The 110,619-nt window shown below is 36.6% G+C and overlaps 6 protein-coding genes across 7 annotated transcripts in view; 2 read left to right on the top strand and 4 right to left on the bottom strand.

Moving 5' to 3' along the window:
- The window catches only part of LOC128869561 (probable cytochrome P450 313b1), a 23,110-nt gene extending 191 nt beyond the window's left edge, over positions 1-22,919 (top strand). The window contains exons 1-7 of the mRNA XM_054112139.1: positions 1-266; positions 14,132-14,329; positions 14,619-14,807; positions 14,902-14,971; positions 17,501-17,627; positions 17,787-18,107; positions 21,308-22,919. The exon at positions 1-266 is cut by the window's left edge and continues 191 nt beyond it. Coding sequence (XP_053968114.1) covers positions 101-266; positions 14,132-14,329; positions 14,619-14,807; positions 14,902-14,971; positions 17,501-17,627; positions 17,787-18,107; positions 21,308-21,898 — 1,662 coding nt within the window. The 5' untranslated portion in view covers positions 1-100 and the 3' untranslated portion in view covers positions 21,899-22,919. The remainder of the gene's footprint in view (positions 267-14,131; positions 14,330-14,618; positions 14,808-14,901; positions 14,972-17,500; positions 17,628-17,786; positions 18,108-21,307) is intronic.
- A 14,942-nt stretch (positions 22,920-37,861) lies between these two features.
- On the bottom strand, positions 37,862-41,024 carry LOC128869557 (dual specificity mitogen-activated protein kinase kinase 4). The gene is made up of 6 exons (XM_054112134.1): positions 40,493-41,024; positions 40,201-40,431; positions 39,434-40,023; positions 39,185-39,325; positions 38,865-38,950; positions 37,862-38,696 (listed from the first exon to the last, which is right to left on the bottom strand). Exons 1-6 carry the CDS (start codon positions 40,521-40,523, stop codon positions 38,522-38,524), a joined length of 1,254 nt encoding a protein of 417 aa, XP_053968109.1. The 5' UTR covers positions 40,524-41,024; the 3' UTR covers positions 37,862-38,521.
- A 3,130-nt stretch (positions 41,025-44,154) lies between these two features.
- LOC128857344 (putative nuclease HARBI1) lies at positions 44,155-44,902 on the bottom strand. Its single transcript, XM_054093061.1, has 2 exons — positions 44,589-44,902; positions 44,155-44,533 (listed from the first exon to the last, which is right to left on the bottom strand). The coding sequence occupies exons 1-2, from the start codon at positions 44,716-44,718 to the stop codon at positions 44,271-44,273; spliced, it is 393 nt and encodes a 130-aa protein (XP_053949036.1). The 5' UTR covers positions 44,719-44,902; the 3' UTR covers positions 44,155-44,270.
- A 2,456-nt stretch (positions 44,903-47,358) lies between these two features.
- Positions 47,359-87,812, top strand: LOC128869533 (protein NASP homolog). Of its 2 annotated transcripts, XR_008455333.1 has the most exons (7): positions 47,359-47,533; positions 81,045-81,377; positions 81,455-81,989; positions 86,188-86,347; positions 86,435-86,715; positions 86,811-87,288; positions 87,391-87,812. XR_008455333.1 is itself a non-coding variant. In XM_054112101.1 (6 exons), exons 2-6 carry the CDS (start codon positions 81,103-81,105, stop codon positions 87,030-87,032), a joined length of 1,473 nt encoding a protein of 490 aa, XP_053968076.1. In that variant the 5' UTR covers positions 47,359-47,533; positions 81,045-81,102; the 3' UTR covers positions 87,033-87,812. The 2 variants fall into 2 exon arrangements, 1 of the variants encoding a protein (XP_053968076.1); XM_054112101.1 differs by having other exon boundaries at positions 86,811-87,812.
- LOC128869549 (uncharacterized) lies at positions 66,253-88,980 on the bottom strand. Its single transcript, XM_054112120.1, has 3 exons — positions 88,700-88,980; positions 69,874-70,011; positions 66,253-69,662 (listed from the first exon to the last, which is right to left on the bottom strand). Exons 1-3 carry the CDS (start codon positions 88,896-88,898, stop codon positions 69,382-69,384), a joined length of 618 nt encoding a protein of 205 aa, XP_053968095.1. The 5' UTR covers positions 88,899-88,980; the 3' UTR covers positions 66,253-69,381.
- A 2,375-nt stretch (positions 88,981-91,355) lies between these two features.
- LOC128859282 (mucin-2) lies at positions 91,356-104,115 on the bottom strand. Its single transcript, XM_054096186.1, has 2 exons — positions 104,110-104,115; positions 91,356-93,479 (listed from the first exon to the last, which is right to left on the bottom strand). The coding sequence occupies exons 1-2, from the start codon at positions 104,113-104,115 to the stop codon at positions 91,356-91,358; spliced, it is 2,130 nt and encodes a 709-aa protein (XP_053952161.1).
- Between the last annotated feature and the right edge of the window lie 6,504 nt (positions 104,116-110,619).

Here is a 110,619-nt window from a genome sequence, read left to right as displayed (position 1 = left end):
GGCCATCCTCTTCGCCCAAACGCTATAAAATCGCACACAAATAACAAAATTACTTGGCAGCATACTTACATCGCAACCTGTTGCCTTCATTCGCTTGCCCATGGCAATGGAAAATGCTGTCTTCTATGCCTTGGCCACTTGGCTACTGTTGTTATGGATTTACTTTTTGTGGTCACGTAGGCATTTTTATCGTGTTGCTTGGCAATTGCCCGGCCCCATGGGCTTGCCATTCATTGGACTGGGGCTGCAAATGATGCATCCGGAGAGTAAGTGTACTGCTGTTAAGCCAGTGAAATGAGTTGTGCAGGATTTGGGTAGGATTTAGGAATTTCTGCAATTTGACTTTTACTGAAAGTCCCAGTTGAGATTTCAACTTAAATTCAAATTAAATTCTATTTATGTACATAAATGTAAATTTTTAAAATTCCTGAAATTATTCGTAATTAAATGTTTGAGTTTCATGCAGACATATGCTGGGATTTGCGGTCACAGAAGTGTTTAATAAGTGTGCAAGCGGACTTGAAATAGATTGTGGCAGGTTGAAAAAAAACCATTCGAAGTAAGGAATATAAATGTGGCGCAAAATTGATCATCCATTTTTGTTTGTTAATACCTTTTTTACTAAATAAAAAACTGATTTTGAGTGATGAAAAAGTTTATTTTGACCTTTACGCGCTCCACTGCTTATCTGTCTAGTTAACAAGTGTCAAATATGATTGACGTACGACGCCGTTTACAAAAGTTATAAATCTTTCGGCAGGATGATTAATTTTGTGCCATCCGATATAATTGGTGCTTACACCCTTTTTGGATGTAGGCCTGCAATTTGGGCCACCTCCGAACGGCAGATGGTTCTTGTATATGTGTACATTAGGGCGGGTCAATTTTGTATGGAACTATATTTTCCGACTTTGCTCCTTGCAGATTCGAATTCTACATAAAATTCTCCTAATTTTCCGTTGAAAAATATAGCATCACAAAAATTCAAGAAATTGCATAAAATTATCATCAAATTCAACCAAAACAAAAACCTTGTAATTCAAAGTGCCAAGCTTTGTAAGAATTCACAAAAATTTTTAAAATTTCACAAAATCATTATCAAAATTTTAAATTAGAATTTCTAAAAAATTTCAATTTTAATACAACAAAGTGACAGTTTAAAGTCCCATAAAAATCGGGTTGATTTTTCCAATTTTTTTTGTATTGAACGTTGAGGATTTTCTCCCCATATGAAACACATATTTGGAAGTCTTTCATAGGTGTAAGTATATTGAAAAAAAACTCTCAACGTCGCATGAAAAAAAGGTATTTTTTGATATACATGTATACTTTTTTCATCCGTCATTATTTTATGATTCTCTGACATAAGGCTCATATATCAATCAATGTCTGGTCATAGCGACTTTGCGTTCTTTGCGTTCTTTGAATCTCACTGATCCTATATCATCCTATAAAAGTCGGTGATTACTCATTAATCCAAAAACACTAGACATTAGATTATTCTTTTCGTCACTTTCGTTTTCAATTTGATAATTAGAGCGTCTGGTCATAGCGACATTGCGGGAAACGGCGCGGGGATGAGCTGGTGATACACGGGTACTGTGAGGTAGTTTCCCCTTGAAAGGAGAGAGCAGAAATCTACTCTCTACTACGGTTTACTACTGGAAAGATGGGCATCGCGTCAACTAAGGGCAAGTACATAAACTTGTAAGGTCGCGAAATCCTTCTGACCACGTGTAGATCAAAGACGTTCGAGGGATCTTCTGAGGTTGACAACATTTCAGTTTCGTGGGTGTCCTCGCAAGATCCTTGCCGCGAGGTATTTATGCTGTAAGACTTGGAATTGCTTCGAGTACTTTTTGTATCACCTGGTGTAGGCGTCTTGGATCTATCTTCTTTGCTACGCCTGCATATATTGTATCAGGCCTTGATATTAAAAATCTGATCAACTTCATCAGCAACATAAAGCGGTTAACACATCTGCAGCTCAGTCATCGTTCGTAATCCTCAAATACTCAACCCACTCTTCTCCCTCCCCACCTCCTCCTCTCTTCCCTTTCGTCCTATCGGTTTCGTCCACCTTACCTCCTTTGCAATGGTAACACATAAGATGAATTTGATTTCTTCACCCAAGTGTGCCCACTTTTTGGGCAGCAATTTTAACGTAGTCTAACCTATTTTTTATTTAAAGGATCGTAAGATGGTGCTAGCATACATAGCAAATTATATCAAATTCTTTAATATTCTAATAGGAAAAGTAACCGCACGTAAATTTTTTTTATATTTAAATCGAAATAAGACTATTAAAAAATAAAACAAAAGATTCCTTTTTAACATTTAACGCCATGGTTCTTTAAATAATAAACAAAAAGATATGAAAACAAAGTTTGTATAAAAAAACGATGCATAATGCTTCATATAAAGCTTCAAATTAACTTCGTATTATTTAAACACAGCTATAGGCCGTTGCTACTACTTATTTTTTGTTTTTGTTATGTTGTTATACTCTTCATATCTGTGTATCTCGCTGAACCACGTTCTTGCTAGCTGGAAGAAAACCAAAGTGGTCTTCATTCCTAAGGCAGGAAGGAGAGGCCACGTCCTGGCCAAAGACTTCAGACCTATAAGTCTGACCTCCTTTATTGTAAAGGTGCTTGAAAGATTGATCGACTGTCACTGTGAAACCAGACTTTCTCCAGCCCAACACGCTTACCTGAAAGGAAAATCTACCGAGTCAGCCTTACATGAGGTAGTAGGGACTGTAGAGGAATCTCTGGAGGGAAAACAATTCACTTTGGCGGCATTTATAGACATAGAGGGCGCCTTTAATAATATTACGGCGGAGTCAATTATCACGGTTCTAAATAGGCTAGGGGTGGAAAGACCTATCTACCTCTGGATCTCGTCCCTGCTTGGTGGTAGGGAAATAAATGTGGTGGCAGGAGGGGCTAGAATCACCAGATTCCTACATAGGGGCACATCGCAGGACGGCGTCCTCTCGCCTAGCATATGCCGATGACTTGGTCCTAATGGTCTCAGGTCCCTTCCCATCAGCAATGGCTGAAATTTTGGAAGGTGCACTGGCTACACTCAGCAGATGGGCCGCCAGTAGCGGTCTCAGAGTCAGCTCTGACAAAACGGAATTGATGCTATTCACCAGAAAATACAAGCCTCCACCTTTTAAGCTTCCTAGACTTAGCAACCAGTGTCTTACACTTTCATCGGAAGTCAAGTATCTTGGTGCATTACTTGACCCCAAGCTGCACTGGAAGCTGCACATAGAAAATCGAGTTAAGAAGGTCAATATAGCCTTCTACGCCTGTAAATCTATGTTCGGCAAAAAATGGGGTCTCAAGCCACGTGTCGTACTTTGGATGTACAACTTAGTGGTTCTGCCAATTTTGACATACGGTTGCATAGTTTGGTGCTCTTCATAAGGGCTACAACTCCACTAAATTAGAGAGAGTGCAGAGAGCTGCATGTGTGGGCATCACTGGTGCCTGTAGAACATATCCCACCGCTGCGCTCAACGTTATTCTCCACTTAATTCCTATGGATCTGCAGGTTAAATACATTGCTGCTCTGAGTGCTATTAGGCTGAAGGAGTTTGGCCTTTGGAAACAACTTCCTGTAGGACGTAGCAGCATCTTGAAGCAGGTCTCCCCTTCCTCCTCTGATATTCGCACCGACCTCTCCATCCCGCTTTGAGGGTTGTGATAGGGCTATCTTTCCGAGCAGGCAAGACTGGAAAGAGGGGAGAGTTGGTGCGGATATAGATGCCTCAGTTTTTACTGACGGATCCAAAATGGAGTCTGGAGTGGGAGCGGGGGTCTACTCTAAATCAGCCAGCATCTCGGTCTCCTTTAAACTGCCGGAGACAAGCAGCGTCTTTCAAGCAGAGGTTTTCACGATCCTGCAGGCATGCAAAATGCTTCGGGATCGCTGTTAGGAGGGAGACATTAATATTTTTTCCGATAGCCAAGCTGCTATCTAGGCACTGTCGTCACCGTATTGCAGCTCTCTTCTCGTGAACTCCTGTAAGGAAGAACTTAAACGTCTCGAACGTGCAGGAAACATTTCCCTCATCTGGGTTCCTGGGCACAGAAATATAGAGGGAAATGAAATTGCCGATGAGATTGCCAGGAAGGGGGCGGCAGAACCGGATCCAGCTGCCTCCTTCTCAGACATCGGTATCCCCTTGGCCGTCGTTAAAGGGAAACTACACAACTTCTTTCTAAGAAAAGCGCAAGACAGATGGAGGTCTGTCTCATCGTGTGCCATTTCAAAAGCAATGTGGCCTCAATACGATATAAACAGAACGCTTAAGGTGATGGGAACCCCCCGCCATTCAATTTCCAAACTCATTGCGGTAATCACTGGTCATTGGGTGATCGGCACTAATGCGGGGAAGCTTGGAATTCCGTACAACCCCCATTGCAGAAGCTGTGGGGATCCTGCAGAGAAAGAGACTGTGGAACACTTTCTCTGCAAATGTCCGGCTCTGGCGGCTAGGCGCTTGAGATTCCTCAGCGTCCCCTTTGGGGATGACTTGATGAAATTCTCCAGCCTAGATCCCTTTTCTCTCCTCCGCTACATCAACAGCACTGGATGGCTGTAGACGGTTTTATCTCCTCCCTTAATCCTTTCACAGGTAGTGGTCCACATTATGGTATCAAAACGGCACGTAAGTGCTACTTGTAGTGTACCTGAGGTACTCTTGCCATCTTACCTACCTACCTTCATATGAACATATGTGAATTTTCAAAGGAAAAAAGCAAGTATCGTGCAGTGATTGAATTTTTATTTTTGTAAGGTTTAAAGTCAAAGAAAATTTATAAATGAATGGTGAGAGTATATAAGGACTTTTCGCCGTCATTTAGTACAGTAGAAACACGGTTTACTGAAACTAAATGAGGTCGTACAAGCCTTGAAAACGATTCACGTCAAGAGCGCCCAAAAACAGCAACAACACCAGAAATCGTAGGAAAAATACAGCATATCGTATTGAAAATCTTCGAGTGACTGAAAGAGATTTAGTAGAAGCCATAGGTATCTTATGGGTAATTTTTTTTTTGTGAAGGATTTTTAAATCAAAATGTCAGAAACTTCTCAAAGGTGCCCTCACACCAATGGTATGTGGGGCACGCTCCCACTAATACTATAACAATCCTCCCACCTCGGCTTATTCTACACAGTTTTATAAATTGTAAGTGCGTCAGTGTAAGTGCGTAGGAATATTTTTCACAAAATAACCTTTAAAGCTTAGTAAAGCAAATCAAAAACTCCATAATTACTCTGGTTTAAAAATATATAATGATAAAATATCAAATATCATACAAAAACTGACGCTTTTTACTGCCACGTAGTTTTCGAAATATCCCCAAATAAAAGTTTTAAATTACAAAGGTAGATAACAACAATATTTAATATCTTTATCAATTTAATATTTAATAAAGGTAATTAAATTTTCTATTATTGTCATTCAAACTTAGCGTTTACATAAAATGTGTCGGGTTTTTTAAGCGCTTGAGAGTTTAAAATGATAATACAAATCAGAAATACTGTTGAAATGAATTTGTTTATTATAATCTAGTAGATAATTTCACGGTGTTTACTTTTTGAACATGACATATGTTCCCTATGAGTTGTATGCGTTGTATGCTGCATTCGATCAGTCCAACTTTTTCCAATAAATTTGGCCATATGGTGGCACTGGTGGCTTGAATATTGCAATAAATCGATTGTAAAGCGCGCTGTAAGGCAAGTTGCGGCGTCTTGTTGGAACCAAACGTCATCCATGTTCGCTGATTAATTTTTGGAAACAAAATTCAGTCAGCATTGCTCGATAGCGCTCGCCATTCACCGAAAGCAATAGGGATGTCACCAGTGCTTATACTTCCACAGCTTGGAAGCCTTCGTTGCAGGAATTTTTTTTTTTTTTTTGTGGGTGAGGTAGGGTTCAAAATGCCTTCGCACTTACAGCGACTGCGTCGTGTGGTGTGGCCACTAAAACGATCCCTCCTCTCCTTCTGGGGAGACACCCTTCCTGGAACTGCTTTCTATATTACTTCGGGAGGGCCCAGAACGGCATCCATAAAGGTCCAATTCTATTCACCCACGTCTGGGTCCACCATATTTGTAGCCAGTTTTCATGCTATAGGCACGTTCGACCATTTGGCTGATTATGTTGCTCGGTGCGATGTCGTCAATCTGCTCCATCAGAGCATTTCTTTCCGCGAGCCATCTGTCACAACCTAAACACGTGTGTTCAGCGTCATCGCAGTATATGCACTTGGAATCGGTTACCTTGCCCATGCGGTATAGGTAACTCCGGAAGTATCCGTGGCCCGAGAAGAACTGAGTTAAGAAGTCGTTCACTTCTCCGAAGTTCCTTTGGACCCATTTGTCAATTGATGGAATAAGTTTCGCCGTCCAGCTTCCACTCGGTTCAGTGTCCCATCGGCTTTGCTACCGTAGCATGGTTTGGCGTCTCCGTTCTGGGAAGCTAGTGATCTCGGACAATGAGGTCGATGGGTATCTGACCGCTGATTACGAAAATTGCAGCGCCTGAGACAGTGCGGTTGAGGAAAACTCTGAGTGCCGCTGTCCGTTGTACAGCCTCCAGTGCTTTGCGCTTGGCTTTGCAGTTTAGCACAATTCCCCATACTTCGCTGCCGTACAGGATAATTGAGCTTGTGGCGAGTTCCAGGCCGTGGTCCTCAAGCCATATTTGCGTCCTTATCATGACTTGGTTCAGCTTCCTTCTATCGTCCTCAGTGTCCCGGAGCTGGTATGACCGCCACTATGTATATCGTCCGCGTATCCCACTAAATATGTATCTTCTGCCATTTCTATGCTCAATATCTCATTGTAGCTTAGATTCCAGAGATCGGGGCCGAGAATAGATACTTGAGCAGCGCCAGACGTTATCGCTTTTTTTCTGACCATCTGGTGTGTCGTACAGCAATTCGCGCTCGGTCAGGTAGCTCTGAAGAATCCTTAGTAGGTATGCAGGTATTCGAAACCTTTCTCGTAGTGCCTTTATAATATCTGTCCATCGTAGACTGTTAAAGGTGATGCGGTTCGGATAGTGGCGTCTGCGTTGAGCGCTGCTTACTTGATTTTCCGCGTTGGAAACCGTATTGCCTTGCTGACAATCCTCCTGCTCTCTCAACAGACTCTCCAAGTCTACGCTGTGTGAGTTTCTCAAACAATTTCCCGGCTCTGTCCAGCATGCAAAGCGTACGCCAAGCTGGCGGTTGCGCTGGGTCACCCCTACCCTTACTGATCAGCATCAGTTTCTGTATTTTCCACAGCTTAGGGAAGATACTTTGAGTAATGCATGCATTGTAAACGTCGAGCATCACATCTGGTCGGCTTTCAGCCACAAGTTTGAGTGCTTCAGCTGGAATGCCATCTGGACCTGGAGCTTTGTTTCTTTTAAAGCTTCTTACCGCGGTTTTGAGCCATTTGTGAGCGCCCTTTGTTTTAGGTGTTGGGGTAGGATCAGTTCTCGCACTGAACTTCCCACCCGTTTATTGCCTCAGCCAGGCTAACAGTCACTGGGGTGATATCCGGCGTGGTGTGTTCACATCCTGGTATCCTAAAAGTAGTAGTTTCCTGTGTTTGACCATACAAGCCCCAGTTTGGCAGCCATGTCTAATACATGTTTTCCCCGTGTGTTCGTAGTAGGGGCGCCCCACTCGACGGCCTTGGCATTGAAGTCTCCGGCTGCGATGAAGGGGCCACCTATTTCGCGAACTATATCCTCAATCAGGTCCAGTTTCGTTCTAAACTATTCAATACTGTCGCTGGGGGTAAGGTAGTAGCTTAGCATTGTGAAGCGTTTATTTTGAACGTATGTGTAGCAAAGACCGGCTCCGTGCTTTGTGACGGCGACTGCACTACCGGTTGATAGCGAGAGTACGGCCGTTCTTGTTTCGTCTTCGAACCAGGTTCCCTTGGCGAAATGTCCGTACTGCTCGCTGATGATGACCGCATCTAGCTCCCTCACGATAGCTATTTGTTCGAGCAGAACGTCTGCTGTACGACTTCTATGCATATTTGCCTGGAGTACTCGCATCACTTTTTAGTGCGGTCGAGTTTCGCGTCTACGCAGTGAATGCAATTTTGGGCTGCTTTGCAATGTTTTATTTTGTGCCCTGGTACCCCGCATCTGATGCACGTATCCCTGGTCGCATCTTTGCTCGGATCCAGCCGATTTTTATATCGCCGATCTCGATTAGCTTCGTGGCCCCTTCTGCAGATAGCGTGAGGAGGCGTTACAGAATTCGTGATGATTTACCAGGCTTTACTGAAATGAGAAATTTCAACACAGTTTCTCAGCTGTCAAGCCATAGTTATCCATATCGATAGAGTTCATGCAACTAAAAAAACACCCAATAACTAAAAAAAAAATGGATTTTTGTTCAAAGGGGGAAAATTTGTTTGCTTATTTTTGAAAAACTCAAATTTTTCTAATTTTTTTTTATTTTATTTTTTTGTAATAATAGCTTAGACTATGCCCAGCGATTTCTGCACGCTTCACAAGTCATTCTTGTTATTTTTCGAGTTATATACAAATACGTTAAACGAATCAGTGAATGAGTGAAATTTACGCTAAAATAGTTGCCGGAACTACCTATAATTGTATGCTCGCGCTTTTTGTTATTACTCAAGAAAGTTACGGAGAAAATTGTTTTTCCAAGAACAAAAAAAATCATTTTTGGTTAAATTTAAATATAAACAAATGCTTTATGTCTGTTATTCTAAATCTTGTTTTCCTATACCTATTTCTTCCACATAGTTTGTTCTTGTTTACCCAATCCAAGTGATATTATTGATTTTGTCGTGGTGGATGTTGGACGTTTACTTCTGACTTTGTAGATCCATATACTGATCCTAAGGCTGTTATATACCTCTCTGGCGCGTTCGAACCTGGAACACGCCGTCTTTATTTGGAGGTCATATTGTGCTTTGAAAGGATGCATCACCTGGCAACATTCACTTGGAACAATGAAACACTGCCAGTCGACTGGAACACAGCAGTAATATTCCCCAATCAGGCCTATTACAAGAAAGACAATAAAATAAACTGGAAAAACTATCATGGGATTGCTGCGAGATTTCTCAAACAAACTAAACAGAATAGTGATGATGACTTAAAACGAAACTGTATTAAAATTGATGATACAAGGCAATGAATCTAAATCCCTCGGAATGAAAACTGGAGTAAGACAAGGGCGAGTAAGACACTCTCAACATTATGCTATGCCATCAATGTAGCAAGTAACGCAAAAATGACTGGACACATTTTAAACACAACTACCCAATTATTCGCATAAATGGTATGTCATCCGTTTGTCATGAACATGCACGCCCTATCCAAAACCTATGCGGAATCGCAGCTGGTAGAATTGGTCTTAAAATCAACGAAGACAAGACGAAATATATGACTATGCCCAAACAAAATAAGCCAAGATCAGATAAACTGAAAATTTGCGATTTTTCTTTTGAAATCGTGGAATCTCTTACTTAATTAGGCTTCAAACTGAGAATTCAAGCAGCTAACAAATCGTATGCGTCACTCTTCAAATCGAAATTAAAAAGCCGTTATTAGACCAATCTTATGCTTTGGAGCTGAATCGTGGACGCGAATTGAAGCAAATAAAGTAAAACTGCAAGCCTTGGAACGAAACTACTCTGAAAAATGTTTGGAGCAATGAAAGATCACGGCAAGTGGTGTATAAGGTGGAACGACCAGCTAGGCTAAATGACGAAAATTTTATACGTTTCATCAAAGCGCAACGGTTAAGACGGCTGGTTCATATAACAAGACGAGCGCGTAGAGGAAGGCCGAGATCAAGATGGGCCGACGAACTAGAGAAGGACATCAATAAACTTAGGATAAGGAATTGGAAAAATGCAGCAGGCCAAAGCTCACAAGAGTTGTAGTGCCAATATAAGATGAAGATGATTAGGTTTCTCATGTTAGTAGGCTTGAACGTCTCCGAAAGCCTGTGCGCATTATGATTTACGTTCTTTGAATCTCACTGATCCTATATCATCCTATAAAAGTCGGTGATTACTCATTAATCCAAATAAAGTAGACATTGGATTATTCTTTTCGTCACTTTCGTTTTCGATTTGATAATTAGAGCGATTGACTCCCCATCGCTACTCGAGAAAATTAATTTCAATATTCCTCAGCAAAGCATACGAAATCAAGATATTTTCTGTTTAGAGATGGTTAGAACTAATTATGCTTCTTTCGCTTTCAAATCATATTGACCTAAATTTTTCTATCACATTGCAAATATTACTAAATGAATAGATTAACTAGATTCTAAGTACTCTCTAATATTTTTCCTCAGTAAACTATAAGAAATATTACATTTTCTTTCATTTGAAACATGTAAATTGTAAGTATAATTTATTTTTGATTGAATTATTTAGCATTAATCTGTTTTTCATAGTCTATAAGAAATACAGCACTAGATAATAAAATGAATAAAAAAATAAATAAATACATAAACGCTTTTTATTGTTACTAAACAAAATAAGAAAAAAGTTTGAGTGGATGTGGTTTTCAGAAATAATCAAAACAAGTTGATTTTTGATAAAAAAAAAATTAAAAATTGTTTCTTTGCAATAATTTTTTTAACACGCTCTAGTCCTTTAAAGATTTTTTTTTTTTTTTTTTGTAGAAATACTCCGGCTTCTAATTTACTTTTCTGTTTTTATTGCTTACATTTGAACTCGTTAAATGTTAAATTTAATTTACCCCAAAAAGTTGTATGGAAATGCTAAAAAGAACCGACGTTATTTCAGCTCCAAAAAGTTTATTCCGTAATTTTCAACATTGGTAGGTAGATAGGTTAGATGGCAAGAATACCACGAGTATACTACAAGCAAGTAGCACTAGAATGCCGTTTGTAGACCACTACCAAACTTAAAGGAAGAAAAAACATCTGCAGGCATCCATTGTTGTTAATTTAGTGAAGGAGGAAAAGGCACACTAAGCAACCTCAGGTTCTGCAAGGGGGATTGTACAGAAGTCTAAGCTTCTTCGCATGAGTTCGGATCACGGTATGTGTTTGGAAATTAAATGACGGAGGATCCCCAGCACTTTAAGTGTCCTGCTTCTGTCGTACTGAGGTCAAAATGTTTTTGAGAGAGCGCACGATAAGATAGACTTCCATCTGCCTTGCGCTTTTTTAAAAAAGAAATTGTGCAGTTTCCCTTTAACAACGGTCAAGAGGCCATCGTTGTTTGAGATGAGGCCAACTAAAATCGATTCTGTCGGCGCCTTCCTGGTAAGCTCATCGTCAATTTCATTTCCTTCTATGTTCTTATGCCCTGGAATCCAGATAAGAGAAATGTTTTCTACACGTTCGAGACGTTTGATCTCCTCTTTACAGGAGTTGACCAACACGGTGACGATAGCGCGTTGACTATCCGCTTGACTATCGGAAAAGATATCATTGTGTCCCTCCTAACAGCGATCCCTAAACATTTTGTATGCCTACAGGATCACGAAGACCTCTGATTGAAAAACCCTAGCAGTATTCGGCAATTTTAAGGAAATATTAGGTTGAGGAATAAGTTCGTAGCGTTTTTCCGGAGAATTTTATTTAAACAAAAAACAATATTTATATCAATAAGTTAATCAATTATATATTCTCCGTTGCTGTTTACAATCTCTTCCCACCTCTCGACCAGTTTTTAAGGCACAGTTTGTTATCGAAGGTAACGTCCTTATATGGTTTGCAGGGAACGGAAAAGATGGTAATCGATCGGTAAGAGGTGCGAAGAATACGGCAGATGCTGAAGTACCTCCCATTCGAGCTCTTGGAGTGCGGCTTTTACTACCTTTGCAACATGTGGCCTGGATTTTTCGTGTATTAGTATGGCCTGACCATGTCGATCAGGTCTTTTCCGTTGAATAGATTCATTCAGTGTGTGTAGCTGGGCAATGTAAAGTTCCTCGTTTACCGTGGCATTCTTTCGAGCACCATGCCCTCCCGATCCCACCCACTCATTTCTTTGCCTCTTATTGATGTATGGGCACCATTTCTCAATTAGCGTGACGATTCGGCACAAAAAGCGCTGTTTATGACCGCGTGTTGTTCAATGGCGGGCGAGATGCTGAAAAGCAATTTGAAGGCGACTTTCTTTGTTTCTTTCGTTGTGCTCGTGAGGCACTCAGACCCCCAAATTTTTGGTAAATCCCATTGAATGAAGGTGATTGAGAAACGTTTTATGATCGCAGTGAATTTTTTCTGCCAATTCATTACTGGCTTGGCTACCATTCTCCTTCAAAAGTGATTTGAGACGTTCTTCATTAAATTCCGAAAGCCTTCGGCTGCGGGACGTGTTATTGACGTCAAAGTCGCCATTTTTAAACTTTTCAAGCCATTTCCTTGATATAGACTCGCCTATGACACCTTCTCCATACTCGTCGCAATTGTTCCAGGTTACTTGGGCAGCTTTTTGACCTCGATGAAAAGCAAAGAAGAGCGGGTGTCGAAAATGCAAACAAATTATGGTAAATTTTTTCATTTTACTTCTTATTCCTCTCAAACCTTTAGATAAACCAACTTTTAGAAGAATTGATGAAAATATACTTGGATTACTTTATACGGACTCGCTCAAGATAAAAAATAAATAGAAAACAACAATTGTTTCGAAAACTGAAAAACCATTGTCATAAATATATCTAATTGTCGTAAATGAAAAACCATTATCATAAGGAGGGAAGGTCTATTTTGAATGCGATACAATAGATTTAGAATCAATAAATCAAGATTTTAAAAGTTATAAACAAATTCACCTTTCTTTTTGATCACAGCTTAAATACTAAACAGCATTACTAAGAAAACTTATCAAAGCATGTATGCCCATTATTATGCATACGAGGTGTATTCAAAAAGTATCGCGAATTTGGTTTTTTTTTCAAAAATTATTTATTTATTCATTAATATCTATTCTGTCCCCTTCAAAGTAATCCCCGTAAGATATTATGCACTTGTGTCAACGTTTTTTTCCAATCTTCGAAGCACTTCAAAAAATCATTTTTTTATCTTGTTCAGCTCCTCCTTCGACGCCGTCTTTATCTCGTCAATCGAAGCGTAGCGTCGTCCTTTCTAGGCCTCTTCAGTCTCGGTAACAAGAAAAAATTACAGGGGGCCGGATCTGGGGAATACGGTGGCAGTGGCATCATTGCGCATAACTTGCAGGTAATATTCCTTATTGACCGTTTTACCCTGTGGCAAGAACTCATGATGCACAACGCCCCTGCATTCAAAGAAAACGGTAAGCAAAACTTTTACATTCGACCGAACTTGGCGAGCTTTATTCGGTCTTGTTTCGTGCGACAGCTTCCATTGAGATGATTGAGCTTTGATTTCCACGTCATAACCATAAACCCATGATTTGTCACCAGTTATGACCCTCTGGAGCAAATTTGGATCGCCGCGGACAGAGTCCAACATCTCATTAGCAATGTTCATGCGATGCTGCTTTTGGTTGAAATTGAGCAGTTTTGGTACGAATTTTGCGGCGACCCGTCTCATGCCCAAATCATTGAAAAAAATCGAAAATCACGAGAAAATCGATATATCCAAGTCCTCAGCAATTTCTCTAACGGTGATTCGAAGATTGGCCAATACCATTTTCTTCACTTCGTTCACATCGGTCTTCAGAGAACATTTTGTACCACCGATAGACGTTGCTTTGGTCCAAAGTACCTTCTCCGTATGACACAGTCAACACTCGGAAGGCATCCGCGCACTTAATTTCGTTTTTCACACAAAATTTGATATAGGTTCTTTGATCCATCTTGAATAGGTAAAAATCGAAGACGAGCCGAAACACGTGCAAGCAAAGCAGCTTTCAACAATTAACTGAACTCGTCGGCATGAGTGAGAGACATGAGTACCAACATATCGCCACAAAAAAATCGAAATTTGATTATGCGTAACCTGCGAAATTTCGAAATTCGCGATACTTTTTGAACACACCTCGTATTTACTTCCACTATCTTTTTAAAAACAATAGGAATTCTTTATTATTTTATTGTATTACTTACTTTACCAAGTTTCCTCACCGTTTATGCTCTTTTTACATCCAGCTTTTCTACAATACATGGAACGCATATCGAAATGCTATGCAACACCATTTATCTCGTGGATGGGTACAAGTTGCTTCCTGTACGTTAATGACCCGGAAACAGTCGAAACGATTTTCAACTCATCCCACTGCACCAACAAAGGCGAATTTTATCGCTTCATGGCAGCGGCAATTGGCGATGGACTCTTCACATCCAGCTGTGAGTATAAAAAAACGACATGAACTCATACATAGACAGGCATATTAACTCAAAGTAAATGTTGCGCTGAAGGCAACACTTGGCCTTTGCTGATTGGTATTACGTGCCATTTTGAGCATTATTTGTGAATTTGATTTGGGTCTGGCATAGAATGTGTCAAAGTCATGTTCTAGTAAGACTCAATTCAAACATCCACATACACAAATATTCGTATCTTTAAGTATTCACATAAGTATTCATTAGTCGTTTTCATGCTGTCCACTTGCATTCATTATGCTCGCCCTTTTAGCTCCCCGCTGGAATAAGCATCGGCGCCTCATCAATCCGGCTTTTAGTCGCCAAATCATCAACAACTTTTTACCCATTTTCAATGCCGAAGCTGATCTGATGCTGAGCAAATTTGCGGATTTGGCCTCTACCGATACGCCGTTGGAGATCTACGAAATATTAAAACGCAATGTATTGGAGGCAGCATGTCGTGAGTGTTGTAATTAGCAATTTCTAATGCTTAGTGAAGCATTAAACTCATTTTATTCTCTGTCTTTGTTGTTTAACTATTTGTGCACGAATAGAAACCACAATGGGTAAACGCATGAATTTTGAAAACGAAGGCTCTGCGCATATCTTCGAAGCATACAAAGGGTAAGCGATAATAGCGTAAGTCTATATGTAATACAGTGTGGAACAAAATTTATTCTCGAAATAGTGTGCAAAAAATCGGTATTAGTATATTTTTTGGCAAGAAAGATTTGATCCCCATAAGCACGGTGGCGTATGAGTAATTTTACTGTCATAGGTACATTTTAGTTCCAATTACTTCTTTTTGTTTTTGGAGAAGGAAAAGGATTAAAATGCCGAATGCATCGTGAAAGCTACCGTCGCAGCAACGGAGGCTAAAAACTTCCCCTCGTTTGGATCCGTCGCCCTCCTTGGAACCGCTTTCGAATTACTTCTAAGTGGCGTTCTATCTTCCTCATTACAAAATCTATGCGTACCTGTATACAGGTCGCTCTTTGTCATCCGTAAAATTTTTTCGGCGAAACCACTGATGATTTTCCTCATTTTCTTGCTGCTTAGCATCTTGTCGCTTACATTTTCAGGGGTTATGTCACCGATTACATTCTCCAAAGCTCAACGTTCTTGTTCCCAACGCAAGCATCGGAAAAAGGTGAGTTCAGCGTCATCTTCGACTGCGTCACGGTATATGCATGTGAATTGTTCGCATTCTCCTATTTTGAACAGGTATTTTTAGAAATACCCATTCCCCGAAAGCGTTTGGGTTGTATAGAAATTGATTTCGCCGAAATTGCTGCTGTGCCATGTAGTGACGTCTTTTTTAGCCAGCGGTCTTGCCGTAGCTTTATAGTTTCATCCTTTATTTTGCACACACCTTCTCCTAATTAATTTAATTCCAAATTGCCGCTACTGGCATGGAAACTCATAGTGAAACAAAAAAATTTATAAACAAAAAGCTTTCCTCTACCAGCTCAAAACGGTTGTTGTTTTTTTTGAATGAATAAATGAATAACTAAATAAATGAGACTTACGCTTATGGAAGATACATTTTATTCTCCTCGATTAGAAGTAGAAGAGACATCGGACGGTAATTTTTGGAAGCACCTTGATTTAACTAGACTTTTTGAGTCCTGAAAAAGTTGAATTGTATATGTGATGACACATGGCTGGTCAGCCCTGCCAAGGTTCTCAAAGTATCTGAAGCTGAACCTGGTGTTTACATTATCCGACCAAGGGCTGGTCATTCGAACTTATTATGGAATAATCTTTCGTTATCTCTTACGTACATTTTACATAAAGACCCCGCTACTCCAATTCTGTTGTGATACTCGCTGAAGCGAATAAGTCTTTTATTTAGGCCAACAATAGTCCGCAAATCACTTTTGCCAGCGGCAATAAAACTTAAGAACTACCGCTTTCGTAAGTAGTCCATATATTTCTATGGCGAAATTCGACTTATTGTTATGTTCTGTTAAGTTTTATTATGTTATGCAACATAATAGTTGTTTTTAGTTATTTTCTGCCAAATTTTGTTGTGCTATGTTAAGTTCTGTTATGTTATTTTATTAAGATCAGTCACATTATGTTTTGTTATGCTACGTTATTGTTTGTTATGTTTTGTTATACATGTGTATGTGTGGATGTGCTTTTACGCGAAGAGATTTATATAGCTTTCGGATAACCAATTTAACGTAGAGATTTATCAATAGGAGTTGCGTTTGTTTCATTATCGATCCAACGACAGTAGGGTCTGAGCTCCGAATGAACCCAAAAACATTCTAACCAAGTGCTACCGTTTTCGCTGAAAACCTAGACTTTGCGTGACTTTTTATTGGGCCGGGGTCTTGTATTACACGACTAACTTTGCTAGCAGTGCTAATGTTAGTTCCTAAATGAAAATACAGTGGCGACGTTCCAAGCAGCATTTGGAACTTTGCTGACCAGGAAACTCTATTCGAGTATAAATCACCACATGCTACTACCAAAATCCCTACAATGTATTCACATTTATCAATCCAAAGCAGCACCTACCTGCCATTGTGGCAGAATCAAATGAGCTGACTATTTACATAAGACAGTAAGCACTCATTTCAAGTAACTCACACTGATCACCAAACTCATACACTTTGATCAGTTTTTCCTGTATATATAGTGAAAGCACCTCCTCGGTTTTAACCAGTGATTGTGTGTTGAGTTCATTAGTTTCAATAAAAACAGCATTAACTTATAGGGCCTTTTAAAGAGTTACAGCGAGTGCTCACTGAGTAATTTTGCTCCATATTTTAAATCAAATAAAGTAAATAAAACGAAAAGAAATCGCCAAATCTGTAAGTTCCTTTAGTATCGAACAAAGTTCTTGCCAATTTTGTCATTAAACAGTTTTCCCATAAATATATTTTTAACACGAAAATCTCTGCATGCGACCCACAGTATTTTTATTGAAATGTCTGTATTGCCAACTCAATTGTTTCGTACAATTCCAACTCATTTGCCAGCTCTGCTTGAAGTGTCTTCTCAAAACTTTGCCTTTTATCTGCATTAAACGCCCGCATACATACACACACACACACACATATGTATATACACTTTAAACACTCATACGTAATTTCTTATTTTATTTTCTTTTTCAACACTTCTTTTGTTAAACACATACAGCGTCACTGAGGTGTGTGTGCGTCGCATGCTGACGCCATGGCTTTATCCGGATATGCTCTATCGCCGCTCGGCGCTGTTTGTGCGCCAGCAGCAGGTCGTTCATGTGCTTTTCAGCTTCATTGAAAGTGTAAGTACACACAAACAAATACATTCTCATATTTGTGTACATAGTCGTGTTTGGTGTCTGCTCATCACCCATTAAAGTGATTTTCTTTTGATGCTTGCGGCTAATTTCTTTTAATACTTTTTTCTTTACTTGCTTCCCTACTTTCATGCGCCTTCACAGCTGCTGCAGCTCAAAAATAATAAATCTGTTGCAAACGGCATGGAACAGCAACAACAAGAGCAAAAACACTCAACTATTAATGAAAATGAAAGTGAAAATTGTGCCAGGACTGCGAATGTAAATGTGAATGAGAATGGGAAAATGAATGGGAAAGTGAATATGAAAGTGAATGTGGCTGCATTAACGGATGCGGATGCAGATGGTTCAGCGATCATACGGAAGTCCAAAGCTATCTTTGTGGAGCAAGTACGTTCACATGTCGAACAAGGTCAACTGTCGTGGGATGATGTGCGGGCGGAGGCGAATGTCATCATAGCGGCGGTGAGTAGAGCGGAAAAATGCACTTAGTCAAATTTTTTTAAAACATATCATATACTTAGTTCTGCTATAAGTTCTGTTACAAGTCATGTCCGTTATAGATATGAAATTATAATACTTTTTAATGACGTTAGTTTTATTTAATCATGTAAATACTAAAACAAAATTTAATTTTCATTGGAAATGATCCCAATTTGCTTTCACACAAACCTTCAAATGATTAGGGTATTCAGCTATTGCAGCACGCACGGTTTCCACGGATATTGACGTCGCAGCTCGAACTGCTGATTGTTTGAGACTCTCCAAGTTTCTACATAAAGTCTTCAACAGGCCATGTTCTCCAATTCTGAAGGTCAATGGAATCAGATCGGAACTTCCAGACGCCCAATATTCTGCGGCTATGAGCCCAGGAATATTGGTTTTTAGCCACTGCTGAGTGGTTTTTGTCTTATGGGCTGGAGCAGAATCTTGCTGGACGTTCTCCATTGGAGATAGTACTGTTCAACTGCTTCACCACGCCTTCGAAGACATCCTCCTTTTACACTTTTGCCCCGGTCTTAATCCCTTTTTCGCAGAAATAAAGAGATGTAACCCCATTACAAGACACTCACCACCAAACCATTACGCAGACTGGATAGCGGCTATGCTGAACCCTTGGAACAACATGTTTTACGTCTTTAGAAGTTTTAGGATAGATTTCGTTGCATCGCTTATAAAAACTTCTACAGCGGAAGTTTTCCCATCTGGGAAAAAAGTACCGTTGACCGCGTGCCACCGAAAGGAGAACCAAAGTTGCATCCAAACTAACAGGTCCAAAGTGAAAGAACAAATGCTTGATAGCGAAGTCCTTTAATACATGATTGAGCAATTTCAACCTACAACAGATCCAGCCGAGAATAGAACTAAATTCCTAATAGATGGACTACAAGGAGCTTGCGGCGCTTCCATGCCCAAGCGAGCTGTACGTAAATACATATATCCGTGCTACTGGTGGAACGAGAACATCAAGCTACTAATCAAATTGCCTCCGCGATAACTCTGAAGCTGGAGAGAGTGCAGTATACTGTCCGCATTAAGGATCATCCCTATTCAAAGCTATGTTTGATATTGCAGCAGTAGATATTACAGACTATCGCTGCCGGTGCCACCATCAAGGGAAGATGCCTATTCAACAAACTTAGACTGAACTATGTAAACGAGCTTTTACGAATATGTATGTACAATTTTTTGATATTTGACCAAACTACTCCTCCATTTTGCGGTGTATGTCTGGGTGCTGCAATTGGAGGACCGCCCCGAACGGCAAATGGCTTTTTACGAGGAGCTTTCTTATGTTACAAATACACTCGAAGGTTTGCCAGGTTTAGTCTCAAATCCTTAGACACTTCAAGTTTTTTTTCCACATGGACGGACCAGTGTACACTACCCAAATTGGGTTCTTCTCAACTTTATAAGTTGAGATTCTCCACTTTATAAGTTGAGAATCGGGCAGGTTACCACATTTGGCGAGAAATTCCAGTGAGCCTGTTCCCGGATAGTTGGAAGTTATTGCAGAAGTTTTCTAAGATGAGCTCTTCGAGAAACGTAAAATTTGGTTTCCGTATCACTACTGTATTTTGCAAACGAAAGTAGCCACTGCCAAGGAAGTAGTCGATTGGATTTGGATTGGCACTTAATATCCTGTAAACACTCATTCTAAAAGCCAAGCGGCCATCGCGGTGCCGAACTCTCCTATAGTGAGTTGAAAATTGCTCGAATAACACCGACCTTTCTTCTCAGTCGCAACTGATAGGGGTACCAGCTCACACATAGGGCCTTTCATCGTACATGGTTCTGAGATGTTGTTTTTACGCCATCTCATATAATGTCGGCATCTGCTAGCTCGTGCAACATCGACCTTCTTCTATTTAGTATTAGAAGAACCGCGACCTCTGCTCCCTTACGGGTTCCAGTCCAGTGCCATTCTCGTTATGTTATATGGTAGTTTGCTAAGCATGTGACCAATCCATCGCAACTTTCTGCGTTTGATTAAGCAGCCCACCCCATGAAAATTCAAACGCAGAAAATGGCGATAGATTGGCTTAGCAGATTTTTTTATCTACATATAATCCACTCTTGGAAAGATAGGCCTCGAATCAGCATTGCGAGTGCTGAGCAAGTACAATGAAATACCGGATTGCAAAGTTATTTCGATCATCCGTGAACCAAAAGTATGCGTAGAAACTTCTAAAACCAATAGTGGAAATTGGAAATTCATACGATCCATTGGAAATTCATACAACAAAACCCAACACAACCTGGCATCTCTTTTGCAGCAGCTGCTTGTATGGGTTGTTCAATAGGTGCGCTTCAACTTTTTTCCGATAGGAGGGCGAACGACGCAATATTTTTTATTTTTCGCTTGTCATTTGTAAACTTCATTAGTATACATTTCATCATGGAACGCTACACACTTGAGCAACGATTGCAAATCGTGCAAATTTTTTATGAAAATAATCGTTCTGTTGCTGCTACTTTAAGAGCATTACGGCCATTTTACGGTCCATTTAACTAGCCGTCCCGTTTTGGAGATATGTGAAGTCATTGGTCTACAGTAACAAGCCGGCGACGATTTGTGAGCTCAGAGCCAATATTGAACGCGAAATTGCTGGAATTTCGGTCGATTTATGCAAAAGAGTGGTCGAAAATTGGGTTGAACGATTGGACTTCGTAAAACGTGCACGCGGTGGTCATGCAAAAGAAATCGAATTTCATACTTAAATGTATATATTTAAACTCGATAATAAAAAAAAAATTAGTTAAAAAAGTCAAACCGTTTGTGTTTTATTCAAAAAAGTTCAAAAGTTGAAGAGCTCTTACTGAAAACCCCATAGAAGGACGTGGTGGAATCATTTAAGCAACTAGACCTCTACAGTCTGCTTTTGTGACACTGAGACTCGTACATTTTGGTTCTTATTTTATATACACTCCTTGGCGCAATCAGGCTTGGATATTTGTTGTCTATGAAATTAAAAGCACCAATTTATCAAACCTTTTGGCATTGTTTCCAATTCCCGTTTGAAGTCACCAGCTCGACATCGAATTTTGAGATAGCTATCAGTATAGAAATAAACTTCTTGTATAGTTATTTTAAATAATAAATTTTATTAAATTCTTTTTAAACTATTCACTACTTAACCCCTTCCTCCTTCTCTCACCCACAGACCTTTGAAACTACCTCTACTGCTTTATATATCGTATGCCTGTGTCTGGCGATGCACCCCGACTACCAAGAAAAAGTTTATGAAGAACTAAGCGCCCTTTTTCCGGAAGACAAATCACCCGAAATCGATAATACGCATCTTGAAAAAATGCCTTACACCGAAATGGTCATCAATGAGGCACTACGTCTCTACTCTCCCGTACCGATGGTGTTGCGTAGTGCTGCCGATGACTTTCGGCTACGCAACGATGTTATAATACCACGTGGCACACAAATTGGCATCGACATTTACAATATGCAACGCGATGAACGCATTTGGGGAAGCGCAGCGAAGCAATTCAAACCAGAGGCGCATTTCGGGCCATATGCGACCAATCAGCATGCCTTCGCTTTCATACCATTCACAAAGGGGCTGCGCATGTGCATTGGCTATCGGTATGCCTTGATGTTGATGAAGGTATTCGTGGCAAAGATATTCAGGCAATATCGTATAAAAACCGCTGCAACGCTGGATCAGTTGATCGTTAAGGGCACCATATCGCTGAAGTTAGCAGAGTATCCGTTATGTCAATTAGAGGCGCGTAGTAGTTAAGCGGGTGGTGGGGTGGGTAATTGCAATTAGTTAAAGTAATAAAGGAGCAAAAAGGGCCCGGGAAATTAAATTGGAAAATTAAAAATATCTCTTTTAATGGTTTGTTTTTTTTTTTTTGTATTTTTAATTTATTTTCCTTTAGTTTTAATCAAAATTGGTAAAATGTTTGTTATTTTTAATAGTCACAAGCTGCTTTTTCTTACTTCTATGTTCTCACATATTTGCGCTTAGCGTTTAGTTTTTCACATAATTTACTTAATTACTTTTCAAATGTAATTTTTTTTATGTTGTATTTTTGTATTTCTTTTTTATTTTTTTGTTGTCGGAATTTGTTTGAGGATGTATGTTACAATGATCGGGGTCAAGTGTATGCGTGTGAGTGTGTATGTGTGGATTAGTGAGTGCACAGTTTTTCAATCTGTAATTTTTTTGTTTTTGCTTTTGCTTTGCTTTTTGATTAACTATAACTTGTTAATGCTTTTACTTTGAATTTCAAAATATTCAAGTAAGTATATCGATTATTTTTTTTACTTTAGCTAGTGTTGGTAAATCTTTCAATTTCACTACTCTGATTGACTTGGTTTTTAGTAATATTTTATATAATTATGAGTCAATATGTACGTATATCCTATTGCTTAGCCGCATTTTTAAGCAAATATTTTTATTTGAATTTTTTCTTTTTTGGTTTTATAATAATTATTGTATATTTCTGGTGTATCTAAAAATAAATTGTTTTTATCATTTTGAAAGGAAAAAAGTTGGGGATTAAGTTTTGTTTCTTTACTTCATTGGGTTTAAATTGTATAGTCGAAAAAAATGGAAGCCAATTTTCATACAATTAGTGATAAATGATTATTTGTGCTGAATTCGAGAATATTTTATTTTAAATATTTAATTTAAAGAAAAGACATTTTCAAGCTCTTTATTATGCTTCACATACATTTATGTATATACATATATGTATGTAAGCCTGAATAGGCTTTATTTATTATTAAATAGTAATTAAATACGTTAAGAAAATTGATTACAAAATTAAAATGAAATGAAGTTAGCAAAATTACTGCAAAATTACGACTGTTGCTGCTGAGGGGTTACGCTGACGACTGACTCTTTTTATCCTTGTTCTTGTGCCTCTTCTCTACTTCGTACAGGAGTGTTACTAGTATGATTCAGGGCTGCCATCTCACATGTATGAATTTTTTACGTATAAAACATTTTTCTTGAAATATTTTATTTTGTAATACTTCGACTATGCAATAATAAAATACGGGATTTTAGAAGCAAGTCTAGTACGAAGTGTCTGCTACCCGAACAATCATAAAAGAAGTTCGTACACTTAAGTTTGGTTAGACGAGTTAAAGAGTTCAGGCGATGGCCACAGAGTCCTTAAACTATACCAAGCACTGGCAAATCCAGCCAGCACTTCTAACAAGCCTGTAGCTGAATTGTCTAAGTCCTAGGAAAATTAGAGCGCTTTCTTGAAAATGCAGAGGATTTGCACGAAGAGGGTGGAATAAATTCTGTCTCTTTCTCATCCAGAAAGCTCTTTCAGAAATCGCCTCTTAACGTCCATAAGGACAAAGGTCAATTGTCGCTTTAGTGTTGGGTGTTTTTTAGCTGCATGAGAACTATGGATATCGATAACTCTGGTTTGACAGGTGAGAATGGCAAACTGTGTTGAGATTTCTTTATAAGGCCGCGCTACACCAAAACTCATGCAGAAGGCAGCCTTCAGACTAATTTCGCGGCAAGCAAGCCCTCTATAGTTGCACTGCTGTTTCGTGATCGATCTGCGATTTGACTACTTGAATGCAATTCCATTCAATCAATCATAAAATAATAGCATTTAAGTATACATGTAGCATATATATATATTAGCATTAAGTATATATAAAAACTCGCCCAAAGCCCTGTCGGAACCTTACATGGCTTAGTGGAGAAATGATTAATTTCTATGTACTCTTACCTCGCTTGACGTCCAAGCTCTTGATGGAGTGTTTTCTTTGACATATAACTATTTCAGAACAATATTCGAAGTTTATTCCTGTTGAATGACAAGGTATTCGAGCATTCAAATTACCACATCGAGTTCGGGCTAAAGTATTATGCGTTAGTTCTCTACGATCCTTTTTTTTCTAGGTGCAATCTCCATAGTTCGCTTTAGAGCTACATATATAAGAAATATATTTCATAAAAATGACTGGCCCGAGAAGGCGGAAATTTCGAGTCATATTGGTATGATTTATCATTCAGCCTTAGTTATCCATTCGTACCTTTAACACCTCGTACATGTGTGTTCAGAAAGTATCGGGAATTTTGAATTTTTGCAGGTTACGTATATTCGAGTTTCAATTTTTTTGTGGCGATATGTTGGTACTCATGTCTCTCACTCATGCCGACGAGTTCAGTTAATTGTTGACAGCTGCTTTGCTTGCACGTGTTTCGGCTCGTCTTCGATTTTTACCTATTCAAGATGGAAGGTGTGAAAAACGAAATTAAGTGCGCGGATTAAGATGCCTTCCGAATGTTGACTGTGTCATACGGAGAAGCTACTTTGGACCAAAGCAACGTTTATCGGTGGTACAAAATGTTCTCAGAAGACCGATGTGAACGAAGTGAAGAAAATGGTATTGGCCAATCTTCGAATCACCGTTAGAGAAGTTTCTGAGGACCTGGACATATCGATTTTCTCGTGATATTCGATTTTTTTCAATCATTTGGGCATGAGATGGGTCTCCGTGAAATCGTACCAAAACTGCTTAATTTCGACCAAAAGCAGCATCGCATGAACATTGCTAATGAGATGTTGGACTCTGTCCGCGGCGACCCAAATTTGCTCCAGAGGGTCATAACTGGTGACGAATTTTGGGTTTATGGTTATGACGTGGAAACTAAAGCTCAATCATCTCAATGGAAGCTGCCGCACGAACCAAGAACCGAATAAAGCGCGCCAAGTTCGGTCGATTGTAAAAGTTTTGCTTACCGTTTTCTTTGAATGCAGGGGCGTTGTGCATCATGAGTTTTGCCACAGGGTAAAACGGTCAATAAGGAATATTACCTGTAAGTTATGCGCAATTTGCGCGAAGCAATCCGCCAGATACACCCGGATTTGTGGAAGAACAATAATTGGCTCTTGCATCACGATAACGCCCCTGCTCACACATCGTTGCTTGTGCCCGACTTTTTGACCAAAAACAACACACTAATGATGCCACAGCCACTGTATTCCTCAGATCTGGCCCCCTGTGACTTTTTCTTGTTCCTGAAACTGAAGAGACCCATGAAAGGACGAAGCTACGCTACGATTGACCAGATAAAGACGGCATCGAAGGAGGAGCTGAACAAAATAAAAAAAATGATTTTTTGTGCTTCGAAGATTGGAAAAAACGTGCACAAGTGCATAATATCTCATGGGATTACTTTGAAGGGGACAAAATAGATATTAATGAATAAATAAATAATTTTTGAGAAAACACAAAACTCGTGATACTTTTTGAACACATCTCATACATTTAACCATTTTACAATAACATAAAAATAGCATAGCAATTCATAGCACAAACTTGTAGTTGGAAAAGTCGAAGATTGAAGTCTGCGCGATAGGCGACGGCGGCATAGGATGCAACTTAGGATGAAACTTAAAAGAGGTAATGCTAAGCACCAAACTCATCTCAACGACCCTTGATTTCTAAAAGGCTAAAGAAAATCAAACTGAAATCAGAATATATTTCGTAAAAACCAGAATAGGACTACATACATTTTGTAGGTAGCCGGGAACAGAAGTTAAATCTTATGCGATAAAAAATGAAAAAACAAATAAATACCATCTAAACGAAAAAATAAGCTCGTAGAAAACTTAACCAAGTCATGATTCGGACACGAACGTGGCTAGACTCAGGTGACCTCAAATAAGCCACTAAAAGTTAGCATACAAACTTACCCCAATACGCTAACCACAAAAGGTTTTAAAGTACCTAACTTTCTGGGCACAAATAAAATACGCAGCAGAGAAAGCCGATAGGATGGTATTCCTACTCAGTAGACTGATGTGATACTACCACGTACAATGATGGGTACCACGCTCTCCGTTCTTTTATACGTAACTGAACTGCGGTCAAATGTGCTAAAGGCAAATCATCGGTGTAAGCTCCTAGCATCGGTTCAACGAACGGCAGCTCGGAGAGGTGTGTTTGCCTACCACACAGTATCAGGACCAACTGTTCAACTGATAAGCCGGTTGACTTACTAGCCTTGGAAAGGAAAAAGTTGTGGGCATTAAAGGACGAGGGGGTGGAAGAAAGCGATAGCAAACCTGCAGAACGCGAAATAAAAAAAACGCTAAGGCTATGACAAGACCGCTAGAGAAACGAAACACGTGGTAGATGGACTGCTAAGCTAATAAAATATGACCCTATTCAATACTTGTAAAGTAAATTTGTATGTAACCTCGAGTATTTCCAGAAATACCCATTCAAAATAGGGGCGAAGCGAGCATGCATATACGGTGATGCAGTCGAAGATGGCCCTGAATACATTTTTTTCCAATGCATGCGTTGGGAACAAGGACGTCGAACGTTAAAGAATGCAGTCGGTCGTATAACCTCCAAAAATGTAATCGACAAGATGCTAAGCAGGGAAATTGTCGGGGGATTCGGGCGAAATATACTCCGGCCGCCGTAGCCAAATGGGTTGGTGCGTGATTACCATTCGGAATTCACAGAGAGGTCGTTGGTTCGAATCTGGGTGAAAGCAAAATTAATAAAAAAAAAAAACATTTTTCTAATAGCGGTCGCCCCTCGGCAGGCAATGGCAAACCTCCGAGTGTATTTCTGCCATGAAAAAGCTCCTCATAAAAATATCTGCCGTTCGGAGTCGGCTTAAAACTGTAGGTCCCTCCATTTGTGGAACAACATCAAGACGCACACCACAAAGAGGAGAAGGAGCTCGGCCAAATACCCACAAAGGGTGTACGCGCCAATTATTTATTTATTCTTTTTTTATACTCCGGATGAAAAAACGGGACTTGTAAGCAGGCACACAAGCATAGATCTCTGCAATGAAAAGGATGGAACAGCGATTCCACTGACATACCATTGCTGCGATGGCAGCTTTGATGATGCATCCTTATCCGCGAAAAAAAGAGAACGACAAGACCATAATTTCCCGTTTAACGACCACAATGCTGGATTGGCTGCCATAATACTATTGAAATGGATAGGTGTGGGCATCGGGGAATCAGACTACTTCTTTTTATTAAAAACTGTCGCTAATTTGATTAGGTTGATGACATTTTCCACAAAAGATGTCAGCAAGAGTACCACCACTGGGACTGTCTGTGAGTAAGTTTAACAGCTTCAGAAAGAAGAAATGAAGTCTGAAGATTATGAGAGTAGTTGCGGCGCATATCGGCATTAGAAACATTGCCACTTAAAAACAAAACTAGTAAAATAGTTTGCACAAATTTTTGAATTTTTTCGACACTCTCCATAATGAGAACTCTTGAATTCATTTTGGTTGCGTGCGCGTAAATATGTGATTCTTAAGAAGCACCTACTCACTTGCCAAGGTGTTATGTATTACAAGATAGGGCATCGGCTGAATTTTGGAATACTGGCATCATGGGCATTTTTCTTCGAAAATTCTTTTCGAACCGACTGAATGGAGCCATAATTATTGATTTTTTTCGGGCTGAAATATAAGAAATGATTTGGGAAGATGTTTTGTTTGAGCAAAATTACTCAAAATGCTTGACACAACCCATGCAACAATTGTTTTTTATGCACCTCGATAGATTTTAAGTTGTCGCTAAGAATAAGTGGAATACAGATATCCAAAAACGAAGCAAACCTTTAAAAAGAATATCGATTTGGCTCAATCGTGTGATAGTTAAAGTTAGAAAGTGTCAACATATTAGAAAATTGTGTTGACAGTATGAGCTGCTTTAGGGCAGTTAAGCAAAAAAATGTATTTTATTCGAATAACGCAAGAATCACTGAAAAATATTCATTTTACAGCAAACCCTATCAGCTAATGGACCATCCTTTATCACAATTTCTAAAATATCAAGATCGAAATCAACGAAACAAAGAATTACAAATTCCTTTACCTGCAATGCTCGACATGTTTATGTAATTCAATCTATTCCAATGCATCGAAACATGAATCTGTAGGATAATTTATATAATTTAAATCATCCTTCCCAAACTTGTGTATAGTAAGTCAAAATTCGAAATATTTATGTGCGTTCATGCATACATGCATTATGGCTTACATACATAAAATGTATGGCTACCGTTACACGGGGTTTGTATGGGTACATGTGCAACTGTATTCAAAATAATAGAAGCGCGACGAATTATCAAGTTTTAACTATAACTCAAAGTTCCGAACTTCGTACAAAATGTACAAAAATTTAAAGAATTTCAAAGAAAGTAGAGCGTATTTCAACTTGACGCGCAGATATCAGTAGTAGTATAATTCCTAGCTGGTACCTTCTTTTAGGTCATTATTGACATTTGTCAAGTAGACAGATGTACAACTTTAATAGATATAATTTACTTACTGAGCTGGCACCTATTGGGAGGTTGAATTAGTTTTAAAGGTTTTTTTCGAAGATTTGGGGCTTTATTGTGAAAAAACGGTACAAAATATTTTATTTGAAGTATTGGCCATCGCTAGCTACAACTTTCGCCCATCTTTCGGGCAATTTCCGGATGCCGTTTCTCCAAAATTCTGCCCGCTGCTTGGCTATCCATGACTCAACCCATATTTTGGTAGCCTCGTACGAGGAGAACCGCTGGTCCGCCAAATCGGGACTCATATGCCGGAACAAATGATAATCGGAGGGAGCTATGTCTGGACTATATGGCGGGTGGGGTAACACTTCCCAGCCAAGCGTTCCAAGGTATTTTTTGACAGGTTGAGCAACATGCGGCCGAGCGTTGTCATGTTGCAAAATAACCTTGTCGTGCCTTTTTACCGTTTCCGGCCGTTTTTCTTTCAATACCCGGCTTAAACGCATCAATTGCAGTCGGTAACGATCCCCCGTGATTGTTTCGCCCGGTTGGAGCAGCTCAAAATATACGACGCCGACCTGATCCCACCAAATGCAGAGCATGATTTTCTTGCCGTGAATATTCTGCTTGGCCGTCGACGTTGATGCGTGGACGGGCAAACCCCATGATTTTTTGCGTTTTGGGTTATCGTAGTGGATCCATTTTTCGTCGCCAGTCACCACCCGATGCAAAAAACCCTTCCGATTTTGTCGCTCGATCAGCGATTCGCACGTAAAAAGTCGCCGTTCGACGTCGCGCAGCTTCAACTCGTACGGGACCCAATGTCCTTGCTTTTGGATCATTCCCATCGCTTTTAGACGCTTGCAAACGGTTGATTTATCAACGCCCAATGATTCAGCAAGCTCTTTGTGGGTTTGGCACGAGTCCTCGTTTACCAATTCCCCCAATTCCGCGTCCTCGAACTTTTTGGGCTGGCCAAGACGCTCCTTGTCTTCGGTGTGAAAATCACCACTTTTAAATCGTCGAAACCAGTACTCACATGTTGAAATCGACGGAGTATGGTCTGGGTAGGCCTCCTGCAGCAATTCACGGGCTTGGGCTGTATTTTTTAACACACTTTTATTAGGTCGGGTTGTATGTATGTATGTATGTATGTATGTATGTATGTATGCATGTATGTATGTATGTAACGGAATCTTTGAGCTTAATTTTCACTGGCTTCTAAACATCTGATCGACTTGAAATTTTGCACACCTATCAAGGACCGATGACAATGCAATAATTTGATAAAAGTTTTCCATTATCCTTATTGGGATTGCCAGGATTAATATTTTCTGTTTTTACCTGTGGGCAAAAAGTAAGGTGAATTTGAATCTTTGAATCTTTTTTAACACACTTTTATTAGGTCCGGTTGTATGTATGTATGTATGTATGCATGTATGTATGTATGTATGTATGTATGTATGTATGTATGTATGCATGTAACGGAATCTTTGAGCTTAATTTTCACTGGCTTCTAAAAATCTGATCGTCTTGAAATTTTGCACACCTATCAAGGACCGACGACAATGCAATAATTTGATAAAAGTTTTCCATTATCCTTATTAGGATTGCCAGGATTAATATTTTCTTTTTTTACCTGTGGGCAAAAAGTAAGGTGAATTTGGTTGTAAAATGAAAAAAATCTTTTTTTATTCTTGTAAATCAGTTTCTCAGGCTCCCTCCACGAAATAAGTTCTTCATCCCGATTACTTCTTTATCACGGCCGATAACTGCATAGCTTTAGACTCACAGTCGATAAGAAAGGAATTAAATATAACACGAATATATCGAATCATTTATTCACTGACTGCAATGATAACAATAATTTTCATTCATAATAAACAAAAAATAGTTTAAAGAAACTAAAAAACACGCTTTTTTGCTAATCGAACTAAAAAGTAGAAAATAAATTTTAATGACAAAGAGACCTATAATGAAGTAATAGCAAATCGAACGATCAGTCATAGTCAACTACCTCAGAATAGAATTATAACAAAAATTAAGATACAAATAGAGTAATTCAAATTAGAGTTAAAAGCGTGGGATGCATTTTGCTTCACTTTCATAACCCTCTGTACATAGGTAGTTGCCAATAGAATGATTGTAATATTTACTATATCAACGCATCAACGTCAGTTAGAAACACCAAGGCGGTCAGGTCGTCGTCGACTTGGTCTTTCCAACGTAGATGAGGACGAACTTTTTTGCGAGTTCCACCAGTGCATCTCGAAAAAGTACCTTCTTTACTGGGGCGTCATTGTACATTCGCTCAACGTGACCTAGCCAGCGCAACCGTTGAATTTTAATGCGTTTAACTACGTCAATGTCGGCGTACAGCTCGTGTTTCCATCTTATTCGATATGAATCATTCACACAAATTGGGCCATAGATTTTGCGAAGAGTTTTTTCTCGAAAGCTCCAAAACACAGCGCCATGCTGTAAGAGCGGGAGGATGATTGATAGAGCTTTTTTCGTGGACCGAGAAAGGGCTTTGCTTTTCAATTGCCTACCCAGCCCAAAGAAGCACCTGTTGGCAAGAGTTGTTCTTCGCTGGATCTCTCGACTGATGTTTTTGTTGGTGACAAGACAAAGTCCTTTACTACGCCGAACTAGTGCTTGTCAATTGCAACCTGCTGTCCAGTACGCGTAGACTTTTTGGTTGTTGACACAAGGTACTTTGTCTTGCCCTCGTTTACCGCAAGACCCACTCGACGGGATTTTTTTTTTCAAGGCTGAAGAAAGTTACACTGCCCGCTAATGCCAACAATGTCGATATCATCAGCGTAAGCGAGCAGCATGACTCTTTTATGTTGTAAAAAATAGTGCCGGTCGATGTTAGCTCAGAAAAATCTTTTCCAACTCTCACTGTGCTGGTGGTGTTTGTTAAGCCGGATGAGCTTTGCAGAAATGCTAAATTCACACATGGCGACATAGAGGTGATATTGTTGTTGTTGTTGTAGCAGCATAAGCATTACCAATATTTACATAAGGGAAATGCTGCTGGAGTGAGAGTCCTTGGCCGGATATAAATTCGGGTTGTTTCGGTAACGTAGAATCGACTGTCGTGGAAACGGCATACAGGTGATGTTGTTGTAGCAGTAACTTTGCCCTGTCAGGGTAGTGTAACCACCGGCCGTCTTCGTTTAGCTCATCTAACGGTAGGCCCAGGAAACTAGCTGTTTCGACGGGTTGGGTCCAGAGGGAGAGGGGTGTTAAATGAGTGGATTTGTTGGGGCATGTGAAAAGGTGGTTAGTGTCGTACGGGGTGTCTTCACATGCTGGACATATGTTAAGTATGTCGGGGTCGATTCTGGATAAGTAGGAGTTTAACCTTCTACAGTATCCAGAACGTAATTGGACCAAGGTTACGCGGGACTCTCGGGGAAGTTGGAGCTCTTCGTCTGCGATTTGTGGTGGTTGGACTCCGATAACGGCACAAGTGATCCCTTATCGTGCTGTCGAATGCAAATTTGTAATCGACGATACAGGTGATCCCTTATCGTGCTGTCGAATGCAAATTTGTAATCGACGAAAAGGTGGTGGGTATCAATCTGCTTCTCTTAGGTCTTCTCCAGGACTTGGCGTAAGGTGGAAATCTGAAAGGTCGATGGTACATTTACCGGGCCTGAAACCACACTGATAAGGGCCAATCAGTTTGTCGACGACGGGTTTCAGCCTTTCACAAAGGACGCTTGATAGGGCCTTGTATGCGATACTGCGAAATCTTATTCCACGTTAGTTGTAGCAGTTCGAGGGATAACCTTTCTTGTGGATTGTACAGATTGTACAGGCTGAGATGCCAGTCCCTCCGAATGCTTTCATCCGACCATGTTTTGCCTATGGCTATTTGCATGCTTTTCGTTAGTTCATCCCCTCCAGCTTTAAAGAGCTCTGCCAGCAGCCCATCCACACCCGCAGCTATGTAGTTCTTAAGCCGGGCAATAGCTCTTAAGACCTCGTCATAGTCGGGCGTTGAAACGTCGATAGAACAATGCGTTAAAATCATTGAAAGTTATTATGAAAATTATCGATCTTTAAAAGCAGGATATCGCAAAATTCGTGATTATTTTGGTGGAAATAATCGTCCGAATGAGTCCGTGATTCAAAGGTTGGTGAACAAATTTAAAGAAACTCGATCTGCCGAGGATAGAAAAAGGACTGGCAGACCAAAAACTGGACTGCCCTTGAGAATATTGCTGCTGTAACGCCAAGTGTTGTTGAACAACTTTCAACATCGATATCTCGACGCTCTCAGCAATTAGAATTCATGAATATAAATGTTAAGATTCGTATTTTGAATAAAAATGGTGAAACCTGAAAGAACCTGAATTTTTATATACCCCTATGCAGCAAAATTTCCAACTTTTTATTCAGAATTTTTCGAAAAATCCTGGATATAGCCATTAAATTTTAGTTGTTCTTTGACAAATTTTTCGAGGGGGTGTTGAACATTTTCTTCATATAAAAGTCTTTTGAACCTCTGCTTTATATGGAAGAGCATTTTCAGCATCGTATACAAAAACAAAAAATTGCCAAAAACCAACAGCGACTTCAAACGTACACTTTATTATACTAACATTGAATGGGCTGTAAAACTGCATACCTTGAAGTTTTCTAAAGGTTCTGATTAAAAATTTGAAAATTTTGATGAGAATTTTTTTTTAATTTTGGACAAAGTTAGGCGCTTTGAGTTACGTAAAGTTTGGTGTAGAAAGCAATATACTTTTATAAAAACATAAAAAAATAGTTAAAACTTGGTTGTTGTTGTTGTAGCAGCATAAGCATTCCCCATTTACCATATATGTATGGGGAATGCTGCTGAAGTGACAGTCCTTGGCCGAATATAAATCCGGGTGGTTCAGGTAACGTAGAGCCGACTGTCCTGGGAACGGTTAAAACTTGGTTATTCGTTGCGCTCCTATTGTTTTGAACACAGGTGAATTACTTTTTTATTCTATTTATGTTTTTCCTGTATGTAAGTGTACAAGTATTGCGGATTATGCCGTTTTGCAATTTTTTTCATAATTTAATAATTTTTAAAATAAAGTGAAACATTATTTTGGGGTGATACACAGTGTTACTTTTAAAAAGCTTTTTTTATTTATATTTTGTATATATGTATTTTTTTGTTGTTTTTGTTTTTTGTTATAAAGCTTTGTATGCATTTACTTTCGACTGTTCAGTGCCTTAGTATATTTCTTGATCGTGTAAAAATATGCAAATATTTGGTTTAGCAAAGTAAAATTAGATATTTATTCATTACTTGTATTTTTCTTTTTTTTTTTTTGTTTTTCTTTGATTTACTTCTTTTAGGCATTTCGAAAAGTGTGGACGCTGATTGCATTTGTAGCATTTGGCTAGGCTTGAATTAGTAGCTCGGTATCAAGTATATTATATGTATGTATACAGACATATTTATTCATTTATACACGTACGACGGTGAGTTGGTGTGACGGTAACGGTGCAAGTGACGGTGCTGTTTAATCATTGTAATTATCTCTAGTAGTCTGTTTTAATATATTTTGAAATATTTAAGCCATTGTGACCAGTGCAAGTTAATGGCAAAACTGATAGCAAAAACCAAAAATGAATCGCAGCACTTAAAAGTCGAAATTTGTTGTGTTAATTTGCATTTCTCAGTATTTTATTGTTTTTTTTTTTACTTTTGCTTTGCATTTGTTTTTTAAGAAAAAGTTAAATGTTATAAAGTTCTTCTTGTTTTAAATGACTGTTGTTGTTGGTTTAATTTTTTTTTCTTGTTTATTTGCTGTTTGAGGACAAGTAATTGTAGGCACAATAAACGGTCATTATTTAACTCTAACGATTTCACATTCACAAATGTTTTTGTTTATATATATACCATATATGTATATATATATTTTAATCACTACATACTTAAATATATTGCATGTATCAGTGGTGTTATGCGTTTTTGCTGTCCTGTTTGTTTGTTGTTATTATTGTTTTTATACGTATATTTTACTTAAAAAAGTACACTTAATTATACATACATGCATATGCATACACATAAAATACACAGACATTGGGGAAATAAAAATTACTATACTATACGTCTGCGAAATTGCCAAAGCCGAAAAATTTATACATATTTGTATAAAAAATTAATAGAAAAATATACAATAATTAAGAACAAAAAAAATTTATATAAAAAAATAAAGCCGAAATATGTATATGTACATTACATATTTTTTTAAAAAATTAATAGAAAAATATAATTAAGAACAAAACAAAAAATTATATAAAAAAAAATAAAAATGTTGAGTAAAGAAATAAATAAAAAGCTGTCTCAAAAAATAATTGTATTACATTTAGTCGAGAATAAAACAAAATATAACTACGATATAATACTTTGTCTTATATTATTTCTTTTTTCAATTTCACCTTATATTATTTGCTATTGTTTTATATCATTTTATTTTCCTTAATTTAGTTATATTCTATTTTAATTTAATTTCAAGTTTTTTTATTTTAATTTATTTCATTTTATTTTATTTTAATTTCTTTTATCTTTTTTAATTTATTTTTATTTTTTCCTTTTTTTAATTTAAATTTATTTCTTTTGCATTTCTACATTTTACTCTTCTTAATTTTATATTATTTCATTTTAATTAAATTTGATTTAACTTTAACTTTATTTTATTTTATCTTGTTTTGTGTTTTTTCTTTATTTTATTTTTGTTTATTCTACTATTATGCTATTCAAATATGTATTAATAATACTAATATTTATTTCACATTTTATTTTATAAAGATTTGTTTGAATTTTCTTCCGACAAAGAAATATGAAAAAAATATAAAAAAGTTAATAATAAAGTATTATTATTACTTTTTCTTTTTATTCTTTTTATTTTATAAAGATTTGTTTGAATTTTCTTCCGACAAAGAAATATGAAAAAAATATAAAAAAGTTAATAATAAAGTAAATTAAACATAGCAAAATATAATTTTAGTTTATTTTATTTTATATCATTTCATTATATTTAATTTTATTTTAATTGTATTTCATTTTAACTTTATTTTATATTTTCTTTTTTATTTTATTATATTTTCATTTTATTTTGATGTTGTTTTAATTTAATTTTATTTCATTTTAATTTAATTTTATTTTGTTTTATTGATATTTATTTTTATTTCATTGTAATTTTATTTGTTCTTATTTTATTTTAATTTGATTTTATTTTATTTTATTTTATTGTTATTTTATTATATTCTTATTTATTTTTATTTAATTTGATTTCATTTAACTTAATTTGATTTAATTTTATTTCATTTTAGTTTTACTTTTTTTATTTAATTTATTTTTTTTTAACTTTATTTTATTCTTAATTATTTTTTTATTTTTATTTTATTTTAACTTTATTTTCTTTCAATTTAATTTTATTTGATTTCATTTTATTTTAATTTTATTTAATTTTAGTTTTTTCATTTCATTTAATTTTTTTAATTTTATTTTATTTTAGTTTTACTTTTTCTATTTAATTTATTTTTTTTTACTTTATTTTATTCTGAAATATTTTTTTGATTTTGATTTTATTTTATTTTAACTTTATTTTCTTTCAATTTAATTTTATTTCATTTTATTTTAATTTTATTTAATTTTATTTGATTTTATTTTATTTTAATTTTATTTAATTTTAGTTTTTTCATTTCATTTAATTTTTTTAATTTTATTTTATTGTAGTTTTACTTTTTCTATTTAATTTATTTTTTTTTTCTTTATTTTATTCTGAAATATTTTTTTGATTTTGATTTTATTTTATTTTAACTTTATTTTCTTTCAATTTAATTTTATTTCATTTTATTTTAATTTTATTTAATTTTATTTTATTTTATTTTATTTTATTTTATTTTATTTTATTTTTATTTTATTTTATTTTATTTTATTTTATTTTATTTTATTTTATTTTATTTTATTTTATTTTATTTTATTTTATTTTATTTTATTTTATTTTATTTTATTTTAATATTAATTTTATTTTATTTTATTTTATTTTATTTTATTTTATTTTATTTTATTTTAATTATTTTATTTTAATTTTATTTTATTTTATTTTATTTTTAATTACTTTTGTTTAATTTTATTTTGTTTTATTTTATTTTATTTTTAATTATTTTTGTTTAATTTTATTTTGTTTTAACATTATTTTATTTAATTTTAATTTGATTTTATATTATTTATATCGTTTTATTATATTCTAATATGATTTATTGCACTTTTTGTCATATAATAGATTTGCATGAATTCCCTTCCGACAAAGAAAAACGAAAAACAAACTATATAAAAAATTCAACAATAAAGTAAATAAAACATAGCACAAATAGTAAAAAAATGATAGATGAAAGAAAGAACTTACATACCCAAACAGGAACAGTTTGGAAAAAATAAAGAAAATAAAACTAGACACTATCACTGTAAAGCTAAGCTGCTACTCACTACAAAGGACTATTATACCCATACGTGAACTAATTTATCGTGATCATTCATGCCATCACATTGTTTTTGTTGCAGCACTGTAGGGGGGCACTGCCCATGAATGATGCTCCTCTCTTCCAATTTGTAATCCTGCAAGTTTATTTCTTATGCATTAGTAGCTATTTTCTTTTTTTCGCCATTCATTTGATAATATAGTGCACCCCGTTCTACACATTCGACGAAACCACCGACTCTACGTCAAACACAAAAAATTGTACATCTGATTTTCTACACTTTTTTTTAATTTTGTTTATTTTTTTCTCGTATGGATATTGGATATGCTAATCTAATTACATTATGTATCTCTACTATGTGCTAATAATATTTTCTAAAATGGTTAAAGTTTTTATTTTATTATTACTTTTTCTTGGAATTTAACATTTACAGTTAACGTTTGTGAAAAATATGAGATGTGCTAAGCTGATATATAAATTGTCTTGTGTATATGTATGTATAGGTATTTACATGCATACATATGTGCATAACACAATCATATGGCTTACTGGCTGATTGCTGCTACTCTGTTCGTCTTGCCGGCTGCTTATAAAACAGTATCTTAAACTGATATACTGGTATGCACTTAGAAAAATAACGCGCGGTTATTGCTTATGGTTGGACATTTTACATTGGCTTACTTTGAATTGTGTGCAATTTTCAACGTACATATGTATATAATGTAGATATTATTAATTTTTACTTTATTTCATGTGAGTGCAATCCAAATCGCAAATGATTTTTGTCAGTACAATTCACATTTCTCACTATCAATAATATACTTAAATGAAAGTTATTTTTATATTTATGCTTTTACTTTTATGTGTGTATTATAATATTTAATGCTTTTCTTAGTTTTATCATGAGTTCTACCCAAATTGCTAATCAATTATTACATCATTTTTTAAATACTCATGCTTGTATGCGTGTGGGTATGCAAATGCTTTTTTTTTTTTTTTTGCTTAAAATGCAATATTATTATTTTTGGAATTTTCTTACAATTTTTGTTTTGCGCTGTTTTGAGAAAATTTACTCTGGTGTTTTCATTTATGTTGGTTTTTATGTGTATTTGTCAAATCGAAGGCGCAAATTAGGTTGACTATAGATAAGTCGAAGCGTTATTGCACTACATTTACAACATAGTGCCTATGCACAGCGAACGCATGAATAACAATAATGGAAAAAAATTTAAATTCAACTTAATTGTATACAAAAATAAACTTTTGACTTTACAAAAAAAATAAACGCTTTCTTATGTTTCTAAGCAACAAAATATTTATGACTAACTTTATGCAAAGCGTTATGTTATTTCCTCATATTTCTTCACGTTCAACTAAATAATATTTTTCTTATTGTATTTTAATTTAATTTTTTTTTTTCGTTTGCATTTTCTTGTTTGATATTCTTATTTTGTAGTAACTCAGCAGCGCAACTGACCTGAGCTGCTGTAACAATAATCACTCACACATTTTCCATACCATTCTGCTACTATGCTACTTCCTACCCACATTTCGTACCGCGACGACTTTTCACTACTACAATCACTAAATGGCATTTATTATATTCAAAGGAAGCCGATTAACTTTCAGCCGGCTGATTTGTTGTAAATTCAGTTATTCCATCTTTAACCATGTTTTCCAAAATATCGGTGACATAAGCAGCTACATCAGTGTGACTGCGTTGGCCACGTAATATGAAAGGCATTTCCAGCAATGGACCGTACTTGGGTCGTTCACTCTCATTTTTGTTTAAACTGTTAAAGAAAGCAGTTACAGAATAAAGTACAAATAAATATCTGCAATTTAATACAATAGATTTATGTTGACACTCGTGAAATTTGAACATCCAATAAAAAAATAAAATTAAATATTTATGATTCATATATAATTGCGAAGTATGCTTCACTTCTTTCATAGCTTACCAAGTATTCACAAAATCTACAAATTCCTGTGAGAACTCCATGCCCTTGTAAGATGTTTGTAAGCGTGGAGGATCACCCTTCACCACCTGCAAAGGAGGAACAAGATTAAATGTATCACCTATAAAACAGGAATATGACTATACGTTAGCCAAACGACTTGTGTTTATACCGGGTCAAAGACTGTCATTCTCCTGAACAATTTATGGGAAATTATGTTACAATACCAACAACTAGTACATAGAACCGAACTACGTTTGTTCGCTTAACCTGGCTTCGTAGTTGTTCATCTTTAAACTGCGCAATCTCAAATTCACACATACCTGATATAACTGCTCGAACACTGAGTCCCATTTAGGATATGGAAATACGCCAGTGGCTACCTCCATCAATGTTATACCCAGCGACCACACATCACTACGCACGTCGTATCCCTTAGCTCGCTCTGGGTCTATACGCTCCGGCTGGAATGTAAATTGAAAAACAAAAACAATATGTCACATAAAGCTGCTTTTCTTGTATACGATTAAAACTAATATATTTTTGAAATTATACTGTTACTTAAAACTCACCGCCATGTACGGCCGACATCCCGCGTCTTTGGTCTCCGCAATTGAGTCCACTAGTTTACCACAAATACCGAAATCGCATAACTTAATATCACCACGACGATGCAGTAAAATGTTGCTCGGCTTTACATCGCGATGTATGATCGATAACTCCTCTTTCAGATAATTCAATGCTTGTACTGTGGCCACAGTAATTTTGGCAAGTATTGACTCGGGTATACGTTGCTGTTTACGCTCGTAAATGTATTTGTAAAATTTATCCAGTGAGGTGTCCATTAATTCCATACATATCCAACAATCACCTTCCTTGAAGAGCGCGCCATAGAACTGTACTATATACGGGCATGCATTTGAATTCATCACTACTTCCAGATCCATGAGTAATTGTTTTTGTTCCTTCTCATCAACAGTGGAGCGTATACGTTTCACTGCCATTACCTTGCCTACTTTAAATATCATCTTATTAACAGTGCCAAAAGCACCGCGGCCAATTTCACCTATATCGGTTAAATCATCTGAAGTGAAATGATAGCACTCTTCATCAATCAGCAACTTTCCACATGCCTGTTGTTTTATACGCTCACGGGTACGTTCTGTGTGACAAAAAATTAGGAATTAAATTAACAATAATTAATATAAATTTAATAATTTATCCCTGCTGATTTAATGTTACGAAACTGAATTAGTTAATTTATTAACAATTAACTTTATTTTAACCGATAAAATTTAGACGAACTATACCGGCAAAATTATACTTTTTTATTATTCACCTTGATTTATTGCTGTTGTAGCTGGCACGGTTACGGGAGCAGCTACTGGTGCTGGGGGTGGCGGGCAGAAACGCTGTGCCAAATTGTGTGACGAGGAACTGGAGGCAGACGATGTTGATAAATTGGACGAAGCTGAACCAGATGAAGTCGATGAAAATGATGGCGGTTGACGCCCATTAAAACTACCCAAATTCAATTCACTTGGCGGGTTCCGTGGACGACTACTCCCAGCTATTGAATATAATTGAAAAAGGCTTAACAAAGTGAAAACAAATAGTATAATTTAACTTACCAGAAAATAGATTACTTGGTCGTTCAGCCATTTGACTTCTTTGAAGTACTGAGAAATGTATATGCTAAAGAAAAATTGCCTCCTAAATGATGGTACTACTTTCTACTATACTACTGTTGGCAATGAATTTATGGCAAAGTTTATGTGGATATTTTAAGTATATATTATATAGCAAAAATTTAGCACCTTAATAATGCAGCACCTCTTTGCAGGTGCAGGTACAGGTGTGATCCTTGTCGATTTTTCCACAAACGGCGAAATTGTAAAGGAACAACAAAGTACAACTACAACGACCGCTGGGAGAATGACTGGCTGTCATACGAGTGTCAATCTTGGCCACGGCACAATTTATGCCTCTGCTGCTGAGCTTGCCGTTTCCCTTTGTTTTTTTAATGTAATTTACATAATAGGCAAAACCTTTCCAATAATTAAAAGTATAAAGTATTAAATTTCCACTTTTATTCTTCTTCACAATTTAGTGCCTATAAAATTAACGTATGAATTCACTAAAATTTACTGGAAAGAAAATGTCAGAAAGTGCAGAGTTGTATTTCTATCTTATTATTCGAATATATGGCAGGTAGGGTGTGCCATTTAAAATGAAATAATTAATTTGTATGATATGTAGAGTGTTGGTGACTGTTCAACGGTTCTCTCAACCACAAATATTTCATTACAATTCAAAAAGAGAAACATATATATAGGAAGAGAGTCATTTTTTAACCATAGACATATTTTATGATAAAATATACATTATCGAATAATAAATACATACATATGTACATATAGGAGGAAATTTACTATTAACGCCGATTGCTCGTGCCCGTAGGGTTACAAAAGCCTTAGCGTAAATCCCATAGGTTTTTATCAAATATGTTAAAAATATTATTCAGTGAAGTATTATTGTGAATGATATTACTGTGACTGATTAGACAAACTGACATCTATTCACCAGTTACTTCGTCCTGTCATCTTTTATTAAATCATTGAACGAATCATGGCAAATTCGACCGAATATTCTCTCTTCGAAGAAGGTTCGGATTTGGTTTCCTTTTTTATTTTATTTATGAACAAAATAGGTTTCAATTTCAGAAACAACCGGCAGAGAACCTTAATGCATTCATCTTCTTATACATATTATTAACGTTCTATGCAAACAGTGTTTTTGGAATCAGCATGGGAGAGGCTATAAGAAAACCGTCATTAACCCTATGCGATCGGCAACTTTCTCTGATGGGAGTACCAGTTAAAAAATCATAAATAATTGACACGTACACTTCTGTTAGCGGTTTAGCCGAGTTCCTCCTCTATTTGTGGCGAACTTAGAAAAACTACTTAGTTCTTTGAACCAGTTCATTGAAAAGACCTGGTTCGAAATTCTAAGCATTGTGCAGATCCATAAAAAACACTCTCGTCAAAAAATTCCCACAGCTGAGATCACTTGATTCCATAAAGTTGCTTAAAAAATATTAAAGTTAACAAAATCAGTCCCACAAATTAAAACTTTTCTCAATAAAAAAAAACATTGTTATAGCTAAGAAATACAATAAAAATGTTTGCTATTGCAAATTTTCCTAGTCGAAGGGTGGTTCCATATGGAGAAGTCTACACATTTGGGAAAAGTTATTTATAGCCATTCTTCTACATATGGTCCAAGCAGCTCACAACTTCCGGGCTTAGCCCAAGTATCTTTTGAGTAGCTTTCGAACACCCGTTTGAGAGCGAGCTAATGTGAGAAGGCGAAGCAATCCAGGATAGCTGGTTGTGCGCTGGGATTTGCCACGTAAAATCCCACCCAATGAAAACGAAGAAAAACTAGGATGAGAAGAAGGATGAAAACTACCTATATTGATGCCGACCACTGCGAATGAACTAAGAATTATGATTTGAAGCCATGCACCTGGAATTTCCGGTCCGCTAATGGCGAAAGTGCTTCTGCCCGGCTGGTTGATGTCCTCGTGAGAGTAAAGTCTGACATCGCTGCCATTCAAGAGATGCGATGGACGGGGCAAGGCAAGAAAAGCATAGGACCTTGCGACGTCTACTACAGCTGCCATGTAAAGAATTGCAAATTCGGTGTCGGATTTGTTGTGGGAGAGAGACTTCGTCACCAAGTACTGTCGCTCACTCCGGAGGACGAGCATCAAAGCAAGTTTCTTCAACATCTCGCTCATTTGCGCCCACGCCCCGACGGAAGAGAAAGACGATGCGACCAAAGATTCCTTCTATGAGCGCTGCCCCCGCCATTACATAAAAATCGTGTTTGGCGACTTCAACGCCAGGGTGGGCAAGGAAGGAATTTTTAGTCCCACAGTCGGAAAATTCGGCCTGCACAACGAAATATCCGGAAACGGACAGAGGCTGATCGACTTCGCCGGGGCCCTAAACATGGTAGTCTGCAGCACCAGATTCCAGCATAAGAAGATACACCAAGCTACGTGACTGTCTCCTGAAGACACGCTTCTAATGTTCCCAATACCAACTCGGATCATTCCCTTGTTGCAGCCAAACTACGCACACGTCTCTGTGCAGCAAAAAACAAACATCTACCTACGCAAAGAATGTTCGAGATCGAAAAGCTGCAATCACAGCAGGCAGCCAGAAAATTCGCCACTCGACTCTCACTTCTACTTTCAGAAAGTAATACCCAACAATCCGCCATACACTAGCAATGGAGCAACATTTATTGTTCTTTATGTACCGCCCCAGAAGAAGAAACCGGATTTCGGCAAACCCGAAAAAGCAATTGCAGACACTAATCCAAGTTTCAGACAGGATGACTCGCTGGCGTGTGACTTCTTTAACCAAATGTTAGAAAAGATCGTGCGAGCCGCAGAACTCAATCCCTCAGGTACAATTGAGCGTAATAATCGAGGAAGGCCTCAGTATCGCAATGAATAAGGAAGTAAGATAACAGAACAAAATATCTAACAAAGGTATCTCAAAAGCGTCAAGTAGCATTGAATAACTTTTAAATTTTTATACTCAGTATAATTTTGACAAATGATACTCCAGCGCCTTAATGACTTCAAAGCTGAGTTATCCCCATCAACAGACAGAAAAGTTGTGAAAACCAATTCCATTCAAAGCTAGACACCGGAAGTACGATCGAAACTAAAAAAGAAAAATTTAGTATTATGAGCGGTGCATGCCTGTCGAAATTTTCGTTGTATACCGAATTTAGAGTCGAATGCAATTTTGCTTTCGATTGTGTAGCGTATTGTCGGAAAAATTGTTCAAATGTAAGTAAAGTAAAGTTGTTTGCGATTATTCATTGTTTTATAGTAACCAAATAATAAACATATACTAATTTTGTTAATTTTATGTAGGTCGAAAGTCGTGAGTACCAAATAGCAATTAAAAAGGCTGGTTGCATTAATGGAAGAGAATCCACAATTCGCAAAAGGGATTTGCACAAAAGTTCAGGCAGCAAAAAAATAGGAGGAGTTTACAACGGAGCTGAATTGATTGGGGTCACCAGTTAGAACGGCAGCAAAATGGAGTAAGGTTAATAATGTTTTTTTTTTGTGATGTTTGTAGAAATACATTTTTATTTTCCCTTGGCAGGTATGGGCTGACGAATGACGAATATTTGAATAAAGAAAATTTATAACAAAAATAAAAAAAGAAACTATGACGTAAAGGTTTTTATTTAATACTTTTTAGTTTTTTCCATAATATTCTAAGAATTACATTTCTTATGTTTTCTGCTTCTCCGTTATTTGACTCCACTTCAAAATCTCCAGCATCATCGTTGAGGGTCTCAACGGACAACTCTTCACGGAAGTTTAACATTGTAAAGCAGACAACTGTTGTACAAAGCTGGACACACATTAATAATTTGTGTTGCTTTTTTTGGAGAATAGTGGAGACCTCTTGCCTGCAACAAACATCTAAATCGGTTTCTCAAGACTCCAATTGTTTTCTCAATGATACTTCTCGCTTTAGCATGTTGTTTGTTGGATGTCCTTTTTGGAGACCCTTCCTCAGAGTTTCTGAACGCCGTCATTAAATATGGTTTTAGAGCGTATCCAGCATCACCTGAGACAAACAAAAATTATTAAAAACGGAATTTCAATTGGATTTTATTACATACCGAGGAGCCAAGTATTGCGACGGTCATTGAGATGTTGCTCCGCTAAATGCGCTTTCAATGGCGACATGTTGAAAGTCATAGAATCATGGGTAGCTCCTGGATTTTTCGTATTTATATAAGTTATTTTCATTGTATGATCATAAACCTAAAATTTACATTATTCGCATTGAGATGAATCGTCGAACCACAAGTCCGTTGTACTCATTTTCACAAAAAATACTTTTTTTAACTTTTAAAAATGTAGTTAACAAAGAATTTCAATACAACCGCTTTTTCTTTTATTTTGATTTGTTGTATCAGCTGATAAAAAATTAACTATTGTAAATGTGTCGAGCGATCGAAATTCACAATAGTCCTATTCTACAGCAAATGAGCACCATAATACCAAATGAAAATTCTTTCGATCAGGGGTGACTTTCTATAATTCGATAGTCGACACTCGTTTGCTCGACACTTTAATTCGATATCGATTGCGCGACAATCCTATTTTGGTTCCCGTATTTCGATATTTGTGCTATCGTTTTCATATTTCCGGAAGTGTTTGAAAAGTGGTTTATAGTTGTCAGAAAGTGCATGAAAGCAATAAAAATTAAAAGTAAATATGTACAATTGGCGTTATTTTTTAATTTTGGAAGATTTAAATGAAGAAAACTCTTCAATAAATAGAAGGAGAATACGTGATGCGTCGAACCCAATGGAATGGCCCGATTTATGGTAAGATAAATACAAATTTCATTAAGTAAATATCAAAGTATTTCTTTTTCACAGCTTCCAAACAAAATACCGCCTGACCAAGGAAGTTTTTATGTACGTTCTTTGTAAAATAAACCTTAGAGGAGGAATAAGGAGTACCTATATACCTCCAATTTTGAGGCTAGCTGCAACGCTGGAGATATACCTGCTCATATTACCAGTGGCAAACTGGTGGCGCACACACAGCAGCAATGGGGCACAGTACTCTGTCGAAGATATTTCGCAGCACATTATCGTCGATGGAAGAAACTCTATGCAACCAATGCATATCTTTCGAAAAAAACTTCCAGCCGTGCAAAGAGTGGTTCCATGAAAAATATAACTTTCCGGGAAGTAAGTAGTGCAATATTAACGAAATTTAAATTTTTTACTATTTTCATTCATTGCAGTTGTTGGTGCCGTAGATGGTACTCATTTAATACTGTTGAGGCCTATTGAGAATGAACATATATACTTCAACAGGAAAGGAAAGCAGGAGGAAGGTAATGGAGCGACGCTATAATAATGGAGATACAAGTTCCTGGCTATTAGGTGAGTAATTAAATAGGAAAAAATTAAGTGACGGGAATAAATATGTATATTTTTAGGGGAGTCGTTTCTTCCTCGTGCTAACCGGCGCTAATTCTTTCTACACCTGATCTTTCCCAGAGGAGGCCTTCCTCTTCCTCTACTACCTACAGCTGGTACCGCATCGAATACTTTCAGAGCCGGAGCGTTTGTATCCATCCGAACGACATGACCCAGCCAACGTAGCCGCTGGATCTTTATTCGCTGCGCTATGTCTATGTCGTCGTAAAGCTCATACAGCTCATCGTTCCATCATTTCAATATTACCATAGTTAATTTTATTTAGTACAACTAATTTATACATAAATGTGTATATATGTATGTACATTACAAAACCACTTTAGTATTTAAATAAACTAAATATTATATACATATAAATATATAATAAAATAGGCGCGTAAACCCTTTTTAGGTTTTTGGTCGAGCTCCTCCTTTTATTTGTGGTGTGTGTCTTGATGTTGTTCTACAAATGGAGGGACCTACAGTTTCAAGCCGACTCCTAACGGCAAATATTTTTATAAGGAGCTTTTTCATGGCAGAAATACATTCGGAGGTTTGCCGTTGCCTGCTGAGGAGTGGCCGCTATTAGAAAAAACTTTTTCTTCATTTTGGTGTTTCGCCAAGATTTGAAATTACGTTCTCTCTTTTCTGATAGTCACGCACCAATCCATTCGGTTACGGCGGCGGTGGCTAAATTTTATTACAATTAAATTTTACACATTTAGGCGAGTATGGTCAGGTGTTCAACAAATATCCAACCTTGTTTTATTCATTTAATTCATCGTAGGAATTCGTTTAATAATACGTTCACATATAAGTAGATGATCTACTATTGCGTGCTTAACTCCCAATCCGTAATTAAAAAGCGAGATTTCCCATACAAAATTTCTCTTCCAAAATCTGAGATTAAAAATAATCCTAGATAATAACTATACTTTTTGACATACAATCCTGTGTTTTCTGTGTAATAGATCATTATTTTTACGCGTGTAAAGAAAAACGTGAGAGTAAAAACTAAACAAAATGGATGCTGGCGAAGAAAACAGGTTTGTAAGCATAATTCCGATCAAATTTTTATTAAATATACATATATATTGACTAAGATACATCATTTTAAATAATTTTAATTAAAATATGGCCTTTTACAGGTATCTGTCCCCTTAACATAGAAAAATACAATATGTATATAAATTATTTCTAAAAAAAAATAACCAAAGGTACGAAAGTTACTTATCCGGTACAAGCGCAACCAAAATTAATTCATTGTGATTGAATTTTTGTGACTTGTTTATTTTTTTGACAGCCGGCAGCCGCGCGCAAAATTATATCCAATTTGTGCTAGTCATCTCGCTTTTACCCAGCAACTGCTAGTGGGCTAAACAAAAGTTAAGAAAGAGACAATCATAGTTATTATATTGAATCAACGGAATCGAGCGGCATTTTTGCCAACAGCAGCCAAAACCCATTCATATTTCATTATATTTGTGACACCAGAAAGTAGAGGTTCATATTACGTTTGCATGTTTTCGTTTGGAATATAATTAATATTTTATACAATTTAAAAAGTGCACAAGTTCCAGCAACAATATAAAATCCGAGATTTAAGTGTAGCGCCAGCCAAAAGGGTAAGTAGAATTTTTCGTTAAATAAAAGAATTTAATGTGAGTGAAGCAACATGTCTGTAGTCACATTAGCTTCTTTTTTTTTTTTTTATTTAACTGAGGATTAAGCTTTACAAATTGACATAATTGCACAAATAAAACCAGCGACATATTGTTTTGTCGGGCCGAGGGTAGCTTATAGAGGTTTGGTCATCCTTCGTCTGCATAGGGACGCCTTTTTCGTAGTGCTGCAATCTTGGTAATTTTTGATTTTACCTTTCGCTTTCTCGATGAAAAATATTCGTTTGCATTTACTTTGGCGCCTCAACGTATATTTGAGACGCAAGCTCTGTAAGAAGCCTCTTGGCAGCACGCCTATCGTTTATCATGGTAAGACATTGTAATGCATTACATACAAACACACACATCAAAATATAAATGTCAATACGCTTTAAATAACTTTGGACTGCAATGGCGATTTTGAATAAGTAATTGAAAATTAGGTTCATATCCACGACATGTGTGAAAAATTAAATATGGGGTTTATCGACCTTATATAGGCTATGGGAGAACCCGTTTTCTTGAAAAAAACCTTCAATATTCTATGTTTCGCAAACAAATGTGCATACATACATACTTATCAATGCATTTTTTTTTGTTGTCGACATCTGTTTTTGCTGCTTATTTTCGTTGCGGTATTTCGATATTGCTGTTACAGCTTTTTTTGTAATACCTATATGCAGTCAAAAATTGTTCACAAATTATTTTAACGCGATGCAAAGTTCATTCCCATTTATGAAAAGTTAACGAACTTGGTATTTTGTTGTCAATCGGCCTGAATAATATTTTTCCTAAAAAAATAACACGCTTTAAACGGACTTATTTTGTGTAAATGCAGCACCACTTCAAAGATTCTGATGTAGGTACCTATGTGCGGTAATTTTCATGTATACTCCTTACTCAATTCAAAGTATGCGTTGAATTGCCGCAAGATTAACAATAACCGCAAATTTAAATTTACCATTTTAGTTTTGGCGGGAATTCGTTCAACATACATACATGTTCTCTTATTGTAGTTGTTTCATGCAAATGGTGGTGCAAGGTTATACATACACACATGGACAATATTTCACTCAACCACTAATTTTTCATTCGATAAGCTGTATCTTGGGAAACAATTAATGTGAATAAGTTCGTGCGGTTTTACAACAGATGGCGTAACTTGATTATTATTCCATCGATCCACATTTCCAAACATTCATTGGAGAGCTACTGTCGTAAGGCACAAACGTCAGTATAAGTTTTTTATTTGAAGCGTAAACAACAATAATTTTACCACACTTGAAAATGTCGAATTTCGTGCCAAATAATGTGTTTTTGCGGGGAATTCTTCTTCATTATTTTAATATGAAGAAAAAAGCAGCCGAAAGTCATCGTATCTTGGTGGAAGTTTATGGTGAGCATGCTCTATCTGAGCGAACGTGCCAGAAGTGGTTTGCACGCTTTAAAAGTGGTGATTTTGGCTTGGAAGACGAAGAACGCGAGGGTGCGCCGCCAAAGTTCACGGATACCGAATTGGAGGAATTGCTCGATCAAGATCCGGCTCAAACGCAAGAAGAGGTTGCAAAAACTTTGGGAGTTGATCAATCAACCATTTCCAAACGTTTAAAAGCCATGGGAATGATCCGAAAGGTAGGCCATTGGGTGCCGTATGAATTGAAGCCAAGAGACGTTGAACGCCGTTTTATGGCATGCGAACAACTGCTTCAACGGCACAAAAGAAAGGGTTTTTTGCATCGAATTGTGACTGGCGATGAAAAGTGGGTCCATTACGACAATCCAAAACGTCGGGCAACGTTTGGATACCCTGGCCATGCTTCAACATCGACGTCGGCGCAGAATATTCATGGCCTGAAGGTTATGCTGTGTATCTGGTGGGATCAGCTGGGTGTTGTGTATTATGAGCTACTGAAACCGAATGAAACGATTACGGGGGATGTCTACCGACGACAATTGATGCGTTTGAGCCGAGCACTGCGAGAAAAACGGCCGCAATACGCCGATAGACACGACAAAGTTATTTTGCAACATGACAATGCTCGGCCACATGTTGCACAAGTGGTCAAAACATACTTAGAAACGCTCAAATGGGATGTCCTACCCCACCCGCCGTATAGTCCAGACCTTGCGCCATCCGATTACTATCTCTTCCGATCGATGCAACATGGCCTGGCTGACCAGCACTTCCGTAATTACGATGAAGTCAAAAAATGGATCGATTCGTGGATTGCGGCAAAACCGACCGAATTTTTCACAAAGGGAATCGGTGAATTGCCAGAAAGATGGGAAAAAGTAGTAGTAAGCGATGGACAATATTTTGAATATTAAATTTGTAACCATTTTACGTCAATAAAGTTTCAAATTTCGAAAAAAAAACGCACGAACTTATTCATAGTCCTATAATTAAAAATGTTTTTTTAGGAAAAATACACAGATTTATTGTTTATTTAAAACTAACATAAACTTAAGAAAATACAAAATTAACAATGGACAAAATTATTCACACAATTCCATTTCACAAATAAAATTTTAAGTTCAATGAAATTTTAATATTTAGTGGGCTTTCCTTTTTGCCTGACGACTTTATTAAGTCTATTTGGCATAAAGTTAACTAATTTCATTAGTCACATTTTAACTCAAATTCCGCCATTCCTGTTGGAGTACCGCATTTAGTTGTGTTTTGCTAGTTATGTTAGTTTTAGCGACACGCCTACCGAGTTCATCCCGCAAATGTTGGATGGGATTCAAGTCTGCAGACTGGTAGTGTTGGAAGAATGTGAGGAACATGATGTATGTTCCTACGCACATCGTGGGTTTTTGCACACTTTCATGCAAGTTTACTTTTAAAATATTAGATATTAATGTAAGTGATTTATCCATAATACCATCAAAAAATACAAGATTACCCGCGCTTGCCGTTTGTCAAAAAAATCTTTGAAAATAAAAAAAGAAAAAATCAAAAGATGCATGTTTTCCAATATATTAAATAATAAAAAAAAATCTAGGGCGATAATAAGATGCTAATACAGTATTGCCCAAAACTAAAGAACCCCCATAATGGCATTTCAAATAACTCAATAAAACAACATCGAATATTACTTACTTTTACACCTTGTTTCTTCTTATTATCTTGGTGATTAATAAACATAGCAAAAAATGTTCAACATTTCTTATATTAAAAATTAAATTAAAAAATATTAATATAATATTATTCAAAACTTGTCTGGACAAAACTAAAGCACCCCCATTAAAAGCGAAAATAATTGTTTTTATTCTTCAGTATTTTGTACTAAACCCATTATTTTTGATAACTTCAGAACATCTTTTTGGCATAGAAGATATTAGGTTACTAATAATTTCCGGAGAAATGTTGTACCAGGCTTCTTTAACCGCTTCAAACAGGGCTTCCTTTGTGCTGCAATTTTCCCTATTAATTTTCGAATTTACATTCTCCCACAAATTCTCAATGGGATTGAGATCGGGAGATTGAGCTTGCCAGTCTAAGACCTCTATAGCATTTTGCTGTAACCACGTTTTACAGTGCCTAGAGGATCATTATCCTGCTGGAACCTCCATCTCAGTGGCATTTCCTCCTCAGCGGTTGGTAGCATTACATCTTTAAGGCTGTTTGTGTACATGAAACGGTCCATAATTCCGTCTATTCGATGAATAGGCCCGATACCCTGGTCGATTTACCAGGCGATCAGCATTCACAACAACAACAAATGTCAGCGAGAGTTGAGAGGCAATGATACTCACTCTGCTCTTTTAAAGCGTGATTGGCTGGCCGTGTTGTTGTTGTTGTAGCAGTATCTTCGCCCTGTCAGAGTAGTGTAATCACCGGTCGTCTTCGTCTAGCTCATCTAACGGTAGGCCCAGCAAACTTGTTGTTTCGACGGGTTGGGTCCAGAGGGAGTGGGTTTGTTGGGACATGTGAAAAGGTGGTTAGTGTTGTGCGGGGTGCCTTCACATGCCGCACATATGTTTAGTATGTCGGGGTCGATTCTGGATAAGTAGGAGTTTCACCTGCTACAGTATCCAGAACGTAATTGTGCCAAGGTTACGCGGGACTCTTGGGGAAGTTGGAGCTCTTCGTCTGCAATTGGTGGTGGTTGGACTCGGATAACGGCATTCAGAGCTTAAAAAGGTGGTAAGGGTCTCCCGATGAATGCCGTTTATGGCCTATCTGTAGGGGAGGGGGCCCAGTTGTGACGCGGGTTTTGAAAAAAAATTAAAATTTTTTCCTCAGTTCCGCAAATTGAAAAATGAAGAAGTTTAACATTTAACTATTAACCAAACGCAACTTTTCTCCAAAGAAAGTATGTTTATTTGAGTTACTCAAAAAATTTTGGAACAAATTTTTTCAGGATAACTTTTTTTAGGACAAAAAAAAAGTGGCCCAGTTGTGACGCACCTCAAGAAATTTACTGGAAATGAGAAAATATGAAAGGAATGTCACACCAATTGTTGTGATTTAATGATTTATTTATTTTGAAGGCTTTCAATGGCAAAAATAATGAAAAATACAAAAGAAAATGTCCTTCAATGGCCATAAATGACAACGATTTTTATTCATCATCGTCATCTAAATATTCCTAGTCGTCGTCCACGTCACTTTCGCAGTGTTTGCAAGTGAAATAACTTGCCTGCATGTTGGCGCACTTCAAATGAACTGGACGCTTGCATACGTTGCAATTGATCGAGTTGGCAGTTGGTTTTTTTTAAACAACAACAAAAATGTAGGAATTCGGCAGTTCTATATGATCGTAGTGCAAAAAAAAGGTGCGTCATAACTGGGCCACCCGCTGAGTCACAACCGGGTCACGATGCTATTTTGTGTATGACACAAGTTTTTTATAGACACCACATAATCACATAAATCCATATAGAATCACAAAATATACGGCAAATACAATATTTTGATGCATTACACTCGCCTTTTCACTGTTAATTTCACAAAATTTTGGTACTTTGAAAAAAATCAAAATAACTTTTTCGCACGATTTTCAACACGATGTTTGGTGCGTGTATACACAATGCGACTACTAACGTTGGTCTCTGCACAAAAACTGCTGAACGTCAAACGAACATGATTGGCAGGGCTCAAACTGTCATTTTCATACCGCATGTCAAAAATATTTAGCTGCGTCACAACTGGGCCCCCTCCCCTACACTGTTCGATCCTGGAGTGGTCTGTCTGTTTTGTCTAGGATCTCGCCCACGTAATTTAGGAAGTGCCTCCTGATGTGCCTTGGAGGTGGCTCAGGAAACCATCTAAAGCCATTGGCCCTGACGGACTAAACATGCTGATGCTGAAAAAGCGGGGTCCACTGGGAGTAGAATTTCTCACCAAGGTCTTCAACCTGTCTGGCCACTCTCATCATTCCTGATAAGTGGAAATTAGGGAGAGTGGTCCCACTACTGAAGCCAGGGAAACCCGCCAACCAAGGGGAGTCTTATCGTCCGATAACTCTCCTTTCCCCAGTAGTGAAGACTCTTGAAGCCCTTCTACTCCCACTCCTTACAGAACCCCTGACCCCAACCCCACACCAGCGTGGTTTCCGAAGAGTGCACAGCACCGCCACGGCACTCACCATCATTAACAGCCAGGTAAACCGCAGACTTAACCAAAACCGTCCCTGCGAGAGGACTGTCGTAATAGCGTTGGATTTACAAAAGGCTTTCGATACAGTCAGCCACGCCACGCTACTAGATGACATTTTACAGTCGACACTCCCGCCAGGGCTGAAGAGGTGGACCGCGAACTACCTGAGTGGTCGTCACTCGTCGGTGATATTTCGAGACCAAACGTCTAAACAAAGAAAAATAAAGCAGGGAGTACCGCAGGGTGGTGTCCTTTCACCCTTGCTTTTTAATTTCTATATTTCGAAATTCCCCCAGCCACCAGAGGGAGTCTCACTGGTCTCATACGTCGACGACTGTACGATAATGGCGTCGGGCAATGGCATTGATGGCCTATGCACCAAAGTAAACGACTACCTCGCCCGCCTTTCTCGCTTCTTCACTGCGAGAAACCTACAACTTTCTCCCACTAAATCCACGGCGACCCTTTTCACCACCTGGACAAAGGAGGTCAGGCTGCAACTTCAGGTACCCGTCAATGATACCCCAATAACGACGGTAAACAACTACAGAATATTGGGAGTCACCTTTGACAGCTTGCTCTTTGTTGTTGTTGTTTTAGCAGCATAAACATTCCCCATACTTACATGCGGGGAATGCTGCTGGAGTGACAGTCCTTGGCCGGATATAAATCCGGGTCGTTTCGGTGACGTAGAACCGACTGTCGTGGAAACGTTTGTGGGTAGATATTTTGGCGGTCTTTCTGGATTTCACTTGGCGGCTACGCTTTTTCACTAGCCTAGAAAAGATAGTGGATATAGAAGAAAAGAATATTCTTAATTTCATGGCGTAAATGGTAAGAGCATTCTTTGGTTTACTACAGGAACCTTATTAGAGGAATGTGTCCGACTGTCGCTTGCTCTCCTCAGCGCATACAACCGCTATTGCAACGAAAGTGCAGAATCGCAACCAGGTCATATGCTATCTGTGAAGGAGCACACCAGGAAAGTCGTCTTAGATACTTAAAGACATTATTAATTTGGTTATATGACATGATGTCCGAAACGTAAGTCATCCAAAATGTAAATAATCACAGTCCAACCACGACCCATCGCAGACAGAGAGCTTCCTTAAGCTGCCTTGTGGAACTCGCGTAACCTTGACTCAAGTACCTTTTGGATATTGGAACAGGTTAAACTCCTACCTTCCAGAATTAGCCCCGGCATACCCAATGTGTCTGATGTTTTTTTGAAGAGTTTGAGAACTTATATGTGCGCCACGACTACGAGTTACATGGTCCATTCGAACAGTCTAGTTTTTAACTAATTTTTGACTACTTTTTCCGATAAATTTGAACTATGGCGTCAATGGTAGCTTGAACATTGTAATAAATCGAGTGTTTAGCACGCTGTATGGCAAGTTGGGCCGTCTTGTTGAAGACAAATGTCGATATTTAGTTGATCAAGTTTGGGAAACAAAAATTTAGTCAGCATGACTCGATAGCGCTTGCCATTCACCGTAACGTCAGCTTCTTACTCATTTCGAAAGAAATAATGGTTATAATCGTGCTCCATGTGCTCCATGAACTTGCCGAATAGATGTATTTAATTTTTTTTTCTTAGTAAATTTCCACAATTTGGAAACGTTGTTCTGGCTTTAAATGATTTCCGATAACTTACTTCCTTATATGACCTGATCAAGGATCATAACCTGTTTCCTGATTAATTCCGACTACAACATGTCTCGCCAGGCGTCTTTGTTTTGCGCGCGCTTTTTCCAATTTGTTACACCAATCAATGATAAGGCTCCCTGTACTTGGTCCTTCGGAGGCATGGTCTTTCCCTATGTCGTTGTGCTCAAACATGCAATCCGAAAACCTTCTTTGCTTGTGCGTGCAGCCAGCGCAAGTGCTGAGTATTGATGCGCTTCACTATGCCCACATCGTCGTAGAACACAGCTCGTAGTTCATTCGGCGGTAGAAGTTATTGGCTACACGAAGAGGACCGAAGTATCTTTTTCTCGAATATCCCAAGAGCGGCTGCATCAGTCTGCGACACAACCCATGCTTCAGCGCCGTACAGTTGCACGGGTAAGATGAGTGCCTTGTAGAGTGTTAGTTTTGTCGGCGAGAGAGGTCTCTGTTACACATTTCCTTACTGAGACCATAGTTATTCCTATTAGCAAGCGTGATTTGTCGTGTAGTTCGTGTGATTCTTTTCCGAATAGAAATGTTAACGAAATGGCAAATCTCAGCTGTCAAACCATAGTTATCGATATCGAGTTCTCATACTGCTTAAAAAACCCGGTAAATACGACGTGTGGAGGTAGCACGCGCGATACTAACCATATATTCATATAGAGTAGAATGGGGTAAGATAGGTATGGGGGCACAATAGGTAGGTGGGGTTTTCGTCGCACTGTTTTTGCAGAGGTCACTCGTCTTATGTGAATTGAATACGTGGTGGGGAACAACGTTCGCGACTGTCATTTCGGCCGTCACCATTGATTAGTTATCCTAGTTCTGGCGTCGTTTAGTTTTTTGTGAGCTTTTCTCCGACATAGCATTTTTTTTATTCTACGGTGCAGTGCATTTAATGTAAGTAAATATTGGCAGGTGAGCTTTATTTTACGTAGAAAATAATGCTGAACACGAATAATATGTAGTTTTTTGATATTTTTGTTTTTTAAAAAAATATCGACACTAACATAAAACATGTGCTTGGGGGCACGATAGGTCAGCCGTCTGGGGGCATTATAGGTCACTACTTTTAATTGAATAATATAAATTTTAATTGTTTTTGCAGCAAAATGGTGCGTAATTATGTGCGAAAAACGCCGAAACAAAGTGAAGAGGACGTAAAAAACGCAATCGCGGCAGTCCGAGATGGCGCTAGTGTTCGATCAACCTTTAAACAATTTAAAATTCCGTTCGAAACATTACGTGCTTGCGTGATGAATTAAAGAAAAATTCCTAAGTTTTATAACATGTGCAGTGTTCATACTCCTTAAATAAAAGTTAAAACGTTAATTTCCAAGCCATGTACAGTAGGTTCTGTTTTATGCGGTAGATACGTTCCGCAAGAAACAGCATAAAAGAAGCTACTAGTTCTATAGTAAAATTATAGATACGTTCCAAAAGTGCTAAGAACCGCATAAATCCGAAATAATGTAATAAAATCGCATAAAAAAAGGGCACTAGTCCCATATTATAACTATAGATACGTTCCATAGACCGCATGAATCTGAAATAATTAAATAAAATCGCTAAACAAAATATTGTATTTTTGAAAATTATATCTTTATTTAAGAATCGTCAGAATCGAAAAATAAATTTACGTCAGAAATAGAATCAGACAATGCCCACATGTTGCGCATTCGTTTAGGATTTGGCGTAAAATCACTTTTGCCACTTGAGGAAATGTACACGTCTGATCTAGATAGTTATGCAGGCGGTTCCATACTTGTAGGGTTAGCATTTCTGATGTAATCTGTGATTAAGTTTTTGCTTAGCTGGCTTAGAATCTTGTTTATATGTACAATTCCCGATAGGTCGACATGCATTTTGTAATTAAAAAAAAAACCGCACTATTTCAAAACCGCATAAAAAAAAGCCGCATAAAAACAGAACCTACTGTACATTGTTCTTTTCCCCTCACATATAGTGATCTATCGTGCCCCCTGATTTTGAAAATATCGAAAAAAAGTACCTTTGTCTTATTGAATGCAGCTTCCAAAATATTTAGCCAAACATAAGTCAGTATAACCAAAATGTTAGCAGATAAATAACCTTTCAAAATCTTGCTTATTTTTCAAAATCAATGCAAAAACACCGTAGCAAGAGCTCTCCAAAAAAAATGACCTATCTTACCCCATTCTACTCTACTCACTTGAATCCACTCATCTAACACACCTTCCCCTTTGTGCCCAACACGTCGAAATAGCATTTTCTGGGCTTATCGTTAGATGAGAATGGCGATAACGATCGGTGAATCCTCCGTACTGACAGGGCTTGATGTACTAAAAAAACTGTAAACCGTCAGGCAAATCAAATGGTTTAATAATTCTTTTACTTGGCGGCAGCCGTAGCCGAATGGGTTGGTGCGTGACAACCATTCGGGATTCACAGAGAGAACGTAGGTTCAAATCTCGGTGGAACACCAAAATTAAAGAAAAACATTTTTCTAATAGCGGTCGTCCCTCGGCAGGCAATGGCAAACCTCTTGTATTGCTGCCATGAAAAAGCTCCTCATAAAAGTATTTGCCGTCCAGAGTCGGCTTGAAACTGTGGGTCCCTCCATTTGTGGAACAACATCAAGACGCACCCCACAAATAGGAGGAGGAGCTCGGCCAAACACCCAAAAAGGGTGTACGCGCCAATTATATATATATATAATTATTTTACTTACCGCTATACGCACTTGAATAATTAAAAATCAAACAATCGTACACGTATGCATTTTAAATGAATTTATTTTTATTAATTTTTGTATTGTAAGTAATTTTAAATTTTAAGGCAAAGCGTTTACATAAAAATACATTTTGCTTCTAGGTAGTTCATTTTATATTTTATTAGATACATTTTTTTAGTATTTTATTTAGATATTTTTAGTAATTTTTACAATGTACATTATTTTTGCAAATTACTTGCATATTGCGTATTAAGTACATATTTGTGTATGCAGCTGACTTCTTGTAAATTTTCTGCAAGTCTTTTTGTTTACCTAAACGGAATTGAATAAAGTGTGTGGTTATAAGCCTAATTCATGCATGGTACATACGAGCAGATATGTACATTTGTAATTATGTACAGTGTTTGATGAACATTTATTATGTTTATACGATGTTTGTTTTTTTTGCAGTGGCACTGCGCTTAAAAATTGATTAGCGACACTGCCACCTACATTTTTTTGTCAGTTTTTAGTGACTAGGTTATATCAAATTAGTGCTGATTATTATGGGAAAGATTTGAATTACTTCATTTTGAAGCATATTTTTCAGCATCAAAATTTATAACTGAAATATTGCCAAGTACACATCGCACATTTACTGCAAGAGTGTCATAATCAAAAAATCCAAAGTGTTGAGAGAACCGGATTTAATGATACAATGCCTAAGTAAAAGTATGTAAATACACATTTTCAAGTAATGAGACTGTTAACTGGTATCACCATGTATTCTTTACATCGCATAACAAAGAGCTTGTGATAACACGGTGTGACAAAAAAAAAAAAATTAAATATACTTTTATGGAGACCTAGCACAACTTGTAGGTATAGTAAAACTAAGAAACATGGTATAGGAGAAATTTCCAATACACCCCCAAAATCTAATTTTATGGCCATAAAACCGTTTTTCAGTAGGTTGATGTGAACAATCACTCCTAACTTCGCCAATTTCCATCCGATTTCGAATTTGTTTTTTTAGTTCGAAAGAACAAAAACAAGCCTTTTTGACAGTGTGTTGACAATTTTTCTGAAATGACAACTGACGAGACTGTAGGCGGAAGTATTTGGATTTTTTTTTATTTTTTCTCAATTTTTTCAACTTTGACATAATTTTTACGATATTATCCGATATTGAGGATTTTTTTTAGTACACTACTGTTATAGTAAATTAAATTTCGCGTCGAATGAGCTATATTTGACTGTAATTGAATTAAAATTAATAGAGTTGTGTGAGTTTTAAGATTTTATTTTTTTTTTACTAATTTGGTCTGAAGGTATAACTTTACGCTAAATGGGAATAAGGACGTGTTTTGATGCGTTATTATAGATACGTAATATTTATTGGAGTATATATGTATACATAAGAGTACGCTGTACTGCATACAACAGAACTGGTTAGAACTTACGAAAATATCTGACATATTATAGCACATTTTTTTTTCAATGGAAATATGAAAAGGCTCCCAAGTGTACCAAAGTCCACACTGTACATTGATTAAGAAAAGAAGTTTGTTATTATAATTTAACCTTATTAAAACGTCAAAGTTTTATTGTTTGTTTCATTGAAGTTCAAGAGATATAAATCGAAACGTTGCCAGAAAAGTCGAATTTCTCAATATTCTCCGATGATGTGGCATCGTCAGCCTTATCATAAACCAGATGATTGTTATTTTTATAAAACGGACGTAAACAGCCATCATTATAAAGCTCGAAAGCACATAAAGTATGCTGATGTTGCAACTGTTAAGAACCCCGTAGTCTTGGTCGATATGATTGACTCAACTGCAGGACATGAACTGAAGGAAGTTCAACTCATTGCTGATGATGACCAAAGTGATAACAATAAACCTGATGATGAAGAGTACTTTCCGTCTGTTTCTAAGTCTTCAGAACGACACATTGTATCAAATTCAGATTTTCAGGATCTTTCTCGTGATTTACTTCTATCGGGAAGACAATCTGAAACGCTCGCTTCTCGATTTAAACAATGGAATTTAGTTGATGACGACTTCAGATGAATGATGATGATCGAATTTCTTCCAGAGAAGTATTCAAAACTGATGAAGAGAATGACAAATGTACCGTACCATACTAAACTCCAAAGGGCCGTTTCCAATGCATTTTTTAGTTTGGAACCAGTTCAGTTGTGTACTGCACCGTACCGCACATACCGTACAGTGATGCACTGCACAATACTCCAATAAATATTATGTGTTTATAATGACACTTGTTATAATTTTCATGCTTCGATGCCTACATATCAAATTAGTAAAAAAAAATAAAAACTCACACAACTCTTTTAATTTTAATTCAATTGCAGTCAAATATAGCTCATTCGACGCGAAATTAAATTTACTATAACAGTAGTGTACTAAAAAAAATCCTCAATATCGGATAATATCGCAAAAATGATGTCAAAGTTGAAAAAATAGAGAAAAAATAAAAAAATTCCAAATACTTCCGTCTACAGTCTCGTCAGTTGTCATTTCAGAAAAATTGTCAACACACTGTCAAAAAGGCTTGTTTTTGTTCTTTCGAACTAAAAAAACAAATTCGAAATCGGATGGAAATTGGCGAAGTTAGGAGTGATTGTTCACATCAACCTACTGATAAACGGTTTTATGGCCATAAAATGAGATTTTGGGGGTGTATTGGAAATTTCTCCTATACCATGTTTCTTAGTTTTACTATACCTACAAGTTGTACTAGGTCTCTATAAAAGTATATTTTCACTGTCGCACAGTGTAATTTATGTATATTTTACTGTACAAATTTTTTATTTCATTTGTTTTTTTTTTATTATAGCACTCTTGCAACAAGTGATCGATGTGTATCTAGACCTTTTTTTTTTTTTGCTTTATGAAGATCTCCCTTAGCACATCATTTCCAAATGGGAATGGAGTAATCGCGAGTCTTTATGATATAACCTACAGCTAAGCCTGGTAAAGTCGATATAAATATGTATATGTGTAGTAGGGCTGGTCGATTTAAAAATCGCTTATTGCTCTGTGAAAATCGTATTCTAGGGATCAAAATAAGAAACTTTGCCGAAGGAACCATACCTCTAAACGAATTCTGATGTCCCCTAATTTGGGTCGAACGAAAAATCCCACTTTGACCCATTTAGAGTGCTCCAATCGAGTCCAAATGTATGACCGCCCCCACTAACTTTGGACGGCCGATCCACCCATGCCAGTACCACACCCCCTGGAACTCCCCTGGGGGGTTCCCCATACAATCATTTCAAAATATCACCATTTTTGGCCTTTACATGAGAAAGGAAACTAAAAAGTTCGACCCAAATTGGGGGGCATCAGAATTCGTTTTAGAGGTATGGTTCCTTCGGCAAAGTGTCTTATATTGATCCCTAGAATATGATTTTCGCAGAGCAATGGGCGATTTTTTTGCCTCCCCACAAAATATGTACACTAAAAGTTCGACCCAAATTGGGGGGCATCAGAATTCGTTTTAGAGGTATGGTTCCTTCGGCAAAGTTTCTTATTTTGATTCCTAGAATATGATTTTCACAGAGCAATGGGCGATTTTTTTGCCTCCCTACAAATCGACCCGGCCTAATGTGTAGTATTCATTAACACACTTCGACATTCATTTTAACAATCGCACATAAAATATTTTAGTGTTGCATAGAAATAAAAAAAAATGAAAATCGGTGAATTAACTGTAGTATTGCATAACCTATAAAACTGTATTTGGTTGAGAGACTTGATTACTTGCCGTTCACCCGGTATTTTAATCTGCCAAGGATAGCAATCATAACTCTAACGTTTGTGGGTAGATGTTGTTGTTGTAGCAGCATAAACATTCCCCATACTTACATACGGGGAATGCTGCTGGAGTGACAGTTCTTGGCCGGATATAAAACCGGGTCGTTTCGATAACGTAGAACCGACTGTTATGGAAACGTTTGTGGGTAGATATTTTGGCGTGCTTTCTGGATGGCACTTGGCGGCTACGCTTATTCACTAGCCTAGAAAACATAGTGGATATAGAAGAAAGATAGAATATTCTTAATTTCATGGCGTAAATGGTAAGAGCATTCTTTGGTTTACTACAGGAATCTTATTGGAGGAATGTGTCTCTTTCGGATACTAACACGCAGCGTATTCAATGGGCGAAAAAACTAAGCTCCTCTTCTCATGCCACCTTAAAACACAGGCATGTATGTTAAGCAACGCTTTTTTTGTTGGAACAACTCATTTACTGAAACCCTCGTCTGACGATTTCGTTGATTACCGAGATGCTGCTACAACAACTACAATAAAATGCAATAAAATGTTGGTTTTGTATCGGAATGTTTTTTTTTTTTTAATTTGCTTCCAAAAATTTTGGATTGTTTAATTTAAGAAAGCGACAAACCAATAACCAAATTCATAAATTATAAGTAAATGGTTCTCACGATAGTCGAATTCATGCTCCCAAAAAGGATTTATGTATAGCTTTCACGGAGTACTGTCACTCAATGTAGCTTTCTGAAAAGGTTGATGGCAAGTGATTGTTCTTTTTCAACTACAACAATAAACAATCTGAAGGCTTTGGTGAAAGTTAATAAATTAAAATTGCTGATAATTTGCTGACTATCTGCCAAAATACATACGATATCGATATTTTGGTTATTTGTTAAAGGGCAGCTGGGTAATAGTTAATAATTTATTAATTTGTTTGCCTTGTTAGTTGAACAAATGGGGTTTTGTAGCAGCTAATTGCTACTTTGCGTATTGCCGCTTAAATTGCCGATTTTGCCACTAGGCAGTTGGGCTCATGGGATGGATTTACATAAACAAAATCCCGTAAAACTGTCAACTAACGAAATAATAACTAGATGTGCGTCCACTTCTAAATAAAAATAAATTAATTAATACTGAAAATTAATAATTGAATACTCTATCGATATAGCAGTGATTTCCAATTTTTCCTTAAATGCAAATCAATTTGATAGCCTTTTTCTATTTAATTATATAATAATTTATTCCCCTATATTATAGTATAGTTGTATGTAAATTTTGTGTTTTTTCTTGTGCACGTAAATATGTTTGTGTGTAAAAATATAAAGGGTGGTTAAATTTCAAGGGCCAATGTTGAATGTGAACCACACCTAAACGTCAAGTGTTTTTCTGCATTTCATTTGACACTTTTCAATTTCAGACCAACTCGATTGGAACCATGGAAAGAGACACAATCGAGCAACGCGCTAAAGTTATTCAGGCTTGTTATGAAAACGGGCGTTCAAATCAAAATGCATATCGCGCACTTCGTGATTTTTTCGGTAAATTTAATCGTCCAAACGTACGTACAATCGGAAAAATTGTGCATAAGTTTGAGCAAACCGGGTATGTAGGACATGTGAAAACACCAGTGCATGCTCGTACAGCTCGTACTGCAGAAAATATTGCTGCTGTTCCCGATAGTGTGGTTGAAGAGCCGTCCAACTAAACTCGTCGTCGTGCCCAACAATTGCACCTCTCACGCTCGTCTTTGCTGAACATTATGCATAAAGACTTGCATTTACACGCTTACAAGGTGCAATTGACTCAAGAACTAAAGTCTCTTGACCATTTCAAGTGTCGTCAATGGGCAGAATGCTGGCAGGATATGGCCAATTTTCGAAGAAAATCATCTGCAGTAATGAGGCACATTTTCACCTCAGTGGATTCGTCAATAAGCAGAATTGCCGCATTTGGGCGAATGATAATCCAAGAGTGACTGCCGAAAAACCAATGCACCCACAAAGAGTAACTGTTTGGTGCGGTTTATGGGCCGGCGGCATCATTGGACCGTATTTTTTCCAAAATGAGGCCGGTCAGGCAGTTACTGTGAATAGTGTACGCTATCGTGAGATGATAACGATTTTTTTATGGCCCGAATTGGAAGATATGGATGTGGACGATATGTGGTTTCAACAGGACGGTGCCACTTGTCACACAGCTAACGAAACAATGGCTCTTTTGCGCGAAAAATTTGATGGCCGAATAATCTCACGTCGCGGCAATGTCAATTGGCCGCCAAGATCATGTGATTTGACACCGTTGGACTTCTTTCTGTGGGATTATTTGAAAGAAAAGGTGTACGTTGATAAGCCAGCAAGAATTCAAGAGCTAAAGGTTGAGATAATTCGGCACATTAACGGCATAGAACCTCAATTATGCCTAAGCGTCATCGAAAATTTGGACCATCGGATGGAGGTGTGCCGCCGAGGCCGCGGCGGCCATTTGGCCTATATTTTGTTCCATACGTAATTGAGCCATACCAATATTATCATGATAAAGAGAAATGACAGTGATTTCCTAAAAAAATTGTATTTTATTCAAAATCAACACCGGCCCTTGAAGCTTAACCACCTTTTATATGTGTAAATATAATATAACCAGGAATCAACGTTTGGAAGCATTTCCTTGCAAATACGGCATTACTCCCTATATTTCTGTGTATACGCATGCCCTTTTGTATACTCGCTATTTGCGTCGGTTCTATGAGAACGAGAAATGGAAAAACTTCCTTTCACCTCCCATTCGACAATGAAGGATTTTTGGAGAATATTCACGCAAACCTCCCATATAAGCAATTGGAGAGTAATTTTTGATTTGACATTGATTTGATTCCGACACAATTTAACCAAATTCGTTTTTAAACAGAACGAAATTCTCTTTCTATTATTGAATTAAAAAAAAAAAACTAGAAATTTCTTCCATTGCTCAAAAATTATGTCAAAGGCGTAATTTTTTATTCATCGTTTACGGAGATCTCATTTTAAGTTCAATTGGGTTCACACTTACTTGAACCCTCCTCTTTTGCTCCCAATGATTAACATCTGTGGACAGAATGGAAAAATATCTTTCATAGCTCGAAACTCATGCCTAAAGCAGTACTCTTTTATTCATCGCGTAGGGAGATCTCACTTCAAGTTCAAGCTATTCCTTACTTTAAATACTTAAAAAAAACTCGCAAAAATATCCATATTTCGATATACGTACGTAAGTTTATATTTATCTTTAATGTATGCACATTTCCCTTTGCGTTTAGTTAACTGCATTATTTATTTATGGGCTTTTACAGCAGTAAGAACGTTTGAATTAGAGTTAAATTTTTGAAATTTTGGCTTTGTTTATTGTGCATATAACATGAAATTATATATACAGTAGGTTCTGTTTTTATGCGGTAGATACGTTCCGCAAGAAACAGCATAAAAAAGCTACTAGTTCTATAGTAAAACTATAGATACGTTTCAAAAGTGCTAAAACCGCATTAATCTGAAATAATTAAATAAAATCGCATAAACAAAATATTGCATTTTTGAAAATTATATCTTTATTTAAGAAACGTCAGAATCGAAAAATAAATTTAAGTCAGAAATAGAATCAGACAATACCCACATGTTGCGCGTTCGTTTAGGATTTGGCGTAAAATCACTTTCGTCACTTGAGGAAATGTACACTTCTGATCTAGATACAGGGTGGCTGATGAAAGCCGCTACCAAACAAAATTTGAATAACTTTTTTTCTTTTTAAGTTATCTGTTCCATTTTTGTTTTAATTTGCAGATTGATCTTTAAAATGGATAACTGGGACACGCAAACAAGAATTTGGATAGTCCGCCGCTATCACGCACTGGAGTCCGTAGTTTTGGTACAGAGAGAGTACAGGCGGATGTTTGGCGGCGATCCCCCGAGCAGATGGATCATAATGAGACTGGTGAATAATTTTGCTGAGCAAGGAACAGTCGCAAGAAGGCCTTATCATCGAAACCCACCAGTTCGGACGGAGGAAACGATCGCTGCTGTAGCTGCAGCTATACAAAGCAATCCAAGGGTTTCAACAAGAAGCTTATCTGCTCAACTTAGTGTCAGCCGACAGTCTTTGCAAACAATAAACAAAGATTTAGACTTATTTCCCTACAAAATTCAAATGGTTAACAAACTGAATGCAGCAGACTTGCCGATGCGCTTGGAATTTTGCCAGAAGATCCTGCAAATGGTGGAAGAAGACCAAAACATGTTAAACTGCCTTTTCATGTCTGATGAGGCCCATTTCGATTTAAACGGCAATGTGAACAAACAAAATTGTCGAATATGCAGTACTTCTAACCCACAGATACTCCACGAGACGGAATTGCATCCTCTTCGCGTGACAGTGTGGTGTGCGGTTTCTTCACGCTGTATTGTCGGCCCTTATTTTTTTGAAGAAAATGGTCACACCGTTACGGTTACTGGAGACCGTTATTTGAAAATGCTGAAAGAATTTTTCTATCCAGAACTACGCCGAAAGAGAATTCCTCTCAACTCTGTGTGGTTTCAACAAGATGAGGCAACGTCTCACATAGCCCAGACTGTTATGACAGAGTTGCGACGAAAATTTCCCAATAAACTGATTTCAAGAAACTCCGAATTTCGTTGGCCCCCCAGGTCGCCTGACCTTACTGCACCTGACTTTTTCTTGTGGGGTTTATGTAAACAAGAAGTTTATAAAACAAAGCCAACAAATTTGGATGAACTAAAACAATCCATTCGGGCAACAATTGCGGCTATTCCTGTCGCAACTCTCAAAGCAGCAATGAACAACTTTTTACTAAGATGCCGCACTTGTGTCAACGAGCATGGGGGGCATTTAAATTCAATTATTTTTAAAACTAGTTAAGCTACATTTAATAAAATTTAATGACCTTCAACTTGAAAAAAAATAAATGAATTCCATACACTAAAAAAAAAGTTATTTGAGTTTCTTAATGTAGCAAAATTCATCAGCCACCCTGTAGTTATGCAGGCGGTTCCATACTTGTAGGGTTAGCATTTCTGATGTAATCTGTGACGAGTTTTTGCTTAGCTGGTTTAGAATCTTGTTTATATGTACAATTCCCGATAGGTCGACATGCATTTTGTAATTAAAAAAAAAACCACACTATTTCAAAACCGCATAAAAAAAGCCGCATAAAAACAGAACCTACTGTAACTGAAATTAACGGTATCAGTTGTGGTAACAGTTAATCATAAAAATAATTAAATTAAAATTGACTTTAATACATTAGCAAGTTTTTACTTACTCAAAGTCAGCTTTATTTTTTTTATGTTTATAAGCCAACAATTTTTACCTTCTGATAGAAGTAGCTAATTTTTCAAAATCCATATCTTTTTTATTAAGTGCTATTAGTATTTTTTACTTCCTTTTCCATTGGCGGGTAATTGTATCTTAGATTCAGATTTTAGCTGCATATCGTTTTATACTTATACTATAAATTTCTTCGCTTCTATATTTGGTTCCTTGTTTTTATTTGTATTTTTTTCTTTAATTGTATTTTTTCTCTTTAATTGCATTTTTTTAAATATTTGTATTTTTTTTAAGCATGAATTGACTAACAAGGTATTTAAAGAAGGCTACAAGCATTTTTGTTGCATATAAAATATGGATTTTTTATTATAAAAAAAATATATTATATATATTTGTATATAAAGTGTAAAAGGGGGCAGCGCCTAAAAGCAGATAAATAAGCTGTGATCAGCTTTAAATTTATAAAAGTAAATTTTGCGGGTTTGCTCAGTATAGAAAGTCATAGTTGTAGGCATAAATTCAATTTCCATTAGAATTTTATTTAAAAAATACTCAAGTGCATACGATTAAAATAAATATTCTACTTAAAGTGGACTTTGAAAATTTAATATGTAGACAATTGCGCACAATTATAGGCAAGTTAAACTCGGCTCTAAATAAGTTAGAGCATACATAAATTATGTAAAAGTCGAGTCGAGTTAGAGTCGGGTTTTGTTTTTTTGTAAAGCAACAGAAGTTTGCCAAAAAGTATGTTCTTGGTTGAGCATTTCGCTACGCTGGTACTACTCTGATGCACCTGAAAATAAAGTTGGCCCTAGCTTTTTAGCATCCCCAAAAATATTTCCAACATTTTCCCTATTGTGCATACAGTGAGTACCCCTGAAAATCGGTACAGCTATTTCTTTGCAATAGTAATTTTTTTGATAATGTATCATAAAAATAAGCTTCATATGTATCTGTAGAAAAACAGTACAACTCATAGCGCTAAACTTTTTGAAAATCTTGAAAAAAAAATGGACGAAATCTCAAAAAATTTAATCCAATTTTTTGGAATTTATTTTCGGATATGCAGTTTTGTAACTCCTTGATTTTTAAATAATACATATAATATGGTGTAAGTTTGGAATGATTACCGTTAGCAATGTAGAATCTATAAAGATGCGCACATTATCTTCAATATAAAGACAAACGTTTGTAAAAGATATTCAGATATTCACACAAATATTTTCAAATACTATAAAGTCCACTTTATTTTGACTAATTATGCATTTACAATATTAAGGTAAGCATACATATATTATTTATTTTTACAACTTTTAAGTAGCAATAAAAAATATTCAAATCCTAAGTTTAAAATATTTTAAAGTTGCATAAAAGTCCACCGTTTTTTAGGCAAAATCAAAAAAAAAAAACATCTTTGGCTGCTAAATACAAACAGCATTGGACAAAACATATTGAACTGATATACTGTTATAGTTTTTCAGAGCAGCTTTAACAAATAGATTACTAAATTTAATTACTCCACATTTTATAAAAATATTAGGAAAATTATCTGTTTATTCAATTAAAAAACCTTTTCAAAATAAAAACGCATATGCTCTTGAAAACTAGGTGACAACAAATTGAGCTGGTGCTTTATAATCAATATTTGAAGGCATAGCATTCTATCATATACGATAGGGTGTTTTTTAAGAGCTTGAGAATTTGAAATGATAGTACAAAACAGAAATAATGTTGTAATTATTTTTTTATTATAATCTGGTAGATAATTACATGGCATATATTTTTTTTCAATATGATATCCGGCATATGTCCGCCGCGGCTACGAGTTACATGGTCCATTCGATCAATCTAATTTTTGACTATACTTCCAATAAATCTTGAATATTACAATAAATCGATTGTTAAGCGCGCTGTATGGCTAGTTGCGCGTGGCTCGATTGCGTTCGCCATTCACAGTAACGCCAGCTCCTTCATTTCGAAATAAATAAGGACCAATAATGCCGTCAGTGCTCTATGAATTTCGCGAACAATTTTTTTTTTTAAAGTATACTTCCACAATTTAGAAGCCTTCTTTTGGTGTTAAACGATTCATGATGACTAGCCAAACCTACCTAAACAGAAATGTCAACAGAATGGCAAATCTCAGCTATCAAACCATAGTTATCGATATCGATAGTTCTCATGCAGCTAAAAACCACCCGATACATATGTATAAATTTCAATTAGTGGTTCATTTGTCTACCCAGTTCCATATATTTGCTCGAGAGCCTACATATTTGGTGGTAAATTGTAACTAAAAACAAATATTTATGTACTATTGTGGAATATGTAAACTACCTCGTGACATTTATCGATGTTGCTTGCAATTTTCCTTTATAGTTGCTAGGTATGTTATATTTTCCGTTTGTTTCTTGCTTTGCAACTACCATAAGCTAGTTTGCATTATGTACTGTATTTCATATACATTTATCTATGTATGTACATATTCCCATGCATACGTAAATTTCCACCTGATAATTGCGCAACTCAGCGATTTCTCTCAATTATCTTAAGATGCTTAAATCGATTTGAATGTTCACAAACATTGCCCTTGAATATTAGCATGCATATTGCACATATGTACATATGTGTGATCTTAGCAAAATGTACTGATTTATTATCGCCGTTCTATCCTCGATGTGCCACAACTCATTCTAGTCCACTGTAACTTATTCGCCTCATCCAACTAAATCATTAGCGCTGAAAATGGATTGTAACGCATAATCTTCGATAGTAAAATCCAAAGCACCGACGTTATGCCGCACAACACCACACCGCCCCAACCCAAATCCAAACTCCATGATGTCAGAAATATGCGTGCGCCTAATAATGGTTTGGCCATGATGGCTACGCCGCCCGGGCGCGCCACAATACCATCAACGGTGCCATCGTAATCACTATCTAGCATGGGACGTCCTTGCTGGCGCTTAAAATGTATGATCATGAGCGTGAAGAGTGCAAAAAGTGCTGCAATAAAAAAATTACATAAGAAAAGAAAATGAATATTGTATAGGAAAGGAGAGAGGTGAGCTGAGGAATGCCATTCAAAGGAAGAGGAAAAAGTGCAAAAGTAAAGATTGATTATACCCCTTTGCAAGTGACAGTAATTGCGCAAGTTCAGGAGCAGGTTAGTTTTTTATTGCGTTTTTTTTTTTGTTGCCTGTTGTGTTCAACTTACCCGCCAGTAGATACATGACGCCTGTAATAAGTATGGCGCTGATTTGGCGCTGACAAACACCGAAAGCGCCCACCAATGCCGCACTACCCAGTATAATTAAGCAGACCAACGAGCAGGAAATTGACAGATTTTGCATTCCTATAGTGAATGAAGAGAAATGTGAAGCCATAAATGTATTAAATGAAATTGTAATAGCATTATAATCGAATTTTTTGGGAGTAACGATTCAAAAAGCGTTAGCAGGTAAAAATGATTATGTAAGAAGAAAGTGAAGCAAGTTTGCAAGCTTGAATGGAATGGAATGGTCGGTAAAGGTGATGTGTGGGCTATTTAAGCATAAGTTGTGTATTCGTTTTAAAATGTTCTTTATTTTGCGGATATATAGTATATTTTATTTTTAATAAGATATATTATATAATGAAGGTATGGTCTATGAATTTACGTAGGCATTTAAGCGGAAAATAATCGAAAAAGTTAATATTCGTTACGTGCATTGCTTAAGGCAAACAAATTTTTTCTCCTGTGTCTTTTTGTTTTTGTATAATATTTTGATATTTTATTTTTTTTAATAATTTCTTTTTTAATTATTTTTATATATTATATTTTTTATTTTAATTATTTTTACATATTTAAAAATTTTTTTTTTTATATTTTCTTTATTTATATACATTTTTTTTATTTGTATACATCATTTTATGCCCGAGTTATTCTACTGGAACGACCCAGATATTGATTATCTAATTATCCAATGCCTGTTACTTTCATAGTTTGTTTTTCGGAATTTAACAAGTTAAAAAGTTTTTATTTTGTGTAAAAAATCAATCAAAATCAAAAACTGATAATGCTCAAGGGCGTTCCCAAAAGTTACTGCAGATTGCGTAGTCATCTGCACAGGATTGGAGTATGATCCACTGACTTCCGTCGCTTCTGCGCCCAGTTTCCGAAGACTCCAGCACACCTTCTCGAATGTGACGCCATAGCGCAAAGAAGGTTGAGACATCTTGGTCAGATGCAGCCAGAAGAAAGGCACATGCGCTCAGTCCGTCCAACCCAGCTCTATCTTAAGTTTATTAGGGGAACTGAGTTTGGATTAGGTACTGTGATGAGTAAAGGACACAAAAGACCACGAGGTCGAAGTGCAAACCTCAATTTCATTTATTCATTCATCAATTCATGACGATATCAATTAACAGTATCTCATTAGAAGAAAATGAGTCACACATTATACAAAGTACGTTTTTATTTCTATCACCGTCAGCAAAAAAAGAAAACACCATCAACGGTATTTCGCAACTTTCTTTTTATCACACCAAACTTGAATGGGCTATAAAACTGCAAACCAAAAATTACTCTAAAAATTCTGATTAAAAAGTTTACTACTTTGGTGAAAACTTGCAGAATTTTCATAATTTTTTCACGAATCTAAAAAAAAAAACGATTTATATTGTTTTTGTTCTATAATGAGTTAAAAAAGAAAATTAAAAAGACACTAAATAAACAAAAGTAAAAAGCAACCTCCTCAAAATGCCGCACATCTATTTTATTGTGTTCCTCCCTTCATTGAGAGATATCGCAGATTAGAGAATAGCCAATGTACCAAACAGTGCGTAGTGCGAAACAGTGCAACAATAGTAGCAGCGGAAGCTCACGTCTCCATACGCTCCATTGGTAATATTAGGATCCCGTTCCGATCTACGTGTGATCATTGTTGATAAGTCAAGCTAACCTAGCCTAATTACCAAAAAACAAACAAACATATTCCTTTGTAATGTGCATGCCTGCTTGCCACTCTACACCACTCACCTCTACCTTTTCGCTTTTTATTACAGACAAACAAATTTTGACGTGCTGACACACAAACGTTCGACTTGAAATTAAGAAAAGACAACGGAAGTGGCACAAGCAAGAGAAATACAGTAATATCGCTAACGGTTTAAGGATTTCAAGTAGTACATCAGAATCAAACGAGAAGCATTGCTAAGTTATTGAAAATGTCGAAGGCGCGTAAAAGCGACAACAAAGGCGTGGACAGTTCAGTTATCAATAAAACGCTTGAGGCGAGCGGTTCAGAAGTTGTGGAAAAGAGGAAGCGTGGTCGTCCAAAGGGTGTCGGTCGAAAGGCTAAACCTGTTGAACCTGTGACGAAAATGGTCGATGGCAAACTGATGAAACGAGCTTTGGGTGTGCCCAGGAAGGTGATGACTGGCAAACGTGGTAGGCCGCGCAAGGAATATGTTTGGGTTGAAGCGAAATAACACTCAAATAAAAAATTAAATTAAAAACAGAATAAAGTAACAAACAAATTCAACTTATGATACCAATGCACGAGAGCAAAACTTAGTGTGACGAAAGCAAAAACAAAAGAAAAATCAAATTAACTTAAACACTCCATTATGTAAGCTTAAAATGCTTTATATTATGTATTAATCAGTTGTAAAGGGAATTCATTTGAATAACAAAATATTTAGTAAGAAATATGTACACCAAATCTGTCAAAACTGCCAATTCGTGAAGAAATGCATAAGATTAAATTTTCCAAAAGGCAAAAACATATTAAATTCTTTATTCTAATATTGTGTAAAAGTGCATATACCTTCTTTGTTTTTGTAAAAAATAATGAAAATAAATTCGCAATTTTCACCATAATAAATAAGAGAAAATTAATTTATAAAGCATATGTGTTATAGATCTCATCATAGGCGCATAGGCTAACCCACGATGGAGAGAATAATAAGGTGGCGCCGATCGTGGTGTCGCTACTTAGCTAATTTCTTCGTGCATTGTTGTTCGCATTGTCACATATCTCTCATGCAACTGCACTAATGTGACGTCACGCACTCTTGTTTCTATTATTCTTGTTCTAACCGTAGTTGATTTATGTAAAGTAATGCAGAGCAAACAAATGCGGCGCTTGAGTAACAAGTAACAGAAAAAATTAAATTTGGAATTCGAGTGACAAGGACAGGTAGGGCAGTCAAAAAACCAACTTCACTATAACTTTTTATTTGGAACTGAGCTCTATTTTAAGTTTAATAAGGGAACTGGTTTGGATGAAGTACTGTAATGAATGAAGGGCGCAAAAGACCATGAGGGCGAAGAGCAAACCTCAAATTAAATCTATCTATAATTTCTATTGTTTTATGTCGAAAACTGTTATGACACACAAAGCCGTGTGTTGTCAGTCACAGCTGCCTTTGCCTAAATGTGTGTAAAGCGTAACTACACATTCTGCAGAACATAAAGGTTGATGTTTTGGACAACATTCGTTTTGACCAAAGGCAATAAATGTTCTTCCAGCTTGACGGTGCTGCAGCCCATTTTTCGCACTATGTCTATGTTATCGTAAAGCTCATACAGCTTATTGTTCCAACGAAAGAGCGACCACCATTATGAAAAACTTCTATAATTTAATGCCTCAGGTCCATGATGGCCACCGAACCCAATCAATCGAATGGTAGTCATGCGCAAATCCCCTTTTTTTATTTCATCCTCATACATTTTTGGGGAATGCTGCTGAATATATATGCAGATCGTTCCGGAAAGTAGGGCGGACTGCCGAAATGTCGCGAATGTTGACTCCTGTCATATGTAATATATGTATGTTTTTGCTGTTGTTCCTGGCGCTCTCAGTCTCACATCCGCTTCAGGAAACTTTACACAATATAATATATAAAAATAAATTGTCCAATTTCCTGGTGTACACAATGTTTTCACTCATCCGAAAAAAACAAGTCAACGAGTTGCTTGTAAGTACATACGTACATACATCTGTCTTCTGGACGAATAGTCTGCCGATGTTGTAATGTTTGTCACCTACAACTATTTACAGTATACTCGTAAAATATAACATTTTTGCCGTAAAAATGAAAAGTGAAAGCCAGCGCACAACAGTGAAACGGAGCCGGTTCAAAAAAAGCAAGCGGCATTGCGGAAGAGGATTGAGGATTGGGGAAGGCAAACGCATTGCTCTCTCTGTCTCCCAACTGTTTTAATGTATCTGCTTGCTGTTGAAATTGTGGACGACTGGATGAAGTGTCGCAAAACTAATCGAACCGTAAAAATGTTCTTTATGAGTTGTATGTATATGTATGTGTCTGCCTGTGTGTGTGCATCAGTGCGGAAGATTTAAAACTTTTGAATGCTCATGCTTTCCTGGCTATTTATTTATTCAAATACTAAGTACTTAAGTGAGTGCTGGATTTGTTCAAAAAAGGTGAATTTTTAAGTTTCGCGACATATATGTATTTTTGTTGTTGCACACATATTGCCAGCTGTGTTGATATTACCAACCATGTCTTCTGGTGTGTCGACAATTTTTTGCTATAGAAAAAATCAGTTTTTACGCCAAAAATAAAATCATAATCTGATGATGCCTTAACCTCCATACTAGATCCTCTGTGACTTTCGTTTTCCCAAACAGAAGTAAAATAGCCATAAAGGGACGAATTTGGAGAATTGTAACAATAAAGCTTGAATTTGGATAGTGCGCCGCTTTTACGCATTGAAATCCGTAGCGTGCGTTCGAAGGGAATATAGGCACACGTTTGGCAGCACTCCTCTTAGCAGGTGGATCATCGTGAGGTTCGTGAATAATTTTGCCGAGCAGCCGCTAGAAAGCCTTATCATCGAGATGCCTCAGATCAGGTGAAGGAAACTATCGTTGCTGCCATACAATGCAATCGTAGAATTTCGACAAGTAGTTTTTCTCCACATCTGTATTTCCATATTAAATTGAACTAACAATCATTACTGTATGCAGCAAACTTATGATTCGCTTCGAATGCTGCCAAAAGTTCAGGTGGAAAAGGACGCAAACATGTTAGAACTGCATTTTTATGTCTGATGAGGCTTATTTTGTTTTTAAAAAACATTGGCTTTTAAAACTTCTCGTCACAGCGTGGGGTGCTGTCTCATCAAATTTCATTGTCAGACCTTACATTTTTGCAGAAATTGGTGTTACTGTAACGGTCAGTGGAGACCGTGGTGTGGTTTCAGCAAGATGATGTAATTTCTAACATAACACGGCATATTATGATAGATGTCAAGAAACTCCACATTCCGTTGGCCCTAAGGTTTCTTGATCTTTCTGCGCCAGAAATTTTTGTTTTTGGGTTAATGCAAACAGGACTAATTTTACAGAGCAAGACTAACACATTTGAACGATTTAACTCAATCAATTCGAAGAATAATTACCGTTTCCACGTCAGTCGGTTCTACGTAACAGCAACATTCCCCGTATACATATGCATGTGTAATGTTTATGCTGCTGCAACAACAACAATGACCATCGGGGGCAATCCCCACTGCAAAACCTCCCGACAGTAAATATGATTATATATCGCAGTTGCATCATCGAAAGTGGAGGGCATTTGAATTTGATTGTTTTTAAAATCAATTAAAATGTTTTATTTTTCAATAAACAACTAAAAAGTTATTTGATCTTAAAATCAAATTTCAAATTTTTATATTGAAATTCGTTGTAGTTTAAACGTTACAGTCCTTTAAAACGAGACCGGTTTGGAGTACGACGCCTAGGTATAAGCGCGTTAACTGTGTTTTTCTCGAAACTATTTTTTCCGTGTTGGCGTTGATAATTTCTCAAAGAGTACTGAACCGATTGATGGGAATTTTTAATATGTTATTGAGTAGACTTGTGGCTCTCGCGGGTAGCAGAATTATAATTTTATAATAAATTTTTCTATTTTTTTTAAGAGCGAGAACGTGAAAAAAATCCTTTTTTGATTTTCCAATAAACAGATAAAATATCAAGAAAAAAAGTTTTTTTTTTTTGTGAATTTGATACCCTCATAGCGAAGTATCTCCTGATGAATAATCGACCGAATTTTTTTTCAGACGTACCTGAGCAGCCTAATCAGTTACGCCAGTGGCATGTGTTACGTCAGGAGAAGCAATTTTTTTTGTAAATAAAGAATTAATCTAATGAATAAAAACGATTTTCAATTGATACGGATTCTTTTTCTTCAATTTTCACGCCTCTAGACCAGAAAGGTGTTTTAATGTAGCAATATTTACCAGCCACGTCTGTTTATTTCTACGCTGTGGTCCTTGCCATGTCAGTGGTCCTTTAGCTTTTCAAATACAAATTTGTGTAATGTAGCAATATTTTCCAAGCATTTGACGTTCTTTTTTACTTTTGTTGGTCTTTTTGTCCGATATGCGCTGCCAATTTCGATAGCTTCGTGGATGTTTGTTTTGCTTTTGTCTGGCTGTGTGCTAAGTTCAATACGTGAGAGCTTTCTTCTCTTTTCTTGTGTATACAAGTGCAGTATCCCAGCAAACATTCGGATTCACAAAAGAGAGACTTTACGCTCATTCGGAGGCCAAAATGAAGGTGTTGCCTTCCTACAAAGGTGTATCTATAAATATGACCTTGAGGTCTCACATCAAATGAACCTCTATATGTGTATGTGACTTATTGCTCATTTTGGACTCTTGTTCTAGACTTTTTTAAGACTTTTATTGGCACATAAACGATTCCTTTTGGATTTTTTTTTTAATTCATTTATAACTCAATAGTCTCCACAATTGCTTACATATCTCCGTAGCAAATAAATAAAAAATTGGAAACATCACCCAGCACATCGGTGTGAAAATTTGCTTTGAAATCCGCTGAACACTTTTTAGCTAATTATCGCACAGAAAAATCACTTCTCGCGACGAAGTCGCGGTCGAGTAAAGTCTCATTTCACATGTCTGTGTCTACAAAAAATCAATAAGAAAAGTTTGAATACAAATTGTGAAATTGTAATGTTTTGCTATTTCCAAGAAGAGTCGGCTCAAAATTGGGGATCATATTTGTGTCCTATATGAGTTAAAAAAATTAAATTAAAATATTTCCTGTATAGTAGGCCTCTTTTTGAACTCACGAATTCCGAGTGCTCCGAATATGTTTGCGGGGATGTATACATTGTATGTGTAGTCAATAGTTTAGAGTGGTGTTTATTTGTATTTATTAGCTTTTGTCCAATCGCTTGAAAAGTTTGACAATTAATTATTTCGTAATACTTTTATGTGGGTGTGTCGGTTGCTGTGAAATTTATAGTATTAATTGGAATAGACGGCTGCCGTAGCTGAATGGTTGGTGCATGACTACCATTGGATAGTACCCGGGTTCAAAACTCAAGGTATGAAACACCAAATGATAGAAAGAGTGTTTTCTAACAGTGGTCGCCCCTCGGCAGGCAGTGGCGAGTGCATTTCTGCTATGAAAAAGCTCCTCATAAAAAACCATCTACCGTTCGGAGTTGGTATAAAACTGTAATTTCTTCTATTTGTGGAAAAATAGCAAAATGCACACCATAAATTAGAGGAGGAGCTCGGTCACACCCAAGAAATAATGTAGACACCAATTATTATTATTAGTATTATTATAAATGGAATTTAAAACTGTTATTTGCAAATAAGTTTTGAAAAATTAGAGATCTTTTAATAGTTCTTATACAAATCTTTTATTTGAATTGAAGTTTTTTAAGAAAAAAAAAGCTTAGTTAGCATTTGCTTAATAATTTTGCCTCGGTGTAAATGAACTCGGCTCTCAACATATTTTATTATTTAAATAACTGCAATTATTAATAAAAATTTTACTTTCGACTACTTTAGATTAACTGGTTTTCTTTTGGAAATGTTAAATAAATCATCGTATAATATTTGCCCATGATTTTGATTCCAAGAAGTAAAACTTGGGTCCATTCAAGGACCAAAAAAAAAATTCTCTAAAGAAAATAGAAAAAAATTGTCCATAGGCGTGTTGACCCTTTTAGTAGAGCCGATCTCCTCACATGGGCAATATCTACTGCTGAAGATTTATTAATAATATTTGAAAATATATTTGAATAAACCAAATTTAATTTATTAAATTGATCCATTCAATAATAAATTCGTGAGTTTATCAAACACACCATATTTGTATTTGATTTTACTTATAAGTCAATATTATTTTTTTTAATAATTGTGATAATTCTCAATAGAGGGTAAAATGAGCGGTTTTCCGATTAACCCCAACATTTTTCCAATTCCGACCACTGTGCAGTGTTCATAACCTAAAAGGAGATTTATGAATTTATTTTTGTTCGTCGGGATACTGCTATTTGAGCATGTTGGGGTGAAACACGGCAGAGAAGGATGGTAGGCTTATGTCGTAACTGCTTCGTTGTAACCTTGGCGGGTCTTAAATTCTGTTTCAATACCGTTGCTATTAAGTTGATGTTGTGGGTTGAGATATCTTCCGGGGCCTAACTTTGCACTCATTAACCCCTTAAGGCTAAAGACTAAGGTTAAATACCAGATGGCACAAAATTAATTACCTATCGGAAGATCTATAATTTTTGCAAATGGTGTCATAGGTCAATCATATTGTACACTTGTGAACAAGGTAGCAGCTAGACAAGCAACGGCACACGTGAAGGTCAAAATAAAGATTTCCAGCACTCAAAATCATTTTTTTAGTAAATATAAAAGCACAATTGTATGATTAGTTTTGCGCCACCTTGTATGATATTACATGTTCGTGCTTGGATAGTGGATTATAATAAAGAAAATTCCTCATACATTTTGGGGAGTGCTGCTGAAGTATTCAATGACTTGATATATGTAAATCTGTGTCGTTCTAGTAGCGTAGATTTCTTACTCTTTTAATTTAATATTATAAGGTGTTTAAAAACATCATCATCAACAACAACAGACACATTTTTTTGTAAGTATTTTTGCTGGCATAAAAATTTGTCTTATAGTGCAATTTTTACAAAACTACTTAAGTCGACTTTACACATTTTACTTGTCAAGCATTACATTGCCGAGTCCCACTACTATTATTACTATGAGGGGATTGGTCATTGCGAGCTGAAAGATCTATGGCCCCTTTTCATGGGTTCAGAACTCTGAAAAGTTCTAGCGCTATATTTAAACTATCAATTATTCAAAGTTAATTATCTATAATTGCAATTGTAAATAATTTAAACAAATTGGCAGTATTTGAGAACACGCAAACGACTTTATCATTGAAAATGATTTTGAATGCTATTAGTCCACAAAATTTAAAATACAAAAAAAAAAGAACTTGCTTTATTGTTTTTTTTTTTTATTTGAAAGGTGTTACAGTATTTTTGAGTATTTTAAAACTGATATTCGGTATTTTCGTTATCGCTTTCATCGTCATTAGAAATTTTCAATTTTTAGGATGGTTGGACATACTCAAGATGTCAGATGTATAGATTTAGGTTTTTCAATGTTTCAAAGATGTTCAAAAGATAAATCCAAAGATATGCCATTTTTTGCAATTTATAACTTTATAACGCTCAACGCATGAATTTAAGATGGTTGTGCCAGTTTTTTTCATTTACTTTCAACCGATTTTTTCTTCTGAGCTCCATAACAATTGGCGTAATTTTGGCGTAAAATTGGCGTGAACTGAGTCGTACAAAATTTTATACCGAATACATTTGGTTTTGTATTGCTTATAAAGGGCGGGTAGATGTTGAAATGGAATAAAATGGAGTTTGCTATGTGGCACGTAGCACCGTCCTGCTGGAACCACATGTCGTCTAGGTCCATATGGTTCAATATGGGCCATAAGAAATTGGAAGGGCCACCACGTCTACCCAAAAATGGGCGCAATGCGCGCAACGTTTGCGTTAATGAACACTCATTTTCATAATTTGGCATAAGCAACTGAATAATAAACAAAAGAATTGACAGATGTCACCAAAACAAAATTGCGGCCACAGGGCGCCGAAATCGACCCGCGCCAATTGAAAAACGTTTGCTTTAATGAACACTCATTTTGATAATAAAGTTTTATCATTTGAACGTGCTGTTCAATCGTGTAACTTGCCATGATAATTTGGCATAAACAACTGAATAATAAACAAAAGATTTGACAGATGTCACCAAAACAAAATGGCTGCCACAGGGCACCAAAATCGACCCGCGCCAATTGAAAAACCCTTTATAAACACTTGAGCCTGGGATGTGCTTAGTACGCAGTTTTTCCAAAATACGCTTAACTTTATCCATTTGAATATTTTGCGATGCCAGGTTATTCTTGAATTCATTGGATTTTGCAGATACTCACACAAATACCGACATGTTGCGAACGTATGCAAATTTAATTCGTTTTTTTTGTAATTATATTGAATAAAATCGAATCTCTTAATTACTTTCTTGTTAAATTTTCTGCTTTTATTGCCTTGTACATGCTTTATCAATAACAACATTTGGTTCATTTCTTCACATCTGCTAAAAAACTATTTATAATATCAATATGACAATTTTCACTTTTATTACATATTTGTTATTTTTATTAACTTCACGGGTTCTTCATCTTCACTTTCCGAAGAAGTATCGACGACTGAAAAATAAATGCACACACATTTACCAGGTTTTAGTGTTTGATAGGTTTGCATATTTTACTTGCGAGACGATTTTCATGTTGTGCCGCGTTTGCATATTTTCGAGCGCTTAATCATTTTCAATGATAAAATTATTCATATCGTTCGTGAAATATTAGATATACAAATTTTTATGAAGGATTGGATCGGATATTAAATCAATAGCAAATTAGATAAATTTAAATTAGTTGCTTTGTCGAAAATCCATATAAATTAACAGGATATTCATATCAAGAATCTCTGATTTATTTAGTTTAATTACTTATTCGTAAGAGGATCCCATAAAAACTATTTTTTTTAAGCGCTAATCTACATGGCAATGGAACTATTTAGCATGAATTTATTTTGTGAGAATGTATACAATTATTGTTTTGCTATATGCAGGCAATTGGTTGGTATGCGGATAATTGTGGGTATATGGATATGCAACTAATTTAAATCATGCAAAACTACAAGAAAATAGATGTGAATTACATAGCTGCTAAATATGTAGAAATAGATATTTAAAGATTTGCAGGTACAACCTACGTGATTAGAAGAACCTTTAGTTGCCGGTTTTCTAGAATATTTTATTTAAAACGTTGAATTTGATGCATAGCAAAGCTCTAACGAATTTCTCATCTCTTTCTAATTTCATCAAAATGCATATGCAGTCGTGTAAATTTTTTATGCATAATAAATATAGCAATAACAATAATAATCTTCACTACAATTAAAAAAAAAAAATCTAAGAATTTTTATTAAATACTCTTCTCTTCATTTCAGTTTTACTTAATCAACAATCACTTCAACCTATAAAAGTAAAGAGTAGCGCAATTACAAAATGTCCACAGAGGAGCAAATTCCCGTCGTAGCCACCGCAGATGTCAAAGCTGCAGATTCCAGCGAAAAACCTCTTGCTGCCATCGCCACAGATCCATTGGTCGAACAGGAGCGTGCAGAAAAGATTCTTAAAGCTAAGGAGTTGTACAGCCATGGCTCACGTAATTTTCTTGTAAAAAGTTACGTTGAATCGGCCGATGAGCTGAGTCAAGTTTGCGCCTTATACGAAGAATTATACGGCGAACAGTCAGATGAGTTGGGCATGCCATATTTGCTGTAAGTACTCGTAAACATAGTTTGGTTTCTATTCAGCTTTGCATATTTCATTACATTTTCAATTGCTTCAATTGCAGTTATGCCAAATCATTGATTGCCTTAGCGTTGGATGAAAACAAAGTTATCGATGTACCCGATGAAGAGGAGCTTGAAGACGACGATGATGAAGATGACGACGAAGCAGAGGACGATGAAGCACCCGCTGCAGTGAGCGCTAATGGTGCAGTAGCCACCAGCTCAAATGGCGCGGTAGCAAAAGCTAAACTAGATGATATCAAAGAGAAGGTTGGTGAGGTGGATTCAGCGAACGGTGAAGTCGCCAAGCCCGCCGAAGAAGAAAAAGCTCTGGCAGCTGTTGAGAAGAATGTCGAGGACGCACAAGTAAGCAGCACCGACGATGTTGCCGGTGCTGGTGAGGAGAATAAGGAAGAAAAGGAGAAGAAAGATAATGCTGAAAATGGCACAACCAATGGTAAATCGGTCAAAGTCGTAACTGTGTCAGAAAATGCCACTTCAGTCGCCGCCACACCTGTTTTAGATGGTGAGATGCCGAGCACCTCGAATGGCGACGCAGGCGCTGGCGAACAAGACGACGAAGAGGAAAATGAGGCGGTGAGTAGCACTTGAAGTTAGTTTTATTTTAATACAAGCACGTGTTTTGTGTGCTTCAAATGCAATTGAACTGAATTGAATTTGGGAATTGGTGCAAACAAAGAGTGCACTTAGTTAGTTCTTCCGGAGCAGACAGTGGCTGCAAGGGCATACAACATCTGCAAAATGCTTATTCAATTTGACGAATTTATGCATAGAACGAAGCAAACGCACGTGGTGACAAATTTAAGAGGAAATTAAATTAGGGTGATTGAATTATAAGAAGTTCGAATGAATTTAAAAAAGTAAAATAAAATAATATAATACTCGTATAAAATAGAGTAAATTGAAATAAAATAAAATAAAATTAAATTAAATTAAATAAAAATTGAAATAAAATAAAATAAAAATTGAAAAAGAATAAAATAAAAATTGAAATAAAATGAAATAAAATAAAAATTGAAATAAAATGAAATAAAATAAAAATTGAAATAAAATGAAATAAAATAAAAAATTAAATTAAAAAAATATAAAAAAAATGAAAAATATAAAAAATAAAAATAAAACTAAAAAAAAAAAAAATAAAAAAAAAACTAAAAAAAAATAAAAAATAAAAAAAAAAATAAAAAATTAAAAAAAAATAAAAAATAAAAAAAAAATAAAAAAATAATAATAATTAAATTAAATAATTAGAAATTAATAAATAAAATATAATAAATTAAATGGTAAAATAAAATAAAATTAATGAAAAACAATTTAAGGTTAGATAATTATATTGGGGTAAACAGAAAAGGCGGCCGCCGTAGCCGAATGGGTTGGTGCGTGACTACCAGTCGGAATTCACAGAGAGAACGTCGGTTCGAATCTCGGTGAAAACACCAAAATTAAGAAAACATTTTTCTAATAGCGGTCGCCCCTCGACAGACAATGGCAAACCTCCGAGTGTATTTCTGCCATGAAAAAGCTCCTCATAAAAATATCTGCCGTAGGAGTCGGCTTGTAACTGTAGGTCCCTCCATTTGTGGAACAACATCAAGACGCACGCCACAAATAGGAGGAGGAGCTCGGCCAAACACCAAAAAAAGGGTGTACGCGCCAATTATATATATAGGGTGTGCCATGTAAAATTTGCTTTTTGAATCGGCTATAAAAAAAAGCTAATCAATATTTTTTCAAACTTTGTTTTTTATTTTGAAGATTGAATATTGTCATTTATGACTGAAAAATAATATCGTTCAAATGACTCCCGCGACTGGCTTTACAGTAGGCCATTCGATCAACCCAATTTTTAAGCACATTTTCGATTGTTTGGGCACAAATTTCATGAATGGCAACTTCGATTTCGTGTTTTAAAGCATCAATCGTCTCTGGATGGTTCGCATAGCATTTGTCCTTAACGGCTCCCCACAAAAAATAGTCCAACGGGCTTAAATCACAGCTCCGAGGCGGCCAATTGATTTCGGAATTCAAAAACGGTAGCCAAAAGTTCGAGTGTAACTTTGACAGTGTGACAAGTTGCACCGTCCTGTAGAAACCAAATGTCGTCCATGTCATCCTCTTCAATTTTTGGAAACAAAAACTCGTTGAGCATGTCGCGGTAACGCTCGCCATTTACTGTAACCGCGGAAGAAGAAGAAGACTCACCACTTTGGAAATAGGTTTTCAATATTTCCCAATTTTTTTCAAGTGTATAGCGTCCCATTTCGTAAATGTCAAACCTTTAACTAAATTATGAACATATTTGACATGTAATTTGTGTTACCATTCTCAAAAAAATAGGTGGTTCAAAAGCAAACGCTATATGGCCCACGCGTATATATATTATATAAACAAAAAAAAAAATAAAAAGAATTAAAAATTAATAATTCAATAATTAAATAATAAAGCAAAAAAATTTAATAAAAATAATAAAATAAATGGAATGGAATGATAATAAATAAAATGAAGTAAAAAGTAAAACAACAAAAGGTAAATGTAAAATAAATAAAATAAAAAAATGGAATGGAATGATGAATTTAGGGTAAATTAAATTAAGGTGATTAAATTATAAATTCGAATTCATTAAAAAAATAGAGTAAAATAAAGAATAAAAAGAAAGTAAAATAATAATAAATAAATAATTAAAATAAAATAAAAGGAATGTTAGGGTGATTGAATTATATATTCGAATAAACTAAAAGAAAAAATCTAGTAACATAAAATATTATACTTATATAATAAAATGAAATAATCAAATAAATAAAAATTAAATAAATAAAATTAAATAAATGGTAAAACAAAGTGAAATAAAATATGAAGTAAAATAAAAATAAAATACGGTACACTAGACAGGGCAGACCTGCCAGAATACTGCCATCAGGACCGCGACAGGATGTCTCCTGATGTCCTCTATCCAACATTTGCACGACGAGGCGCACATGCTCCCGGTTAAGGAGCACAACAAAATGCTCGGCAAGCAGTTTCTGCTTGGGTGTCACCGTAGGCCTCACCCATGCAGACACCTGCTCGAGCCTGAGCCACCTCCCAGGCACATCAGGAGACACTTCCTCAACTACGTGGACGAGATCCAGGACAAAACGGACAGACCACTCCAGGACAGACAGTATACAGACAGGCAATTAACGACATTCATCGGGAGACCCTTACCACCTTCTTAAGCTCCCGACCCCCGAATGCCGTTATCGGAGTCCAACCACCACCTATCGCAGACGAAGAGCTCCAGCTTCCTCGAGAGTCCCGCGTAATCTTGGCACAATTACGTCCTACCTATCCAGAATCGACCCCGACATACTAAACATATGTCCAGCATGTGAAGGTACCCCGCACGACACTAACCACCTCTTCACATGCCCCATCAAACCCACTCATCTAACACCTCTCTCCCTCTGGACCCAACCCGTCGAAACTGCCAGTTTCCTGGGCCTACCGTTAGATGAGCTAGACGAAGACGATCGGTAATTACACTACACAGACAGGACGAAGATGCTGCTACAACAACAACATGAAGTAAAATATAAAATAAAATAAAATAAAATAAAATAAAATAAAATAAAATAAAATAAAATAAAATAAATGAAATAGATTGATAAACTCAGGGTTAATTACATTAGGGCCATTAAATTATAAACCAAAATAAAACAGAATAATATAACATAAAAAAAATTAAATTAAATTAAATAAATGAAATGGAATGAAAAAAATATATAATAAAGCAAAAGGTAAAATAAAATACAAAGTAAAAAAAAGTATATAAAAAGAAAATAAATACTAGAATAATTAAATAAATAAAAAAGTTTAAAATAAATTATTAAAATAAAATAAAATAAATGAAATGGTGATTAAAGTATAACTTAAATAAATAAAAATAAGTTGCAAAAAAGTTAAGTGAATTGAAATAAAATAGAATAAATTTGAAGAAAATCAAATGAAATGGAATGATAAAATGATAGATAAATCAAAGAAGACACGAAAAACTTGAATATTACGACTCTGTTTCGAAGAAAATTAAATTATGATTTATTTTTCAATTATTTGTAGCTAAAATGTTGAACTATTGTATATTTCAGGCTTAATCGAATATTAAGCTTTTGAGCTCAGTATGTTTAAAAGTTAACTACGTGTTAGGTAAATTAAGGTTTCTTATGGAAAAAACAGGTTTCCAAATTTGTCAGAAATAGCGATTTCCACAAAAATTAAATTGTGTTTTATTTCTTCAAAAGTCTAAATGGTCGAAAAAGATTTATCGAAATAAATTACAAGCTGACACATTTTTTTTTTAATTTGAGGTTATAATTTTAAACTTTTTTTGTCGAGTTCAATAATTTTATATTCATTAAAATTAATGTAAAAGTAGTAAGGGAATCAAATAAAAATAGCAAGAAAGTAAGTTTCAGTGAAATAATAATTAAATAATATCGAAAGTATTTAAAATAGAAACAAATATTGTATAATAAAATAATTAATAGGTTGATTTGCAAATGTGACAGTGAAATTTTTAATTAAAAATAAGTATTGTGTATAGACATTGAAGGCATCTAACTATATATTATGTATATCAACAAATTATACAAAAAGCAACCAATTATTTATCTTCCTAAATTGAAAATTGTTCCCATTGTGCAATTTCTAAAGCGTTTGCTTCAGCTGGCTATCAACTCTTTATCTTCCTTTTTTCAACACAAATTATCTTTCCATTCTCTCACGCTTAACATATGTATAGGCCTCGAATCTGCAATTGGCTTGGGAAATCCTTGAGTTGGCTGCCAAAATATTCACACGCCAAGGTACAAATGGTCTACCTAACTTGGCTGAGGTGCAAACGGAGCTGGCTAATATTGAATTTGAAAACAACTTGCCCGAGGCGGCACGTGAGGATTACGGTAAATGAAATATTCACCAGTTGACAGATTTATTTTCGAAACGAATATGAAAGTAAACTCAATTATCTCATATATCAACATATGCAGGGAGGGCACTAAAAATTTACAGCGAATTGCCTTCAAATTACCGTCGGGCCATGGCAGAAATACATTACAAAATTGGACTCACATATCTGATGCAGCAACTGAACAAGGAGGGAGCTGAATCGCTCAAGGATGCCTGCACATTGATCGATGCTGAAATAAAGGAGCTGCAAGCGAGCGAAGAGGAGCTTAGCGATAAGCAGAAAAATAACATACAGGATATGGAGGAAACGAAACAAGAGATTTGGGCGAAAATTGCTGAAATCGAAGATACACAAGCGCAGGTGGGTGAATTCTATGCATTCACTTAATAATGAAGCATATTCGAAACAAACTAATGACAACATTTTTTTTTTTTTTTGTTTTCATTTTGGTATAGAATGTAGCCGAAGTGCGCGCTGCATTGGACAGCTACATTAAACCAATAAGCTCGGAAAATAAAGACGGCGCCGGAGCCTCAACATCTATGGCAGCGGGCTCCTCTTCTTCTAGTTTAGCAAAGCCTTCAGATATTTCGCATCTGATTAAGCGTAAGAAGCCCGATGAGCATAGTTCGGAGGCCGAAGCGACGCCATCACCAGCCAAACGGCCGGCTATTTAAATCCTTCTCGCTTTCTATGCACTTAATTTTTGCTTTTGTTATGAGAACGCGAGTGTTATTGTATTTCAATTGCTGTTGTATTGTGCCTGCATTCCGTTAATATAATATTAATGCATTACATAAGTAAACAAACACCAATAAGGCAAAGATAAGCACATACAAAAACAAAAACCGAGGGAAGAAAACCTGGCACCGTACTTTGCAAGTTTCAACCGACGATTATGCGCTCGAAAATTCTTTTGCGCTTGAAAGTAGAGTAAGCCTTTTGTTGTATTGCTGCCCAACTCCTTCCGGCTTTTTAACTTTTCAATGAATATTTGAGCAACCAAATTGAACAATTTTTCTTTCTATTTTCTAGGCTACTCTCAACTAGAGAGCGTAATGGTGCCAGGCAAATGAAATTTTTTGCCATTGTACTGAATTTTTTTTGCATGCATATTTTGGTTTATTTTTTTCCACATCACTTGCAGTCACAAATTGAATTACTCAGTTTTCCTTTGATTTTGAATATTGTTTTTACAACTACAACTAGCGTTTTTTTTACTTTTTCTTCAATAGAATTTAGATGTAAGCATACACATTAACACATATTTATATACGTACGTAACTTATACCATTAATAGCTGTCATGCCAACGTTTTGTATTGTTTTTTGTTTGTTTTTTAAACTTAGAAGTTTGAGTTGAACATATGTCTAAAAATACTTTTATTACAAAGAGGAAAACAAAAAATGTTTAATATGGGCAATACAAAGAAATATATACTTGATATACATAACCGAGCATCAAATATTTTATTATATTATTTTATGTAGAATTAGGGTTTTTGTTGTCCCAAATTCAGATTTGATCGGTAGCCAGTTATCGCCAATGCCACTAACGGCAGATCCAAGAAACGAGGTATTTCGACGGGATTGGGCCAAAAGGAAGGGGGTGTTAGATGAGTGAGTTTGAGGAACAAGTGAAGAGATTTCTAGCGGGCCATATGTTGCGTATGTCATGGTCAATTTTGGATAACTAAGTGTTTAAATTTAAACAACATTCAGTTCGCTCCTGCGCCTTGGGAAGTCATCCTGTTGCAGTTCTGAGTGCAATATTTTGGTCGGTCCGCAGTTTCAGCCATTGTGACTTTGCTCTACCCGGCGACCAAATTGGCGTTGTACGGCTTGCTATACCTTGATGACTTTGTTACGCTTCTGTGCTTTGATCGTGATTATGTGTGCGGAGTGGATTCTAAGTACTACATATTAATTAATATAAATTAGCCTTCCATGTACATACCTACATAGGAATATTTAAGCTATATATGTAATGATTTTCTATCAGCGGGACTAACTAACTATTATGACTACATATGCATTTGATGAATACAAAAACAACATTACTATGCAATTAGTTATATAGATAGTTGAGTAGTTGCTACCTAGAAAATACTAGAGATACTTAGTACTGCAGTTGAGTCTAGCATTAGATAGGAAAATTAGGATTTACTTAAATTGCACGCAGTAATTGCATTTAGTGAGAGAACACAGTGTATGTGTGTGTGTGTGTGTGTGTGTAATACCAATTATTGTTTTTAACAGTAAAAAAAAGTGAGTTCGAATTTTTTCTGTTTCTTTGTTTTTTCTTGTTGTTGTATTGTAATACACATAGATTGTACCATACGTACTTAAATGGGGCTGCAATGAGGTCTGGGACTCACTATGTTGCCAATCGTTGCGCTGCTCTTCGCCTCGTGCATTCTCCATCGAGCCGGCTAGATAGTTGACGCAAGGTGGTGCGCCACGTGGGAATTTCGGATGTCGTCGAAGCTCTTGCAGCTCTTGCATCGGCAAATCTATGCAAAGCGTCCAAATGCCACCATGCATGGGTACCAAAAAAACGGTATCTCGTCGAAAACGATATTCCGCTGCATGCGGTAGAAAGGAGGTGGGAGGAGATGAAAGAGAAATTTAACATACATATACAAAAGGGAAGCAACAAAGTAGTAAATTTTCTAATATATATAATAATTAAAAAATAAGAAAGTTTTTTCATATGTAAATATTCCTAGGAGAAAGTTTTCAAGTATTGCCGATAAAATAATCACAACAATGGAAATTACTCATCATCTGTGATTCGAACCAGTTAAAATTCTTTGTTCCAAGTTTTGCTAAAAATCGTGCTTCAGGATTCGCTCTTCGATAAAGAGTTACATGCCAACAATACATATATAGGGTTATTCAATAGGTGCGCTTCAACTTTTTTCCGATAGGGAGGGCGAACGACGCAATATTTTTTATTTTTCGCTTGTCATTTGTAAACTTCATTAGTATACATTTCATCATGGAACGCTACACACTTGAGCAACGATTGCAAATCGTGGAAATTTTTTATGAAAATAATCGTTCTGTTGCTGCTACTTTAAGAGCATTACGGCCATTTTACGGTCCATTTAACAAGCCGTCCCGTTTTGGGGTTATGTGAAGTCATTGGTCTACAGTAACAAGCCGTCGACGATTTGTGAGCTCAAAGCCAATATTGAACGCGAAATTGCTGGAATTTCGGCCGATTGATGCAAAAGAGTGGTCGAAAATTTGGTTCAACGATTGGACTTCGTAAAACGTGCACGCGGTGGTCATGCAAAAGAAATCGAATTTCATATTTAAATGTATATGTTCAAACTCGATAATAAAAAAAAATTAGTTAAAAAAGTCAAACCGTTTGTGTTTTATTCAAAAAAGTTCAAAAGTTGAAGCGCTCTTACTGAAAAACCCTATATTAGGGTAACTAACATGACCTGGCGGCCGCCGTAGGTGTTGTTGTTGTTGTTGTTGTTGTTGTAGCAGCATAAACATTCCCCATACATACGGGTGGATGCTGGAGTGACAGTCCTTGGCCAGATACAAATCCGGGTCGTTTCGGTAACGTAGAACCGACTGTCGTGGAAACGCGGCCGCCGTCGCGGAATGGGCTGGTGCGGGACTACTATTCGGAAGTGCGTAGGTTCGAATCTTCGTGCATGAAAACCCAAAATGATAGAAACATTTTTTCTGATGGCGGTTGCAGGTAAAGGCAAACCTCCGAGTGTATTTCTGTCATGAAAAAGCGTCTATAAAAATGGTCTCTGTTTACTTAATTGTTTACAACTCTAGTATTCTCCTAGATGAAAAAAAATAACTTTCAGAAGTGGAATAAAACCATCGGTTCGAAGAAAATAAATATGATGACTTCAAATTGTAGGCGAAAATTTTATGAATCTGCTATTAAGCTACACGGAGTAGCAACTGTAGCCGGTAAATAAATGCGTAACTACTGTTCTCTAATTCGTGGCAATTTTTAGACTTCAGATATCTCTCTAATAACTTCGGCAGCACTTCATCTATCTAAAAGTACATACGAGGTGACGAATCATGGCTATATGGAAACCAAAGCCCAATTATCCCAATGGTTCAGGAGAGCCAAGAGTCGATAGCAGAAATCCGCCGAACACGCAAAACACTTGTCTTATTTATGCCTCTCACAAACAAACTAAAACCGTGAACATATCCTCGAGACGAGTGTACCAACATAAAAATAATAATAATCGAAAGCCGAAGGTACGTAGCCCGCGAAATTTGAAAATTGGTTCACCTCGTATACTATGCCCTGGGAAAGCGCAAAGAACGAGCCCTCTACAGGTCTTGCGGAATCAAATCCTATCGTACAAGCAAAAACAGATAATTTATTGTGGCTATTAAATAAAAGATACGGCTTCTCACGGGCATCCAACTAACGATATCAGTAGGATCTGTCGGGTAAAAGAGAGAACCAAGATTCATTCTACACTTCATGCGTGAATGTCATTCACAGCCTCAGCGGCTGCTATGATTTACCAAAAGATCGGGATTTTTTAAGGATATGTAGAGTAGGGAAAATTTCTTTCCTGTGCACCACAGTGGGTCTTTGTTGTCTCCTATTGCCCGTCCAACGTAATTTAATTTTATAAACCCGAGCTTTCGACTGTAATAATAGGCTCCTATCACCAAGAGCAATCGGCATATAGTTGATATTTCGTATTCGCTCACTTGTAGCCCAAACCGTATGTAAATCTTAAAAGGAATGTGTGCACTTCTCTCATTGCGAGGTGGAATATTAATAATGCAAGTTGAATTCTAAGTGAGTAGTAAATTTATAACCGAAGGAGTTTCTTAAATAAGCTTTAAATAACAGCAACCAGTTCCTCTCAATATCAATTGAGCCTTTGTTCAACCGTATGTCAGCTAGCTGCAAATGATACATATAGTATCCTGTTTCGATTTACCATATTTTAAAATAACTGTCGGATTTATTTTAGAATTTCGGTTTCATTTACCTTTCTTGTCCGGCTTTAGCATCGCTACCTTATCGTTCAACATCCACTCCAACTGCATACTCGAACGATTTGTGTACCTATCCAAGCTGTTCCGATCCCATGTCACATGCTCCCAGTGATCAGTCATAATCGCTGCGCAGAGCATAGCTGTTGCACTAGTGGTCATCAGCAGCGTCACGAAGAGGAATAGCACCGGCGGTGGACCGACGCAGCAGTTGGAACAAAAAGACGTAGCGCCTGTTCCACTACCCATTTCCATAGCCGAGTTCAGTGAAGTTGGCGTGCCGAGGCCACCGCCTGTGCCGTCGGCAATGCCTCCGCCGCTTTGGTTCAGCGCCTTAGCGCAGCTACTATTTCGCAACAGGATGCTATTGCTGCGTCTCAAACTTTCAACAGCCGCTGCTGCGGCTGCAGTTGTTGCCGCGGATGGATCGAAGGGTAGTGAATTGTGCACCACAGCTGATGGGTGTTCATAAATGCTGTTGTGCCGACTGGGCGCAAAGTAGTAACACGTCGTTTGTGTATTGCTGTTTGTGTTGTTAAGGTTGCTGTGGCCGTTGCCAATACCGAAGGTGCTGCTGCCTCCTGAAGTACCGCCTGCCACACCATTGAGTCCGCCCACGCTACCGCCTTGCTCATTGATCGCGCTCAAGTCCTCATTGCTCGACGTATACAAAATTGATTGGGCAAATTGATTAGAATAACAGTTCTGCTTAAAACCGGTGCTACTGATTTGATAATGGTTCGGCGGCTGATGGTAATAGTGGTGATTGCTCCCGCTCGAAGGTTTTCCGCTACCGCTGGTGGCCTGCACGTAGAGTGCTTCGTAGTCGTAGTGATGTGGATTACGATAGATCACCGGCCATGAACGGGTCGTTTTCGAGTTGTGGCTGTAGGTGGTGGTTGTAGCAGCGGCGGCGGCGGCTGCGGCAACGACTGTAGGTGGTGGCACTGTCGAGGCAGACGGCACACTGCACTGTTGACCGTAAACGTTCGACGAATTTGCGGCACCGACTGTGGCGATGATGGTTGCTGTGGATGTGGCAGGCGTTAAGCCGCCACCAAACTGCGATGCTGCGGCTACACCAACACTAGTAGGCGACACAGAAGCGGCGATCGCTGTGCTATTCGAACGCTGCGTTGAGCTGGCGGTATTCGTATTCGAGGAAGGTGTAGGCGTTATTGGACTCTGACTTAGTGTTATGTCGTCTGCGTCCACCAAAGGCGTCAATTCAGTGGGTTGGCTCTCCTCGCTGGCTTGGGTCGTCAATTTCAATGTGGCTGATGTGGGACTCGCGTGCTGCTGTTGTTGTTGCTGGGTCGCCCGTTGGCGTTGTAGCACATTTTTCGTTGGTGCGGTAATCGTTGTTGGACTTGACGTTGTGGCAGCGGTCAACTTCAAGGGTGGTGGTAGTTGGCGACGTGTTCCTTTGCCAGTGCCAGTGCTGGTGCCCGTGTTGACGCCTGTGCCGATACTGCCGTTGGCAGTTGTGTGCGAACTCACGCGCACTATACCGTTGGCGTTTGTCGCTATCACAATTGTTGCTCTGGGCACCGCCGTCAATTCATTGAAGTCCTCCTCCTCCACCAGTGTGGCTCCTGATGAATAAATGTCGTTAGTGTGCTTACTGCGCAGCGGATAAGATTTACTGTTACTACTATTGTGGCTATGTTGGCTTTGACTTTGGCTGTGGCTGTTGCTTTTGTTAATGCTGTTGATGTTGTTGTAGTTGTAGTTGCTATAGCAGTGGCTGTTGCTATTACTACTTGATTTGCTCTTCGATTTCTTATGTTGTTTATGTTGTTGTTTATGGTGTGACTGTGGCTGATGCTGAGTTTCTGAATGTTGTTGTTGATGTGGTGATTGTGTTGTTGCTTTTGGTAGCAGCTGTTCAGTTGAATGATGATTGGTGAGTTGTGGTGAATGCACATGAGATGTTGCTGCTTGTTGTGGCGATGGTGTCGATGGGGATGCTGATGATATCGATGATGGTGGCTGTAATTCATGATAATGCCCATCGGTCGGTGAGGTTATGCTTACTTCAGGCACGCAGCGTGCAGTCACTTTGTAGCGACTGCCACCGCCACTGCCAACGCCACCCAAACCGACACGCGTCTTTACCAGTCATAAGTCTGTGTCGCGTTTCTTGATTTTATTGAGGCTCATATTTTTGAGTCCCTCGGCTGCTGTTATTGTTGCTGTTGTTGTTGTAGGTTTTGCCGGAGTATTTATTGTTTCGTTTATTTTCGCTTTCGAGTTGTGTTTAGGTAAACGACGTGGTTCTACGCGGTCTCTGTTCGGTTGGTCAATGTGGTGTAGAAAATATAGATCGGTATGTTCGTTTGTCGGCGGTGTTGGTGCTGTTTGCGTTTGGCTTTGATGAACTTTATTAATTTTGAAGTTAATTTTTGTGCGTTTCTCGGACAATAAGTAAACAGAAAATATGTTTTATGGATATTCCAGAAAGTCCAAGTCGGCTTGAGTGTAAAATGCGTTTTGTGCGAATGTTTATATGGTAGTGTTGCTTAGTATATGATATAAATATATATGCGGGTGGAGTAGCCAAAAGTATGCTACAATTTTTGTTCTTGTGAAATTGCGCTGGAAATTTCACGCTTCTCAGCAAATAGACTGTGTGTCTAATTTTTGTTATATCGCTCTACTAGCTTTTCAAATTTTACTACAAATATTTGTGTGTGTGTATTGACTATTTACTAATTTTATGTGTATTTGTGCAGTTGTGTGCCTCTAAGTTTCTTTTGAATTCAGTGTATGTCTTTGTTTTTAGTTAAAGCTTTTTCAACTACTGCTTGTCTTGCGTTTCAAATTTTTGTTTGTTAGCTTGAAGCTAAAAAAGTAGAAAGAAACGATAAAAGGTAGATAGAAAATTTAAGTTAGTGATTTGCGAATTTTTTGAAAAACGTTCACTCACTTAACTATATTAGTTAAAAGTGAAGTTAAAAAAACAAGAAGAAATTTTGGGAATTTTTGTTTTTTGATATTTAATACAGTGCAGTTAATTAAAAAAAAAAGCAAACACACATTGATTAAATAAAGAAAATTTATTTTTATATACAAAATAGATAAGGAAACGGCAGACTGCGTGCACAGTGTTTTACGCTAAGGTGTGAAGAGGAGATACATACATTCATGAGTGTATTTACAAGACAAGTCGATATTTATGGTTGCAACAAAACACTAACAAATACATATATACATATATGGATACATAAATATCTAATATTTATTTATTTACTACTGAAGTAAAAATTAGTCAAAAAAAAAAAAAACAATGTCTTGCAGACTAATACCGGTGTTTTAAGTAATGGCCTTAACAAATAATCTTAATCCGTAAGAAAAAACATAACTAAACATACTAAATCAAATTATTTATAGGCAATACTAAGAAGTTTAATGAAAGCGTGTTCAGGAGCACGAAGTCAATCCCCAAAGATTTGTGTATAGCATTGAATTCGATCAGAGCTCTTGTGGTGAGTGCTTACAGAGATCTTATAAAGAAAATGTGGAAAAATCTAAGTTACGAAGTTCTCTAGATGGGGTACTAGATAGATTCTCTCCAGAAGGGAGGGGCAATCCACAACACCTTGAACAATATCAAAGACGAAAGATAAAGACAAAATAGAACACTGGGACTGCAGAGATTTCACATTGATAAGCACGACTCTACAATAATATGAGGGTATGGGGTCAGGAAAACGGCAGGAACGTAGAGCAAAGCCAGTGAACACTTTTTGGATACGTTCAATTCAAGTTATGCGACAGTTCAGAGAAGATATCCAGATGAAGGATGCCTAATTCACTTTAGAACGAATAAATGATGCGTGGAGTAATTTGAGAGTATAAGGACTTTTAATTTCTGTACTGATATGCCTTACAAACGCTGATATAGCATAAGATTTCGAAATTATATATTATAATTAATATGAAGAGTAAAAGTGAATTTTGTGCCAAAAGTAAGATTATATTTCAATAACCTATTTTAGACAACAATTATTTGCAAACATTAAATACCTTTTTATGAAATCGAAACGAAGCAAACCAAATGCACGCATCTAGTATACAAGTTTAAATGAGTTTTCAAATAAAAAATTTGTCATAAAATGATCGTAAGAGTGATTTCTTGAACAAATTATCAAATCGTACGTAAATTATAAAGAACGCAAAAATGCCTGGGAAACGGGTATAATCTGAGGTGACTTAGTCGGTCTATTATAATTATACAATAGGTGCAACAGTTTTTAGGAATGTTTTATTTCACTCGACCAACTACATATCAATAACATAATTTAACGTGCAAGAAATGAAAATAGGCTCAAGCAGAAATCTTTATGTGGGAAACCATGGAAATATCCCAACCGCCCCGAACGTATTTTATTGAAAGAGTAGCTGCAAATCTGAGCTATTAAAGACACTGGAAAGGCGGAATATTATACCGACAGTGAAATAAAGCAAACTTTCAGTCATAGTGTGGTGATGCATATCCAGCGAAGGAATTGGTGATTTGGTGTTTATAGCTGACAGATGGAAGCACGAGAGTATTTGAATATTATGCAATGCCATTCGATAAACGTGGTTGTTGTTATTGAAGAGGTTGAGTATTTCTATTTAAATAATCCTAATTAGCGACTAGCTCCGTTTTACTACATTCTCGTGTGATGTCTTGTTTTTTTGTTTGAGTCAGTCAGACCCATTTCGTGAGATCCAAGTATAGCAACAAACTTTTTATCTCTATGCCTGAGACTTCACGGATTTGCTGTAAGAAAGAGAGAGTCCTGGAGATTCGAATAAATAGTGGAAAACCCTTTCCTTCACCCCCCTCTGTCTGACAGCTTCTGCGGATGGAATTGAAAGGAAGGTTAAGTGTGGCTGCACAATCCTCTATCTTCCAGTGACCTGTAAGGGTTGAAGTGATACGTGAGATGCTTGGGCGAGAGCACCCTAATAGGTAATTCGTTATCTGAATTTTGTGCGACGGTCATGTTTTTCTGTTGCAGTGCATGTAGTTAGTTGTTTCCACCTTCTTTCGGCTAAAGCATAGTAGTGTGAAGCAATGGATGTTTTTATTGTGTTGAATGGGGTAGAACAACTGCCGCCACCTCTGTTATGTTTAGTGCCGAACCTTTTCTTGGTAGCTCATCTGCAATCTCGTTACCCTCGATATGAGGGTATCCATTTGAATGGGAACCCATATCAAAGTAATTTGAAGCCAATGACTATGTAATTCTAGTTCCCCTCTACACTGTAAAACTAGTTTGGATGAAGTGGAATGCCATTAGATAAATAGTTCAAGAAAATGTTGCATCATTGTTGACATCAAACCTCAGTTTAAATTCTACTATGGTCCATTTGACAATGGTCTAAACATAAAGCTCATATGTTCCGAATCTGGCCTCTTTTCATTGCAGCAAAGTATTGGATACACCAGCCCATAGCACGAATATTAATCAAATAGAAAAAAAGTTGCAAAAAAATACTCAAAAGGTCGTGGATACTCCAGGACTATGATGTTCAAAAATTGATTAATGTTGTGAGAAGCAGACTACAAGGGGTTATACTTATAGTAAATGTCGGGGTAGCCATACAAATATAAAAATACTTTCCTGACAGCCGCGTTTGAAGTGTGTTTTTTGTTTAATTTTTGTGTTATTTTTAAACTGAACAACTGTATTTTCTACCATTGGCTTCTTTATATTAGTCAAATAAAACCAAAAATTGACGGAAAATCATGAAAAAATACCTGTTTTCTTAACCAATACACCTGAATTTCGCTAGATTAGTAGATGTCAAAACACTTTCTGGACAAACTCTGTTTATGTAACTCTTTGTACACAATAAGGAAGCTTTACATTTTGAATACAAGCCCCTAGATATCTGTTAATGCATTCAACATGTAGGTACGTACGAGCCTACCTATATATAGGTATTTGCATTCTTCCAAAAAAAATCTTTGTACACACAAATACATATGCATGCATATGTTGCGTAACCATAATTTATGTCCTTGCAATACAAACACAATTCTTTATTATGCAAAGACATACAAATACATTAATCCGTGCAATATTTGTTGAAATATACTCATTTTCGTACATACATATCAGCACACCAACCACAGGCACCACAAGTGCACAGTTGCATATGAGTATAAATAAAATTTAAATCAGTTTTATTTGCATTGCTTTTATGCAATCAAGTTGCCATAAGAGACCAATTTTTCAACTGGAATAGCAATTAAAATGTCACACCCTCCCTCAGCGCCTATGACTTTGAAATAAATAAAAACCAATTTTCAGAGAACTTTTCAAATGCCTTTAAATTCCGAGGGAAATTAGAGTACATATACAAGTAATTGTACAAGGTGGCGCTAAATTAATCACCAAATAAGTTTTTTTGGAATAACTTTTTTACTCAAGAAAAACAAAAAACCATTTTGAGTGATGGAACCGGAATAGAAAATACCACTTTTAATAGCTCACGGACATTTAAAGGTTTCCAGCTCTCATTTAATGTTGTACTAGGGGGCTTTTCGGCCTATACAAATGTCCCAACTCCTGGAGAAGATGGCTTCGCTCCTATATTCTTAAAAAGCTGTGCTACATCGTTAGCCCAACCATTAACAATTATCTTTAATAAATCACTGGTTTATTGTGAATTTTTATATAATTGGAAAAAGTATTTTATCATAGCGATTCATAAGTCTAGAAGCAAGTCGGATGTTCAAAATGATCGCCCTATCTCCGAAATCTCTAGTATATCTAAACTTTGAAACTCTTTGCAAAACTGGTTTATGATTTGATTCTCTTCCAAATTTCAGATCTACTACCGACGTATCAGCACAGCTTTGTTAAGTGTAGATCTACTGTTACGAATTTAGGTTTATTCGCAAACTTTGTCTTAAAACAATTTGAAACAGGCCAACAAAGCGATGACATATTCGTCGAAAGCGTTCAATAGAGTCAGCCATCGTAACCTACTCAAAAAACTGGGTTCAATTGGTCTTCACCACAGCTTACTTAAGAGATATAACTCAATTCGTTCATATAAATAATATAAAATCTGATGCCATCAAAGGTAAGGTGTTCAGTTACCTCAAAGTAGCCGTCTCGGGTCACTATTGTTCTTAATCTTTATTAATGATATTCCAGACGTTTTTTAACATCGCATTGTCTGATGTATGCAAATGACCTCAAAATTTACAGTCGTATAGAGGACGCGGCTGACTGCATAAGACTTCAAGAGGACTTAACAAGATTGGCAACTTAGTGTGATGATAACTCCTTACCTATTAATGTTGGAAAATGCCAGCACTTGTCTTTCAGTAGACGCCTACAACGCAAAGTTGCAATTGATTACGAAAAATATATAAAAAGAAGGTCTTTGGGGTCATATTTGGAAAATGCCGTTTTCTAAACATATAGACTTTATGATTGCCAAGTCGAGATCTATGCTCGGTTTTATAGTCAGGAATTCAAGGTAGTTCCAGGATCTTCCAATCCTGAAGAATTTGTATTTCTTCCTTGTGAGATCAAACCTCGAATACTGAAATATTATCTGGAATTCATTCTATATGAGTTCATGTGGAAGAATTGAGAAATTGCAGAAACGTTTCACTAGATTTACCGTTCATTCCTTTCGTTGGCCGTATAGTTTGCCTGCATATAAAAGTAGATGCTTTTTGTTAGCATTGCCAATTTATTTGTATTTTAATTGATGAAAAAATGAATAAAAGAAATATAAAAAAATCTTTATTTTGATGTTTACGCGCTCCATTGATTGTCTGTTTGTGTTTGTGCTGCAGTTAATAGGACTATGATTAAGTTCGTGCGGTTTTTTTTCGAAATTTGAAACTTTATTGACGTAAAATGGTTACAAATTTAATATTCAAAATATTGTCCATCGCTTACTACTACTTTTTCCCATCTTTCTGGCAATTCACGGATCCCCTTTGTGAAAAATTCGGTCGGTTTTGCCGCAATCCACGAATCGATCCATTTTTTGACTTCATCGTAATTACGGAAGTGCTGGTCAGCCAGGCCATGTTGCATCGATCGGAAGAGATAGTAATCGGATGGCGCAAGGTCTGGACTATACGGCGGGTGGGGTAGGACATCCCATTTGAGCGTTTCTAAGTATGTTTTGACCACTTGTGCAACATGTGGCCGAGCATTGTCATGTTGCAAAATAACTTTGTCGTGTCTATCGGCGTATTGCGGCCGTTTTTCTCGCAGTGCTCGGCTCAAACGCATCAATTGTCGTCGGTAGACATCCCCCGTAATCGTTTCATTCGGTTTCAGTAGCTCATAATACACAACACCCAGCTGGTCCCACCAGATACACAGCATAACCTTCAGGCCATGAATATTCTGCGCCGACGTCGATGTTGAAGCATGGCCAGGGTATCCATACGTTGCCCGACGTTTTGGATTGTCGTAATGGACCCACTTTTCATCGCCAGTCACAATTCGATGCAAAAAACCCTTTCTTTTGTGCCGTTGAAGCAGTTGTTCGCATGCCATAAAACGGCGTTCAACGTCTCTTGGCTTCAATTCATACGGCACCCAATGGCCTACCTTTCGGATCATTCCCATGGCTTTTAAACGTTTGGAAATGGTTGATTGATCAACTCCCAAAGTTTTTGCAACCTCTTCTTGCGTTTGAGCCGGATCTTGATCGAGCAATTCCTCCAATTCGGTATCCATGAACTTTGGCGGCGCACCCTCGCGTTCTTCGTCTTCCAAGCCAAAATCACCACTTTTAAAGCGTGCAAACCACTTCTGGCACGTTCGCTCAGATAGAGCATGCTCACCATAAACTTCCACCAAGATACGATGACTTTCGGCTGCTTTTTTCTTCATATTAAAATAATGAAGAAGAATTCCCCGCAAAAACACATTATTTGGCACGAAATTCGACATTTTCAAGTGTGGTAAAAATATTGTTGTTTACGCTTCAAATAAAAAACTTATACTGACGTTTGTGCCTTACGACAGTAGCTCTCCAATGAATGTTTGGAAATGTGGATCGATGGAATAATAATCAAGTTACGCCATCTGTTGTAAAACCGCACGAACTTATAAATAGACCATTATTTAGTCCACAAGTGACAAATATAGGTAAAACTATAAATCTTTCGTTAGGGGAATTAATTTTGCGCCACCCTGTACAAAATGGATATCTAAATAAAACATGAATGTTCACTGGCGAGCATAACTGGATGCATGGTAACTTTTATTTTTGATGTTAATAAAGATGTTAGAGTTAAAACTTTAAGTAAAACAAACTTTTAGGTCGCTAAAAGCAGGCGTTGATTTTTAATATTTTTTTTTTGCCGACGGCTTTCTGCACTTTATTCTACATTAAAATGAATTTCTAGTGAATGCAAATGCGCAAGCCATTTGCAAAAAAAAAATGAAGACCAGTTTTATAAGTTGCGCTTGTTATAGAAAAAACTCAAGAATCGTTAGCAAATAACAAAAAAAAAAAAATATTAAAAATTGAGGCAATCTTTTAGCCGCATAAAACTTGCACTAATTTTACTAAAATTTCCTTAATCATGCCCTAAAATTTGCTAAAAATTCAGATTCAAACGATGAATTGGTGAGGTTGAATTTTTCCAAATTTTTATTTATTTTGAAAGTTTGATTTATATGGTTTTGGTTACAAAATTTATCCAGTTAGACAAAATCAACTCGATTTTTGGAGCCAGCTAGTGATGCTACCTAGTAATTGCATAGTGGCATTAGGAGCGCAAAAAAATGAAAATTTGTAAACCAGTGTTAATTTGAATTGCTTCCTTCCCTCTGCTTAAGGGCGGAAATATCTCTTTGTAGATAGGCCTTACCAGTGCATGCCAAAAAGCCTATGCTACCTTGCTTACGGTGATGCTCATAATGCCAACTACGAATTTAATACACCGCACGAAAAAATTATAAGACCAACTAAATTTCTTATGTTTTTCTAATCAGTTTAGGGCAAACAATTTTTGTTTTTAATATATTGTAATATTTCAACTTTTTGTGATAAATGTTTTGAAAATATCCAGAAATAAGTACACATTTCACAAAACTTTTATTAAGTATTAAAAAAAAGTAAAATCCATAGAATGAAATAATTATTCGACCAATTTTGCAATACTTGAAATAAAAAAATATAATTCTTGGGATTAGTTTATAATTTGGAACTTAGTAATTTGTGTTGGATCTTCCTTTGATTATAACTTGTTGAAGTCATCGAGGCATCGATTTGATTACATTTTTTATAATATTTTGCTACATTTATGAGAATTCGAAATTAATCGCACCTGTAAAGGTTTTAGCGCTCTCAAACTGTCTTCGATTTTTGAGAGAAAGATTGAATAAGTATTGTCCATACATTTTCGATTGGGCTAAGGTCAAGGCTCCAGTCAGTCCATTCTAAAATTGGTATTTTTTCGGTGCCAAAAACTCTTTTTGCGTTGGAAGCATGAACAGCTGCGTTGTCTTACTGGAAAATTCACTCCTCATCGAAATTATCATCAAGAAATGTAATAAGTACTTCGCCTAGAAGTTATCTATACTTAACCCTACTCGTTTTTATGGATATGAAGCATGTAAGCGTTTTCACTTTGACATGAACGACTGTCTAAACCCTCTTCGAAATTACGAGCCATTCTCTCCTCTTTTTCTTTCGTATATCATGCCAATACATTTGCGTGCCATCTGGTTCGCCCAGATTGAATTTTTTTCATCGAAAAAAATTACTCTTTTCTATTCATCTGCCCAAAACTGGTACTTTTCCGCAAATGTCAAACTGGCCTGTTTGTGATGTGTGGTTCTTAGATTTAGGTACTCGTTTTACATATTCTAGACTAGAGTCCGATTGCAAACTTTGTTACACACCACGGGTAGTAACTTCTAAATTAATTGAGTGTTTAATTTCAGCAGCGCTATTTGATTTATTTATAGCTAACCGTTTGATTTCTCATACATCTCCAGCGCAAAGTTTTTTTTTTGTCTACCATTTCTCTTGGTACATCCGTACTTTTTTCCAAATGGAAGTAATGTAAAACCATAGGGTTGCTTCTTTTTAATTTTGAAGCAGTCTGTCGCATAAGGCCTCTCTCTCTGCATGCTAAAATTTGTCCCTGCTCAAATTCAGACAAAGCTTTTCCATGCGGAATATTTTTGTTTTTAACCCAGAGCAAGCACATATAATAAATATGAGAACGAGAAAATAAATTTTTACACGGACGGATCCAAGCTAGAAAATAAAGTAGGCTATGGAGTTTTTTCTAAGGAATTAGGATTACAATTATCTGTACGACTTCCGCACGACAGTAGCGTCTACCAGGCATAAGTCTTAGCCATGTCGTAACAAAAACTACGTTAAATATCTTCTCGGACAGTCAGGAGACAGTTATACTATGATCAAAGGTTGCTCAGGAATGCCTGGCAGCTTAAATGATATTAGCACCTTCTTCAAGCTTTATATGGGTTCCGGGACATGGAGATGTTGAAGGAAAATACACGGCCGATGAGCTAGCCAGAAAGGGCACTTATCTTCCATTGCTTGAAAGTAGAGGCATTGTTGGAATTCCTATGGTAACTTGCAACCTCTCACAAGGTCCGATATTTGCCCTAACTTGTATATGTTTGGTGTTCTGGGTTCATACACACTTTCTCTTAAATTCTACGGGCTGAGCTCATTTGTCTACTTGCAGCGGCTTTTCGCACGTTATCTTTTCAACCGAAAACGTTGGAGTGGTTGCAGCAAAAGTACTCAGCACAACTAATTGCTCCACTAATGCGTATGAACTTTAGAATATAAAGCAGTACTAATTGTAGTAAAAATAATTATGGAAATTTTTATTTCTTTTAAATTTAAGTGTTAAATTAATTTTAGCTCGCTTGTGTATTCGAAATGCAAGGAGACAAAGAGTTAAAAACAAAATAAACTGAGTTGAATGTGGGCAAAATAAAATTGGATTGGTTGCCTCTAATTAGCATTCGCTATTTTAGTAATTTCCAACAGCAGGAAAAAGAGAATAGAGTAGAGGAGGAAAGTTGTTTGACTTTGGTATATTTCTAGAAAATTAAGTAAAAATAAAATTTAAAATTCTGCATGTAAAAGAATTGTTCATGAAATGGGGCCATGCTTTGCCATTTAGTATGTAAACTATAACTATAACCAGTTACAAAATTGCAACGAATTGACAACAAAATTAGTACAAATAAAAGCACGATATGATAAAATTGCAATGACCACAAAAGCAATAACAAATTGCAGCAAAGTGGATTATGCCATCGCATTGACCTTGGCTTGGTTTAGCTTTATGGCTCGTTGGTTGTCTGGAAAACAATTTGCGACCGTTATATATATATACCGTTACTACAGATTTTCATTGTTGCTGTGCTGATGCTGCTGCTGCATTCTTAACCGACAGCAACAGTACTGCCATTAAAAGCCCAACTCAATATTTGGCTACTACAATGTAGAGCCGCTGTTGGCTGAAGTTAGAACATCAAAATGGGACAGTTGCAAGTTGGCAAGTGCACAGAAAGTTGCATATGCCACATTCCATATGCCACATGTTACATCTGTATACAGGGTAACAAAAATATTTTTCTAAAAAATATTATAAAATCAAAGTGAAATTTAATCTGAATTTAAGGAGGGACAAATTTTTGCATGGAGAGGCCATACATGCAAAATTAAAAAAAAAAAAAAAACGGTGGTTTTGTATTACCTCCATTTGGAAGAAAAGCACGGATGTACCAAGAAAATGAAAACTTAATGCTGAAGATGTTTGGGAAATCAAACGTTTAGCTATAAATAAATCAAATAGCTCTGCTGATATAAAACACACTCCGAATTTAGAAGTTACTACCCGTCGAGTGCAACAAAGTTTGCAATCGCATTCTAGTCTACAATGTGTAAATCGAAAATCTAAAACTAAGAACCACACATCACAAACAGACCAGATTGACATTTGCGAAAAAGTACCACTTTTGGGAAGATGAATGGGAAAGAGTATTTTTTTTTCGATTAAAAAAGATCCAATCTGTACAGATCATATGGTTCCGAAATGTATTGGCATAACAAACGGAAGAAAAAGGAGGAGACAATGGCTCGTAACTTCGAAGAGGGTTCTGTCACTTCGAAGGGTTTATATCCACAAAAATAGATAGTGTCAAGTATAGGGTTTTTCAGTAAGAGCGCTTCAACTTTTGAACTTTTTTGAATAAAACACAAACGGTTTGACTTTTTTAACTAATTTTTTTTTTATTATCGAGTTTGAACATATACATTTCAGTATGAAATTCGATTTCTTTTGCATGACCACCGCGTGCACGTTTTACGAAGTCCAATCGTTGAACCAAATTTTCGACCACTCTTTTGCATAAATCGGCCGAAATTCCAGCAATTTCGCGTTCAATATTGGCTCTGAGCTCACAAATCGTCGCCGGCTTGTTACTGTGGACCATTGACTTCACATAACCCCAAAACGGGACGGCTTGTTAAATGGACCGTAAAATGGCCGTAATGCTCTTAAAGTAGCAGCAACAGAACGATTATTTTCATAAAAAATTTGCACGATTTGCAATCGTTGCTCAAGTGTGTAGCGTTCCATGAAGAAATGTATACTAATGAAGTTTACAAATAACAAGCGAAAAATAAAAAATATTGCATCGTTCGCCCTCCCTATCGGAAAAAAGTTGAAGCGCACCTATTGAACTACCCTATATATATAATTTGCAGACGAAGTACTTATTACATTTCTTGATGATAAGTTCGATGAGGAGTGAATTTTCCAGCATGACAACGCAGCCGTTCGGGCTTCCAAAGTAGCAAAAGAGTTTTTGCCAGCGAAAAAAAAAAAAATTAGAATGACCTGACTACAGCGTTGACCGTAATCCAATCGAAAATGATTGGGCAATACTTTCCCAATGGGTTTTCAATGGTAGCGGAACCATCTACCGGTGTAGAGCTGACTTGCAGCACGGAACAATATTTGCTCACTAGCTACACTCGAAGGTGAAGCAGATAGATATTTCAAAACAATTAAAAAAAGTTGGTTTTGATGCCAATATTTAAATAAATTTTACAATTTTTTTGTAGCCAACAAACGGAAAATTAGGTACATTTTACAGTTTTTTTTTGATAAAGGTAAAAAGGCGAAAATGCAAGCCATGCCGCTGAAATTGTGAATGGTGTTTATGGTGTCGATACTGCAACAGCCAAATACCTGCAATTTTAGTTTCGCAGATTACGTTCAGGCATTTTAAATGTTAAAGAAAATGTTGATAACGTCGAAAAGAAGCTACAGATCGACCATGAAACAGTTTTAAACCATTTGCGCAAAAATTTTACGCGAAAATAATGCTTTTCTTTTTCCCCCAAACTATGGCCCCTATTATGAGTTGTATTCGATCTTCGATATTCGCTGGTTGTCGAAGATCGAAAATCGAATGTCAATTTGGTATTATGAGCGGTGCAACCCTATCGAAATTTTCGTTGTTTACCGAATTTAGGCCCCTATTATGAGTTGTATTCGATCTTCGATATTCGCTGGTTGTCGAAGATCGAAAATCGAATGTCAATTTGGTATTATGAGCGGTGCAACCCTATCGAAATTTTCGTTGTTTACCGAATTTAGGCCCCTATTATGAGTTGTATTCGATCTTCGATATTCGCTGGTTGTCGAAGATCGAAAATCGAATGTCAATTTGGTATTATGAGCGGTGCAACCCTATCGAAATTTTCGTTGTTTACCGAATTTAGAGTCGAATGCAATTTTGCTTTCGATCGTGTAGCGTATAGTGGGAAAACTTGTTAAAGTGTAAGTTGTTTGCGATTATTTATGGTTTTATAGTAACCAAATAATAAATATATACTAATTTTGTTAATATTATGCAGGGCGAAAGTCGTGAGTACCAAACAACATTTAGAAAGGCGAATCCACAATTCGCAAAAGGGATTTGCACCAAACTTCAAGGAGCAAAAAAATGGGAGGAATTTACAACGGACCTGAATTGCTTGGGACCACCAGTGAGAACGGCAGCAAAATGGATTAAGCGTGATAATGGTTTTTTTTTTTGTGATGTTTATAGAAATACATTTTCATATTTTTTTCGAATGACGAATAATTGAATAAAGAAAATTTATAACAAAAATAAAACAGAAAGTGTGGTGGTGTAAAGGTTTCTATTTAATACTTTTTAGATTTTTCTATAATATTCTCAAAATTTCATTTCTTATGTTTTCTAATTCTCCGTTATTTGACTCCACTTCAATATCTTCAGCATCATCGTACACATTGGGTTGAGCAAGTCCTAGCATACCTTCATTACCAATACTCAATTGGTACGATCCCTGAGCACAAACTCGCAGAACTGTGGCTAGCTTTAAAATATTTGGAATCAATTTGGCTCGGGTGCACTGCTGCAACTGGTTTTCTGTACTGGACAGTAGGTTCACAAACGGCTCTTTAGATAATCTAAAGTTCTTTAAAAATCTGTAAGGAAATTTCTGTAATATTAAGTACGTCAACACATTTTGAAAATTCTAAATTTACTCAGTGGAAGCCATTTCTAGGTGCTTGGATGCGTCCCTCAACTGTTTTCTACTTCTAGCTAGTTCCACTAATCTTTCATCGTCCGATGAATCGTCGAACCACAACTCCGTTGTACTCATTTTCACAAAAAACTACTTTTTTTACCTTTTAAAAATAATGTTAGCAAAGAATTTCAACACAATCGGTTTTTCTTTTATTTTGATTTGCTGTATCAGCTGAGAAAAAATTATCTATTGTAAATGCGTCGAGCGATCGTGAGTAAAGTGAATTTTTATCTGCTTTCAAGTGCGCATAAGGAAAATCAACCTTTGAAAAAAAAACACCAAAGAAAATATTACCAGATTTGTGGGAAGCCACAAGTTCACTTATATAAAAAAATGTGAAGCATTTCATTTTCCAACAAACTGAAAAATAACAACTATGTCTACTCACTAGATTTGATTACTTTTTCTCGCTCAACCGCAAACAACTACTTCAACTAGTTGCCATCTGTCTGGGATTTCTATGCTTTCGAAAAGCAGGTTTGTGTGTTGTTTAGAGTTTGTACTCACAAAACAAAAACCAAAAAAAAAAATTTAATAAGTCTCTTATTATTTGAAAAGTTGAAATATTTTATTACTTGTTTTGGTTTCTAACGGATTTCCTATCTAGTTATAGATTAAACACACATACTTATAAACAACGCTACTTCGTGACGTACAAGTATTTGTTCAATATTTGATGTGGACATCAAACTGCCACTTGGCAGTCAGTGAATTGTTTAGATTAGATTACATTCCTAGGAAGAGGCAGAAAGTCACATCATTACTGCGACAAAAATTTATATAATTTAATAGATATCTACAAGGAGCCTCAAAGAGACCTTGACGAGATATCATTTACGTCGCATTCACACAGGTAAGATGAGCCTAGGAAGCGAGGTCTGAGAGCAACTTTACATTGACACATTATTTGCTCTGCCATTTCCTGTTTCTCGTCACACGCTCTGCACTGGACAAAATGTGATATATCTAAATTTCATAATTGCTTTATTACTCCATAGAGTCTAGTTTGAAGAATGTGACTACTCTACAGTCCGGTCTCGTATTCCGTTGCAGTATGGTGGCGCAGAATCATTATTAACAGCAGGCATTCAAAACGATATATGCGTCGACTGCATTCTTATGGATTGGGGAGCGATAATCGAAATTTCGGACTCAGGAGGTTGTTCAAAAGGATGTTAGAACACTAGCCTCTGATTAAATGACGCCTGGTATCGTTTTTGGAAGAAAGAATGTTGTTAGAAAATTGGCAAAAAGTGGCGAGGAATTAAAATAAGGATCTGTAGTGACAGTCAAGCTGCTTCAAAGTCCTTAGAATTTGCTCGAACCTCTTCAAAATTTTTTCACGAATGTAAGTTGAGGCTAAACTCTGTTGCAAGGCGGAATGAGCTTTAACTTATGTGGGTGATGAAACTTTATGGTGTTCAAGGCAACCAACTGGCACCAAATTGAGTTACGAGAGCTGATAGGACTAACTATGGACACAACCCATGATCCGACATATGACCACCATAGTCATCGCCAACTATTCATTGTGTACTTCTTGTTTAACGGATGAGTATGAAGGATGACGAAGGATGAATTGAACATTTTGTCTGTCGCATTAATATTGTGCATTTTTGGGTCGGTTGTATTGAGAATAGACGAGCTATATTCTCCCTTTCTCGACAAGCTGTTAGGATTTATCAAAATACCTTGGGAATTTGGTGAGAAGTAAAGAATTCCTATCCCATATGTTTCTCCCACGTCCTTTGAATCATGTCTCACTTGATTTTGAGAACAACGAGCAAAAATGCCTGAAATTTCAAGGCTTTTGATATTTTTCAGTAATTTTACATTATTAATTTAAACATTAGTTCACCTAATGGAGCTTCATCGCAGATCGAGAAAGAGACTGGCGCTTACAAATTCATGGGTTGAGTTTTCAGGAGAGAATATCTTCTACTTTATTGCCCAATGACAAGCACCCTAATACGCTTCTGCCAGCGTAGTTTAGGCCGAACCATAGGATTTTGGGTGCACCATACTACTATCTATTACTCTCTTTTCGTAGGTTAAAGTTAGAAGTATTATTTGGAGGATTTATTTATTGTTCTGAAATGTTTTATAATGTATATTATTAACTACCGAATATTGGATATTTCTATTTACAACAAATCCCTTGCAGTTGTTAGTAAGAAATTACAACAAAGCTTTTTTGTACTTTTAGTCTGCAAGATTTTGCAGCTATAGATTTAATAATAAAAAAATGTCGGCTAATAAAAAACTATTGGGCTAAACCAAAGAAGAAAGTTACCAAAAGGAAGCAAATTGTCAGAACAAAAAGAGAATAACTGTTTCAGCTCAAGTGGCCGGATCTGATGTGCGTAGCATGATAAGCAATGGCGGGTATAAGGGAAGCCAAAAAAAAATTCTTCTCTTAAAACTCTAGTTAAAAGATTTAAAAACATATACGAACCTCTGTTCTTGCTAAAAAAATATAATTTTGATAACCATTATGTATTTGTGTAATAGAGTTCCGACTCATAACTCTGCCCCAGGCTTATATTGAGCAGTTTTAACAATTTATTTGTTTCTTATTTAATTCTAATAATTTTTGTATAGAAATAAAATTTATTCTACTACAAAAATCGTATGAGGCTAAGTTTGAAACTTTGTGCAAATTAAAAAAAAAACAATTTTAGCTAATTTTTATGAAATTTTCAAGCTTCTGAAAGAGAATTTCGAGAAAAATTTCGGGCACATAGTTTTGTGGCCCATTAAATTTTGGTGTAACAAAGCGCAAGTTTAAAGTAGCATCAAAACCGCATTGATTTTTGATAAATATTTCTGCGCTGGAAGTGTTGTGCGTTTTCTCCATATAACGAATGCCCGATATTTTTTATATGCAAGAAAACACCAAACTCCGTCAGCCAAAAAAATTACCAAAAATGCCAAAAACAAAAGTGCCTTTCAAAGTTGTAGTTTTTTATAGCGAAATTCAATGCATACCCGAAATTTTCCTACCAATTCGGATCAGAAAGTTTGCACAAAATATGAAGCTTAGATTTATATGGTTTTTGTAATAAAAGGAACAATAATTATTTTCATAAAAAATATTTCTAATATTAAATAGGAAACAAACAAAATGTCAAAATTCTTCAATAAGTCCCTGTGCTATAGTTATGAAACGTACTTTATTTGTATGAATGCTAGTCGCATTGTATGGTTTTTTTTCAATATCGTACTATCGTAATAATATGTATATTCTGTGCTCGTGCTATACGGCGTATTAGAAACTTATTATTACTCGTGTACAAAATTTTCGCCTTATTACATGTATGTGTCAAATGGCGTTTATTTCTTTCTTTATAGATAAACATAATTGTCTAAAACTAAATTTCCGTTAGTAATCCATTTTGATGCCAATTAAATGCGCAAAAAATGCCAAAGAGTCAACCGATTACCGTCCACCCACCTACCTAAGAGAAACATTTTCACAAGCCACACAATTTTTGTTAAGAAATTTGAGGACAACAATGAGGACAAACATAAAATGTGGCATAACCAAGGAATATGCGAAAAAAAAAATTTAAGAAAAATAAACGACGAAAACTAGCCGCCCATCGGAGTGAATGTCAGTTATTCACGTTCCTTCATG

This window comes from Anastrepha ludens, chromosome 2 (assembly GCF_028408465.1).
Source record: "Anastrepha ludens isolate Willacy chromosome 2, idAnaLude1.1, whole genome shotgun sequence".
NCBI classification, from domain to species: domain Eukaryota; kingdom Metazoa; phylum Arthropoda; class Insecta; order Diptera; family Tephritidae; genus Anastrepha; species Anastrepha ludens.
This window is presented reverse-complemented; position numbering and strand designations above follow the sequence as displayed.

What these genes read in the sequence shown, in the direction of transcription:
- LOC128869533 (XM_054112101.1), top strand. Translation starts at nt 81,103, where the DNA reads ATGTCCACAGAGGAGCAAATTCCCGTCGTAGCCACCGCAGATGTCAAA. An exon ending in TTGGGCATGCCATATTTGCT is followed by an intron (nt 81,378 to 81,454) that starts GTAAGTACTCGT and finishes CTTCAATTGCAG; the next exon opens with TTATGCCAAATCATTGATTG. An exon ending in GGCGGCACGTGAGGATTACG is followed by an intron (nt 86,348 to 86,434) that starts GTAAATGAAATA and finishes CAACATATGCAG; the next exon opens with GGAGGGCACTAAAAATTTAC.
- LOC128857344 (XM_054093061.1), bottom strand. Translation starts at nt 44,718, where the DNA reads ATGAAAATAACTTATATAAATACGAAAAATCCAGGAGCTACCCATGAT. An exon ending in TCGCAATACTTGGCTCCTCG is followed by an intron (nt 44,534 to 44,588) that starts GTATGTAATAAA and finishes TGTTTGTCTCAG; the next exon opens with GTGATGCTGGATACGCTCTA.
- LOC128869549 (XM_054112120.1), bottom strand. Translation starts at nt 88,898, where the DNA reads ATGCATGGTGGCATTTGGACGCTTTGCATAGATTTGCCGATGCAAGAG. An exon ending in CTCATTGCAGCCCCATTTAA is followed by an intron (nt 70,012 to 88,699) that starts GTACGTATGGTA and finishes CATTCACTATAG; the next exon opens with GAATGCAAAATCTGTCAATT. An exon ending in CGTCATGTATCTACTGGCGG is followed by an intron (nt 69,663 to 69,873) that starts GTAAGTTGAACA and finishes TTTTTATTGCAG; the next exon opens with CACTTTTTGCACTCTTCACG.
- LOC128869557 (XM_054112134.1), bottom strand. Translation starts at nt 40,523, where the DNA reads ATGGCTGAACGACCAAGTAATCTATTTTCTG. An exon ending in ACCAAGTAATCTATTTTCTG is followed by an intron (nt 40,432 to 40,492) that starts GTAAGTTAAATT and finishes TATATTCAATAG; the next exon opens with CTGGGAGTAGTCGTCCACGG. An exon ending in GATGTCGGCCGTACATGGCG is followed by an intron (nt 39,326 to 39,433) that starts GTGAGTTTTAAG and finishes TTTACATTCCAG; the next exon opens with CCGGAGCGTATAGACCCAGA.